This window comes from Ochlerotatus camptorhynchus, unplaced genomic scaffold (genome assembly GCF_037179485.1).
Source record: "Ochlerotatus camptorhynchus isolate MF236.1 unplaced genomic scaffold, CSIRO-AGI_Acam_v1.1 ptg000277l, whole genome shotgun sequence".
Lineage (NCBI taxonomy): Eukaryota > Metazoa > Arthropoda > Insecta > Diptera > Culicidae > Ochlerotatus > Ochlerotatus camptorhynchus.
In genome coordinates, this window is record NW_027040766.1 from 1595452 (window position 1) to 1713692 (window position 118241).

The 118241-nt window shown below is 40.3% G+C and overlaps 2 protein-coding genes across 13 annotated transcripts; both read right to left on the minus strand.

Annotated features, from left to right (window-relative positions):
- Positions 1 to 44870: 44870 nt before the first annotated feature.
- Task6 (TWIK-related acid-sensitive K[+] channel 6) lies at positions 44871 to 46960 on the minus strand. Of its 3 annotated transcripts, none has more exons than XM_065228008.1 (5): positions 46583 to 46960; positions 46317 to 46462; positions 45867 to 46149; positions 45430 to 45808; positions 44871 to 45366 (listed from the first exon to the last, which is right to left on the minus strand). In XM_065228008.1, exons 2-5 carry the CDS (start codon positions 46441 to 46443, stop codon positions 45034 to 45036), a joined length of 1122 nt encoding a protein of 373 aa, XP_065084080.1. In that variant the 5' UTR covers positions 46444 to 46462; positions 46583 to 46960; the 3' UTR covers positions 44871 to 45033. The 3 variants fall into 3 exon arrangements, with proteins under 3 accessions (XP_065084080.1, XP_065084079.1, XP_065084081.1); XM_065228007.1 differs by having other exon boundaries at positions 46317 to 46514; XM_065228009.1 differs by lacking the exon at positions 46583 to 46960 and having other exon boundaries at positions 46219 to 46440.
- A 7690-nt stretch (positions 46961 to 54650) lies between these two features.
- On the minus strand, positions 54651 to 111568 carry LOC135706312 (1-acylglycerol-3-phosphate O-acyltransferase Pnpla3-like). Of its 10 annotated transcripts, none has more exons than XM_065227915.1 (10): positions 100234 to 100625; positions 99483 to 100052; positions 65248 to 65480; positions 57418 to 58067; positions 56929 to 57180; positions 56475 to 56580; positions 56052 to 56405; positions 55741 to 55923; positions 55041 to 55172; positions 54852 to 54976 (listed from the first exon to the last, which is right to left on the minus strand). In XM_065227915.1, exons 2-10 carry the CDS (start codon positions 99652 to 99654, stop codon positions 54938 to 54940), a joined length of 2121 nt encoding a protein of 706 aa, XP_065083987.1. In that variant the 5' UTR covers positions 99655 to 100052; positions 100234 to 100625; the 3' UTR covers positions 54852 to 54937. The 10 variants fall into 10 exon arrangements, 9 of the variants coding, with proteins under 9 accessions (XP_065083986.1, XP_065083984.1, XP_065083985.1 ...); XR_010518163.1 differs by having other exon boundaries at positions 54857 to 54976; positions 55803 to 55923; positions 100234 to 100624; XM_065227914.1 differs by lacking the exons at positions 55041 to 55172; positions 100234 to 100625 and adding an exon at positions 111175 to 111568 and having other exon boundaries at positions 54651 to 54976; positions 55803 to 55923.
- Between the last annotated feature and the right edge of the window lie 6673 nt (positions 111569 to 118241).

Below are 118241 nucleotides of genomic sequence, written 5' to 3' on the forward strand. Positions count from 1 at the left end.
CCAAAAAGAATACCAAGAAAATTAAATTTTAAGTGAAATTCCAAAGGGATTTTGAGGAAAATTTCAAGGGAGTACCGATAATTTCTAGCTCATTCCGGGAATAATTTCTGGCTAATACTGAGGAAATTCTTCTGAAACTCTTAGGGGATTTTAGTTCCAAGGTGTTGTGAGTAAAAGTCAAGAAGTTCTAAAAATAATTTCAGATTGAGAAGTATTTCAAAAGAGCTCATAGAGTTCTAAAAATTTCGAAAAGAACCTCAAGGAATTCTGATGATGGACTTTTTCACAACTGTACAAAGTTTAAAGACCCTAATTGAAAAGTGGGTTTGCCATTGAACCTTGGTCTATTGTTGTCTTACTAAGAATTCGTTTAAGAATCTTCTCACAGCTGTTTCTGTGAGTTGCAATAAGTTCAGGATTGTCCTTTATATCATCTATAAAACATGTTGAATGTTCGCACAAGTCGTCATTCCGTTAACAATCCTGTACTCGCTTGTCAAAATAGTTGTGTGCGCTTTTGTTCCAATCGTTACATATTTTTTAAACCTTTTTACCGGCCCGAAAATAAAAATTTAGTTCCGGCACGTTTTTATTTTTCTAAAAATATTGGGAAAAATATCAAAAATCCAAGAAAATCAGTTTTTTCCTAAGATTCTTAACAAAAATTACATGTAATCATATTTTTTCTATATAATCATAAAAAAAATTGGACTCTCAGCAAAACCGAAAAGTCGATGTTTTGTGTTTTTTGAGTCCAACTTTATGCCATAATGACTTATAAAAAATGTTTTTTCACGTGAATTTTCTTTGGAAAATTAGAAAAAATGTGATTTTGTTAGATTTTTGATACCTTTCCTCAATATTTTTAGGAAAATTAAAACGTTATTATTTTTTTCGGAGCGGTGAACTTCCCCTTAATGATCCTATTAACTTTGGCATTTGGGTCAAATTTTGAAAAAATAGAATTACAATTTTTGCTGAAAATGACCAAGTTTAACAGACTCACAACGGTAATAGTTAAGTGTAACTACAACAGCATATAATACCCCGTACAGGCTATGGTTTATATCATGTAATATAGACTGTCTTGCAATGAGCACTCACATATAGGATTTCCAGTGAAAACTAGAAGTATGAGTGCTCATTGCAACGTTTCATCGATATTGTGCGCATACTTTGCAAAGGTGGCCGACCACTTCGTGAACATTCTGGGAAAGTGTGCCTCCCAGTTGGTGGCTAACTACGATCCTGTGCTGGAAAACACTTGGCAGAAGGTGCCAAAAATTGCCAGTACACAAGTAACCGTATTCAAAATGACATGATTACCCAAGTAACCACCAAGCCCGCTAACTACCCGATAATCGCCCTTTTTGCGATATAAGGTAAATATAGGGTTTCCGAACTTTATATCAATCGTATAGCAGCCTTATATAGCAAAAAGGACGATTAACGGGCTTGTTGGTTACTTGGGTGCGTTGCAGACTTCATCAGTGCCAAGTACTCAACACCACTGATTAAGATTGGATTGATCAAGAGCAATATACTGTTTGTTCACTGCTATGCTGTTTGGACCTTGTACTTGTCGACGCAGTGTGCATGCGAAAGGAGAATTCGATTCTTATTGGTCATTCATGTCGGTTTGTCGGTGCTATCACCCCATCTGACGCAACTTCAGCTCCCAGACAACCAGAAGTCGTATAACAATGTACAGACAGTATCGTAAATTGCTACAGTTTAAGTCAAAATCGCATATAAGAATGGCATATCTAGCATTATGTTTAAGTTAAATCGTATAGAATGCAAATTTCCGACCTATATGCGATGACTCATTTTTCCGTCGTACTGTATCACAAATTAAATCGGATTACATCGTAAGACTTCAGTTGTCCCACAGCTGTCTACAGCAGCAGTCGAATTTTTATTTCGGTGTGAACCACGCGATAGCCTGTTTTTGAGACTCGCTATTATATAGTTGCTCTTTGTTCGTTGCTATCAGTTTCTGCCTTTTGTTGCTACGGTGCAAGATGTGTGAAGTAAAAAACACCATCAAGTTTAGCTTCAGCCATTATGATGCTAAACCAAACATCGGAGAGATTGTAAATTTCGCCAAAGCACTCGACGCGGATCCGGCTGAAATGGAATCTGTTTATCGCATTGGTGAGGAAAGGGGAGTCTTCATAAAGTTCAAATCAGAGGAAGCGATGCTCCATGCTCTGACATACAATTCGGAGGATTTAATCTTCCATTATGCGAATGGAACGACGGCAAAGGTACGCATGTCGCATGCTGGTGAATTTATCCAGTATGTGCGTGTGTATGACTTGCCACCAGAGGTACCCGACAACGAGCTGGATAAAGTGCTGGGGAAATATGGAAAAATTAAACGCATCATCCGGGAGAAATTTCCATCTGATCTGTGCTTTGAGGTTTGTACAGGGATACGCGGTATATATATGGATGTGAAGAAGGAAATCCCCACGTCATTGTATTTCTTCAACCGCAAAGGAAATATATTTTATGATGGCAACAAAGATAAATGTTTTCTGTGCAAGGCGGACGGACACCGGAAGCTTTCCTGTCCCAAGCGGAAGGCTCGGAAGGAACCGGAGAAGCAACTAAAGGAAAAAGGAAAGCAAAGTGAAAGAAAACAAAACAGCAGCAGTACGTATGCTGGTGTAGTGGTGGAAGGTGCGTCGTTTGTCATTAGCGACCAGGAAACGGACACGGGGTTGGAGATGTTGAATGAAGATAACGAAATGGACGAGACGACCCTGACGACCGACGAGAGCATGCAACGGGAAATGATGTTCAGATGCAGCAGCAGCGATCACGTTTCGGGTTCAACGAAAATGAGGAACAAATTCGGGAAAGAAAGAAGTTGCGTGCACGGGAGAAGATCGCTTTGTCGCCGCTTCGATCGCCACCCAGGAAAATCCTTTAATAATATGCATTTGTATATCTTTTGTTTGTATTTTGAGTACCAAAATTGGTATTCCATGTTACTCGGCTCCGCTAAGTTATTCTTTTAACATTTGAGCCTGCCAAATAAACAAAACCAAATTAAAAAAAAAATACATCGTAAGACTTTTCAAAATGAATTTGTTATTACAGATTAATTCGTATATGATGTTAAATCAACTCGTTTAAAATTAAATTAAAATAGTGCACTTATATGGCCTCCACTTTTGTTCGTACAAGCCATTTATTTGCATTCTATACAAATTGTTTGTTTGTATATATGTTTGTATATCACGAAAACAACTTTTAATATACGTGCATTCTGGTTGTTTGGGATGAACCCAACAGCAACAACATTGCAGCAAATGTATCATTTCGGTTATTATTGCAACCATTTGACGAACCGATCATCATCAACATCTTCGATGGGATTAAATTGCCAATTCCATTGGCTGTCTGAAAGCAGTTTGCATTGCAGAAGATGAACCACCACCGGAGCAAAAAATTAATAAAATTAGCTAAATTGAACAGTAGGGAAACTGTGGTCGATGGACAGCACCATCCACCACGCACTCCCCATCTCCATATTAAATGCACCATAGAAAAAAATTGCCCCTCCTTAACAAGATTCCTGTGCACGCTAGTGTTCTTTATATGCATTTTGATTAATATCCGAAGTCCCTACTTTTCAACATATTCGTCACAAAAGATACTGTCCTGTGAGGGGTGAGTTATTTTGTGTGTAGAATGTGTAAAAAGAAGGGCCTTCGGATGTTAATCTAAATCTAAATGCATATATCGAGGTACCAGTGGTGGTCGATGTGGGCTCATCCGTCAACCGATTCCAAGCTTGCCGACGCAACTACCATCGCGTCAGCTGGGTTCAGTTCCAACACTGTGTCGACTCCACTGTCGACTAAGGTGTCCTTCCGGAGACACCCGAAGACGTTGATCGGTATCTGCATTCCATCGAGGAGGCGATATCCCGGGCCAGGAAACAACACGTGCCAGTATCCAGACAGGTGAGCAATACTCTGAACCTTGACAGATCTACTATCTGACCTTATAAGACTCCGTAACATCATCCTAAGGCAATACCAACGCTCTGGTCTGCGTGTCCTTAAGACCCACTGTAATCGCCTAACAAAATCCATCCAAGCCAGGATGGTGGACCTCAGAAATCAGGACTTTACTAACAGAATCCGCTCTCTCCCAGATTGTGCAAAGCCCTTTTGGAAACTAACCAAAATTCTTAAAAATAAGCCACGACCCATTCCACCACTGACCCCACTGGATAGTGCCGGCGACCCAGTGGTTCACTTATAACTCCTGAAGAGAAGGCTGCCGCGATAGGTCAACACTTCGTCAGCTCTCATAATCTCGGACAAATCATCGTCAGCCCTCACGAAGCTGAGGTTGCTGAAAACGCAAACAACCTTCATCAGATTCCCAATTTTTTTCCGAGGAATCCGAGTTTACGGCTGACATACTGTTGGCCTATATCAAATCATCTAAAAACATGAAGGTCCCCGGTTTCGACAGCATCCTCAATCTGGAACTCAAACACTTGAGTTCCAGATTCGACTACCATCTGGTACTGATTTTTAATTTGTGCCACCGACTTGGCTACTTCCCCTCGTGCTGGAAGTCAGCTAAAGTCACACCCATCCGGAAACCTGGGAAGGATCCGTCCTCTCCTTCAAGTTATCGACCAATCAGCCTTCTCTCAGGGTTATCAAAACTGTTTGAAAGAGCAGTCTACCACCGGCTCCTAACATCTGTCGAAGAAAAAAAAAATGTTATTCGAGGAACAATTTGGTTATCGGAAAGCTTGTTCGACCGTCCACCAGCTAACTCGAGTAACAAACATTCTCAGACGAAACAAGTCTGTTTCGAAAACATCTGCCATGGCGTTGTTGGACGTTGAAAAAGCGTTCGACAATGTCTGTAATGATGGCTTGGTGTTCAAATTGCAGCACTACGGTCTTCCAATCTTCCTAGTGAAGATAATTAACAATTATCTATCGAACAGGACGTTCCAAGTCTCTCTGAATGACATCACATCGGTGCTGGGGTTCCATTCTATTCAACCTGTTCACCTCCGATATGCCGGCTCTCCCTGATGGTAGATCGTTGTCTCTGTTCGCAGATGACACATCCATCGTCTACAAGGGTAGGGTCATCGGAGCTCTGACTGCCAATCTTCAGAGAGGCCTGTCTGAATATTTCAACAGCTGGAAGATCCGTATCAACGCGGAAAAGACTCAGGTCATCATCTTTCAACACTCTAAATCTCCCAGACTAGTTCCGTCGGTGAATAATAAGATCTGCCTGAACGGCACAGTGGTCGAATGGTCGAAAGAGGTAATCTACCTCGGCTTAACACTAGACAACAAGCTGTTTTTCAGGGAGCACGTTGACAAAACCAAAACCAAGTGCAACATCTTGATAAGATCACTGTATCCACTCATCAACAGGAGGTCTACTCTATCCCTGAAAAATAAACTTGCTTTCTACAAACAAATCACCCTTCCCGTAATAGAATACGGGATGCCAATCTGGGAGAGTTGCGCCAAATTCCATCACGTTAAACTCCAAAGGACTAGAAATTCTGAGATCCACCTCCTGAATTCAGACATTAGAAGAACGGAGAATATGCATCCTGGAAAGGTTCAGAGACACCTGTCTAAGATCAAATCATCAGATCATAGATTAGTAGAAAAACGTCCATAAATCTTAATCGGAGAAAATTTAAGCATTTTGCTGAGAAATTTTAAATAAGAAAACTAGAGCAAAACAACTGTTTTTTAAAGACACTGTAACATGGGATAAAAAAAAATCTCCTAAATCCTCGTCATAAAAATTCCAGAATAGACAAAAGAATCGTCACTGAAAATGTCAAGTCATTCGGTAACATGGTTAAATAGTTACAGCAGTTTATGTTCTGGCATTAATTTCATGTCCACCCTTTATTTGGTACAGTTTTCATTCACAGACTTCTGATACTTTAGGACATCTGTGATTCCTATTTCCAAGCACTTCTTTGCTGCGCTACTATTCAATCACATTCTGTTAATTTTGCCCTTAAATGTTAACTGCTATCTAGTATTTCTTTGATCCGATATGGGAACCAATCTCCTAGAACCTCAATCTTATCATCACCTCATCTCAAGAACAGCCGACGACGCATCCAAGTTCTCGCTTTATTATTCATAACACAACTAGATTGCATCTTTCCTTTTTTTTATCTTTTCACAAGCCGCACAGGTCGCAACTCCGTTATCTGAACCGCAGCACCGCGAAGCAATTTTCGCATGTTTCCCCTATTCTCTGGGTGCTAAAATCTTTCCCCCTTCGAGACGTACCATTTTTCGTCCTTTAAGACACACGGAAAAACAACTCGATTATGCAGATGAGTTTGTAATGTACATATTTAAACGAAATAACACCATCACGCCATCCGAGGAGCATTCCTTTCGTTTGCATCCCCGGTATCTTTACGATAAATTTTTATTAAGTCCTCGCCGTCTCATATCACGAGATCATGTGGATGTGTGTATGCGGTTGTAATAACAGTATTCCGCCGCGGTGGGTGAGCACGAAATCTTCATCTGACGGCTGCTGCTGATGCAGATAATAGACAATTTTCGGTGGCGGAAACGCGGAACAGTTTGCATAATTTTATCGGCTTGCGTGCCTTCCCTTTGTAGGAAGAGTGAAAAGTCCTTTCATAGTCGGATTATAGAATCCGGCTGAAACTTTTCCTGAAAATTTTTTGCTAATAAATATTCAGCAAACCTTTCATAAATTTACAATTTCCCATTGAAGTCAAATTGAGTGAAAATGAGACCCAAAAAGGTCCTGAAGTAATGTGACCACGTTGTCCACTTTTCTCTTCAGGAGGGAACCAACTCATCACTCACTTGTTGCCCAGGGAGCGTGAATGAAAAGCGGCCATATACATCCGTAGTGTGCAGAACCGGTCAGCACTTTTACATTACCCATGCATCATGGTCTAATGCTATGTGGAGGGAGCATAACTTTGCGAGTTATTTCACCGTTACATTTAACGTCCGGTTGCCATTTGTCGAAAGGTAATCTCCTGAATCAGTAGTAAAAGGATGCCCGGTGCCCGAAATTAATGGCATTCCGTTCCTTTCGGATTGGGACCTTGTATGGTGTGTGGGTGGCATTTGGCAGTTTATACATATTTATGATAGGCGAAAACGGATCCAAACCTGGATTTTGGTGCCAGTCAAAGGTGATAATATTTTTGCTGATCTCTCAAACTGCTGGACCAGAAACGATGCTGGTGCTGATGGATGGTTTTCAGTTTGCTAAGCTAAAAAAATATATGAACAAAATGGGGTTTTACAAAGTTGTCGAAGCATGATGGAACGGTCACTAATGGAAGTAGAGGAAAATATGGACATAAATTACACAGGTTAATTATCTTCTTCTGTCCCAGAATGATTGTGGATTATATGCAATATATGGCACTGTGGTACAAACGATCATTTCCATCATACATGTGATAATCCTGTTTACTACCAAAAACATGCAAAATCGTTCTAACGGCTTACAAAAGCCGTCGTAACATAAAAGTAACATCAAGTTTTAAAAGGAACGATACACATCATAGAAGTAAGCTAAATTCCAAGATCAAGTGGTTCAATAGGAAAGTCTACAGAGCTTCCAAGGAAAGTCTTGAGGATTGACGCAAGTGTAGAGAAAATTCAAGACAAGTCAAAAAAACTTATACGAATGGGCCCGAATAAGTTGACTGCTTGTCTGAATTGATTGTGGGTCAAGACTAGGGATACAGAAGGCAGGTAGTTGAAAATATCTCAGTCATACAAAATTATGATCTTGATATCAAAAACTGATATGCATTAGCACAATATAAGGGGTAAATTTGTTCCTGCAATATCGTTTCAATAACAAACTAAGCAATTACGGTATCAGATCAATAACAAAGTACTAAAGTTAGGTATTTGTTTGATATGCAAATATCAGGATTTGTTTTTAAAGTGGTATTCGGCATTTTATTTTTTTACTATTATTTCTTGATAGTGTATCTCTTATGATATGCCCTCCCCTTGGCTAGTGTTTGAACCTTGTTGCTGGTGGGCTAGCTTAATGTCATGCTTTATACTGCCGTTATACGCATAAGAGTCTCACGGTGCATAAGGATTGCATATAACATGGGACAGTTATGCGTATAACGGCAGTATAGTGGAGTGGAGGGCCAGCGTTGCTGGCTCATGCCACGATAGAATGGCGCCAGGCGGGTCCCTCTCAGACTACTGCTTTCGATGCAGTCAAGGACACTATTGAGAAGTGCACGGTAGCCCTTGGATATTTCTACGAAACCGATAAAACCATTATCTATACAGACGCCGATCGCATTAGGTGCGGTCCTGGTACAGGTAATCCTTGATATTTAGAAGGAGATGTCGATTTTTTTTTTCTAATTTTTAACTAGTGTTGTGTAATTTAGGTCGATCGTTTACGCGAAGATTCGAAGAGGGTACTCACAAGAGCCGATGGATGGGCATTACGACTCAGCCCTTATAGTTACGTGGTCGAGTGGTCCAGTCAAGTCAACCAGTTTCGAACACACAAAGGCGGTTTTAGAGGAGGTGTTCGACAGAGAGGGATTCCCACAAACTATAAAGAGCGATAATGGACTGCCTTTAAACGGCAGCATTTCTCTGTTTGATCGTCAAGCAGTTCAGTTCGGTGTTAGCTCGCGCTCTCGAGTTGTTTGAAAAGTTTATTGCGATAGTGTTCGCGCTCTCTCTTTCGCGGTTTGTCGTGCGTGTGTGTGTGCCCCGTAATGGGGAAGCATCGGTCACGAAGCCCGGCGAAGGTCCAGAACCCCGGTGAAGGAAGCTCCGGTGTGCCTACCTCGAACAGGTGTGCTGTTCTCCCCATGGATGGGAATATCCAGCCAGCTGTGTTGGAAAAACACAGTAAGAAGAGGAAGAAGAATCGAGGCCAGTCCGATGTCACTGCGAAGAACAACAGCGATGTTGGAGATTTCGGTGACGCTGCCGAAACCGTGAATACTGCCGAAATGAGCACGGCAAAAGTGAAGCTACCTCCATTGGTAGTGAAAAATGCCCATCTTAATGTGCTCATTGCGGATCTAGCGACGCTGGGCGTTAAAGCCGAATACAAGTTGGGCAGAGTCGGCACTAAAGTGGTGCTCCGTACCAAAACGGAGTTTGACGTGGTCGTCGCCCACCTGAGGACTTCCAAGGTGGAATTCTTTACCCACAACATTCCCGGTGAGAAGCCGTTCAAGGTCGTCATCAGGGGCCTACCAAACTTCGACCCGAAGTTTAACGAATCAGAAATCAGGGACCGGTACAAGCTGGCCCCAAGTGCCGTGTATCGAATGACAAGAAGAGACGAGAATGTGAAGGCGTATCCGCATAGCCTTTTCCTGGTACACTTCCAGAAAGGAACGGTGACGCTCAACGCACTGAAAGCCATCCGGTCCATCAATTCCATCATCGTTCGCTGGGAGCCATACCGTGGCGGCCATCGCGATGTGACTCAGTGTCAGCGGTGTCTGAACTTCGGACACGGTACCCGCAACTGCAACATTAAGCCACGCTGCGGAAATTGCGCTCAAGACCATGCCACCTCCGAATGTGCTGCGGATGAAGCTGTGGCGTCCAAATGCGCCAACTGTGGTGGTGCTCACCAAGGATCCAATAAGCAGTGCCCTAAAAGCGAGGATTTCAAGCGCATCCGAAATCAAGCGTCCACCAACAATCAACCAGCACGAAGGAAGGATAAGGCCCCGGCTTTCAGGACGTAGGACTTTCCGCCTCTTCATGGACAAGCAAATCCCAGGGTGCGATCCGCGCCCCCTCAAGAAACGTCTAGATCTTCTGCTGGACAAAGCTCTCCATCCCCCCCTGGATTCTGGAGGCAACCAACAGCTCAAACAAACAATTCCGATCTGTTCTCAGCAGACGAACTGATGGAGATTTTTATCAACATGACCGGTGCTCTACGTAAGTGCCGCAATAAGCCCGACCAAATCCAAGTGCTCGGTAAGTTCATCATCCAATATGGTGGCTAAACCGCTAACCATAGCTTCCTGGAACGCTTGCTCTGTAAGAGCTAAACAGATTGAGCTTGCCGACTTCCTCCGTAAGCATAGCATCGACGTGGTTCTTCTAACCGAGACCCACCTAAAGTCCGGTGACAGCTTCTGGTTGCCTGACCACAACATTATCCGGCTTGATCGCACCAGCTCCAGGGGGGGGGGGGGGGTGTAGCGGTCATCGTCAGAAAGGGAATCAAGTTTTGCACTCTGCCCCACATCCGCACTTCTATCATCGAGGCCATTAGTGTGGAGGTGGAATCACCAACTGGAAACGTCCGGTTCATCGCTGTTTACTGCCCACGTCAGTGTACCACAAGCAACGGCCTAGGCATCCAATTCAAGAACGACCTGACCGCCATCACTCGTACTAGCTCCCGATTCATCGTTGGGGGCGACCTGAACGCCTGCCATGAAGCTTGGCGGAACTACCAGCGGAACCGGAACGGATGTCTATTGTTCGACCACGCACAACATGGACTGTACACTGTGCAATTTCCGGACGAACCAACTTTCATCTCTCCGACGGGAAATCCCTCCACCCTGGACTTCTTCCTGTCAAACATCGTTCTATCCAAGCCGGAGGCGCACAACGATCTCAGCTCCGACCACCAACCGGTGGTGACTGAAGTCGGTGTCAACGTGGTTCCTGCTAGAAGCTACCTGCGTAAAGACTACCATCATGTCAACTAGGTGCAGTACGGACGGTGGACAGCAACATCGATGAAAATCCACTGCTCGACACCATAGATGACATCGACCGGGCGCTTCAAAGACTCCAACAGGCCATATCCGAGGCTGACGAGACATGCGTTCGACAAGTTCCTGTGAGGGGTAAGTTTGTTGCTATTGATTCCCACACCCAATTATTGATTCGATTGAGAAATGTGCGTAGACGCCAGTTTCAGAGGACTGGAGACCTGGGCAAAAAACGTGAAATGGCCGATCTGAACAGGCAGATTGCTTCCAGAATGGACTCACTCCGAAATGAAAGTTTCGGGCGTGTTGTCCAGAATCTGGACGACCGCTCCAGACCATTCTGGAAGGTAGCCAAAGTCCTGAAAACTCATCCCAAACCCGTTCCACCTCTCAGAGTCGAAAATGATGACGATCGGCTTTTAATCACCCCACAGGATAAAGCAAATGCGATCGGCAAGCATGTCGCTTCATCGCATTTGCTTGACTCGAATATCCAAAGTCCGCTCGAAGATCAGGTTGCGCAATGCGTTCAAAACCTAGATGCCTCCCCTTGTGTCGTGCCTCCGGCGGATATGATTACAGTACAACAGATTTGCTCAGCGCTGAAATGCACCAAGAACATGAAGGCTTCCGGGTTTGACGGTATATTCAACTTGATCTTGAAGAGACTCAGCATGAAAGTGCAGTCTCTTCTAACCGCTATCTTCAACAGATGTTTGGAACTGCACTACTTTCCAAGCATCTGGAAAGTAGCAAAAATCATACCAATCCGCAAACCCGGTAAGGATCCAACATTGTCTTCAAGCTACAGACCAATCAGCCTCCTTTCAGCGCTGAGCAAATTGTTCGAGAAACTCATTCTCAATCGTTTGCTCAAGTTTGTCGAGGAAAATAACATTCTCCTTCCGGAACAGTTTGGATTCAGAAAGGGGCACTCCACCAATCATCAGCTAGTACGGGTGATGAATAACATCCGAAGTAACAAAGCTGTATCCAAGTCCACAGCCATGGCCTTGTTAGACGTTGAAAAGGCGTTTGACAATGTTTGGCATGACGGACTTGTGTACAGGCTTTCTAACTTCAACTTCCTGGTTAAAATCACCCGTAACTACCTTCAGCAAAGATCGTTTAAGGTATCGTTGAATGGTTGTCTTTCAGACACGTTTTCCATCCCAGCAGGAGTCCCGCAAGGCAGTTTGCTGGGCCCCTTGCTTTACAGCATTTATACTTCCGACATTCCTCCCCTCGGTGACGGTTGCGTGTTCTTCCTGTTCGCAGATGATACCGCAATAGCCGTCAAAGGAAGGATGCCTCGCGAAATAACGAACAAACTTCAACGATGCCTTAACGCCTTTGCTGATTATGCCACCACGTGGAAAATTAAAATCAATCCCTCCAAAACACAAGCGATCATGTTCCTACATCGGCAATCGCCCAAACTGAAACCGGCTCCATCTTGTACTGTAATCATGGATGGCACAAGGGTTGAGTGGTCCGCCGAAGTAACCTATCCCGGGATGTTGATCGATGAAAAGCTCCTCTTCCGTTTGCATGTAGAGAAAACTGTAGTCAAGTGTTCTACCTTGGTTAGGTGTCTGTATCCGCTGATTTGCCGCAGATCCCGCCTCTCAAGGGTGAACAAACTGGCCGTCTACAAACAAATCATAGCACCTGCGATCCTCTACGCAGCTCCGGTGTGGGAATCATGTGCAAAGACTCACAGGAACAAAATTCAGGTCGCTCAGAATAGAGTGCTGAGGATGGTTCTTGATCGTCCATTCGACACTAGAATAACAAATTTACATGAAGAGGCAGGCATTGCCAAAATAGATTCCAAAATTAACGAAATTAAGACTAAATTTGCACAAAAATGTAATTTATCAGAACATGCTTTGATAAGCAACTTGTATATAGTAGGTTAGGTGTACATAGTAGTTGTAGGTTAGTTGTAGTTGTAAATGGTAGTTATAAGAAGTTTCCTTTTTCAAATTAAAACAAACCAATCCCACCAAGGTGGTCATTCTCTAAAACAGGCCTGATAGGACTGTAATTAATAATAATTGAAATATCAAAAGAACTAAAGTTGAAAAGACGCATCTGTGTCACTTGATAAGTAATACATGTAAACCACACAATACAAGAAATAAAGATCATTTAAAGTAAAAAAAAAAAAAAGTAAAAAAAAAGCCTTTTAACGGAGAGGAATATAGATCATACTGCTCAAAGCGTGGCATAGTGAACACATTTTCTACATCGATGTTTTCGCAGCAGAACGGTTTAGATTAAATCTACATGTAAATTGTAAACTAGTACGGCAGCCGCCACGAATTCTGGAAACAACTATAATGAAGAGTTACAGGCAGCAGTGAGGGCTCATAATGCGACAGCACACTCTGTAACCAAGGTACCACCAGAAGAGGTAATGTTGAGGATAAAAATTAAAAGGGGTCTTCCACTCCTACACCGAGCCAAAGCCCAGCATGACGAAAATTTGCTAAACGAGCGAGATCGTGAGGCTAAACTTCAAGAATCTCAAGAGGACAACCGACGTTCCGCTAGGGAATGTCGGGTCTAACCCGGCGACATGGTAGTCATTGAACGCCGGGTGATTCGAGGTTCGGCCTAAAACGATACACGGTGCTTGAGGAGAGTAACGGTAGCTTGTTGCTAGTGGACGAAAAAGGAGCTACGCTGAAACGTCATGTAACGCAGGCAAAGAAGGTGTACAAGTGGGCAGAGAATCGGAAGAGGTCATCTGACGAAAATGTCGGTGATTGCCACGAGGGCGCTTTAAGAACAAGTGAGCGACCTAGAAGAGACAAGAAGACTCCATCATACCATGGAGATTTTGTACATGTCGTAGATCAAAACGTCGCTCTGTTTTGATTCTTCAATGATACTTATAATAAATCAGATAAATCCCATTAAAAGATATAATTTATTCTGTTTTCACTAGATCTGTATGTAATGTGTCCCCTAGGTGTAAGTGCGTATTTCATTGGATGGTGGACAGAAGACTCCTACTTAGTGGATGTCCGACGACTCAAAATAAAACTCTCCGTTTCTGCTCTTCATTTATATTTACTAACTTTATTTTCTTCTGATAAGAGGAAAGATGTGAGGTATAGATGGCACTGCGATGAGCATGATGAACATCGCTTGTTGAGCAGAAAAACGAACCACTTTTGATTCACCGATTTGTTTGAATTTGAACTTCCCCTTCTGTTCTGTGAGCTAAGTCTTGTCACAGTAGACGGGAGGTCTACAGCCTGTGACAATGAAATAGGGAAATGATGACTTCCATGTAAGTCATCGTCAACCCGCCAGATAAACTGGCTGGCGACATCCCAAGATGCTGTGGCCAGATCAATCACGGACTCGACCCCAGTGATAGGATCGAACCGAGTCGGTCTGCCATCGTTCAGCACTGAACAACCCAACGTGTCCAGCCAATCAAGGTGATTTTGGCATACCTGAAGTAAATTTTCATCTTCAGAGCATGTATACCGGCATGTTATATTGAATGAAATGACTGAGTTAGACAGAACAAGAGCTGATGCTTGCACTTTGTCAAACAAAATATTTACTGAAAGAAACGTTGAATGAGCGATTGGCTCCTTCGAACTTTTCAAGTCACCAGGTAGGGGTGGAATTTTGCCTGTACTGCTACAGAAGGGAAAAGCGGTTTTGCAGCAAACCTTACAAGCTCACTCATCAGTGTAAGAGCAACCAAAGGATGCCCGACAGGAGGCGTGTTATCACCTCTATTGTGGTCTTTAATGGTTGATGATCTTCCCTAAAATTTAATAGCCAAAGGCTTTGCAGATGGTATAGTTATAATAGTACGTGGCAAATATTATTGTATTATCGCTAACAGAATGAAAATTGTCTAAAGTTTTATCTCATCGTGGTGTGATGGGGAAGGATTGAACATAAATTCTTCTAAAACTAGTATTGTGCCATTTATGCGAAGGCTTTTTTTTTTCATTAGACAACATAGGATTGAAAGGCACACTTTTAAAACTTTCTGATGATGTCAAATATCTTGGAGTAATCTTTGATAGTAAACACAATTGGAACATGCATCTAGAGCAGACAATAAACGAAGCTACTCTATGGATATGCAAAAGAACATTCGGTAAACAGGGGGCACTGAAACCGATAATGATCCATTGGATTTACTCGGCAATTGTGAAACCCAGGATTACTAATGGTGCATTGGTCTGGTGCAGTGTTGTTACCGCGATAAATTATCGTCGATAATCGTCATCGTCGATGGCGATAACGTCTGGTATCGTTAACGCCGATGACGATAACGTCTTCAAACGTATAATAAGTACTATACGTTATCGATTCGATAATGTCTTATGGTATAAATTTAGGATAGTAATAAATGTCAACATGTGGTAAGGGAAATGGCTCTAATGCTGGCATATGGATCTAAGGTTGGGCGCATCGCTAATGAAAATGTATGCTACTACTGAATTTATGAATGGGCCCAAATTAGGAACATCTAGGCCGAAATTAGAGCCGTTTCCCCTATCTCAAAATTTTGGCAAGCTATAAGGTAACTTTCTTCGACAAAGTTGTTCTGGACATCAAGGTCAATAGGATGGGCAGTTAGATCAGAATGTATTCACTTCGTAGCGCTAGTGTACACGAAGTAACATCTCGAGATATTGGCCAGTTTGAAAGTAGCTTTTAAAAGTAACTGAAAGTTGTTCAGGAAAGCAAGGCCAACATGATGGGGCTAGTTTGATCGGAAGTTTTTCAATTATTAGCCTTTTATTTTTTTACACGTTACAATTATAATACACATTGTTTGAGTTCCTGTTTATTAATATATCATTAAAACGATGCAGGAGCAGTGATGCTAAATATCATGACACTCACGTGACACTCGTTTAACCATCAACCGACTATCGCTGACAGATCGTTTTGTCACGCAGTGAGAGGTAGAGCCATGGTAAACCACAATCACCAGTAATGGTCGCTGCTCACAAGCAAAATGTTACATTCGCTGCTGATGGCGAAAAGCACAACGAAAACAGTGAAGACTTCTGCAGTACGATCATGAGAAAAAGCGAATCGACAGAATAAAATGAAAACAATGCCTACGCATTCCAAAGTAGTCTCGGCAGGCACGACTGTGTGAGTTACAAACAAAGCAGGCAACATTAAACGGAAGCTGTTGGGCTCACTCACCAACACACTCACATAAGCAAGCAAAGCAGCAACTGCTTCAAAACGAGCATAGATGAGTGTCGTGATTGTCGGGAATGACCAGATCGGTGATGGATCACAACCGAAGACGACATTCACCATTTGCTTTTTACTTCTTTCGTCAACTTGATGGATGGTTATGGAGAGAGTTTCGACGAGCACATTATAGGAATATACAAAGCGTTACTACCATCAGCTGTTTGACGATTGTGAGTGTGATAGGAGTGAATATTTTGACAGAAACGATGAAACAGCTGATTTTGATGGCTTATATGCCTTCGTGAGCCTGTTATCAAAGAAGAAAAAAATAATAAAAGGATTTTCAGAGTTGGTTGGAAATGCTAACATGAAGCTTTAGTGTGATGATTTATTAGCTAGAGAATGATCTTTAGAAGAGGGTAGGTGGATAGTTCCGTTAGAGTACGGCAGTATGAAAATTGAATAGAAGTTGAAAATGAGCGAAGGGCCATTAAAGCGACAGTTTTTCAAGATAGACGCACATTTTTGCCTAGCCCGTACGATGTACGCGGGGACTTGAAGTATGTCTCCAAGTCCACAGGCAAAAATGTGCGTCCCTCTTGTTGCTCATAAACTGACTGCGGCTGTGGAATAGTTCTAGCGACGTTTTCATCACTACCTAAAGCCCCACGTTGTGAGAGCATTTCCAGTCGATGGTGTGTTATAATGCAGTTCTTCTTTTACCCAACTATTGTGTTGCTCCTCTCGTCATGACCAACGTGATCATCTCAGAGAGAAAGCAGTAGGGTGGTTGTTGCGTGCTGTACCATCATCAGCATTGTTGACGGCTACTCCCGCCTTGAGTTGTTACATTCAAAGTGTTTTTTATGTTACTTCATACGCGAAGTTAACGATTTTCAGAGTTGGTTGGAAATGCTAACATGAAGCTTTAGTGTGATGATTTATTAGCTAGAGAATGATCTTTAGAAGAGGGTAGGTGGATAGTTCCGTTAGAGTACGGCAGTATGAAAATTGAATAGAAGTTGAAAATGAGCGAAGGGCCATTAAAGCGACAGTTTTTCAAGATAGACGCACATTTTTGCCTAGCCCGTACGAGCAACAAGAGGGACGCACATTTTTGCCTGTGGACTTGGAGACATACTTCAAGTCCCCGCGTACATCGTACGGGCTAGGCAAAAATGTGCGTCTATCTTGAAAAACTGTCGCTTTAATGGCCCTTCGCTCATTTTCAACTTCTATTCAATTTTCATACTGCCGTACTCTAACGGAACTATCCACCTACCCTCTTCTAAAGATCATTCTCTAGCTAATAAATCATCACACTAAAGCTTCATGTTAGCATTTCCAACCAACTCTGAAAATCGTTAACTTCGCGTATGAAGTAACATAAAAAACACTTTGAAAATAAAAGGATACTAAAATAACACAATATTTAGAAGCGTACAAATTAACCGAATCCTTATTTGCCGTTAGCAGTGATTGCTGCTCCAATCTGGCATCGGAAAGCTGGGAACCGACAAGTAAAAAGAGGCGCTCAACGCTGGCACTAGCAGGGATAGCAGTATTGTACCGCATGAATAGCTCTTTCAATCTGTGGAATGGCATTGGGTTAAGGTTACCGTAGCACTCCTCAACGGTAAGTACGAAAGTACATGCCAAGTAACGGTTCAGCTATTCTTGACATGTTTCCTTGTGAGTTGCTTGCAGTTTGGGTTGACTAACACCGAAAAACGCCGCTTCCTTGTTAAGTTCTGAATTGTCATCGACGTTTGAATCGTCCTCTTCAGCATCGACTTCACGACCGTCAGCTTAAGTTATTCTTAGGACGAGTACTCGATAAATATCATCTCTGTTCATGTTCTTGAATTCATCCCATTCAAACATGAATGCCGGTATCAATGTAGCGGCAACAATCAGTTCTTTATCGGTCATCATAGTTCCGAATCGTTGGCACTCGTGGAGAATAGAAGAACTATGAAAGTGATGATGGTTTCAAAATTTTCCACGGGAAGGTATACGAGTGCAATCTTAAAATGCTTTTATTTTGCAAATGGAGCATTTTATTTAAATCTGGTTGCCGAAATCTGGTAGAAAAGCTGAAATCTATGTACACCGTGTAAAATTTTGAAACCATCATTACTTTCATAGTTCTTCTACACGAGTGCCAACTTTGATTTGCCAATAAACTTCTCTCGTTGTAGAATATCTTATGTGTACGCAATTGCTTGCATCACCAACACATATTCACACTTCTAACGGCAACAATTTTGGCAACCCTGTGCGTTCTAAAGTGGCGTTTAACTTTTCTGAAACACGATCAATGACGTTGCAAATCTGGAATGATTTGAAGTTCAATAATGAGGAATCAAACAAAGACTAGTAATTTACCTGGGCAATGGCATCATATTCTGAATTCCAGCGTGTTTTTCCTGGTACTATCAGACATACTCCTAAGCACTCTTTATTACATCGGCAACTACCACGTCTTCAATTTTTTCTGTACAGTTTCATTCATGTCCTTCAAATCAGCAACCTTCTCAAATACTGGATTAACGTCAGTCAGAAGTTCAAAATGTGGCACGCACATCGTTAGTGGGCTGGAAGGGGTTCAGCAAACGCACCTTCATCGAGCAGAGTTTTTACATCAAGTACGGTTTTAGAACATTCAACATCTTCGTCATTATCATCATCATCATCATCAACACCAAAATCTAAAATTATCGGTAAAGTTTAGTCTTCTATGTTGCTTATGGCCATATGTTCACCTGACATTTTACTGTTCACTGAATACAGAAAAAAAAAACTCTCGTAGTAGAATTCGATCAACCGCTTATTACACCGTCAGTAGGAGCATTGACGTTCTCGCCCACTATGTCTTATCAAACGTTATCGACTCGATAACATACTGTATTTAATTATCGTCATCGCTGATCACGTTAACGTTTGCGGACGTTACCGTCATCATCGTTAACTATAACAAACGTTATCGTCGACGGTGATGACGATAATTTATCGATTAACAACCCTGGCTGGTGGCCAAAAACAAAAGAGAGTGTTGCTCATAGAACGCTAGAAAAACTCCAACGGTTAGCAACTCTCTCAATAACAGATGCAATGAGAAGTACGCCATCGAAGGCATTGGATGCTTTGCTTTATATGCTACCATTGCATCAATTCAATAAGGATAACAAGGTCAGTGAAGCTCTTTGAAGAAGCCTTTAGAGGACATCTTAGGATTCTAAAAACTGTTAGTATCAACTCTCTAGTAAGGAATAACGAAGACTGGATGAAGAGAAGGTACAATTTCAATCCACTTTTTTGAGTATTTGACCCTGGACGTAATTCATGGCAATTTGGTGGTCCGGTTCTTCGTCCAGGATCGATTGTTTTTTATACAGATTGTTTCAATTGGATTGAATAATTCAGTGGGAGCAGGAGTAACTGGCCCATGGATAGACATAGCACATGGATAGACATGGCCAACTGTTTTCCAAGCTGAAATCCAAGCAGTTTTAGAGTGTTCTATTATATGTTTGCGCGGAAACTTTAAGAGAGTTCGAATAGGGGAATTTACGTATTCTCGGCAACCTAAGCAGCGACCTTCTTTCTATAGCCTTTTTCTCTAAGGAACGCACACATATGCAGTATTGGTTTGTTTACAATCTTTTGCTGCCAGCTGCTCTAACAGTTTCAGTCGAAATAATTGTCAAAAACTGTTTTGCAACGCTTTTACAAAGCTCCAATCTTCTCTAGTGAGAGCGAGTATTGTCGGCAACCGTTCCATTTGAACTGCATGTAAATCTGCTGTTCTATTATCGGCAACTCAAAATCAGCTACAATTGGTAGTGCGTGTGTTGCATTTCAAGAAAACCTTGCTAGATTGCTTTTTTCAGTGGTAAAAATATAGTCAAATTGAAGCTGAAAGCATAAACAATCGTTTGCATACATTCAGCGAAGTGTTTTCGTAAGAAAATCAAGTGCAAATAGTGTTTCAATTTGGGTTGCCGAAAATAGTCTGTCATGCCGAAGCCGTCATTTCCCCTATATGCATCATGTCCGACAGTCAAGCTGTTTGAATACTTTGCCGAATCCGTCGGCGGATACTTTCCAATGAAGAGGCGGTGGAGAAAATCTTCTAGCTGACTGTGGAAGACCGATTCAAGTGAAATCAAACTGTGGTTTGTTCGGATGGCACAAAGAAATGTTCTTCGTTGGATAGCTTGTAGGGAACTGATGGTTTTAATTCTCGTTCGTTTTTATGTCTGTTAGGTACATTGTACGGTTTGTATATATGTGTGTGTGTGTTTTACATTTCAGTGTTAGCTGTCAACCCAATAAGTGAATTCAAAGTAGCTTGTATCCAAGGTAAGTATAATTTAACAAACATTGTTTTAAGTTTCGTTTAAATTGACATGTATTCCAGGTAAGTGTATCAGGTAAGTATTTCCGTGAAGTAAAGATCCGCAACATCACGGCCCCCGTTGAAGCGCAGCATTCAACCGACCAAAGATGAGGTAGGTATATTGGTCAGTTGAGGTAAACCGTTCGACTTCGCTGTTGTACCTTCTGAGTTGTCAATCGGTAGCAGGCAGAGCTCAGTTGTTGCACGACGACGAATTCCGGCTTGCGTGCGTACGTCCACGACTCGTACGATGTCATCCTTGTTCGGATACACGGAAACAATGCGTCCGAGAGGCCATTGCCTGGGCGGAGCATTGTCAGTCTTCACCAAAACCATTGCACCGACTCTGAAGTCAGTAGGAACCTTCCTCCACTTTGCTGGACGCTGATGCAGCAGGCCGATGTATTCCTTAGACCAGCGTTTCCACAGTTCATTCATGGCTCGCTGTGTCATCTGGAAATGTGATAGGCGATTAATGGGAATGCTTGAATAGTCTGGCTCGGGAAGCCAGAAGGTTGGTTCGCCCAGAAGAAAGTGTGCAGGAGTGAGCACGGAGAGGTCTTCTGGATGATTGGAGAGCGGAGTTAAAGGTCGGGAATTCATGATTCCTTCCGCTTGAGCGATTGCCGTGCGAAGATCGTCAAAATGGTAGGGTGATGAGCCAATTATCCTGACGAGATGGTGCTTAAAGCTCTTCACCGCGGCTTCCCACAGGCCACCGCAATGTGGTGCTCTTGGAGGAATAAACTGGAAATCGATTCCTCTTTCCAGGCACTCGGTAGCCCATTCATTTGACTTCAGCTGCTGGATGAGTTGCTGGCGCATCTCCTTTATTTCGCGAAACGCGCCGATGAACGAGGTGCTGTTGTCGCAGTGTATAACGCGAACGCGACCGACACGACTTACGAAGCGCCTCAACGAGTTGACGCACGCAGCAGCTGGCATCCCGGCGACGATGTCCAGCATAACGGCTTTGACGGCGAAGCACACGTACACTGCAACCCAGACTTTTACCGAAGCGCCCCTTCCCGCGAGTTGACGAACGAGAAACGGCCCACAGTAATCTAATCCCGTGTGTTCAAAGACCTTTGCTGGTGTGATACGCTCAACCGGCAACGGTGCCATGTACTGGTTACTTGGTGTTGGACGGCAGCGGAAACATGTCAAGCAACGATGGACTGTCCTTCGAGCGAGGTCCCTACCACGTACAGGCCAAAAACGCTGCTTCATCGTCGCGTGCAGTTGAGTAGGTCCGGCATGAAGAGTTTGATGGTGAATTGATTTGGCAATCAGTTGACTTAAATGATGGCCAGCCGGCAGAACCATTGGAAAACGACTGTCATACGATCCTGGCAGCTTAGCGAGTCGACCGTTCAGACGCAACAGCCCCACAGAGTCAAGTATTAGATCAAGATTCTTAATTGGTGACTTGAACTGAGCATCCTTCAGCACGCTGTGTCCTCGTGGTTTAGCTTCCAGGTACTGTATTTCGGATTGGAAGGCTGTTCGCTGAGAAAGACGAACAAGGGATTTCAGCGCATCGTCATATTCCGTTACAGTCAGTCTGCCTTCCCTTCTCAATGATTTCGATGATCTGCAGTTTGTTGCGAATCTTCGGCAGTATGCAGTTGCCTTGAGGAGGGGAGAGAGTTCCGAGTAAGATCGGATCAGCGAATCATCTGGAGCGAGAGCATGAAGTGCTACTGTTGCCTTTCGTTCCATCGCTTGGTGCGAAACCATCGACGGAGATAAAGTAACGATCTGTGCTGGCCAATCTTCCTGTGCGAGGGACAAGTAATGAGGCCCATGCCACCAGAGCTGGTCATGTCGAAGATGGCGGGTCTCCGCTCCTCTCGAAATGCGGTCTGCGGGATTATCCGTGGTAGGGACGTGTCGCCACTGACAACCGTGAGTGAGCCGTTGAATTTCTGCAATCCGGTTTGACACGAACACCTTCCACGTTGTAGGAGGAGAGGTGATCCAATGAAGAACGATAGATGAGTCAGTCCAGAATGTTGGGCTTCCGGAGAATTTGGTCGAATGGAGTACAGTGTCTGCTAGTTGGCTTCCCAAGACAGCAGCGCAGAGCTCCAAACGAGGGATGGTGAGGCCACCAGCTGGAGCTACACGAGATTTTGCTACAAGTAGGTTGCTGGTTTTGACGGTTCCTACGCCTGTTGACACTGCGTATATACAACATCCATATCCCTTTTCAGAAGCGTCCGTGAAGCAGTGAAGTTCATAGCTAGTTGATGTGAAACTGAGAACCCATCTAGGTACTCGGAAGCTTCGTATCTCTTCAATCGATGCTCGGAAGGATAGCCACCATGCTTGTAACCTTTCTGGAAGTTGATCGTCCCAATCCAGGTTTTCGTGCCACAGCTGTTGGACAAACATCTTGGCACAGGCCACGATTGGCCCGACGAGACCCAATGGGTCGAAGAGCTGCGAAACCTCCGAAAGTGCCATCCGCTTGGTCACCCTGTCCAAAGCTGGCAGATTTGGAACTTTGAATCCAAATTGATCCTCCGACGGAAACCACAAAAGTCCAAGAGTTTTGATTGTGGCTGAACTATCAAGCTCCAATTCCGTAGTTGTCTCCTTGTGAGCTTCAGGGACATGTTCTAGAATTGCTGGATGATTTGCACTCCATTTGCGAAGCGGAAAACCGCCTCTGTTTAGCAGACCGGTGAGTTGTTGATTTACTTCTACAAGTTCTTCAATAGTATCAGCTCCGGTGAGTACATCATCCACATAAAAATCCTTCTTTACTACGGGAGCTGCCAGAGGGAACATTTCACCATCGTCATCCGCTAGTTGATTGAGCGCTCTTGTTGCCAAATATGGAGCACAGGATGTACCATATGTAACCGTGTTCAGCTGGTAAGTTTTCAATGGTTCTGATTCGTTTTTACGCCATACGACCTCCAAGAGTGACCGGTCGAGAGGGTGCGTAAGTACCTGTCGGTACATTTTTTCTACGTCTGCCTTCATGACGTATCGATGCAAGCGGAAGTTCAGCAAGGTAGCTTGCAGTGGGGGTTGAACTGTTGGTCCACAAAGAAGTAGATCGTTGAGAGAAATGCTGTTGCTGCTCTTTGCTGAACCGTCGAATACAACTCTGATTTTAGTAGTGGATGAATCAGGACGATGCACTGCATGATGAGGTAGAAAAAACTGGGGCAACGCGACGCGAGTCTTCACCTCCTCCATGTGGCCAAGTTCATTATATTCTTCCATAAACTGCACGTAGCTAGACCGAAGAGCCTCGTTGGTCCGGAAGCGTTTTTCCACTGTTGTGAATCGTCGAGCGGCCATTGACCATGTCTCTCCGATAAGAGGTAACATCTCTTGGCGTATTGGTAGACGGACCACATACCGTCCGTCAGTGTTGCGGGTGTGAGTTCTGGCAAAGTGATCCTCACATTGTTGTTCTTCGGCCGTAAATGTCTTGCCGTGGTCGAAGTTTTCGACTTCCCAGAATTTCTTCACTTGAGCGTCCAAGCTGTCAAAAGTTGAATGCAGGCATGCGAGTGGAGCTGGTGCGCTGGTGGGTACCTTCCCAGCGATGATATAACCCAGACTGGTCTTCTGCAGGACCGGAAGGCTATCGCTGATGGAAATTCGCTCAGCTTGCAGCAGGATAGAGAACAGTTCGGCACCAATGATGAGGTCAATGCCATGGCTCACGTTGAACTGAGGATCCGCCAACGGTAGATGCTTCGGGATCTTCCAGGTACTAATATCTATCGTCCTTGTTGGTAGACCTACGGTCAGCTTGGGAAGTACCAAGCACTCCAGGCTATGATCGTGTGATCCAAAACGAGAGGAGAATTGCACTGTCACTGTATAGCGGACGTTAACTAGGGCTTGTCCGATGCCACTCACTGGCAAGTTCACCTTTCTGCGACATAACGCAAGGCGTTGGCATAGAGATTCGGACACAAAACTTGACTGTGACCCACTGTCCAAGAGAGCACGAGCGAGCTGGTATTGTCCACGACTGTCCCGAATCTTGACGAGTACGGTAAACAATATCACAGTTGAATCACTATCAACAGTCGATGCGGTTATTGGATAGGCATTGGAGGGAGGTGAGACTGTACCGGATGATGCGAGAAAGGGCGCAGAAACCGGCGGCGGCGACAACGTAACCGAACGGTTGCCCGAAGTGACTGCGGTGTCACATAATAGCGACGCGATAGGAGAATGCGACAGATGTTGAGTGTTGACAGATTGAAATCTCTGCTGGACCATTTGTGTGTTGGAAGGTTGGGTGTGTGGTGGAGCTTCCGTTGCGATCAACGTAGAAGTGGGTGGTAGATGGAGTAACGTATGATGCTTCTTCTGGCAGTATTTGCAGGATCCGGCGCTACAATTTTTGGCCAGATGCGATGACTTCAAGCAATTGATGCAGAGATTGCTCCGTTTGACAATATCGAAGCGTTGCTGAGGTGTCTGGGCCCGGAATGACTCACACTGAAACAGAAAGTGAGACTGTTTGCAAATGGCACACTTCCAAGTTTGCTCAGATGCTGAGTGATTTGTCACCAAGCGAGGCTTGTGAGGCTTGGCCTCGACTAGAGAAATAGCATTTTGGGAGAGCTTGAGCGATTGCAGCGTACGAGAATGCTCGTGAGCAAACTGCAGCAAATCTTCGTATGAAGGGCGTTTGGTTTTGTCCCGCTGATTTTCCCACAATTTTTGTTTGTCGGTGTCCATTCGGCTAAATAGAAGCTCCACCAACACAGAGTCCCAATGTTGAGCCTTCGTCTCCAACGAATCCAAAATTTGGACGTGCTTTTCGAATTCATCGGCTAGATCCGACAAATCGAATGCTGATTCCTCCTTCAGGGGTGCGATGGGGAACAAGGCGGAAATATGTTGTTTAATCAGCAGATTTTTGTCCTCATAACGCTCACAAATCATCTTCCAAGCAATAACATAGCTGGTTGCCGCAATTGGGAGTGAACAAATGATACGGGCAGCATCCCCCTTCAAAGTAGCGCGAAGGTAATGTAATTTTTGAATGTTTGAGAGCGAAGCGTTTTCATGAATCATTGCTCGAAAAAGATCATGAAAACCAGCCCAATGTTCTGGATTCCCATCAAAATCAGGCAGTCTCAACTCCGGGAGACGCAAACCAGCTGAAACTGTAGCGGCTGCTTCAAGTACGGGAGCAGGTAGAGAAGCTGGTGGAGGAGTGGCTCGCTTTGACGACAACGAACCTTTCAAACGAAAATACATTGTTTGAAACTCTGCACGACTGTCAGAGAAAACCGGATCACCGAGGCGATGGGAATCGAGTTCTGTCTCCACATTTTCAAGCTCCTCCATTAGCTTGTCCAGCCGTTCGATACGGAAGGGAATTTCGACAGCCTTTGCCTCATCGTAATGTTCATCAAATTCGTGGATTAAGTTGAGTGATCCCACGATATATGCACGCTTGGCATGCAACTGCTTCAGTAGCTTAGCTTTTTTATTCCGAGTGGTGGTAGCCATTTTGCTCGACTCCAAAAGAAAAAGATAAACGTGCACCCACCTGCTCACAGCGTACTTGTCCCTGCTGTGTCCGTTTCAATTACCAATGCAGCCTTCTGCTTCCTGGCGACCGCAGAAAAGTGTCAGACTTCTCCGGCGACGATGGCGAATATCCTCTGGAACGACTACGTGCGGAACAGCAGCAGTAGCAGTGAAATCCAGATGCCGCGTGTTCTGCTTTACCGGTAATGGTAATGGCGGATGCACTATTCTTCACAGTTCTTCACAATGGCGACTCGTCGAAGTTTACGCGAATTAGATTTTCCGGCACTAATTTGATCGCGACGGAAAAATGTTCACTACTTGATGGATGGTTGTTCACTGTTTCGTCACTCGTAACAAAATGGAGTTTTTTCACACTTGCTGCTCGGAACGGATTTAGCCACCTTGGAGGAAAACAAAAGCTAACGGTCTATGGAAATGCACACGCGGTTAATCCGATAACGCAAAATCAAAATTTACGCGGACTATAGGTAGAATTCATCAGGCAGTTTTTCCGATCGCGGTGAAAAAATGTTCCCCCGTCTTCCCCTACTTGGCGGTAATTCTTGTCGTTAAGCGTCACTCGCGGCGAGAGCAGTTTTTACACTTGCTGCTCTGAATTGTCTGAACGAGTAGTCACCGCGGGGGACGAACAAAGGGCCTTTTTCGAACACACGTGGTTCCACTTGAGAAGCGAAAATTCTGGGGCAATTCACTTTCCGGGTCACGTCCCGGGTTTCGGCACCAAAAATGTTTGAATACTTTGCCGAATCCGTCGGCGGATACTTTCCAATGAAGAGGCGGTGGAGAAAATCTTCTAGCTGACTGTGGAAGACCGATTCAAGTGAAATCAAACTGTGGTTTGTTCGGATGGCACAAAGAAATGTTCTTCGTTGGATAGCTTGTAGGGAACTGATGGTTTTAATTCTCGTTCGTTTTTATGTCTGTTAGGTACATTGTACGGTTTGTATATATGTGTGTGTGTGTTTTACATTTCAGTGTTAGCTGTCAACCCAATAAGTGAATTCAAAGTAGCTTGTATCCAAGGTAAGTATAATTTAACAAACATTGTTTTAAGTTTCGTTTAAATTGACATGTATTCCAGGTAAGTGTATCAGGTAAGTATTTCCGTGAAGTAAAGATCCGCAACACAAGCTGTCTTGTCAAATTGTCTTGTCATAATCAATCGTTTATTGGGTTCCTGGTCATTGCGGGATTGACGGAAATGAAAGAGCTGATGCACTAGCAAAACTCGGATCATCTCATAAGTTCATAGGGCCAGAGCCTTTTTATGGCTTATCGGCTGCATCTCTTAGAATGGAGCTAAAACCATGAGAATCTTCAAAACTGGAGGAAAGCTAGAAGAACACTTCCATTACTAGGCAGTCGAAGCGATTCATTAATCCAAACATTTCTGTGACCCACAAAATCCTGGAACGTTCTAAGAAAGATCTTAGATCTATATACAGGTCATTGCCCGAGCCGTTATCACTTGAAGCTGATTAGGTCATCAGCGAATGAAAGCTTAAACGAGGAAAGCAGCAGATACAGGTCATTTATAAAAAATGTTGAATATTAATGGTCCCAGAACGCTTCCTTGGGGTACACCAGACGTGATTTTTAAAGTGCGGGATCGAGTCGAGTTGACCGCAACATATGCAGTACGATCGCACAAGTACGAATATATCCACTCTGTAATCCAATCTGGAAGACCTATGTGCTTCAGTTTTTCCACGGCTAGAATGTGCGGTACAGTGTCGAAGGCTTTCGCAAAGTCAACATACACCGCGTCAAGTTGCCGCCACTCTTCTACTTCGCGGGACAGTGCGGTGACGTAACACATGAGGTTCGTTTTTGTATAAAGATGCTTCATAAAGCCATGCTGACCATCAAAGATGATGGGAGACGCTACGTTGTAGAGAACGTTGTGCACCAGTCTTTCAAACACTTTGCTGAGACAGCAAAGTATAGATACGCCGCGATAATTTGTCACCTGATTACAGTTGCCAGATTTGTGAATAGGAACGATGCAAGCAGCTTTCCAAGCTGTCGGAAAGGTTCTTTCGTGAGTTGATCGGTTGAATAAGCGAGCAATTGGGTTCGCTAGTTCTCTTGAACAGTTTTTCAGCAACAGGGATGGTATTCCGTCCGTCCCAGGTCCTTTTTTGATGTCAACCTCATCGATGACTTCTACTACTTCATTTGCGGAAAACTGAATAACGGGCAGGTTGATGTTGTGCGAAGGAACGTGAGCAAAACAATCGCGCCTTGGTACAGGTGACACTTTACTAAAAACGCTCTCGAAGAACATGGCGAAAAGGTTTGCAGCATCCACATTTGAATTTGCCTGGGCATCATTGAAGGTAACGTTGCATGGGATGCGAGAAGATGCTTGCCGCTTTTTCACGAAATCCCAGAAGCACGATGGGTTTTGTTTTACACTGTCCTGGATCATGACTAAGTAGTTATCGTACGTGGATAACAGAATTGTTTTGTACTGCAGCTCTACTTCGCGAAGGTAATTACGGTCGCTCTTAGACTTCGAAAGGAAGAAACGGTGACGTGCTTTCCTTAGGATGTTACGAAGATGCCGTAGTTCGGAGGTCCACAATGGCTTGCTGAAAACTGAATTGAACGATCGTGTTTTCCGAGGAACATAGTCGTTAAGCTCTGCATAAAGCTTGTCATAGAATGCTGATAATGTTCTATCCAATGGACCGGTTAGCGGTAAGGAATCCCAGTCAATGGCGGCTAGAGCCGTTTTCAACTGGCCAAAATCACACGAGCGGAAACCGTAGTAAAGATTATCGTCAAATTAGATGCCTTATTTGACCCAAAGGCACGCTTAAAGGCCGAAAATCGCGTCTACAAAAACAAAAGAGTTGACTATACTGTTAATACAAGTTATTTGGTTTAACCTAACCTACAAACTGAACCATTCGACCGACACCTTAAGATTTTAGTCTAGTCTAGTCTAGTCTAGTCTACACATACACAGCCAGTACTTGAAAGAATCCTGGAAAATGATACATCTATCATTTTTCTTGTCATTATTAATGCCTGCTGCACATCAAGGATGTGAAACAAACAATAAAGCGGCCAGGCCTACTGTGTAGCGTTTCGACCGACACCTTAAGATTTTGGGAATCAAAACTATTTTAAGATCCATGTTTTGTGATTTTTTTTGGGAGATTCATGGACCCACAATGATTTTCTTTCATCACTAATTGACCCTTTAACTATGATGATGACTACGCATTTCTCAAACATATTACTGAGGTAAAATTTCAAAACAAGAATTCAAATCCCCATTTGCCTTCAAAGATGTCTTATCAAAACAAACAACCTTTAATTTATGAAGGGATTTTTGGGAAAATGGCAGTCAACATACTACTAAAAATATAGATAGATTCCACGTTACCAGCGTCTATGACAGATTCATCATTTCACCGTGAAAATGTTTTTTCGATCCCGCTTTTTGCATACTGTAGTCATTAATTTCCTCATAAGATTGCTCTCTAGAGATAGTCAAATAAATATTCATGATAATATTATCATTTTAATTATATTTCTTCTTGGCACCATTCTGCGGAGGCATAAATCACGCAAGAGCTCTTTCAGCACAGACTGCTGTGTGCCTTCTCCCACGGGCGATGATGCCGGCACATGGGAAGAAACGATACAAATTTTCCCAACACTTAATATAGAGCAAATATGTAAGATGTGAATTATTCGAAATCGCATTTCCAGCCCAGTAGGTGGGAAATGGCATTGGCACACTTTACCGGCTGGGTTGAACCTTTGCTTCCTACCAGTTTCCTCCAGCTCGCCTGTGCCAAAAATACATTGAATCTTCCCCGAGCGTAATTCAATTTCTAAATTTATGCTCACCCGGTAGACTCAGAAAATGCTTCCGGAAGCGATAATTCGTTTTCGCTAACCCGAGAATAAGTGAGAAATAGTGCCCCATAAATACTTCCTCGCACCATCACCATCATCATCATCATCTTCCAGCACTGCAAAGTGCAATGAGTAATGCGAATTTCACTCCCTCAACAACTCGGAAGCAAGGCAGCCTCTTCGAAATAACAAGAAGCAACCCCGAAAAATCTGCTTCAGATAGCTTTGGGAAAAACTGCCACCACCACCCCCACCACGTCGTCGTCGTCGTCATCGGTTGGTCGAAGGAAGAAATATTTGCATCCTAGGACGCCGCTTACGGTTGCTGCTGGCTCATTCTCGGTGCACCGAATCCCAGCCTCGATCGCTCCGCTCTATATAGTGGGCCACTCATCATCTTAACGAAACAGCCACTTCTCCTTTTCATATTTATGTATGCATATAAAAATATGCAAATTGGATACTTGTGAAAGATGGAAAAGTGAATTCCCGCTTCCTCCGCGGTGACCTTCCAGTTGCAGTTTTTTCCATAATTTGGAGGCGCCAGTTTTTCCACAGCGCTCAGTCTTGTTGCGTTTGTGCACCCTTCCTACTATCCCTAGGTACAACCGAAAACTTCTGCGGGAAGCATGCTGCAAACGCAAATATTGCACCCTCCCTCTCCCTATGGCACTGTGCAGCGCTGAAGGATAAGGCTAGCAAAAAAGAGTCCAACATCTGTAGGACTTGTATAGCGGGATGAAGGTGCTGTATGCTGCAAAACTTGTTCTCAGCACTCTCCGGCTTGCTCTCTTCTGTTGGTGGCGTTGTTAATGAATAAATAAGCATAATATTTCATCTTTCGAAAGCCGAGTTCTTGCGGGGGGGGGGGGGGGGTAGGGCTCACGGAAGGCTAAGGGCTAGGATTCAATGTAAGAAATGAGGCTAAGTGGAAACAGAGCCATAGTTGGAATTGTTGAAAGTTAATTTAGTTTCTCGAAATTAGCAACCCTAAGAGGATGTAAAGTTTTGAAATTAAAATTGCTGAGTACTTCTCTAGACATGCCTCTCCGTCAACGAAAACAAAATCGAGAAACAAGACTAAGCGATCGACCAGACGCGCATTTCTGTCATGATTTACAGTACGATGCCAAAGGTTCAACTGAAACGCAAATTTCAAACAATTGCAACCGGGAAACTTTTCCATTATTCTTCATCAACACAGATTCACAGCAGCACAATGGTCAGAGTTGATAAAGCGCAAAACCATCAGGGTTTCAACCTTGTGTCAACAAGTGGGACGTTGGAAGGCGTATATGCGTACACTTTCGACAGGCTTTCCCACGATGATGGGTGACATGCAGAATGAAAAAGTTCACTCGTACCCATCACTGTGTCCCTGTTTTATGCAAAATAAATTTACAATGATGTTTCAGAACTGTTTATGAAAGCGCACAAGCTCAAACGGCAGAGCTCGTCCTTTTCGGTGTATCTTTTATGTTTACGTCGTCAGACGGAGAGGTACGTACGCTGCTACATAGTCGTCCATCGTCATCGTCAGCTATTTTTCTTATATGCTACTAAGGTGACACTTTGTTTACCGAATGGCACATGCATGTCGACAAGAGCTGAGTGATGCAGTTTGAACGTTCGTACGTAGGTAGGTACGTCCTATCACATGTACGGAATGAAGAATTGTTTAAACTAGAAATGTCAGCGAGTTGGATAGCTGCCTTCAGCTGAAGAAATTTTTGTTATTGTCAAAGGTGTAGCGAGGTTTTTAAATAGGGGTGGGCTACATTTTTTTCAAACTGGCTTACAGTGTACTAAAACATAATCATCTGTTCGTATGAATCCTCTGATAATTCATATAGCAACATCGAAATAACCTTTGCGAATGATATCTGCAACCAGATAAGAAAGATGAAGATTCCTCTACTTTTTTAATACATGATTGAATGGCTATTCGTGGCTATTGATTATGAAAATGAGTGATAGAATAAATAATCGAATTTAAATGATATCTGTAGGTCTTTCTTCTCCTATGTTGGCGACATAATACCTCTGCGAACATTACTTTGATCTATTGTGGTGTATCCTCTTTGTATATATGCCATAACCTAGTGGTAAGGACTATTATTTGAGTAACTACCACTACTGTTGCAAGCAATTGTTCCAACCAGGTAATGCATTCCTAATGAAATTTATTACCTGATTGGGATCAGCAGCCCAGATTTCCCAAAGTCTGGTCAGATCCTTATCAAGATATCTGCATCGTTTATGAAATAGTGCAACACAGTCACACAGCAAATGTTCAGAGTTTAAGTTACGAAAGCGACATTTATCTTCATGAAGTTTACCAATGATTTTCATGTGATATTAACAAGGACAGTGTCCTGTTTTCAATTCAGTGTATGTACTCAAAACTTTTTTAGAAAGGTTAAGTAATTTTTGTGTGTGGCATTATAAAACGTTTAGATTGCCACGAATTTAAAAAATAAGTTAAAATAAGTCCAAAAAATGGTTTCATGGAAGACCCTATTTATGCCAAATGATCAGCTTTAACGTTTTCTTCGATTTCACAATGACCAGGAACCCAACAAAGGTTAATCATATTTCGACAAGACAGTTGCTGTAATAGTTGAGTACATTCCCACACAAGTTTTGACGCATAAGTTTTTGATTTCGAAGCATTCAACGCTGCCTGACTTTCTGAACAAATGCATATATTTGCATTTTCATAGCTCCTTTTTATGCAAATCACTGCACATTCAAAGATGGCATATATTTCAGCTTGAAATACTGTCGGTTAGTTAATCCAATGGCCGATAATACCAGTACCCACCATATTATCTTGTTTCGAACCACCTGTATAAAAATATAATGAACCAGGACAAATACTCAGTCTTCCTGCATCACAATCCATCTAATCTAATCTAATCTAATCTAATCTAATCTAATCTAATCTAATCTAATCTAATCTAATCTAATCTAATCTAATCTAATCTAATCTAATCTAATCTAATCTAATCTAATCTAATCTAATCTAATCTAATCTAATCTAATCTAATCTAATCTAATCTAATCTAATCTAATCTAATCTAATCTAATCTAATCTAATCTAATCTAATCTAATCTAATCTAATCTAATCTAATCTAATCTAATCTAATCTAATCTAATCTAATCTAACACCAACACAGCCAGTTCTTGAAAGCATCCTGCAAAATGATATATATACCTACATCATTTTTCTTGTCTATTTGATATATGTTTCACATCGATGATGCGTCACACATATGAAAAAGGCCAGCCTTACTGTGCAGCATTTAAGGGGCAAGATGATTCAGAAAACATCGGGCCAGTTTAAATCGAAGATTTAAACACGATGCTTCAGAATCCAATAAATGGATGAAACGTGGACATCTCGTACCGTACGTTCCGATTTTGGTAATTATATGATTGGTTGGTCGTTGGAAGCATCAAAGCTAGAAAGGTTAAGTGATGTTCCATATTCTTCTAACGGTTGGGCATGAGCACTAACTCTTGTCCTAGCCTGTTATTACTAATGGCTATAGCGCCATTACTCGCTTTCTGAAAAGAGAATAGGGAAAGGAAAAAGAGATGGACAAAGGGAAAAGGATTATGTGAAATCTGTGAACATAAACAATATTTTTGATTTGAAATATACAATATTGAAATGCAGAACGGCATGCAACGGTGGTCAATACCCGAATCTTGTCACTATTATCAAGTCATAAAAAGTAATAAGGACTTAAATGAAATCCTTTGATTACTGGAAAATCCTGATGCTAGGGACTAGCAATCAACCTCAATGTGTAAAATCTGGTGATCTCAAACTAAGCAATGCCAGCGCTGGCCGCGCCCTAACGCAGGTCAAGAAAAGAATGGGTAGGAATGTGTTGACGTGAAACTTGCTTTGATGGAAGCCAAGCAATCCTCTGCACTTCCACGAGGAATCACTGGGATGTTGGGTAAAAGGGTTGGGTTTGCAGTAGGGTTCGTTTTGGTAAACGATACCCGATCAGAAGGGCATAACAAAATTATAACACAATTATATCGATGATTGATATTTATATCAACGTGTGTTATATTTTGATACATTAGTGAAAAGTGCTTTGTGCGAAGTTTCTCATCATATCAGAATTATAACAAAATCAGTTATAATTACTATCAATACATAAAATATGTTTATGATTCCAAAATATAAGTTTATTCACTATTTTCTGTTTCTAAGTGACGATCATAAGAGGCATCTGTGTACAAATAGTAAGAAATGATAAGATTTTCGAATGATTGTCGAAGATTATTTAAATCATAAACGGCTTATATCGCGAATTTCTTCAGTAATTACCGGTGTCTCGTATTCAGCTATCTCTTTGGAGTATTTCAAAAAACATTTTCTGAACTGCTGCTCTATGGGGAAAGTAACAACAAAGTCCGTTTTAATTGATCCACAGTTTTCCACCGGGCATAGAGGTTCAGGTTGTGGAGCAGCTTTATATCATAAAATAAAATAGGTTGTTAGTATGCTGCCATTATTGAAAAAGAAGACGACATACCCTTAATGACAATTCACACAAAAATAAACCCTTTCGGAGCTGGGAAAACATTAGTAAAAGTGGTAAAGCTTTCGGGAAAAGTTTTGCCTATCTTGAAAACATTCAACATTTTCATAAAGTCTTCCAAACCTCCTTAGATAAGCTTGTGCCTTATGTAAACATTCAGTGTCATAAACATTATGTCTTTGACACGAATGTTGTCATAAAATTTTGCCGATTGATTGTAACTCGAAGGCTCCTGGAAAAATATAGGATGTTCTCAGTCTTGTCTACCTTGAATGAATAAGATAATAAATACCGATCCGGAAGATCGTTCATCGTATCCTTCAAAAATTCTGCTTGTATAAAATCTTCCGATTTTTCTGATTCGTCATCGGAAAACTCTACCGACCGCGATCCGAAATAGATTGGCTTCCTACTGCTTCTGAACAAGATGATTAATGAAATTCCATCACCATAGGAATCTCATGGTTTGATGGAAGATCCTCTAACAATCCATGTCGAAGACCACGAACGACGACAACCAATCATCGGACTCAACTGCCACATAACACAATTAAACGCATTCCACTTGATCCGGAAAATGTGAAATATGTGCTAGGTAACCTTCATTTTTTATTAATTCATTCAGAATTACTAAAACAACCAATGTTTCTCTCAGATCGGTTGTTGTAACTCCACATTTATCGGGGAGACAAACCAGCTGCTGCAAAATCTTTGGCTGATGAAACACCACACATAATGAAGCAAATTCTGGCATATTATGGAAAAAGAAGCCAGGAAAATGACTCTTAAATAATTAAAATTACCTACAGTTGATAAATTCTAATTGATTAATTGACTTAGATTCAAAAAATTTAAAAATAAATGGCATTACCATTGCCAGAAATATGGCAAATTTTATATCTAATTTATAACAACAACTGTTATATATGCATATTTTTCAATGCGATAGATTATATCTAATTTTGTAATAATTTTGATACCACTAGACGAAGTTTTGTTGTGATTTTTGTTATTTTAACAACTAACCCACCAATGTTTATAACACGTTCTGTTACATTTTTTTGGTAAATAAATAACTCCAGTTGTTATAATTTTGCTATGCCTTTCTGATCGGGTAAGCTGAAGTTAAATATAAATAGATAAATAAAGATAAAAAAGAACGATCTCACCGAGTGACCAAGCGAATCTGTATCAAGCTGCCAAACAATGTTCCAGCGCAGTAGTCCAAATCGTTTGCTTGATGAGGATCAACATGCGATCTGGCTGTCTGGTAAAACTTGAATGAAATGTCTTGAATCGAGTTCTCTCTTGATAGGTTCATCGCTCCAATTTGCTCCTCAGTGTGATCAAGACATCGTGAGTCAAATGGAGTATTTACTTTGTTTTGTAAACTGCTTAAGCAGTGAATAGCAGCGACGTAGCTCTAATATTTCTTTGAGAATGTTGCAGGATGGCTGCTATATAGGCTCCCTTCACACTTTCTCCTCTATCCAACGTTGACCGATCGTCCAACACTCCTCCCCACCAACACAAAAAACTTCATTTCCTCATCCAAACAAGCAACAAACGAAAATATTTTATTGTCCGATAAGTCCATTCCGGATTCACTATCATTAATGCCTTGTATATCAAATAATCACACTCGCGGAAAAACAGAAAAAAAAATCGTGACGGCTCTTAAAAAGCCAACCGACCTCAGCAGGGTCTACTCCGAATCAGTCTTCCTGTATCACAATCAACGCGATTTACATCAGGAACCTTGAAATTACGGTTGAAATAATTTCGCTTTAGCATACAATCTTCGTCCATAATGGACTTATATGAAACTCTTTTAGAATGCTCAAATGTCCAATAAGATCTCCATCGAATAACTTCACGGACCGTTTGATCCTCAGAGCACTTATTTATTCACATGTTATGTGTTAAAATAAATTTATTAAATTGAAGTTTTACAATCGTTGCTGTTAGCTGATAGAATCAATGAAAAAAATGGATTCGACATCAACAGATAGCAGATATGGCTTATCAATCATGTCCAGCTCTAATAATGGTTTAACAGATGAGAATTAACAGTTCCAAATCCGAGGATATGTAGATTATATTTTCAACATGTTTACTATGTACGGCAAAGTTACATAATTCTGCGCAGCACCTAATTCCGTGCAATTCAATAAAATTTGGCAGTATTTTACACATTGTAGTTTCATTTTTATACCTGTGATCTTGACTTTTTTTTTGATTTTGATAAGTTCTTTAGTGGGAATGACACTGATGAAGACTGCACATTGTAGTCGAAATACGTATCTGTCATGGATACCAAAATTTATTAAGAAGAATTAAATGGAAGATAACCTTTTTTGCTATTTCATTTAGTATTTTACAGTTTTATCTAAATTTATATTGTAACCATGCACAAGTAGTTAATACCTTATCCATCATGTTCAATTCAATTCAAATTATATACAATTTCCAATTATTTTAGAAATTTTCAAAACAGCCCGGAATTAGGCCTGCGCAGAATTATGGCCGTTTACGGCAGAATAAACACGTTCGGAAACTACAAGACGCGACTCTCCAGATGCCACAAGCTCGGTAACAAGTACAATGCGAATGGTGTGGAAAACCTTCACAACTTCTTGTTCAGATTCGATAGTCCTAAGAGTTTTAAGTTAGTGTTTCATGGTCAAATCATAACGGTCGAAAGGTACCTAATCTTATAACGCAACGATCAATAAAACCAAACGAACAACGAGGGAAAGGGTTCCATGATTGTCAATCTGACTTCTTCCTGTAACATGTCGAACGGATCATGCTAAATGCGCATCAAAGTGTGACATATAGTATTTAATAGTACAGGTATAATGCGAAAATCACGCAATTAGTTTCTAAATTGAAGAAATAATCAGCCGCTGCTTTTTTCCACCGTTTACGATTCTTCGCCACTTTAATATATAGGTGAATCATTTTTGCGATGATCTTCCCGCATAAACAATAACCATAAGATGCGCCTAACCGCCAATTCGGGATATCATCCCAATTTTATGTGGTATGGTCACACCATCTAAGATATCGTCAGTATATGGTACACGTTTATTAGGGTTCTCTTATTCGAAGACCATATTTTGATGCCTACAAAACACTACTAGGTTCGTCAAACGGATGAAGCCACTATGGTCAATGTCCGTTGATGCTGCAACGATCGTGGAAAGCGTCACAGGCGTTGGCAAACTGTTTTTAGAAACGCTGGGTGGCCGAGTACCTGCCAACAATCACGTGTCGTACGAAGTGGTTCTACCCGGTGAGGCCGATTGCGGTTAGAGAGGTTGTCGTCGTGGCCGATCCCAGCTTGCCGAAGAACTGCTGGCCCAAGGGCCAGGTGGTTTCAGTTAAGACATCATCAGATGGACAGGTACGATCAGCGGTTGTCCAGACCACTGCTAGACTGCACGAGAGGCCTACGACCAAGTTAGCAGTGTTGGAGGTAAGTGCAAATGATAGTGAACCGGATCAGGGTCCAACTACTAGGCCCTTACGTGATCATTAGGAATAGTATCAGAATTGTTTTCATATCATAATTAAGTTTGTAGTAGGGTTAATTGCCTTTGAACTCTCCTTCCGAATTCCTTTAGAATACTGCCTGAAAATCCTTTAGAGTTGCTTCGGTATTCTCTGGACTGCTGCTCATGATCAAAGAAAATTCTCTTCTGAACTAATTAGAGATTCACCCATAGTTTTCCCTAAATACAGTTCTCCTGAAATGCTTCTCAAAATTATCTGCAAATGTATTTTCAATTTTTTTCGGGATTGTCCTCTGCATCCCTTTAGAATTATCCATAGAGACTCTCTAGTGGAAAAAGAGCATTGTAGAAGACTAGAGTTCACCCCAAAACTCAATTCATTCGAAATTCTCAATTTTTCTTCAAAAGTTAAGTGTTCAGTGTTTAAATCCATAAGTTTAATTTTAGTCCAAGAGTCATGTTTTTTTTCTTTCTTTTTGTTATCTGACCACAAACGCTTGGTTGCTGGGTTCATTATCAAAGAGCTTTAGGGATGGTGTGGCTGGCAGCAAGGCAAGCGAACGTTCAATGAAAATTTGCTCTTAAACAACAATAATTTATGGTGGTTCTGAAAAGGGTAGGGTCATAGAGGTAACTCTAAGACCAGAAAGTCCCGAAGAAACGTGCTCAACTTTTTGGTTCAGCTCTGGTACTCTCTTCGGTCCCAAGCTAATCGATGCACCCCTCGAAACATAGGAAAATCCATGAACCCCTCATTCTATCTGTCAAACGAATCAAGTCATAGCGAATCAAAACAAACATAGTGTAGTACTAGAATTTCGACTAGAATGGAATTCGTTAATCGATTTGCTTGGGACCAATAGGCTAGTCTAATAGTGCCAATTAGCCAATTTAAAATCGATAGTTTCCACCGGTTGGTAGGGTGTTCAACACGGATGAGGCTGGCGAGCTGAATGAAGAGCAACTGAACTCGATCAGTAGCGCTGCGGCTTCTTCCTCCTTTTTCGGTTGGACATTCAGGTGGGCTGCAGCTCGCTGCTTGCGGGCAGCCTTTTGTTGGGTACTGGAGAACAATGTTCAACGCCACGCGCAATGCTACTGCTGCTGCTGATGACGGCCGACCGGACACCACCACACACGATGACTGAATAAGCACCTTTCGGCGAGACCGGATGGAATTCGATTTTGAAAACTGTGTTAGGTAAAGCGCTTTTTGTAGACAATCGGTGATAATGTTGATCACCATTGAAACAGTTTGACATTTGTGTAATTTTCAATAGTGACCTATTTAAAAATAATAAAATTTTCATTTTATAAGATTTGTAGGAAAATTTCCAATCGATTAGATTGGAACATTTTTTTAACTGCACTCTCAATATGTTGCCGAAAGACTTAATTTGATAAATTTTTGAATCTATCTTCTAAGAATTGTATGAAACTTTGCGTAATTGCTTTCTATGGGCAATGATTCTCATTTTTGCTAAAATTCAATAATTTTAGATTTTGTAAAATGTTCAAAATGGCCTCCTTGAAATTATTCAAAAATTTGTAACACGGAACGGCATTTCTGATTGAATGGAGGTCTGTGAAAAACTTGTAGAGGAAAATTATGTCTTTATGAAAAAAATAAACAACTTTTTTTTTCAGAGTTGGTTGGAAATGCTATCTAACATGAAGCTTTAGTGTGATAATTTATTAGCTAGAGAATGCTCTTGGAAGAGGTTAGGTAGATAGTTCCGTTAGAGTACGGCAGTATGAAAATTGAATAGAAGTTGAAAATGAGTGAAGGGCCATTAATGCGACTGTACAAAGTCAAACACACACCTTTTGCCTAACCCGTACGATGTACACGGAGATTTGAAGGATGTCTTCAAATCTACAGACAATTTTTTAATGTATTCTGAGTTAAGATTTTAAAAATCATATAAAAATTGAAACATATTGCCAAAAATATTTAATTAACAAGATATCCCACTAATCAATTCCTCGAACAAGGCTATGGATACAACACCCTTATGTGATCGCAGTGCCATCTGGTGAGTGCACATTGAAACTGTTTGGAGTCTCCTGCTAACTTCACCACCAGGGCTCAATAAATGACAGGTGTCAGTATGACATATGCCAGCGCGGACGTTGATGATCAGCCGAGGGAAGAGGATGATCGATGTCATCATCATTATATTGCTATAGCAAGATTCTCACTTCGTTATAATTGCATCAATTTTCAATCATTACCACGTTATACGCATCAGAAACGCTTGAGAAAACAATCAAATCTAAGCTCACATCATGATGGGCTTGTTTCTGCTTTCGAGTGAACGAGTTTCCAATATCACCACCGGTATCAGTAAGATGCAAATGCAGATACTTCCCTTCGAAAAAGTAATCGAGATTTTATGATTTATGAAGCTGTTGCTCAACATAATCTTTATAAACATAGAAGTATACATGGGAAAACACAACGTATCGAAATCATTTCTAAACAAACGTAATAAAATATGTTGTCTTCCTTGACCAACGCTGCATGCATTCAAAAATTACGTTGGAATATTGATTACTTTTCTATTTTATAACGAAGGTATTTTTCAATGACTGAAAGCAAACTGAAGCCGAAGCTGAGTGATGACGATGAGTGATGACACCGCTCCGTGTTTTGATTTGCGCTGTACCCTCCTCCGCTAAGTGGTGTGGGTTCGTACATATATGATGGTGTGCGTGTTTTCTTCCAACGCTGCAGTTCAACGTTGTATCGTCACAAACCTATTGGCACTGTTATCTGTCTTTATAAATTCCAAAGAGTGAAGGGGGTCTGATATTGCCCAACTGTCGGAATTTTAAAAATTTTTCGTTCAAATATCAAGTTTATGGAAATTGCAAACTGCAAGGTGTTCCTCTACGAAGAACTTTTAAAATGCTTCGTTAAGCACAGTAAGACAACCTCTATCATACATACTTAGAAAAATTGATGTAAATGTAGGTGCTCTGAGACTGACGCGCGTCAATTTTGACATAAAATGAAATCATAATAGACGTGACATTCAGTATATTTACGTGTCTTCCTTTATGTCAAAGATGGATTCCGTCACGTGTAAGATTAGGTATTTCTAAGTGTGTAGAAAAAAAAGGGAATCACTTTGATATTCCCTTCAAATGTACCCCATTTTTTTAAAAGATATTCTTTGAAAGAGTAAACTCATGGAATTCATTTTGCAAATATGTTTGTATTCTTATTAATTCTCACACAAAATCAATCAAGTTTGCCTTCATAGATTTGAGTTCTGTAATCTCTCTCTTGGTAAACTCTACAGAATTATCTTGGAACACTCTTTAGAAACTCTCTTGAAATTCACTTCAGAACTGCGTTTTAGGTTTGCTCTGCCTATCTGAACTTTTCTCAGAGTCTTCCAAAACATGCCCGTAAAATTCTCTTCAATTTATGCTACGTATTTTTCCCAATTTTTTTTTTAATTTTTCTTCAGAACCCCCTTGGACATGATGTCCGAAATATCTTAGAACCGTATTAGGGTAAACGCTCCTATAGTTGCGGTACGTTAGAAGCGTTAGGTTCCTATAGTTGTGTATGGAGTCTCCATACACAACTATAGGAACCTAACGCTTCTAACGTACCGCAACTATAGGAGCGTTTACCCTAACAATATTTTATTTATTTTTTTCAAAATACTGCTTTAAATCTCCGCAGAATATTCTAGGAATGCTATCAGAGATGTTCCTAAATTTCTAATCCTTTAAAAAAATTAAATGTTATTGGTTTCTCCTTGAATCATTTTCAGTTTTTTAATCATCTTCAACATTCTGTTCCCTTGGAATTCTTCTCGGGATTCCTTTCAAAATCGACTCAGAATTTCTTTGAAGCAGTATTCTTAGATTTTTCCTTCGATGTGATTTTATTTAACAACCGCATTATTTTCAGCTGCTTATGGTGGTAGTAGTAGATAGGATATAAGGGGCTTGATGGCCAAATGTTGACTGTTTTTGCTTTCTCAGCAAAAGTGGTGGTGGTATAATAATTATATTTTTTAAATCGTAGAAAATCGTTCGTGGTGGAGGAAAAAATGCCAAAGGATTGTTGTTGATTAAAGACTAGACTCGAAAAAATGCAACAGACAAAAATGATCACCGAAATTTCTTTTTTTTTGGGTATTTTTGAAACTCTCAGGGAACAAATAAACACATATCTAGATAGAGCTAGAATCAGAGCCTAACAGCTTTTGTAAACAATGACTTCTCTTGATGATTTCTAGAAATTTAAGGCTCGCCCACGCAAACCAACATCCTCATCGGGTAGGGAAAGACTTCCCCTATCCGATGGTTAGTCTTCGTGGACGTGCCTTGAATTACTAGAAATCATCGATAGAAGTCATTGTTTACAAAAGCTGTTACGCCCTAATTCCTGCTCTATCTAGATATTAGCTATGTTTTTGCAAAATTTGTTTATTCAACCTCCTCTCCTAGGCAAAATGCCCGCACCTTGGACTTAAGGCTACCCATCAAATCCTGTGCAAAGCATGCGCCATCTTTCTTACACGCTTTCATCCACTCTTTCTTCAAATCCATGACGTTTTTGAAGACCTTCCCTGTTTTCCGGAGCTTGCCCTTCATAATCGCCCAGAATTTTTCTATTGGGCGAAATTCTGGCGAGTTTGGTGGACTTGCCTCCTTCGGCATAAAAAAACATCGTTGGCTTCGTACCACTCCATCACCGGTTTCACGTAATGGCACGATGCCAGATATGGCCAAAACAGAGTGTCACCTTCATAAGACCGGAGAAAGGACAGCAAGCGCATCTGGAGGCATTCTTCTTTATATATCTGGCCGTTGATGGTGCGGGTGTTATGTACGGCTTACTGAATTTGCCGGCACCCACTGATCGCCTGCCATCTAAGTACTTCTTGGCGACCTTCTTCCTCCAGAACTTCTCCGGAATATCCAGGCAGGACTTGCCGACGAAAAACTCCAGGCCGGAGATCTGCTTGGCGTCCGCTTTAATGTACGTATTGTCGTCCATTACAATGCTCTTCGGCTGCACGAACCACTCACGGTACAGCGTCCTGGCGCGAGATTTGGCCACCGTATTCTGTTTATCGGTTCGGTTAGGCGCTTTCCTTACCTTGAAGACATGAAATCTGAGCCGTTTCATTGTCTGCTGGACGAACTAGACGGAAGAATTGACCTTCTTGGCCACGTCCCGAATCGAAAGGTTCGGATTGCGCTTGAAGTAATCCTTCACATTCCTTCCGTTCACGGGGTCGGTCGTATTCGCTTTTCTTCTGCTGCCAGCTCGCCGCTGGGTCGTCTGGGTTTCCTTGAACTATTTTACCATACGGGACACAGTCGAATTGTTGATTCCAAACTGTTTTTTAGAACGAAATCGCGTAAAGAAAATGACGTTATTTACAAAATCATCGTAAAAAACTGAACAGTTAGCATGCAAATTGTGTTTGTAATTCTAAGCCCTGATCAAGCGGCGCCAGTGGTGTAGTCGTAAGCGTGATTGCCTCTCACCCCAGCAGGCCTGGGTTCAATCCCAGTCGGCACCGCCGGGATGTTCTGAGGCATAACATCTCTGATCACGCCTTCCTTCGGATGGGAAGTAAAGCCGTTGGTCCCCGGTTCATGAGTTGATGGGTCGATAGGTAGGGTCCAGGTGCTGCCTCCCTGGCGTCGGTAGCATTGGTGCTCAGCACGGAAAACAAGATCGACGGAAAACAAATCAAGGAAAAAAAAACCCTGATGGCACAGGGCCAAAACCAACGACAGAACTTCACAGTGGTAGATTTTCCTGGTTCACAATATGGACAGGATGTCATTAACGCGTAGACATCATGTCATACCGTAAATAACAATTTGGGTTTTATGAGGGTTCTGTAGACCATGACTTAGACTTGATTAGACAGATTATCGAAATTAAACGACACTTTCAAAAACCAGAAGTCACCATCTAGGATTCCAAAATGATAAAATATAATAATAGATTTCCGACCTCTACACATCGTCCCCATTACGAAAATACCTATATTATAAGGTATTTAATACTTTTTCACAAACCGTAAGTCGCCATCGTGAATCTAAAATGGTGTCCTCAAACAACACTTAGAAATTGTTGACTAATTAACCGCGATATTTCTTGAATCGTCGTAAAAATAACCGTGTAAAAAAGACTTGAGTGTATAATGAGTGCCTCTTAAGAAATAACGTTAGGGAAACTTATCAAAAAAAATGTCAACTATACCTGAAATAAAAGCCAATTCCGTCAGTTGTAAATAATGGCTTTAGTGTGGTTAGAATAAGAAATTCATGATACATGTTTACGCCTCGTATATTTTAATGAACAACAATAATGAAGGAGCAAAATTTGCATTCGAAAAATTCCCAATCATCATTTGGGACGATATTCTTTCATTTCGTACGAGACAGGCAAATTTTGGAAAGTTTAGCGTGTCCAAAATAAATTCGTCCAAGTGCAATCTTTTTTATCGTTCATTCACGCCCAGAATCGAAGGCAACATGTCAAGAAAATTTCGCCATCTACTGCTCAATGGTTGAAGCTTCGATCAAATGTTATAGCACATACAAACAGATGTGTCTCTTTAAATAAATTTACTTTAAAAATATCGTCACAGAACTCACTAACGACATCCCGCGAGCTAGTCGCGGAAAAAATCTTGTTTGCAAAGCTTCAAACAATGTCACAAACAAGTTCGATAGGATGTATAGAAACGTCAAAGTGGTCCGGGAGATTCACGAAACTAATAATATTTAAATTGAAGGTTAAATGCGTGTTCGACGATTCAGGATGAACTGCCACGTCCGTTTGTCTGTGGTTGGTATGGAGATGATACCAATCCGCATGTCACTCAGCACAATAAATGTGTTCTGTTCCATCTTTAGCTCTGATATGAAGACCGACATTTCGGAAAATTCATCAATTCACCCGGTTCGATTTGTTCCTTTCTTGTATTTTCAACCAATTGCTCCCGATCCACTAATTCTAAAATTCGACAATTGTATTCTCTTTAAAAATTTAGACCCCAAAAATTACATAACTTACATTAGTTTAACCTACATACTCTCGAATGGCATGTCGCTTGTTCCCCGCTCCGTCGATCGATCGAGCAGCACCCTTAAACGGACGCTCTTCCGCGGCTGGGCTGAAAGTCGTAGCGCAACGGCCGTATCAACCCGCCTTCGTCGTCCGTTTCGAGCTCGAACACGTTGTAGCGCAACGTACCGGGGGATCGCAGCTCGGCCATCTCACAATCCACCAATGGATAGCGGTAGCTGGCGTCCATGATGTACCCGATGCTCGTATCCGGCAGGTCGAACTTGCGCGGACAGGTGCCACAATTGGCGCGACTTGGACCGGACACGGATATCCGCTCGTAGCACTTGCGATCCGTATCGCTCGAGTTGCCCGTTATGACGTCCCCGTCCAGTTTGACCGCTATTTGCAGGGCCTGTAGTAGAGATGATAATGTTAGAGAGCGTTTCTTAAGATCCGTAATTACGTTGGCATATACCTGAATGGCCTGTGCCTCATCCCGTTTCTCATCCTCGGTATTCATAGTTACGAATCGAAGCACCAGGAGATTCAACGAGGCAGCGACCACTGCTAGGCCAAACAGAATAAAGATCAAGGCAAATGCAACGTACTCCGGTTTCTGGTTTAGAGCGTTATCCTTCTGCAAGGCTACCATATCCCCGAAGCCGATAGTCGTAAGCGTGATGAAGCAATAGTACACCGAATCGAAGTAGGACCAGTTTTCGAACTTACTGAACGCCGCTGCTCCTCCGGCTATCGTTAGCGAGCTTAGAGTGGTGACCACCAGTATCAGATCGACTTCCGAAGCGATCGCTTTCTTGCAGTTGAACGAGGTCTTCACCGCATGGACGATTACACTGGGAATCGTGAAGGTTACTTTCATGGCTTTAGGAAGGGTTAAAATCCTTCACTTACCTACTCAACCGATTGACCCGTTCTCCGATGCTCTGGAACATGACGAGCCCTAGAGGGATCCCAATCGCGGCGTAGCACATAGTGAAGATCTTTCCACTGACTGTCGATGGAGTCGAATGGCCGTAGCCAATCGTGGTCAGTACCGTAGTGGCATAGTAGAAAGCGCCGGAAAACTTCCACTGTTGACCCGCTTTGTGCGGTTCCGATTTCATGATGACCGTTTCGATCACCTTGAAATCCTCCGCCGAAATGTTGTATCGAGATATGAGTACACTCTCGATCGCTGCAATTCACGTAAAAGTTAGAGCATTCTGTTGCGTCCCCCATCCTAGGGAAACATCAACACACTTACATGCAAGTAGAAAATAGACGAAACTAAAACGTAAAAACTCAGGAATTATCATGCAATAAATGATAGAAATCTATCATTTGGCTCATAACAAATGTTACCACAAAGCGCCTTCCATCGTTTCTTCTCCGTTTCCGACTCCAGAGCATCGAACACGGCAGCCCCAATTAGCAAGTAGGTGAAGGTGCATACAATCAGTGAAATGGTCCGGACATTTTGCTTCTTCATTGCTTTCGCTAGCTAGGTACTAGTTAATGAAAACAAAATCTTAATCTCAGATCAGTAAGATGAAAGGGGACCTAAAATGGGTTGCATTTTGGTTTGCAGATCAATCAAAGGTTGTCCCAAATTACAATCGAATGCTTACGTGAGTGCAGGTAGACAGGATGGCAGGCAGACAGGCAGACGATGCTATTCCCCTAACGATAAGATAGTGGTGGCAGGTAGTCGCGGCAAGCGAAAGCAAATTCCTTGCATTCAATATCCTTGGCCGTGTCGGAGAGCACCGTTTCGTTTTAGCTCAGCATTGTGGCAGATTGCTAAAACAGCAGAAAACCGGATTTGGCACCACCAGGGGGACACAAATTTGGCACACACACACGCACGGGGAAGACGCGAGCCACCACAGCAGAGGTCGGATTGTGAGTGTCTCTTTGAGGGTAAAAATTCCTATGATGCAGATAATTTATCGATCGATTTTCTGCTACCCACTTGACAGCAAGGACCTCTCTCGGGATGGGAATGTCAGTGCGGTTTGACGTTTGGTCCTGCTGTCTTCCTCCTGTTTGGGAGTTTGGGGTGTCAGAAAGGATAGCGATTTTGAGCGGGAGTTTATTATGTGAGTAAGCGCATGCGCTAGATGGAGCATGTGCCCGGTGTGACACAACATCATATGGAAGCAAATGGGGAGAGTTACGTTTGTTGGAGATCTTTTTTATTGCTTGTATAAACAATAGCAACAAACTGTTCGGTAAAGTCTTTCAAAAGTAAGAGTTTGGTAGTTTTTTATCACCTAGCTTAACTTTGACGAAGACCAAACGTCTCCATTGTGTGCATCGAATTTCAGCCTCACTATGGAAACGCAAGTCAATTTAAACCTGAATTACTCTAGCATAGCATAGCATAACATTTGTGTTGGTAGGAAATGTTATATATTTTGGAACCGCTATTCAGCATGTCAATCTATCCAGCAGGTATACTTTCAAGGTTTTTTTACGTACCGCACAAATTCCTTGCTTTAGGATGTCCTGCTGCATAGATGATGGGTGATTTTTTCGAATATCTTCATAAATCCTTCTAAAATCTTCAACAGTGTAGTAAACCAATAGCGTACCTTCCGAATATGAGGTTTATTTTTAACGTCAAGGTACGTTACGTTTACCATACTTACTTATATAAAAGTATTTGGAATACATTATATATGAAATCTGACCTCGGATATCAATACCTTGGAAAATTAAAGCCTAATTTAACCTTGAAACATATTACTTACGTGTATTCTACGCTACTTTATAACAAAAAACGTGTTTTAAAACGTGTTCGAAACAAACGAACAAACAAGTAGGGGAAATGTATGTAATGTCGGCCTAAGTGTCCCTAATTTGGGCCCATACATAAATTCAGCAATCGACTAAATTTTCAATAGCAACCAAAAATATCCATTAGTACCGTCCTAATGACGCGTTCATCTAGATAAAATTGATCAATAGCAGATTTTTAGTCATGGGCCCAGAGTTAGATCCATAGGCCAACATTAGTGCCATTTACCCTATATTGGATACCTACTTCCAGCTAAGCATTCAATTTACCCCTGAATGTAGACAACCAGGAAACATGGAAAAAGTCATCTTTACGCATATAGAATTAATCTGAATTAATTGAATTTGTATGATTATTTTAGAAAATACCTAGAAACTTGAAAATTTCATTACCTATATAATCTACGAAAAACATTATTCTAATTGTCAGTGACGAATTGTCAGTGACAATGATGTCATTAACAAACATGTGCTGATTTTTTATTAGCTCAATTTTGTAACGAAATTAAATTACTTGAGCAAAACAATTACATGGAGCCGTTAAAGTGAACAAGCATCTACGTCCTGAACTGCTTGGATAACTAATGTGACACAGAATGCATGAAATTACACTTTTTGCTACCAGGTGAATCTTTGTAATTGACAGAAAAATCAATGAGATTTGGACAAAGGTTTTTTGAGGACTTATCAGTGACTAAGTGAAACATTTTTTTGACAATGGCAAATCTCAGCACTGATCAGAACAAATCTAGGCCTACTTTGATCAAAATTACACAAATCATCCTCTCGCTTGTGTTCGCTCTCCCTCTCTTTTGGGGAGTTTTTGTTTGCATCTTTCATATTCCAGCCGGCACTCACTCGAGGTGAAGGCTGCCTAAACTCACAGGACAGTATTATAAAACCTCAAGAGGAGTTTCATCAAGCCTGGTTCTCGGAGCATCCCTGAAGCTCTCAATTCTATTGAAGATCTCGGTTCTGCTCTGAAATAAATGGAATTATCGTAAACACCTTTAAATTTTGCTGACATTTTCTGGACTTCTGTGAAGATTCTGAAATATTTCTGAAGTTTGCATAAATTCTCTGAAGGTCTCTGTACTTCCCTGAAATTACCGGAAAATTTTAAGAGTTCTCGATTTTTTAAAACTAACACTTCTAGATCTTTAAACTGCTCCAAAAGTCTGGACTAGAGCATCGGGAAATGCCTTTATGACCTCTGAAATTCCCCAATAATCTCTAGATCTAGCTTTTCTTAGAGGATCTTAGAACTTCTTAAAAGTTTCCAGAATTTTCCTCCAGTTCTCTATATTTCTGAAGTTCTCTGAAATTCTAGGATCTTCTTAAAAATTTCTGCAGTTCTTCAGCAGTTCATAATAGAACCACTTTGAGATTCTTGAAGCTTCCAGTAAGTTCCCAGAGCTTGTAAAGGGAATACGAAGCTTCAAGGCGATGAATATTTTGAGACCTTAGAAATTCTAACCTTCAACATTTAATGGATTTGATTATAAGGCTGTTTCTTTAAAACTAATTGTCGTGTCTTAAAACCGTTTGCATCAATTTCCTTTGTTGTTTTTTTTTACCAAAAAAGCATATTTTTAACGCATTTAAAAAAACTTTCTTATTGTAAACCTGGAACTTATTCGTTAATGTTCTGAAAAAAAGCAATGAAAGTCAGGGATTTTTTATTTAGCCAAATGAGTAGAGAAACACGATCAAACGTCAAAAAGGTATAAAGAGGCAAAAAATCTTCGAATTGTTCATCTTGATCAATCTTGAAGTAAATTCATGCTAAAAAAAAGTTGAAAATTGTGACCTAAATTCCATTAGGAGAACTGGGTGTAATTCGCGCCAGTAAGTTAATTTGACCATCAACCTTTTCGCAAGTAAATTTAAAGCAACAACTTATACAAAAATTTACACCATTTCCGCTTAAATATTCATTGTGTAATATTATTGAAAATTGATCATTCGCCATCTATCGCTCAAAGGCAAAAGCTTCGAACTGTAGTATCTACAATTGTCGAGTTAATTTTAACTCGTGATTAAAAGCAAGTGGGACGACTCTATCTACAAAGCAGGAAAAATCGTGTTGTGCTGTGGTTAGCTGCGAGCACGCTGGTTAGATAGAAAGAAGATTGATGGCGATTCTGAAGATTTCCTGCAAAAAAATGATATGTGATGCAAGCAGATGCTAAAAATGCAAGAAGATTTTTCGAAGATTGATTCGCTAGTGTGAGATTTATTGAGCATCTAGAATTGAGATTTAGATGTGTCGCCCCCCCCCCCCTCGTTTAAAAGTGACATTTCGAAAGTTATTTTCCTTGTTCTAAAATCCCTGTAATCCAAATAATGTAATAATCCAACTAATGTAAACAGTTTTCAGTAGATGACTTTTAATAGAATCAGCTGCTGAAAACATACCATAGTGTATCTCAAAATTGGCAAATCAAAGTTGGCACTCGTGGAGAATAGAAGAACTATGAGAGTGATGATGGTTTCAAAATTTTACACGGTGAGGTATAAGAGTATCGTGTTTATATCCCATGTCACGACGTGGAAATCGATGGAGTGGTCACCGAGTCGAGTATGACCAGCGACGACTTCCTGAAGAGGGGGGTTGGTGTCTTCAAGAACCCCACCCTTCCTGAAGTAAAAATTCTCGACTGCATTCAAATGCAGTCAGCGTCCCTGGATGGGACGAAAAAAACCTACTTGCTATCAGACTCGTTTCGGGTGACCTTCTCCGGATCGGCACTGCCAGATTACGTCAGGATTGGAAGGGTTCGACTTCCTGTGCGGTTGTTCGTACCGAGGGTGATGAACTGCACAAAGTGCAAACAATTAGGCCACACCGCTGCCTTCTGCGGCAACAAGCCACGCTGCGATCTGTGCGACGAGAAGCATGCGGAGGGTGCTTGTAGTACTCCTCCCAAATGTGTGTATTGTTTGGCATCTCCGCATCCTTTCGTAGATTGCCCTAAGTACAAGCAACAGGGGGAAAACTTAAACGGTCCCTGAAGGCACGCTCTCAGCGTTCCTTTGCAGAGATCTTGAAGGCTTTTAATCCTCTTCCCAGAATCACTCCGGAAAAAAACGACAATAACCCTTTCAACCTTCTCCCAGTTGATGAGGATGACACTGATGCCGGGGGCAATGAGGGAAGTCATTTTGTTTTCCAAGGTCCTTCTAGAAAGCGAGCCAGGAATGGTTTGCAGAAAACTAAAAACACCACTAGTACTGACTCCCAAGCCCCCTTGGATAAATCAAGAGGCCGTGGAAATGTCCCGAAACCCGTTCCACCGGGTTTCAAGCCTGTCGATTACGACAAAGTATTTCCGCAGCTTCCGGGAATATCTAAAACCCCAGATATCCCAGTTTCACTGCCAGAACAGCGTAACGCCATGTTCACGTTTTCTGGAATAGTGGACAGCATTCTCGATTTGCTTAACATCTCTGACCCTCTAAGGAACATCATTGCTATGATGCTTCCAATCGTGAAACCTTTTCTGAAGCAACTAGCTTCCAAGTGGCCTCTCCTTGCTTCGATCTTATCCTTCGATGGATAATTTTCCAAAAAACGATACGGTATCTCTCCTGCAATGGAATTGTAGAAGCATTTTTCCGAAGCTAGACGTGTTCAAATTCTTGCTAAGCAACCTGAATTGTGATGCTTTTGCTCTCTGCGGAACATGGCTTTCTCCAGACATCGATCTTTTTCTTCACAGCTTTAACATTGTCCGTCTCGATCGTGTAGACTCCTATGGGGGTGTGCTCTTGGGGACCGACAAACGTCACTCTTTTTACAGAATTGTCCTTCCTGCAATGTCGGGTGTTGAAATTGTCGCATGCCAGGTGAATATTCGAGGTAAAAGCCTCAGTATTGCCTCGCTATACATCCCTCCGAGAACGGCTGTTTCTCATCGAGCTTTATCGGACATCTGCTCAGTGTTACCTGAGCCGTGTTTGATCGTAGGGGATTTTAATTCCCACGGTACAGGCTTTCGGACAAACTCCATACCAGTGGGCTTTCACCAATTATCAATAATTTCTTGTGCAATTTATTGTCCGAGAAACAAATGAGCTTCTCTCATGGCAACTCGGCAATTTCACGAATTAGCTACATGGGCCTCCCTCAGGGCTCATGTCTGAGTCCCCTTCTGTACAACTTCTATGTTAAAGACATTGACGATTGTCTTGCCGAAAATTGCACGCTAAGGCAGCTTGCAGATGCCGGCGTGATCTCCGTTGTTGGGCCAAAAGCACCGAACCTGCAAGGACCATTGCAAGATACCTTGGACAATTTGTCTACATGGGCAATGAATCTGGGTATCGCATTCTCTCCGGAGAAAACTGAGATGGTTGTTTTTTGTAGGAAGCTTTATCCAGCACAGTTGCAGCTTCAACTTATGGGTAAAACAATCACTCACAGCATGTCTTTCAAGTATTTAGGTGTCTGGTTCGATTCCAAATGCACTTGGGATAAACACGTTGCGTATCTGAGTCAGAGGTGCCAACAAAGAATCAATTTTCTTCGTTGTATTACCGGCACTTCGTGGGGAGCCCATCCGGAAGATCTGATAAGACTTTACAAAACCACCATTCTATCGGTGTTGGAGTATGGTAGCTTTTGCTTCCAATCGGCGGCGAACACCCACATCTTGAAGCTGCAACGGATTCAATACCGTTGTATACGAATCGCACTACGTTGTATGCATTCGACGCATACAATGAGTCTGGAAGTACTTGCGGGCGTACTTCCCTTACCAGATCGGTTCGCGGAATTGTCGTTTCGGTTCCTTATCCGCTGTGAAGTCATGAACCCGTTGGTGATCGAGAATTTTGAGAAGCTGCTTGAACGAAATCCGCAAACACGATTCATGAGCTTGTACTACGAGTACATGACTCTGGAAATTAGCCCCTCCCCGTTCAATACCAATGAAGTATACCACGATTTCAGTTGTTATTCCGTAAGATTCGATTTTTCAATGAGGGAGGAAATTCAAGGAATACCAGAGCCCCATCGCCTCCTGATTGTACCATCCATCTTCGCGAACAAATACCGCCACGTCAATGCCGAGAAGAGATTTTTCACTGATGGGTCCACAATAAATACGTCCACTGGTTTTGGTGTATACAATGATCTCCATAGTGCCTCATATCAGCTTAAAAAACCATGTTCGGTATACGTTGCAGAACAAGCAGCTATATTGTATGCGTTAGAGCAGATCTCCTCACGTCCCCCTGATCACTATTTCATTTTTTCGGATAGTCTAAGTTCTCTGAAGGCTATGCGTTCTATAAGGCCGATGAAGCACTCGACGTATTTCCTGAACGAAATAAGATCGTCACTGAGTGCTTTATCAAACAGCTCACATATCATCACCTTAGTATGGGTCCCTTCTCAGTGCTCTATCCCGGGCAATGAGAAAGCAGACTCGCTGGCTAAGGTGGGCGCTATTGAAGGCGACATTTACGAGCGACAAATCGCCTACAATGAATTTTTCACAATTGCTCGTCAGCAAGTCCTCATCAACTGGCAACAAAAGTGGAATGATGGTGAACTGGGAAGATGGTTACATTCGATCCTCCCACAGGTGTCGATCAACCCTGGTTCAAGGGATTGGACGTGGATCGCGATTTTATCCGGGTAATGTCCAGGCTCATGTCCAATCACTACTCGTTAAACGCACATCTCTACCGCATAGGGCTTGTAGATAGCAGTTTGTGTGCCTGTGGAAACGGCTATCACGACATTGAGCATGTTGTCTGGTCCTGGCTCTGCCAATAAAGTGCAAAACTATTATATAATACCGAATAATCAATAAATATGTGTTCACAGTTACGCTCAATTTTGCGATACACTGAACAATAACAGCAAAAATACATCAATTCTTGCATAGTTCCAATCTTCTTGATGTGTAGATTTCGGATACCTGTTGTTGTGGGAATCTGAAGAGCAGCCTCTTTGTTTTTCAATTCTTATTTATTCATCAACTCAAAAATGCTAATTTCATCTTAAAATATTAATATATAATATAAATAAAGGTTTCTCGTATGGTTCCTTTGCATTTTGCATAAATAAAAATTAAAAATTGGATCAACAATGCAATCTTTTCTCATTCGATTCTTCTAAAAAAAAATATAAAATACGATACAAAGTTTCCAATGCTTAAAAAAAACTCTCAATTCATGAAAGCTCAATAAGAACAACTACTACGCACTAGTTTCATGTTGCATCTTTCCATAATGCTAAATGAATCAGGCTACTAATTTTCTTTGCTATTTTACGCTCTAAGGTACAATGGTTTCGTTTGATTAGGGTTTTCTAGCTAGTATATGTTTTCTGCTTATTTCTATCGTTTATTTACGATTGGGGCTTGCCTTGGCTTGGGGTACCGATTGCACAGCCATTATTGAAACGGTCTCATTTCGAATTCAACACAAGCTCTGAAAGCGTTCGCACTTTTGAACATCACATTTTATTTCAAGTTTTAAAAACAAGCGAGTAAATACGGTTTAATTAGTTAATCTAGGATGAAACTGATGAATATAATCACTTGTTCCGTGAATGGTAAAACCGATGTCTAATTGGTCCTGATCGTTGCGCTTCTTTCCGAACAGTTCAGCTCTCATATAGGTTCCTGCCTATTAATCCTACTGGTACCGAGTCATTTGGATATTCGCAAGCATACCGTTAAAATAAGAACACAATTCGATGTCATTTGTTGTCACAGTTTCTGAAGACAAACGACCCAACTAAAAACACACAAAACCACACGCACATACATACATTCTAAGCAAAGATTCATGCACATTGCATCACTTTCAGGTTCCTTGTAATGGTAACTCTATGGTTCTATTGTAATGGTAATATCATCATGGTGTATGTATTCGTGACAGAGGTCGCAGACCCGTTCACATTTCGAAGATCGAGTAGGATGAGGCCGATGGTGGCTTGCTGAGCAGCAGAGTGGCGGCTTCGGAGAGTAAAGCCTGCTGCTGGTCGGCCTCCGGTTGAAGGTACAGCGTGTCATCACTGGGCAGCTCTTCAATTTGGAGCTGCTGCCACTGCTGGATCGCCACCGGATCGGTGGAATGGTTCGGATGGCCGTAGTGGTGCCGATAGTGGTGGGTATGGGGTAGCTGGTTCGGGTACAGGCATGGTTCGATCAACTCATCGAGATCCATTAGACTGTCTCGATCGTACGAATCGGTGTAGAGGAAATCTGCAAATGGGAAAAACGGGAAGTTGTAGCTTTCGGGGTCACTTTCCGGGTGCTGGGAAGGTACATAAACACATGCAACTGTTCGACACACAAGACTGGCGGTTAGTAGCTGTTGTTGACTGAAGTTGTGGTGGCTGGAGCTCGATTGGTTCGTTACCGGCTCACAGACTCCGTGCCGTTGATTGTGGTTTACAATCTGCAAAAATAAGCACCATGAAGGTCGATTCAACGGAAGACATGCTGGCATTTACACACTAGCGCTACCTTTTCCGGCATCAATCTAGCCTTTAGGCTACTTCTATGGGAGCGAACGGACCCTTTGAATTACATCGCATCAATTAGAGAAATGATTGACAAACTACAGATCTTGGCAACAAGATCATAAAAGCAAACTGAGGCCTAATTTAGGAACAGGCTTTGATTAAAAGTTATTGGAAGTGTGCTAATACACCGAAGGCTGATTCTTCGAATGATCAATCCGTGCCTTTCTACCACTTACAAGCGAATGCATTGTAAATATCATATTCATTGTCAGTCAATGAATCAAACCACCATCAAAGAGTCAGACTACAGGTTATTGGTACACCAAAGAAAATCGCTACCATGCAAGATTAATGGTACGGAATGCACTTAACTAAAGCCTGATATACAAGGTATGCTATATGAAATGGACTTATTTAACCCAACAACCCTTATCCGAAAACAAAAGCACTACTAACTACCGAACAATCAATGGAATGAACTTGATGAAAATGGAAACGTACACACTGGCTCATCGTCGAGGACCAACAATGCGTTTTGGATGATTCTTCTGGCAGCGCCGTACCTGGCTGTGTCGTTTCCCAATCGTTATCGAACTCCAGCTGCTGGTTCACCTCCCGCTCCTGCTCCGTCTGAATGGCCGGGTTGGCATCGTCCGTCATGTCAAAGATCTCCGTTACTTTCACCTGCGATGAGTTCGTATTAGAAACACAAGTGAATTTCCCCTCCATGGATCCCCATGCTGCCCGTTCGCAAAGATAGTCGCCCAATGGCCGACGGCCTAGCTTAGGGAGCGCTACTCAGCAATACTCACCTTATTGTTGGCGTCCAGGTAGTAATAGGCATACATGGCATCGTGATGAGAGGTTGCCTGCAAGATGTGGTCGAATGTGTCATAATCCGGATGAACATCCTCTTCACCTTCCCGTTCAGCTGCCTCCCGACCTTGTTGATGTTCGTGGTTGTAATGCTGGTCAGGTGTGTCACCGGTTGCGGAACCCACAGTCCCCGGCAAGGCAACTAATTCGTTCCCATTGTCAACTCGCACATCTACCAGTGATCCCATTGAGGCACGGTGGCTCAGCCGCTTCGTACGTGTGCCCACCAGTTTGCCCCCGCTACCCGTGTACTCTGTGTAGGCCATTTGGCACTCCAAACTGCCTGCCATCTGTATCGAAGGAAGTTGCCAAATTTGCAATAAGCTAACAAGTAAGGATAGCATTGTTTCATAGAGTACCTGCTGCTCCCGGCGGATTCGCTGGAGAATCAAGTTTAGGGTTTTGAGGGCGAATTTACTCACGGACCACAGCTGACTGCCGATCGTGGGGGTTGCTACCAGGAGTCTGAAACGAAATGATGGATCGAAGGTTAGATGTGCAGCAATCGACACTCAGACGCTATAGAGATGGGAAATTTTTCGAGTGATGCCATATTTACAAGGATTTGTCCGAAAGTTTCATCATGACCACTTATAATATTGGGAACCATGGGATATTATTACTAAACCTATTAAATCAAGTTTCAAATGTAACCAACACCGTTAGAGCAAACCACCCTCCACCGAATAAAGACGACTAGTTGAAGGAAACACCTCACACAGGAACGGCACGCACAGAGACTTCATAGTGCTAAACCACACAGGTCAACGCACGGACTGAAGCGAAACCACACAAACAAACTTAAAGCCTTACCGTTTCAGCCGTGTCTCGAGTGCTTGAAGCATCGGATCCATGTTCGGCTGCGGAACCGGAACCGTGCGGATATTAACAGGACCCCTTGCTACCAGTGCCAATGCTCGCTGCTGCCGTGCCAGACATTGACGACAGCGGGGATTTACCGGACCAACTACACTACCACCATCCAAACTGCCAGTCGAGGGGCAGACTATGTTACCTAGAACCTTGTACCGGAACTGGCGCCGTTCGACGCGTTCGTCGATGGCGCTGCGCATAGGGTTGGTATGGTTAGTATACGGGAAAGCAACTAATCTGGTTTATTTACAGACAGACGGACATCAACACAATTTCATCAATGGGACAATTCAACGACTCTACAAGCTGGCAACACTGATTTTTTTATTTGAAGAATTGGTAAGGCCGAAATCATGTATATATATTTTTTTCTGAGACCAAAGACACGTGACGATTATGTACAAACAGAAACGATTGAACGGTACTCACTTGGTTAAGGTGGCAACCATGATGTCCGCTGGCAATGTGGCCGGAAGTGACAATGCCTTGAGCAATCTCGCTCCCCGGTGTCGGAATACCCAATTCATCAGTCCTTTGTTCGCCTCCTCGATGTAGGTCTGGAACACGGTCAACACCGTATCGGGCATGCTTCCGTCCAGGGCGTTCTGTCGGTGTTCGTTGCAGTCCTTGCATTCACTGCACTCGGGATCGTACTCCTCCAGCAGCTGATCCTCCAGCTGCTTCGGTTGGTCCGCCAGCGAGAAGGTCGACTGCACCGAGAGGCATCGGGTGCAGCTGATCAGATTGTTGCGATGGAGAAAGTTCAACGCGTCGTCAAAGCCTTGCTGGCAGAACGAGGACAGAATTTCCGGCCGCGGTGGGAACAGGATCCGTCCGAAGCGGTTCATGTTCTGCTTGGACAGTTCAATACTGGTGTTGGCCCAGTTGACGTGAAACATCTGGGAGCTGTTGTCCCGGGGGCAGATGTCCGATTCGCCGCAGAACGGGCTCACGGTGACGGTGTTTTCGTCCAGGGTCGGTAGGTTGTCCGAGAAGGCACCGTCCATGTAGCGTACCCCGTGGAAGCGAGGCGGCAGGAGACCGGAAAATACCGGGATGAAGCACGCGCAGAGCAGGGCCTGTGTGGGGGAAGAATAGGGCGTTAGATGTAGTGGTACCCGAGATGAATCGCGACATGGTTTGGAAATCAACCTAACAATCTAGTACGCTGTTGAAGGTGAGTTATTATTAACTTAACTTAAGTGTAATCTGTAACGATTTCAGACACAAGCAAGTCATGTAAGTCCATCGAGAGGATTGAATGTAAAATTGTTGCCGCGAGGACATCTGTTAGTTTGTGCAGTAGAAAGACTATCAGTGCATGAAATCTGATTTCTGTGCCAGGAACGATGAGGCAGTCACTCAAAGGTGACTTTTTAGAGACTGACTTGAAAATAGTGACCTAGCCACTAAAAAGTGACCTGCTACCAGCACTGCTCAATACAGCTATCATTTTAAGCTTTGATGGCCCCCATCCTAATTTGTCATCCCTGGACAGCTGTACGAGATTAAGCCAAAGCCGAAGTAGAGCAAGTGCAGTAGGAGAATAGGTCGCACGAGTTACCCATACAAAAATCCCTTATATAATTCCCAGTTCATCACAAGCGGTTGACGTTTTTCAATGCTTTGGAGTGTTGAATGTACCATTACTGGGCTGGAAGCGATCACTGCAAACAAAAATAGTGATTTTAGTGACCATAGGGAAGAAATAAGTGACTAAATAGTGACTTATATTTGTAAAAATAGTGACTAACAAGTGACCTTGAATTGAATTAAAAGTAATTTTTAATGAAAATTCTTAGGAATTTGTGTGAAGCACAACTCCTGTAAACTTCAAAGGAAAATTCCAAGCATATTCTGAGGATAATTTCAAAAAGTTTGTGAGAGAAAAACAAATACGGAGCATAAGTCCTTGGATTTTTTTCGACATGCTAAAAAGAGGATTACAACTAAATCTGAGAATAACTCCAGGACATCTTCCAAGGAATTCAGAAAATAAATTCAGAAGAGTTTGCTAAACAAATCATGAGAAGAAATCTAAGAAATTTGTGAGGAGAATTTCAAGGGAAGAAGTGAGATTCAGAAGGAAATCTGAAATGAATTCAATGAATATTCTGATAATCTTTCCAAAAGCTGTCTTATTATGGAGAATTTCAAGGTAATTCTGAGGAAAAATAACATTAAATTGAATTCGGAGGATAGTTTCATCTAAATTTCCATTGAATATGGAATGGGCTATTCTGAGGTGAACGTCCCAAATTTTTCCTGAAGTTAATGAAACTACCTTGAAGTTCTCACAATACTACTCATCAAATTCTTAAGCTTTCCTGATCTTAGGACTTTAGGAGTTTCCATAATTTTTCGCTGAAGTTTTCCAAACTTCTTTAAACTTTATGTAACTTCTCTAATGTTAACGGAACTGCTCTGAGGTTCTCTGTTCTTTTCTGAAATTCTCAAAACTGCTCTAACATTTTTTTGCAGTTTTCATGAAGCTTGTTGTACTGCGCTGGATTTAATTGAACCGTCCTTAAAATGTTTAAGCTTCAGTGAACTTCTGAACTTATGCGAAAACCTCAATGAACTTTTTAACGTCTCTGAAGTTATCTGAAAATCTGGAAACTGCTCTAAATTTCCCACTAATTTTCAGAAACTAATGGAACTGACCTCCCCCTGAAATTGCTCAAATTTTCGGAGCTTACTAAACTGAAGTTCGTGGATCTCCCCTTAAGCTCCATAGATTTCAATGAAGTTCTAGAAATGTTTCTGAAGACCACTGTCCTTCTGTGAAGTTTTCGAAGTTTTTTCTAAATTTCTGGAACTTTTGTGCTCCCGCAATTTTCATGGAATTCGAACGATTAGAAACTTCCATTAAATTATCAACACTAATTTAAAACTTCTTCAGTAGTCTAGACTTTCCTGGTGGTGTTATTAAAACTACCTAAACGATTATTGAATTTCTTTAAAGTTCTCTAGATAGCCCTGAATTGATCAGTATATTTTAAGAACCCGCAACTTTACTGAAATTAATAGATTTGCCTTGAAGTTTCGACTATTTTCCTTAAGTATTCTAACCATTACAGACGCTCACTTAATTTTCCTGAACTTATCTACGCTTACCTGAAGTTCTATATTTTTTTTTAAGAATCCGGAAAATTTTCTGATTTATATATTTCTTGAATGAATTCTTAGAATACCCCATAATTCAACGGAATTCGTTGTAAGTCGCTGCAAATTTGCTTAAGTTAATGGAACTTGCTTAAGTTAATGGAACGGAAGCTATCTGATCGTCCTCGAAGTACTCGGAACTTCGTTGAATATCATGAAACTATCTAAATTATAAGTTCTCTGGAATTTCTTGAAGATATTTATCGCTGCTTGCTAAAAGTTCTCGTATATTTTTAATGAATGGAACTTCGTTGATATTTTCCAATCAACTTAGCTAAATTTTCGCATTTTTTAAAGTTCTTGAACATCATGAGTTCTTCATGATATAACATTCTTAAAATACTCTCACGGTTTCTGGCTGTTCATATAATTTATATCACGTTCCAGAAATTCTATCGGAGCTTTGCTCAAGTTTCCGGAACTTCTTTAAGGTGTCTACAATTTCCTTGAATTTATTTGAACTGCCCTTTGATTCTCTGATCAGTCTTAATGTTCAAGAAGCTTCCCTAAAGCTATTGAAGATAAATTTCCCTGAAATTCTTTGGACTTTTGTGAAGTTCCTGAAATATTTCTGAAGTTTTCATAAATTATTTGATGGTCACTCACTGTACTTTCCTGAAAATCTCGGAACATCTTAAGGGTTCTCATTTTTTCTAAATTTACGATTATAGATATTTAAATTGCTCCAAAAAGTCTGAACTAAAGTCATGGGAACTGCTCTTACAGGGTGTCTACTCAATCCAAGGAATCAAATTCCCTGAGTTTTCCAGGTTTTTCCAGGTCGGATGAAAAAAATTCCAGGTGCATACAAATTATACACATTATTATTTTATAGAACCCCCTAGTTTGCTGGTGTTCACACTGCACATGTCGAAAGAACTGTCAATTTAGATTTCAAAACAAAACTGTATCAGGAGTCAAAAGTAAATACTTCCATCATGAATTATCGGAAAATTACTCTAGTTTCGGCAGACGTATTTGCTTTTATTATTTTAAATAAAATGAGAAAGAGAAGGTGAACTTTGTGGAGTAGGAAATGGTTGCTCAGGAGGAACACCGGCAGGGATTTGGCTCATCTTGTCCATCAAGAGCTGCGATATGAAGATGAAAATGGATTTCAAAACTTCGCCAGGATGTCGATACCAACTTTAGACAAGCTAGTGGGAAAAGTTCTCACTAGATATACATGATTCCTTGAGTTCTGAAAATTTCTGTTAACAACTCAATTCTGCAAGGTCTTCAAACCTTCTGACGTCCCTGAAGTTTTGTTTCTGTTCTCCGGTAAAATTTCTTTAAAAATCAACAATCTTTCCTGACAATCTGCAAATGTCTCGGTAGTTCGACAGATTTCTTTGAAGTTCTGTGTGTTCTTCAGAAGTTCAGAAAATTTTCCTAAAAACCTACAAAGTTCCTGAATCCCTGAAGATTTAAGATCCTTGAAGATGTTCACAACATTTCTAATAATCTACAAACTTCTCGAAAGTTCTGTAATTTTCTCTGCAGATTTTCATGATTCAATGAATATCTGCAAATATATCTGAACATCTATACAATTTTCTAAAGAATTAAAAGATTATCTAGAAATTTTTGAACTTTCCGGAAGTTTTAGGAAGTATTCTGAAGTTTTTCTAATTTTTCTGAAGCTGTGCAAATATCTCTAAAGATAAGCGAACTTACCTGAAGTTCTGTGAATGTCTTTCAAAATCCAAGAACCGCAGTAAAATTCTGAAAATTTATTTAAACATCTGCTAATTTTTGAGTAGATTTACGACCTACCCTCTGAACTTTTCTAAAGTTCCTAAAATTTATTTCAAATTCTGTAAAGTTTTCTGAAGTACTGTATTTCTGCTCTAAAGATCTACGAACTGCCCTGAAGTTCAATAAATTTCACAGTAGATCTCCGAACTTTTCTAAAGTTATTTAAATCTTTGTGGATTCTTGATCTAAAGATCGGCGAACTCTTCCGAAGATCTGCGAGTTTTGCTGAAGTTTTCCATTTTTTTTCTAAAAACATACGAATTTTCTGAAGTTCTGCAGACTTCTGTTAAGGTCTACGGACTTCTCTGAAGTTCTTTAGATTTATCTATTTCTGACTTCCATGGAGTTCTGCAAAATATTGTACTTTTGTACTTCGCTGCTATTTGTTTTTTGAATTGAGGTGCTTTTCTGACATTTAACGAATTTTTCTGAAGATCTCACATTTGTGTGGAACTGTGAAACTTTCCGTCAAATTCCTGCAAATATCTTTAAAGTTCTGTAAAGTTGCCTTAAGCTCCGTAGCTCTATTCCCAAGATCTACAAAAAAAACTTGAGGCTCCATAAATTTCTCAGTAGATCTGCAAACTTCTCTGATGTTTTGTAAATTCCTCTAGGGTTACCCTGAAGATTTGAAAATTTCCCTGAAGATTACCTAAAGTTGTCAAAATTTATCAGAAAATATTTGAGCTTCCTTGAAGTTTTAAATGTCTCTCTCAAGATCTACAAATTTTCCTGAAATCGTGTAAATATTTATTTTTTTTAATCCCTGAAGTTCTGCAATTTTTACTGAAGATCCATTACATTTCTGAGATTCTTGTGATTTTTTCAGAAGTCCTGTGATTTTTTTCAAAGTGCTGTAGCTTTGTTCTGAAGATCTACGAACTTTTGTGATGTTGAATAATGTTTCGAGGATCTCCAAACTTCTGTGAAATACTTTATATTTCACTGTAGATTCTTGGACTTGTCTGAAGTTATGCGAATTTCCCTGAAGATTTTCTTATAGTTTTACAAAGTGATTTGAAATTATTTTTGCTTGCTTGAAGTTTTGAAAATTTCTTTGTACATTTATCTGAAGATCTACGACCTCTCATGTGATTTTGTTTTTATGGATTTCTGTTAATAACTTTTAAGTTGTTTGTAGTTCTGTTCTCAAGATCTACGAACTACCCTGAAGCTCAACAAATTTCTCAGTAGATCTCCGACCCTCTCTGAAGCTCAAAAAAAAAATTCTATGTTGGGTCTGGCATGCTTATTCTTATACAATACATGCTTCGTATGCTTCCTTTTGACGGTTGCCAGTCTCTCTTTTTCGGCTGTTTCCTTTTTACGACGATTTTGATCCTCCACATACAAATCAGCGAAGAGCGAGCGCGACAAGACTCTCTGAATGAACTTGTCTCGTTCGCACACGTTGTCTTAGCTGTCAGATGCTTGTCAAGTTCAGTGTCCTTAAGAAACGTTTCAAGAAACTGAACGAAAAACTTCTTTTGAATTACGAATGAAGTGATAATTGGAAAATTCCCTGAGTGGAACCAAAATTCCCTGAATATTCCAGGTTTTTCCAGAAAAAAAATAAAATTCCCTGTAATTTCCCGGTTTTCCAGGTTTTTCCAGGTAGTAGACACCCTGTCTTAAGTTCTGAAATTCTCCAAAGGTCTCTAGATCTAGCTTTTCTGAGGTGCTTAGAACTTCTTAAAAATTTGCACAATACATCTCAAGTTTTCTATAATTTTTAAGGTTCGCTTAAAACCTGTGATGTGCTCTGAAGTTCTAGGAACTTCATAAAAGTTCCTGATAATTTCCGGATCTTAAAAGAACCGATTTGAGGATCTTAAAGCTTCCAGTAAGTTCCCCATATGTTCAGTGTGTTAACTTCCCTTATGTTCCCGCAGTTTGTTTATGGAAATCAGCATTTCCTTTCATTCCTCAGAACATCTTCTAAGTTTCTACTATTGCTGTGAAGTTAATGGGACTGCAATGAAGATCTCTAATTTTTCATAAAGTTAATTACGAACTTGAAATAAATCATTTAATGTTTTCCTTAATTCACGAAATTTTATTTAGCAAAATGAGTAGACATTTAGTAGATATAGTAAAACGTAGATATACACCCCTATTCTGTATTTCGTTTCGAACGAAATTCTCATACAAAAAAATATTTTTTTGTATGAGAATTTCGTTCGAAACGAAATACAGAATAGGGGCGATAGTAAAACGGTTGTTGAATTTAAGTTGACCTCTGAAAAACAATAATATTATCCTTCCCATTTTATTAAGTAGGGGAATTTACGTATTCTCGGCAACCTAAGCAGCGACCTTCTTTCTATAGCCTTTTTCTCTATGGAACGCACACAGTATTGGTTTGTTTACAATCTTTTGCTGCCAGCTGCTCTAACAATTTCAGTCGAAAGAATTGTCAAAACCTGTTTTGAAACGCTTTTACAAAGCTCCAATCTTCTCTAGTGAGAGCGAGTATTGTCGGCAACCAGTTTTTCTTCGGCAACCGTTCCATTTGAACTTTCAAGAAAACCCTGCAAGATTGCTTTTTCTCAGTGGTAAAAATATAGTCAAATTGAAGCTGAAAGTATAAAGAATCGTTTGCATGCATTCAGCGAAGTGTTTTCGTAAGAAAATCCAGTGAAAGTAGTGTTTCAATTTGGGTTGCCGAAAATAGTCTGTCATGTCGAAGCCGTCATTTCCCCTACTAGTCGAATACTCATTAATGAGTAAACTCGGTTTTACTCATTTCATGAGTTAAGACACTTTTCTTCGAAATGGGTTAAATTTTACTCGTTAATGGGTGCTTTGTAGTTAGCGTGCTAAACAATAACAAATTCACGGCGAATGAGAACGACCCAAATTTGAGTTTAGTTCACTCATAATCGCCAAAAGTGCAGGAACTCAGCGATGAGTAAAATTTGTCTCATGTTTTTCCAGGATTTTCCAGGGAAAAATTCCCGAATCTGAGAAAAGTAAAGATTGGATTCACTCAGTCTATTGGTACTACTCTGAGACTGAATAAAATTTTCGTCAATTTCCTCATTTTCCGGCAGATTTTTTAGGTTTTCCACAGGAAACCATGAGACAAATTTACTCATCGCTGAGTTCCTGCACTTTTGGCGATTATGAGTGAACTAAACTCAAATTTGGGTCATTCTCATTCGCCGTGAAAATGAATTCAAACGTTCTCCACAATTGTACCGCTGCTGAATGCACGTACCGCTGCTGCAACACCCCAGCAGTACTAGATTATCCGATTTCCAATCCCCACTACAGACCATCTGAAATGCGCAAAGAGGGCTGTTCAAAAATCGTAATCCTAGATCGGGTACATACCTGCAGCAAGTCCTCCCGGCTGTTGAACTGCGAAACGATGACATTCTTGCCGTCATAGACCCGGGTAAGCGAGATGTGCAGCTTGCCGTTGACGCGTTCGTGTGCATCCGCCGGCAAGAACTTCTGCAAACCTTCCAGCAGGCACGTCTGGATGTTGAACCGCGGGCTGAACGGACCCAGCGAATGGCTGCGGGCTTCGTTGACCACCCGAAAGAAGTCCGAGGTCATTTCACCTGTGAATTAGGAATAGGGAGAATGTTGTTTCAAAATGCCATGCCACGAATCAGATGATGTAACGCATAAGTGAAAGGCTTTGAGCCGACAGTAATCTATGGCAACCTCTCAAAGTAAGCGGTAGGGCCTATGACGTCACGGACACACCTTTCTCGGAGCAAACGAGCCTCCAACAAACCTTTGCGAAGGGAGAAGGTGGTCTTGACGGAAGCTGCTGCTAGCATAAATGCAGTGATTTCACAACATCGTACGATGTCCGATTTTGTTTGTATTCGTGTAGTGCGTACGCATCTACGCACATGGAAGCATTTTTTTTCATATGTCGAGTAGCATAAATGTGTTGATGTGTATGCTGAAATTTTCGGTGGACATATGCAACGGTTGCGGTGAGGGCAACGGCGGCTTCAGTGACATACAAAGGGCTTACTGGTGTGGCTAAGAACACGAAGAAGAAGTTGATCAAGTCGCACAAAAGTCGTTGAAAGTTTCTAGAAAAATAAAGGCCACAATCTATCTACGCACCAATCAGTTTTGGAGGCGCGTCATAACGTTCGGCACCATTCGGCTCAAATAGCCGAGCTCTGATAGCTGATGCCTCTCTACGCATTTATTGAAATGCGTTTGTCGAAAATGTTGCCTTGATCCGTCGTCGTCGTCGTCGTCGTCGTTAGACGATGTGTTTTTGTACCTCCACCCATTTAGAGAGCGACACGATCTCCAATGCGTAGAATATTTCTGAATAGGCTAGATAAAAACATTTGGACGGGGGCACGTTTCGAGGTCAACGAGAATTTCAAATTACTGTCTGTATACACACAATTGATTGGTAGTGGCGAGCCCTTTCTGCGTCGAGGAATGTTGTTTGTTTGTCGCTGCTGGTGGTAATCCTGCACAGTTGATGATGAGACTCGAGACCATCATTGTCGTTGATTTGTGAAATTCGACATGTGCCGGAAGTCGAGTCGGTACCCATTTTGCGTTATCTCGTCAAAGCGATGTCGCTCGCCGGGATAGGAACTGAGGTATGCCGACAGGAATTTCCTGTTCTATGGATTGAACGTTCATTCTAAAGAGGATTTTGTAGCAGAAATTCCAAGCCACTCAAGCCCGTTTCCAGAACCTATCGACAATCCCGGTTGTTTACCTCCCCCTGACGAATCGACCGCACATCAAGCAAAAAGCTGTTTACTTCCCCAATCGTCGAACGAAATGCTACTACGCCACTTGTTAATGATCTTGGAAATGTTGTTGTTTACATTTTCGCGCGTTGTTGCGATTGCATTTTTCGCGTTGTTTGCATCCTCACCCACCATACAAAACAATGTGGATTTTGACCTTGCTTGTATTCGCGCAAGGTTGGGCTCTCTTATCTTTCCCCGTGTGATGGTCGTTCGTACATAAACTACATTCCATCGGGCCATTACTGCGGTGGATGGTGGCGCGATATGGGAGCTTTAAATACAAGTCCACTACAAGCTTTTACTACGACTGGCACGTGATTTTGCGGTACGTTCGCGAATCCTCCTGATTGTATAGGTAGGCATATTTGCTACAACAAGTCGTGCAGTACAGATAAACTTTCATTTTTACCTTGTGCTTCCACCGTTAGTCGGCCCGGCAGTCAGGCCTGCAGAGCCTACAAGCAATTTAAATTTTGCTTGGCTACCTCAAAAGTGTCTGGTCGCTAGGTCGAAAATGGTTTCGATCAAGGGCGACGATGAATGTCGGGGGGAAGAGCAACTCTTCAAGAGGCAGCCAGCAACAACAAGCAGGTTGCATTATGCATTATGCAAGCGAAATCACGGCGCAGGCAGTCGGCTAGCAGGAGAGTCGTCGTCATTTGAAACGCTTTAATTTCCTCGACGTCCAGGTACCATGTCGGACCGTTAATGACCGTTCTGGCTTGTGGTAATTTTAATTGTGTTGACATGACAAGAACGATTCGGTGTGTATGGCGAAAATGTAGGGCAGACGAGATTTGTACGAAAAATGGAAATGAAGGACTAACAATAGCGGACAGGTGTTGCTGTTTGTGCGAGTTGAGGTTTAGTCGGTGCTATAGCCGTGGGTAAATTTGTAGAATTTGATGTGGAAATGTTGAAAACCCAATTCTTATCTGGTGGCAAATGCGTTTTGATGCTTTTTTCACAAGGACGAACATAATTTTTTTAATGCAAAATATGTAAAATTGTTAAAACCACTAGAGATGAGAATCCGTTCAGGAACGGTTCTAAAGAACTAGTTCATTTGGAACAAATAAAGCAAAAGGAATAAACGGGTCTGAATAACAAGAATCACATATAAGTATAGAAGAACTAGTGCGGTGAAGAACAGTTCCTATAGAAAGTGAACTAGCAAGAAAGCCGGGCATGAAATAAAGTCGAAAGTGATAAGTAACAAGTATTCCACAATTGATTCTTATCATTATCGGTGCAATCTATACAAGTAAAGTTGAGGGAGCGGAGCCTCCCTTTGCTCGGCCGGTAAAGGCGGAGCTATAAAACAAGACCACGCTGGAGGTGGCTGGCTTCGATTCCCGGTCCGGTTTAGGAATTTTTCGGTTTGAAACATTTCTCGACTTCCAATGTACTCGACAGTAATACTAATGCAAAAAAGGTTCCGGTTTAGGAGGGTCTCAATTAACAACTGTGGAAGTGCGTCTAGAACACTAAGTAGAGGGCCGGCGTAAAGTCCCAGGAGACACGTAATCAGAGGCGTCTTGTGACTAAAAGTTCTACCTGTTCGACAACTTCAGGGTTGCTACATGATTTTCTTAATTTGATCCGCGAAATCCGCGACTTCAAATACTAATGTTCTTTGAAGCACTTCCACATTTCAATTGAGTGCTTTCTCTGCCTGTACCATTAGACTGATGCAAAATTTGACATTTTCGCTCCATAGTGTTCAAACAGTTTCAAATCGGGTCCTGATTAGCCTCCGAAAGTTTAAAATCATTTGATTAGAAACTGACTTGGCACAAACCATTTGAAGTTTATATGGAAATTACTATGGGAAAACCAAACTTGTTGCTCATTGTCATCTAACATTTTTCCATATTGCAATGTTAAAATGTTCTATAACTATTCTTATGGGGAATTTTAATACATCAGTGACTTCAATAATTAATAACTTTTGTTCCTTACATTTAATCGAAAACTGGTCTTCAACAAAGTTGTGCTGTGAAAATTTTCAACAAGCTCAGCTATCATTTTCTAAAGTAGAGTGAACTGGTGAATTTGTTAACTGCAGAAGGAGCTTGTGTTTTGCGTAGGACTAGGAATTTGAGCGGGGTTCTCTCTGTTTATACTCTTAAGTATGACACTTTTGGCATAGATGGCCCACAGCGACTCGCGAAGAGCTACTGATTCCGATCAATAGCGTTGCGGCTTCTTCCTCCTTCTATGGATGCTCATGTTGGCTGCAACTTTCGTTGTGTACTGGAGAACAATGTTCAACGCCACGCGCTGAAAGCACTGCTGCCTTGATAGCTAGCGGGGAGCCTTTCGTTGTGTACTTGCGAACACCACCACTCACCACGTGGTGAGACCTGATGGAATTCAACGCTTCTCGCAGGCAATCGGTGATCATTTTAAATATCATAGCAACATTCGTGCAATTTTCAAAAGTGACATTTTGAAAAAAAAAAAAATATGAATCATGAGGTTCAACAAATGCCTACAAATATTTCCAATCGATTGGTGATAAAATTATTTAAATTGGTCCAGGGGCAACTGAGTTATTAACGTTCAAAATCTTTCAAAATTATGTTACATGTTCAACTTTCGGTTTTCACAAAGTCTATCCCCATGTAGAAATCACAGACGTAGTCCTACGTTAAAAAAAACCAACAAATTACAATGTATTATCTCCAGTAATGTTGTTGGTAGTAAAAATTCTGAGTAATCAGTGAACATAATAACACCCTCAAATCAAGCACCCTGCAAATAATCAAGAAATTATCAGAGTTTCATAGGTCACACTTGTCTCGTCGGACTAGGAAACTTCATGATATTTTTTTTATTTCTAATATGAACATAACACTTTTCGATGTCAAATCATAACCGAATCGTATATGTGTGACTTTGTGGAGCATGCACGACTTGTTACCATATATACCGGAATTTCTAGGTTCTCCAAATCTTCCAGGACATCAGTTGATTTGTTCTACTAGATCAACCAAGACTGCGGCAATACCTGTAGTATCGAAATATGTCCAAACAGATTCATAGTGACTATATGGATCATGCTCGATCTATTTCCGAGTATTCCAGATGTTCTAGGTTCTCCAAATCGTCCTGGAGTTCAAATAATTTGATCCACTACATCAACCGAGACTGGGACAATGTCTGTAGTATCGAAATACTTCCAGACAGATTCACAGCGACTATCTGGATCATGTATAACCTATTGCTATGTATACTAGATGTTCTAGGTTCTCCAAATTGTCATAGATATCAGTTGATTTATTCTACTAGAATCTATGTGGATCATGCACGAACTATTTCCCAGTATACTAGATGCTTTAGGTTCTCCAAATCGTCCTGGAGTTCAGATGATGTATTCTACTAGATTAACCATGACTGGGATAATGTCTGTAGTATCGAAATATGTCCAAACAAGTGATGGCATAATCATTAGCAAATTGATATTCCTCCGCTCTCATACGCTTTCAATATAACGCATGATATTGTAGCAAAATATCATGCTTGAAATTGATTTTACAAGCTTCTTTGATATTGCAAGACTATTTAGAACGTGTAAAGTTGAAGCTGAGGGTTAAATCGACGCAAAAATGATTCCGTTACACCTCGTCTTCTTAGAAAGAGAAGGTATTTTAATAATGCTATCTCTTTTATCTTTTCACCGATGGCAGACACGAAGCGACTGCTACCAGCCGTTAGGGAAGTTTCGGTTGCCTTCGGGTATTGATCAAAAATCAAAGAAATCAATCTCACCACATTTTGGTGAGATTTGTAGCTGGTGAGTTTTGTTAGGTTGATGTTCCAAGCTGCGATATAACAGCTTGGAATATCAACCGCAGTTGTTTGCTTGTTGATTTTTGTTAACGAAAATCAAGCGTGATCTTGGCTATTTCTCGATAAGTTTTTCAAAGGGACGTATCAGCTTTTGTAAACAATGCATTTGATCGTCGATTTGGCGTAACTGGTAGCTCGCACACGCATGCTAACACTACCATCAGATAGAGGAAATTTTCCCTTTGAAAAAGTAATCGAGATTTGATGAGATTTGATTTTTTTATATTTCCCCTACACTGGTAGTTCCTATTCAAAAAGTTGCTGGAACGATTATAGCCGAAGAGTTGCGTCCCATTAACATGTGGCACTCATTAGAGAAAATTTTAGAACTTGTTGTTAAAGACCAGCTGTTGTAGTAATTGCACAGTATTAGCATAGAGGTAACTCTAAGACCAGAAGGTCCCGAAGAAACGTGCTCAACTTTTTGGTTCAGCTCTGCTACGCTCTTCGGTCCCAAGCTAATCGGTGCACCCCTCGAAACATGGGGAAATCCACGAACCTCTCATTTTGTCTGTCAAACTTTCATAGCGAATCAAAACAAACATAGTGTAGTACTAGAATTTCGATTAGAATTGGGTACGTTAATCGTTTGCTTGGGACCAACAGGCTAGTCAAGTAGTGAGCCAATTTTAAATCGTTAGTTTCCAACCGGTGGTGTTAAATAGTTTGTTTATACCAGAACAATCGGAATATCGGGAAGGTCATTTTTGTGGAACTACGTTGAATTTGGTATTAGCGAAGTGAAAAGATAACTTGGAGCGTAAAGATACGATTCTTGCTGTTTTTTGGATCCAAAACGCGCTTTTGAAACAATTTCTAGGCCCTTATTGTTACGATCAATCAATCGCTTTGGAATTACGAGTCCTGTATATAAATGGTTTGCAACCTATTTGTCTGACAGAACGCAATAGAATGTTAATGTTATGTGGAATAACCTTGGAGTGCCCCAGGGAAGTGTATTAGGGCCCCTTTTATTTATTATGTATATTAATAACATGCGACGTGTTTTACGATTTTGCGACATTAATCTTTTTGCAGATTATACTGTGTTATTCATTTCAGCTAAGGATTTAGATTGTGCGAAGAAAATTCAATCCTGAATTCGGAGGATAGTTATGACAAAATGTTGAGGAAAACTTCTTATGAATTCTGAGGAGTATTCCAAGGATACTCCGGTGATAATTTTAAGAAAATTTAAAAGAGATTTCCAAAGAAAAAATGAGGAGGCGGATGGGAATTCTGAGCAGAAATAAAAAGAAATACCTATGGTAATTCCATGGGAATTTCAGGAGAATACTAAGTGCATGCTGAGGAGAACTTCAAGTGACATTTTAAGGAGTATTTTTCAGGGAATTTCTAGAATTATTAATCATATGATGAGCATTGCAGAATGAATTCATAGAGTGCTCTGCAGAAGATTTTCAAGCGTATTATGAAGGAAATTATAAAAGAATTAAATTTTTCCACAATTGGACACAGAAAAAGGTCAAGATGCAAGGTTTGTGAAAAAAATGGAGATCCTGAGTCTTAAAAATATTCCGGCCATGGAGGGGAACATTAAGGAGAAGATTAGCTTGAAACTTTCAAGTTCCAAAACTAGCAACATATTTGAAACGCCAAACTTTCAAATTTAAGGTTGCCAACTTGAAGTTAATCAATTAGCTTAATTCTTCTATTTCTGGGATTTTGGAGCTTTGAAACGGTTCTAAATTTTATGGTTACCAATGAATTCCGATTAAAATGTTAGCGATTTTTTCTCAATATTTGATCGCAATTTTGGATTTTTTTTTTCGGTCGTGTGATATGCATTAAAATTAAGCATATTACCAAAAGTTGAATAACTAGGTTAAATGGGTCATTACTAAGACAGCAGCATTTTTCCTGGGTCTAATTCAGACCCGTGTTCGAATTCTTCAAAATTTGTCTATATTTTAACTTCCCTGAAAATTCATCGTAAATTTTTACAGGATTGTAATAGCATATTCTCAAACGTTTCCTTTTGAGTCATTTCCCAGCGTTCATTTCAGAATTCTTTTAAAATAGGATTAAGATTCTCTCTGAGAGTTCATAAAAAAAAAATATGAAAATTTAGACATTCTCTGCAGATCCATCCAAAAAACCATAAAATTCATCCTTAGATTTTCATCGAATTTTTAAGCTTCTTCTAGGAATTCGCTGAAGATTCCTGTTATAATTCTATTCAAAATACGTTGTAATTCTCTTTCCAATTCCCAAACAATTCACTTCAGAATTGTCTTCAAATTTTGTACAGAATTATCTTGGTCTATTCCCCTAAATTCTTCTACAATTTTGCCTTGAAGTTTCCTTAAAATTCTCTAGAAATTCGTTTCGTGATGCTTTTGGAATGATCCTCGAAATTATCTTTGGAATTTTACGCTCAAAATTCGATTTACTTGGTATTTTCACGGGTCCTGGAATCCTCTTCGCAATTGATTTAGAATTGAATTGAACTCACACATGTGACATGGAGTTGAAGTCTGAAATCATTACAAGTTCTTTCCAAAAACTCCCTTTGATTTTCTCTAAAAAAAAACTTCGGAAAGCATTGATGTTATACACTCTAAAATCTTCTCAACATCCATTGAAAAAAAAAATCTAGTCTTGTCCAAGAATCTTGAGAATTTTTAAACGTCGAAAAAAAAACGATTTTTAAATGGGGGTTATTGCGAGAGTCGAAGTGACTTCGCCACTAGTGCAGTGAGAAAAGTCACGTCATGGTAAGTAACGTGACTCTCTGTGCAAATCAAATGGAGAGTCACGGATAATTTCAGATAATATTGATGGATAAGAAGTACATAATTCATGTTGACGGAAAGATTTGCCTTGGTTCCATTGTTCTGAAATTCCAAGTTCTCAACGTCAGTTAAGGTAACTTTAACATAAAATTATGTTAACTGTCATAATACCAAACATGCTAAACGCGTGTCGAAATTGTGACACAGCCCGCCTGTCTGGGTGTCGTGAAGCGAGCTTGATCGTAGCATCACCACGAATTTTGTAAATTTCAATTAAAATATTGCAATACTGCAATACTGCATTTCCAGATTTCAATTCCAATATAAAGTTTAAAGTGTAAGCAGCTTAATGATTTTGTATTGGTAATCATACTGTATGTAGCTAGTAGTAATGGAAAACTGGATAAAACTGGATGACTTCTCAAAAAACTGAGAGATTTCAAACTTTAACTGTTTGCCTGGATGCGTAAAAAATGGAAGAATATATTTTAAACTGGAATGTTGGCATCACTGCTCTGTACATCGTAATACACGGTTAAAAGAAAACCGTGATAATTTTTCCTCAAAATTATCATAAACAAGCCGCAAATTCCGCAATTTCGCGACACCATTTAATGCTTCCACGATTGTTACGACTGACAGTTCAAATCCGCGAAAATATCCAAATCCGCGTCTGTTGTAACAACCCTGCCAATATAAAAGTTTAAAGTGTAAACATCTGAATCATACTGTACTGGCAATCATACTTCAAAACATGTTGCATCTAATAATGTAAAACTGGATGAATTCTAAAATAATTATAAGATTTCAAACTTTAACTGTTTGTGGACTGGAGCGTCCAAAAAAACTGCAAGAATCCTGTTTAAACTGAGTTGTTGGCATCAAAACCGGGCATCACTGCTCTCAGGGTGCCCATTCTTATCCAATTTATCAATTCCCGGTGTTTTCCCGGTGTTTTCCCGGTTTTGAAAAACAACCCAATCAAATGTTGTCACACCCCCGTAACGTGGGTAGATCACCTTTTCGTGGTACGTTACGGGATGTAAGATCTACCACCGATTCCTAGTCCTGACTACTTCAAACTAAGGGGACAGGATTTTTCAGTAATCCAAGGAACACATCTTAGTCCTTGTTACTTTTTATGCCTTGTTGATAGTGACAAGACTCGGCTTTGTCTACCGAGGATGATCTTGAAACAAGGAAAAAATGAGTTAGTTGTCTTCATCTATGTGATTCCTAATCTTCTATTCGTTGTTCCCTAGTTTGAAGTGGTTAAGACTAGGGTTCTGATGCATGGTCATTATCGGTGTCATACCTTAATTTTGTTGCTAAGGAATCCAATTTTGACTGACAAAGGGGCGCGCCTTTGGAGGGTGTTCCAACCAGGGCTCTACATTTTCGAAGCTCTAAAATGAACTCGTGTTTTTTTCTCTCATACATACGTGTTCGACGCTTCATTTCTATAACGCATAGCTAGACTATCAGCAAGAAATGATAGTGAAAAAGAAGCACGCTTAGAAGGAATCGCTGACTGTGGAACTTCTCGTCGTTGCTTTGCTCATCGCTTTCAATGTAACTAACGTCGATTTTCTAGTTAAACGAACCTCATTATGGCTTTCAATCCCCTTTCACGAACACTCTATCACCGATCTTTCAAATTGTTTAAAATGCGTTATGTCCCGTTTTTGATCATTTTTTTTAGATAAATATATGGATGGAAGATAAATTAAAAATATTACGTGTAATCTTCACGTGTTTTCACGTGAGAAATGATTTAAATCTGTTATTTCATTTTCCGTCATATACGTCATGAAACCTCTGTTGATGTGTTTTATGAAAGAGAAAACTATCAATGTCGAGCGCTATTTCGCTCATCCATTTCACCGAAGCTTGAAAGGAAGACCAATGGAGCGACGGGAGAAAGAGAGACAAGCGATTGAACATTTGTTTGTGCACGCCGACTGAGGTTCTAGAATGCTGCGAAGCTGTTCGACTTTAACAGAAAAAGAAGCCAGCAGTCTCTTCGTCGCATCGATTTGGTCGATTGAAGCTGATATTGTGACGCCCTGGTTTCAACACTCCGAAGGGTATAAATAGCGGGACCTTTCAATTAGAGTCGGATCCTTGCGATAAATGCAAGAGTGGCAACTGTAAAAAATCGAATACTTCATCATTTCTCAATAGTGATGGAGTAATACGACATGCACTAAATTAAGGACACGGGATATACTACAATAGATCAATTTACTGGTCACAGTAGTGTTAGGTCCCGAACAGAAAAAAAAAATTTGTCACAAAAAGTTCACGAATGAAAGTACTGTTTACATGGTTTACTGTTTCATGGTATTTGTGATGTGCGTTTTGTGCATACTGGATTAAACCTTTTGAAATTACAACTTTTTCGACTCCTCCTTGATTCAGAATGGCATCATAAACAATTGGTTGCGCAACCAAACTTTTCTCAATTCGGTTTGCCACCAAACAGTCTTTGTTTACGGAAAAACCACGTTCCAAAGCAGCCTTTCCGTGCGACAAAATTATAGTGTCTTGAACAAATGTCAAAAGATTCGGAGAGTGATTTCCAGATTTCCAGAATGCATCCAGTCTTTGCTCTTCCCTGCTATATGCAGTGAACGCCGATTTTGTGTATGGTACGGTTAGTAGAATGTGATATTCGATCATAATTTTATCGGCCAATGTTCCAGACAAGTGATCTCTTTCCACTAGATGGTCCAAAACAAAATACAGCCTTTTTCTAGCTGTTTCCGGTGATTCCGCGATTATTTCAGGACTCAAACATGAAATATACCATGTTAGCGGATATGTTAAAGCAGATTTGTCAAAGATTTTCTGCAGAAATGCAACGTAAAATGCCTTGCAATCATTTCTAAAGACCAAAAGCTGCGAGTCTTTGACACCAGTAACAACAACCTTCAATGCTGCCTTAGCTGCGAATCCAATATCCACGCGACTTGAAGGAAGTAGATTATTGTCGTTGAGTTCAATTAATGAAAAGAATTTCTTGTTTTCATTCAAACATTCTGGTTTAATCACTTTTTCCATGATAGGTTTTTATGTGCTCAAAAGATCACCAAACAAAAATGAAGCCATTCGAGCGTCGGTTTGAAACTCTTATAGAAATGGCTCGACATAACCAGCCATGGACATGAAAAAGGATAATTTAGCTTCCAACAATCGATCGCCAAGACCCTCAGCAAGCGTAGCAAACATTTTGGAATTAGAGAGGCTTACAAAACTTCGCTTGAAATCAAAATTCGATTCTTTGATTTTCTTGTCACGGTGTTTTTTTACGGCTTCAACGAAAATCCTTAAATATGGCAGCATCTTAGACGCTCTTTCGGCCACCCGATAATACAGCTATAATAACCTTCTTTGCAAACCTATTTCGACCAAAACTTGCGAGGAACAATGAATAAAATAATTTCAAATTTTAATAATTTGAATCACTGCTTGCTCGGACAATACCGCACTTTTCGAGTGAATATGGTTCGAACCTCGGTACGAACAATGGAGTACGCTTCAGTTTTCTTCGATTGAAATAGCATTCATCTTTGTTTCTCTGCTGCACAAGATAGCAGATCTGTGTGTGAATGAAAGTGAAACAGCAAATGTGCCAAACTGAACATTGCAGTAGGTCCTAAGTAACGTTGAGAGATACTCTTCGTCGACTTTCCGACTCGTATCCCCACGGCCATGTAATGACATTCCATGATATTTTCAGCACACACATCGATAAAAGAAGCTTTTATCTACCATCTAATATGACAAACACAACAAGAAACGGCTGTGCTCAAGTTATTAACGAAAGAGAAAATCGACGAAGAAAATCGATCAATGTTACTTAGGACTTAATGCAATGTTCAGCTTGCTGTGTGTGATGTGTCAAATGACGTGAAAAGGTAGAGATTTAAGGTGTCTTCAGATCTGAGCGTGTATTAGCGGAGCGGAGCAAATTTTCCGTTGGAATGAGAGAGACAACTATTACTTCTCTCCCTCTCGTACCTCCGCATAATCTTGCCCCACGCGTGAAATATCACTCAGGACGGAATTCACCTTTATGCTTTTTGACGTTAGTTCTCGATGAACATTTCAAATGGTCCTATCTGCTTTGATCGATTCTCTTCATCGACTTTCTCTTTTCATAACCCCTGCTATGCAAACAGATTTCACGCTAATTCTACCACATAGTTTGATGAAAGAGGTTCTTATCTAGCGTCCAAAACGTCAAATACAACATGGAAACGTTTTGCAGCTGAGTTATTGACGAAAGAGAATGTCGATGAAGAGAATCGATCAATGCAGATAGAACCTTTTGAAATGTTTATCTAGAGTTCGCCTTCCTCTATCTAGCTCCCGGGGATGGCTGGATTCTTTGCTTTTTTTCACTAATCTGTTTTCGTCTTGCTCACACGATTGCTGAATTTATGTAAAGGCCCAGATTAGGGCATTTAGGCCTACATTATATCCAGTTCCCCTACATAAAACACGATGAATAGAAAATCTTGATAATTATTCCTAAAAATTATCATAAACAATAAATTTTGAAATTTTTGTAATAGCACATCAGTCACTTTGCGATTTTCGCGACACCATTTGATGTTTCCGCGATTTCACGACCGAAAGTTCAAATCCAATTATTTTATGTTCACTAGCAAAGAAGTGGATTCGAAGTGATTTTCTTGGTGTTTTATTTTGTTCACCAAGAGGTTTGACCAGCAGTTTATATTAATTTTGTGTATTCGATTACGTGAAATTGTGGAATATGACGTAGAACACAAGTAAGTAAATGCAGAGAAGGTGTTTTACCCAGAAAATTAACGATGTAAAATCATGAAATACTTGCTTTAAATTTTCGGATGTTTTATGTGTGAATGTGTATACTAATAATGATGATGATTAAACAATATTTAAAATAGAAGAAGATTGCAAATTGAGTGACGGTGTCTTGAACCTTAAGAGGCAAGCTCTATGACCAGGAAATTTGAAATATATTCAACCGAATCTCGCACCTTTACTAATTAACCGATCGGAAGATTCCATCGGAAGATTCCATCGGAAGATTCCATCGGAAGATTCCATGCCAAAAAAAACCATAAATGGAACAGAACAAGAAAGATTACAAGAGCAAGCATACAGGGTATTACAGGGTGATTCAGAATAACTGTCACCAATTTCACAAATATGCAATTCTCAATGGTTAAATGGGTGTACGTTAAAGTATTTCTGTTTTAAAGTATGTAAAAATATCAGCTTGTATTGATAGAAGGATTTGAAATTTCATTCGTTTGCGATTTCAAGCAGCCATGGACGTGAAAATGCAGCATGTCCTAAATCTGTATAAAATCATGTGTTTTCTTTTAGAAACTGAAATGTCTTCAAAAGAATGAAACATTTATTTTCACATCATTATAGAGGTACACAGGAACCATGCTTGAAAAATCCGTTCAATATCAAAGGTTAGACGGATCGCTAGGACTGAAAAAAATGCTGGAACTAAAGGGCTCGTGCCAGCTGTTGGTAATTAAGATAAAGGGAGCGAGATTTGAACTAAGGTATGCTAAGTTGAAGGTTATGTATGTAGTATAGCTGGAATATACTGATATCAAAAATTCATGCAATCGTTCAATCGTTATGTCCATGTTTAAAAGTGACAGTTATTCCGAATCACCTTGTACAACCGATTAGGAAAATTTACAATCTACAAAACAAACTTTCGATAAATTTCATTCATCTAATCACCTTTTTGGCATAGGTCAGTTAATTTGCAAACAGTAATCAATATAATAGCAATAATTCCCCCCACGCGCCCATCTGGCAAGAGATTTACGATCCATTATCTTGATCACTTTTGCAAATGGGATTTTTTTCCCGATAACATTGTTTTAGGTAGACTACCAAGACGTCTAAGCTCAAATCTCCAAGATACCGTCTACCGGACCAGCCCATTCTCCGTTTCCGTCATACCTCACACTCTAGATGCGCATTTTGAAACGCACTGATAATGCCCGATAATGAACCTCAAACGGATACGAAGGCCACGTTCACAGGAATTTGTGCGCATTTTTTTTTATTCACCGTCGAGTGAGTGACGCAATTACGTACCCCAGCAGCGGTGCCAGCTGTCTTATCATCACTCGAACAACCACCAACGGAGGCTGATTAGAAAAAGAAAGCGAAAAAAAAACTCAAATCGCAGTTTTGGCCAATTTAGCAAGTCGCCACCCCGGGAATCGTACGATCATCAGTGAGTAAACTGTTTCTCGTAGTAGTGACCTCTCAATTGAACAAATCATACTCGAGGGAAGAGTGCTACCAGAGCCGATAGAACAAACTCAGCTAAACTTTTTTGCGCAACTGGTTTTCTAATCAGGAGTGATTTCATTCAAGAAGAAGAAAGGCCCTAGTGGGAACGAATAGCGATAACCTTTTCCGAGACCCCCGAGACGCTCGCATCGCGGTGCAAAACATTCGAATGGTAGATCCAAGTCAGGCGATCGCGTGTCGTCTGTGTGTAGGTATTTGTTTATTTTTTTTTTGTTTTGTTCAAGAGCAGCTCCGCACCGAAGTGGGAAAAGAAAAGGGTTCGTCCTTATCGTTGCCGTGGTGATTAAACTAGCCGCGAATGGCTGCGCTCCGATACGGTTGAACTATAAATAGGCACATACTGGAAATGAGCCACCCTTACTGCACAAGGGGACGCGCATCGATTGTAAACAAGTTGGTTTTCACAACGAAAAAAATAGTTCCATTACGTCAAACCTTTGGGCTACATCGATCACCGTCGCAAAGTGGGTTGTTCCAGTAATCTCGCGACCAACATCGACAAACAACATTAGAGAGATTATTTTACACCGCTCGTTGTTGGAACAAGTCGACGTGTGACCGCCTTTTCAATAACAAGAGAACCATTCGCTCAACTTCAGACGACACTACAGTGTTCTACTCTTTTAGCACGTCCCAAATAACACTCGCTGGTCTTCTGTTTTGTCTAAATTGTAAAGTGGGGGGAAAAAAAGTTTTAATGGTTCATTAGCGTAGATTAAGTCACTTGCGTCAGAGCGGCGACCTTAAGGCGAGGGTCAAGTACGCTGGATGCTTTCCTTCTCGCTTTTTGCCGATTTTCCATTATGTATATAGCAGTTTGCAAATCGTGCGATTATTACCTACAATCGACTCCACTCGAAAAAGCCTCACGCCATCGATAATGTGTGCAGCTAGCAGATTGCGTCTCTTCCCGAGCAAAGCTGAAGATCAAATTGAAATCAAAATTTGCTGTTATGATGTAACTTATTTTGAATACTCCAGTTGATCTCATTTTGGTTGACTTAACGGTTAACACAGCAAAAATTAGAGCAAAATTTTACACTGTTGAAGCAAACGGAAAACTAATCCTGCTTTCAATGAAATCAATTTGATTACTGATTTTGCATTCATAATGTTTAACTGAATACGGGCCTGGAGTAAATGGTTAGCATTCATGTTTCTCAAGCTGAAAGACTTGGGCTCCAATCTCACCCCGGGCAAGTTACGAATGACCTAAAATGTGGTAAACAAATCAAATAAACAATAATCATTAGTTCAACGGCAGATGAATTACGATTAAATTTTAAACAAGACGTAAACAGCAGAACTTCAAGTTAAGTTGCTTTCATTTAAAAAGTCTTGACTGCATAATGAAAGCACAATATGATATCAGACTTATGTCGCAACATTTGAAATCAAAATGAGTTTTCATTATGAAAGGAACTGCACACTTTAATATAGATTTACTTTCATTTTGTTAACCGACTTTGCTCGGGTTGATGGTCACGTGTTTTTAAAACAACCGACGGTGCACACAGCAGCAAACTGCAGCGAGTCATCGGCTCTTCCTGATTCAATCAAGTTCACTTATGGCAACGTGCGCATTTGAGTTAACTTCAGATTACAAAAGGGTTTCATCGCTACTATCACAAGGTCGTCCACCTCGATGTGTTTATCACACCCAACATGATACAGGTGTGGAAAGCAGCATTTTCGAAACCAAAATCAAACCTCCCACCCGGTGCTACAGAGAGTTGGGCTGTTTGTGATTGGGCGGTTTGGAGACCACACATCGCTGACGTCGTCGGTCAGGCCATATGTTTACTCCGCGTGGATTGGTAGTGTGACATGTATGATACTGTTGAGAAGCGCACGTGCGTGCGTCGTAGAGTTTGTTATTTTCCGTTCGTGGTGCGGTGGAAGGTAGGTGATTGTGTAACATCTGTTTCTTGCATCTTGTTGAATAAGGTCTCAGCGGGTTGAAGGTTTGAAAAGAAGTTGACAGTTTGGGGGCTCGGTTGGATTGTGGGCATGGAAAAACCTGCAAGTTTGCATCGTCAGTGGAGAGAATCAATCGACCGAAATCCGCCGCATATGGAACATGTTTAGGGGAAACAGCCCTATTGTTGCGGTACGTTAGCAGCGTTAGAAGCCTATTGTTGTGTATGGAGGTCTCCATTAGAGTGATGCAAAATTTGAAATTTACGCTCCACAATACTTAAACGATTCCAAATCGGATCCTGATTCACCTCTCAAAATTTGAACCCATTTGGTGAGAAACTGAGATGGCACAAACCATTTGAAGTTTGTATGGGAATTACTATGGTAAAACCAAGATTTTTGTTGATGTCTATCTAATAATTCACCATATCGGTCTGCTTCGAAAGCAAACAACCATACTTGTAGGAAATTTTTCCAGCTACAACTTTGCTCAAGACCACTTTTTGATTAAATGCAAGGATCGAAAGTTATCAATGGTTCAAAATCATGGCTACTATGTCACACTGCAAAATACAGTGTTGCCTACAGAGCAGCTGCTTGATCATGTCATAAGTTTACCTATCTCTTAAATAATTAATAACTTTTTCCTGTCTCGTTTTACATAGAAACGATCTTCGGAAAAGTTGTAGCTGAAAAAAATTTCTATAAGAATGGCTATCGAACTGTTTTGCAGCTTAATATGGAAAAAGACTAGAAGGCAATGAACAAAAAGTTGAGATTTTTCATAGTAATTTACATGTAAACTTCAAATAGCTTGTGCGAAGTCTGTTCCTAACCAAATGGGTTGTAACTTTGGGAGGCTAATCATGACCCGATTTAAAACCATTTAAGCACTGTGGAGCGAAAAAGTCAAACGCTGCTAACGTACCGCAACAATAGGGCTGTTTCCCCTACCTAGTATGTATCTCACTTTCCGATAGGTGCTTTAATAGTTTAATATTTCAATGATATTCCATTATGGCGTGAAGGCAAGCTACTTTATATACAATACAGTATTAAGATGTAACTTTAGAACCCTCTGCGCCCTACTGCTCCTTCGATTTGTATTAACACTACGAATACGATGCCTCCGAAAAACGTGTAACGGCAAGTTTGCAATAGCATAACTCAGCCATTTCTTGATGAATTTCAAAAATTGTGGTACTTCTAGAACTCCTAGGGTCTGTAGATTATTTAAATAATCTATTAAAGATTTTTTAAATAATATATTAATAATAGGGTCGTCTACTTTATTGAACAGCGAAAAGAGTCGTTGCACATTTTGTAAAAGAGTGTTTATGGGTTTTGCAAGTGGCCTAAGATCCAGAACTTAGATTAATGGGCACAAATGTTCATAATTATTCAGAAAACAGTCATAGTTCCTATATATGGACGGTCCTCCGGAAGATTCAGACCATCCGTAAAATTCGTCAATCCACGAAACTGATCCTAGAGCTGCGGTTTTTTTTTTTTTTTTCGAAAACATTAGGAACTGTGATATAAGAAAGAATTTGGGGTCGTAACATAAACATGAACCTGGATGACCATTGGACCGTCCTCCAGAAAATCCAAAACATTCGTAAAAGTGGTCAACTCATGAAACTGATCCTAAAGATCCGCGTTTTTTTTTTGAAAACTCGTGGAACTGTGATATAGACACTAAGATTTTGTTTTCGTTTTCGGTAAATTTTACCGAAATCAGAACAGCTGAACGTTCGGTAAAACTTTGACCTTGATTTTAAAGGCTAATGAATTTGAAAATAATTTCAAAACATGTTTAACCTTGTTTAAATTATTAAATCTTGTCATTTTAGTGGATATTTAGTTTCAAAGTAGTTGAAAATTTGTTGAATTGAATTGCATAAATTTTACCGAACAGTTCAGTTGTTCAGATTTCGGTAAAAATTACCGAAGTCGGCGATAATTTTTAAGTGTGATAAGAAAAAATTGTGGGTCGTGACATAAAAATGGACCCGGATGGCCATGGGATCTTCCTACAAAAGATCCGGAACATCCGTAAAAGTGATTCATCCATGAAACTGATTCTAGAGCTTCGCGGTTTTTTCGGAAACACTAGTAACTGTGATATAAGAAATTATTTAGGGTCGTGAAGCGTTCACCGGAAGATCCGAAAGATTTTTAAAAGTGGTTCATCCATGAAACAGATCCTAGAGCTCCGCGGTTTTTTCAAAAACATTAGAAACTGTGATATAAGAAAGAATTTGGGATCATGACATAAACCTGGACCTGCATGGCCATAAGACCATCCTCCGGAAGATCCGAAACATCCATAAAAGTGGTCCATGCATGAAACTGATCGTAGAGCTACGCAGTTTTTCCGAAAGCACGTGGAACTGTAATATAAGAAAGAATTTGAGGTCGTGACATAAACATGGACCTGGATGGCTATGGAACCGTCCTTTGGAAGATTCGGAGCATCGATAAAATTGGTTCATCCATAAACCTGATTCTAGAGCTCAGCAGTTTTTTTTTTATCTCTTGGAACTGTGACATAAGAAAAAAATTAGGTCGTGACGTAAACATGAACCTGAATGGGCATGAGACCGTCCCTTGGAAGATCTGGAACATCCTTAAAAATGGTAAATCCATGAAACTGATCCTAGATCTCCGCAGTTTATTTCAAAAAAAATTAGGAACTATGTTATAAGAATGACATAAACATTAACCTGGATGACCATTGGACCGTCAGTCGGAAAATCCGGAACATCCGTGAAAGTGTTTCATACATGAAACTGTGAAAAACCCTGATTTTTTTTCGAAAACTTCACAGTTCGAAGTGTTTTCGAGAAAACCGCGAAGTTCTAGAATCAGTATCATCGATGCACCACTTTTACAAACCTTCCGGAAGACGGTTTCATAGTCATTCGGGTCCATGTTTATGTTACGAGCCGAAATTATTTCTTATATCACAGTTCCATGTGTTTTCCAAAAAAAACTGTTGAACTCATGGACCAGTTTTATGGATTGACCAATTTTAAGAATGTTCCAGATCTTCCAGAGGACGATCCCATGGCCTTCTAGGTACATGTTTATGTCATAGCCCCTAATTAATTTATATATGACAGTTCCAAGTGTTTTCGAAAAAAAAACCGTGTAGGTCTAGGATCAGTTTCATAGATTGAACACTTTTACGGATGTTCCGAATCTTTTGAGGACCGTTCCGTTATTTCCAGGTTCCATATATAGGAACCATAACTGTATTCTGGCTAATTATGAACATTTTTGATAATTAATCTAACATATTGGTTCTTAAGCAACTTGCAAAACCCATATACACATCTTTAAAAAACGTGTAACGACTCTTTTCTAGAGGGTACGAACATTGTTGAAATTCATCCAGAAATGGCTAAGTTAGGTCATTGCACACTTGCTATAAACGTTTTTCGGAGGCTTCGTAGTCGGCGTAAAGTATTTTACCCACCGTATTCGGAGTGTTAAAGTCCTCATCGACTGTGCCAAAATTGAACGAATTTGGTTGCGATTTGCATTTGTGGGAGAGCTTCAAAACTTGGATAGGAAAATCTAAGGCAAACTGATGGAAACTAAAGGTTGAACACGAAAACATCCGGACACATTAAAAACGCTGCCATTAGGCCGTTCGCAATGCCGAGATTCAAAATTGTTTCAAACTACTCGATAGTTGAAAAGTTGAAACTGCAACACGATCAGCGCAACGCACAGTTTTAAAAAGTGTTTTGTGTTCATCCCTACAAATGTGTACGTGTGCCAATTTTGTTTGCTTCGGTGATTTACGAATGGATGAATGGAGAAGGTGATTCTGATTCAAGAATGTTTCCTGGAACAAGATGATTACAACAACGTAATCCAGTGTTAGGTAACAAGTTCGAACCATGCAGGGTGGTCACTGAGCTGGACACATGTCTTGAAAAAAATATCCAGAGATGTGTTTGGAAACCAATGAACACCTGAAGGCCTTTGCAATAATTTCTGAGACACCTGAATCATGAGCGAATTTTTGAGAGAGGATATTTCATTGGTTGGACGGACAGTTGATGATCTTCAGAATAATACTTGATCATTCTGAAGTATTGAAAAATATCCTGGTAAGATTTTGAAGATTTGTGAGCATCTGAAGGTTTTTGCAATAATTTCTGAGACACCTAGAGAATCTCTGATATTTGATCATCCTGAAGTATTGAGAAAATATTCTGAGAAGTTTTTGAAGACCTATGAGCATCCGAAGGCCTTTGAAATAATTTCTGAGACACCTGATAACACGAGCGAATCTTTGAGAGACGTTATTTGAATGTTGGACAGTTAAAAATCTTCAGAATAATAGTTGATCATTCAAAAGTATTGAAAAAATGTCCAAAGAATTTTTCGGAGTGCTGATCTAATCAGATCTGATCACCTGAAGGTCTTTGGCAGAGTTGCGACCTATCACAATCACGATCGCCAAACGGCTGATGGTAGTAACGCTTTGTACATCCTTATCAATGTGCTCGTCGAAGCTCACTCCATGACCATCCATCAAGTTGACGAAAGATGTAAAAAGCAACTGGTGAATGTCGTCTTCTTTTGTGATCCATCACCGATCTGGTCATTCCCGACAATCACGACACTCATCTGTGTTCGTTTTGAAGCAGCTGTTCTTTGCTTGCTTATTTGACTGTGTTGGTGAGTGAGCCCAACAGCTTCCGTTTCATGTTGCCTGCTTTGTTTGTAACTCACACAGTCGCGCCTGCCAAGACGAACTTGGAATGCGTAAGCATTGTTTTCATTTTCTTCTGTCGTTTCGCTTTTTCTCATGATCGTACTGCAGAAGTCTTCACTGTTTTCGTTGTGCTTTTCATCATCAGCAGCGAGTGTAACGTTTTGCTGGTGAGCAGCGACCATTACTGGTGATTGTTGTTTGCCATGGCTCTAACTCTCACTGCGTGACAAAACGATCTGCCAGCGATAGTCGGTTGATGCGAAGACGAGTGTCACGTGAGTGTCATGATATTTTGTGTCACTGGTCTTTGGTATAATTTCTGAGTCACGTGATATCATTAGTGAATATCTGAGAGACGCAATTTGAATTGCTGGATACCTTCAGAATAGGACCCTTTTAACCTGACGGCATGAAAAAATATCATGAGGATTTAATGAAGATCTCTGATCACCCGATGGCTTTTGGAGTAATTTCTGAGCAACCTGGTATCATAAGAAAATATCTGACACACGCGATTTGAATTATTGGACTGTAGAAGATCTTCATAATAATTGATGAACCAGAAGTATTGTAAAAAAATATCCAGAGAAGTTTTTTTGATCTCTAATCACCTGAAGATCTTTGGAAAAATTAGGAGTAATCTAGTTTCTTAAGAGATGTCTATAATGTAAAGCGACTCCGAACAATAACAGATTTCGTTTCGTCACCTCGTTTTTTCCTGGCCGTCGGCCGTCAGATTAGAAGCTCCACAAATACAACCAAAGAAATTTGAAACAATGTTCCATTCGTATTTCAAATCCGATCGTGCGTTTCTGTTCTAGTTTCAAATTGAAACAGTCTATATAGGTAAGATACAACAGCGAACGGTCTTAAGGATTTTTTAGCCTATTTTTTTTTTAATTTCACTGCATTAAACTACACCGTTCGAAAAATTCATGTAAATTTCTGCGAGATATAGCGCACATAAAATTAGCGCTAGATTTAGCATAAATTTACGGGATATTTCGTGTAAATTTAAGCGCAATATTGCATAAATTATCAATATTGTATGTAAGCTTGTAAACAATTTTGTTGTTTATGCCATGTATATCTCAATTTAGGAGATTTTACGCGATAGTTAAAATTCAGATTTTTCTGTGTAGAGAGGGTCTAGTATAAGAGAGGAGCGGATTCAAAACAAAACGGCCTTGGCAACCTATGCCTGGGTGGTTTCTAGCAACACTGCCAATGCAATCAAGATAGGCGCTGCTCGATTTGCTCTGGCTTGGACAGTTCGTTTGGCTCAAAACCATCCAGTCCGCTCCTCTCTTATACTAGACCCTCTCTACATCAAACTGAGAGTGTTTAGAATCACAGTATGCATTGGTTGTCACGATAGGTTCATTTGTTTACATCATGACTTCACCGGAGCAAGCACGTCGCGATTTTATCATGCACGCTCGAAATTCGATCAAATTCCTGGGCAGAAATTGTATACTTCGGTGGACCAGAAGAATATAAAATCAAAAAGAAATCGAAATTCCCAAAAAAAAAGTTCCTTGTCTGGCAAGCAATCTACAGTTGTGGGCTGAAAAACGAAACTTTCGTTACTTTTGCGACCACGAACCAGCAAGTTTACCATGTGGAGTGTTTACCGGAAGATACTACTGCCTTTTCAGGAGCAGCATGAGGTGGATTGCCTATTCTGGCCGGACTTGGCAAGCTGCCACTACTTAAATTCCTCCAAACAGTGGCACAGCGAAAATGGCGTCACCGTGGTTCCCAAGGAGATGAATCCGGCCAATACTCCGGAACTAAGGCCAATTGAGGAGTACTGGTCAATTGTGAAGCACATACTGAAGAAAAAGGGTGGAACTGCAATTGACCGCAAGGATTTCAAGCGGGAATGGAAAAAATCGAGCTATCGCCTATGTTAAGAAGGAAGACCGAAACAATGGTCTTACAATGAGAAAAATCAGGAAGATCCTAGACATGAAATTTGTTTTTCAAGATTTTAGGATCTCAAGAATTCCTATTTGCATATCCTGGAACTTCGAAAAAATAAGATCTCTGATTTGGAGAAATTTTTAAGATTCTCAACAAATCCAAACATTTCAAAATTCAGTCACTTGAAACATCATCCCGATTTTGAACTATGACAAAATTAAAAAAAAATGGACCCAGAAAATTTCCAAAATACCATAATTTAAATAATAGGTAAACAAAATATTTTTGAGGACTTGATCAAATGTTAGAATATTTTCCGGTTTTTCCCGGTTGTTCTTAATTCACGGTTAATTTCAGCTTTTCCCGGCTTCCCGGTTCTGTGACAATGTGCTCAATATGACTTAATCAATCAAAGAAAATTCTGTTGATAGCTCCTTGGAAATATTCCAAGAGAATCTAATTCTAACGAAAGCGAAAAAAAATCTTTACTGGATTTCAAGCTAGCTTGAAGATAGCTTCAAAGGAATTCCTAGGAGACTTCCTTAGAATTTTGAGGGGTTTACAAGGAATTACTTGATTTGTTTTCCGTCGATCTTGTTTTGCGTACTGAGTACCAATGCTATCGACGCCAGGGAGGCAGCTTCCACACCTGTGGACCCTACCTACTATGTATCGACCCATTAACTACACCACCGGCGCCGCTTCAAGGAATTTCCGAAAGGAATGGAAAGAGAATACACACTTAGAAAAAATCATGTAAATTTAGGTGCTCTGAGACTGACATATACGAGCGTCAATTTTGACAGAAAATTGAGGCATAACATACTTTTCGTCGAGTAACGATATTGCCAGTCTCGGCGCACTTAATTTTACATGACATGTTTGTTTACGTCTCAACCCGTATGTCAAAGATAAATTCCGTCACGTGTAAAATTAGTTATTCCCAAGTGTGTAGTTATGTAATTCAAAGGGAAGTTTAAACATATTTCCAAAGAATTCTGAGTACCATTCCAGGAATGTTCCAATAGATTTCTAAGGAGAGTTTCAAAAGAATTCCGAAGAAAATTCAAAGGAAATTTCAAGAGATTATCTCAAGGGTATTTAAAGAAGAATTTCTAAAAAAAACTCTGAAAACAGTGCCATGGAATTATGTTGCAACAGGTAATTTAAGGTGGATTCCAATAGCAAAGGAATCCTAAAGATAATTGCTAGATAATTCTGATAAGAATTTCAAGAAAATTCTGAGGTAAATTTTAAGGGAATTCTGAGAAGAAATTTTCTAGAGTGTGTAAAGTAAAAAGCTTTCAAGGTTCCAACAATTACAAAGTTATTCAACCTGCGGACATTGGACAATGAAAAACTTTTGAGATAACGAAGCTAACATAAATCAAGTGCCTGAGGCTTGGGATGACTCTCCCTGGAATTATTTAGAAAAAAAATCAAGTTTTGGACTTGACAAATTAATGCAAATGTTGCTAATTTGTTTAGATCTCAGATTTAATTTGTGGTATTTCTTACTAAGAGAAAGTTAAGTATTGTGAGTTTGGAAAAATTCACACTTAGAAATAACTATTTTTACACGTGACGGAATCCATCTATGACATAAAAGATGAGACGTAAACAAACATGTCACGTAATATTAAGTGTTCCGAGACTGAAAAGTTCGTTGCTCGACAAAAAGTACGTTTGATTGAGCTATATTTCGCGTCTGTTATGACTTAAATTTATGTCAAAATTGACGCTCGTATATGTCACTCTCAGAGCACCTAAATTTACATATTTTTTTTCAAGTGTCTATGCCAGATATCGGACTTAGAATTTGTATTAAAAGAATTCGCATAAATCATAAAGCAAACCAACTTATTTTACACATACCTCAAATCCCCTCATTCATCAATGTATGAGTTAGGTAAAGGAGGGCGCGTTTGATTAGTATGGTTGCATTAATGGCCCTTCACTCGATTTCAACTTCTGCCGTACTCTAGCGGAACTTTCTCTAGCTAATAAATTATCGCACTAAAGCTCCATGTTGATATAAGGGGCTGTTCATTAACTACGTAAACAGTTTTGAACAATACATCCTCATACATTGTATGAGCTATGTAAAGAAGTGTGCGTTTGGCTAGTACCGTCGCAATAATGGCACTTCGCTCATTTTCAACTTCAATTTTCATACTACCGTACTCTAACGGCCCTCTTCTAAAGATCATTCTCTAGCTAATAAATTATCACACTACAGCTTCATGTTAGATAGCCTATCCAACCATCGTAAACTTCACGTATGAAGTAACATAAAAACACTGTGAATATAAGATATATTGTTGAGGATTACATGACAAATAATTTCAATAATTTGAGGCCAGTTATTCACATTCTTGATCTTAGCTAAATTTCTGACTTCAAATATGGTGTTTTTTAAGGAGCTCAGATTAAAACAAACATGACTTTTGAACTTGGGCAATATTTTAAGATGAGAGAATGCCAAATAAGTTTTGAGGAGAATTGTTGAGGAATTATAGGGATGATTATTAAGAAATTCTGGGGAGACTTTCAACGAAATTTGAGTATAAATTTCAGGTAACTTTGAGAAATATAGGTAGAAGAAGGTAGATCTGAAGAGACTATTATGGGGAATATGAGTAGTATTTAAGTATTATGGGGATTATGAGTAGTATTTAGTAGTAACTCAAAAGCAAATAGAAAAGAATTCAAGAGAACCTTCCAAAGAAATTTGGAAGGAGATTTAAGGTGCATAAACCATGAGGCAAACTTAATGATGATATGTCTACTATCCTGAAACCAGTGTTGGAAAAATATCAAATGCCCAAGATCACGCTTGATTTTCGTAGACAAAAATCAACAAGCAACCAACTGATATCGATATTTTGGCTCGGAATATCAAGCTAACAAAACTCACCACACACTTATCCAGTCAGTAATTTTTACCGAGTTTTTGAATTGCGGAACTGTTCGGTAAAATTTAAAAAATCTGCGAAAAATTCAAAATTGAGAAAATGTGTTACGAAAATTTACAGACTTACTTCTTTTAACTCCGTTTAACGATGAAAAATAAAATTTGTCGATTTCATCGAACCTTTACAAATAACGGTCATTTGAATTTTAACCGAGTTTTTCAGTATTTGTGAAAATTGTGAAGATCGTAGAGTTCTCTGCATCTCTCTAAAGTAAATTTTGGACTAACATTTCTTCCCCATCCCCACCAGTTGCAAGGACGTAGCCAGGATAAATCTGAACTGTCGGAAGAAGACACATCCTTTATTAGGTAGTGATTAATCCCAAATCACTTGCTTGCAGTAATGGATAAAGGTGAGCCTTCTTGTTAACATCAGTTTAGAACTCGTACAACCTACGATTGTGTGCAATTTGAATTATGCTATGCTATGCTTTGCTATTTCAAAAACCCAGTGAACAAATACTGAATCCTGTAAAAAATCTAAGTGTGCAGCTGCAAATCTCAACAAACTGTGCTGATATTTAGTTTTATGGTTTTTTGATTTACACCCGAACGCAACCGAAACTTCCATAACGGGTGGCAGCAGTCACTTCGTGTCTGCCATCGGTGAAGAGTAAAAAGAGATAGCAAACTATACTTTCTCTTTCTAAGAAAACGATGTGCAATTATTTTTCTGTCGAGCCAACTCTCAGCTTGATTTTTGCACTTTGTGAATAGTTTCGCAATATCAAGGGGCTTGTTAAAATCAATATCAAGCAGTGGTGTCGCGTCCACATGTGCAACCTGTGCACGACACAGGTGTAAATAATTTCAAAAGTGCGTTTTGATTTTTTTATAGATTTTATGGTCACATTATAGCTGTACTTCTTTAAGCCAGACCACAAGTTACAATGAATACACTATTTTATAGTGTGGCTCAATTAAATCTTCGACCTTGATTTGCTTCAAAAAGGATTGAATTCTGTTTGAAATGTCTGCCTAATCCCTAATTTATTAATTTCTAAGCATGTCGATATCACCACCATGACAAAACTCGTTAAATAGTGCACCTAAAGGCGAACTTTTTTGGGTGGCGGGTGTTAAGTTTGTGATAGGTGTAAGCCAAGCAGACCTTCTATCACCTCTTGAAACATACCACAAATTGTCCACCATATATGGCGATTTGCACCACTAGTTGTAATTGAAACTTTCAGCAGTAACGCGTCAAACGAGAGCAAAACGGAAACAGCAGTCTGGTACGCTTTGGACGTTATCATATTTGCAGACCGGTTGGAATGTGTTTTTTTTTTTATAGAAGAACATTTGTGATGTTAGGTGCGTAAAGCGTGCATTTCTCGCTGTGCACTTGGATATCTGATTGCAGGCAAAGAAAGTAATGGAGAAAGAGAGCGCAAAAGCTCGCTCTAACTCTCTTGTCAGTTGTAAATCTCTCAATTACCGATGGTTGCGCCGGTGCGCCTGTCAAAACTTATGAACTTCCCCTGGTACATTCTGATAGTGTTGTTCTGATGAATAAAGAGTTAATTAATTCAGGTTTGCTACCCAGGGGACTTCATGAATTTTCTCTAGATTTTGACACTGTTTTGCATCAAAAAATATTTTCGGAAGTGTTTGACGGATATTCTTTATTACACTTCAGTCGAAAGAGTTAGCCTTGAGTTAAAATTTGAATTAGTTATGTTTTGCGATTCCTCCTACTTCGGTTAGCGTGAAAAGGGCCATACAAGTTTTGTTTGCACAAGATGATAGGCCTTTCAAATGTTACGTTAGGTAGTGATTAATACAGTAATTGAGAATATGTCCCTCGAGTTCATGGAGTATTGCAAAATAAAACAAAAACTAATACGTGGTGGTAAACTATAATGAACAAAGTTTGGTGCACAGGTAAACAAATGAGGCACGCGACGCCTATGATATCAAGCATGATGTTTTGTTCCAATATCACGCGTGATCAGGCATGGAAAATCATTTGCATTCTTTTCGTGCATTCATTAACATTCATTTGCCTCTAACTCTTTTCTTCAACAGCATTCCGCAAAATGATGTATAGAGCTTTTGTAGGTTTTGTTATTAGCAACAACTTTTTTTAACAAGTCAAATCTGTATCTCTTATGCATGATGGAGCAGAGCGAACAGAAGCCACTACTGTTTTTCAGTGAATGTATTTTACATTCGCTGAAAAACAGTAACAAGTTCTGCCTGTTGTAGTTCGTGATGCATAAGAGATACAGATTTGAGTTATGAGCAAAACTTGTAGCTAATAACAAAACCTACAAAAGCTTTATACATAATTTTGCGGAATGCTGTTGATGAAAAAAGAAAGAGGCAAATGAATGTAAATGAATGTATGAAATGAATGCAAATGATTTTCCATGACTACGCGTGATATTGAGAGTGTATGAGAGCGGAAAAATATCATTTGATTGATGATTTTGCCAAAACTGCCTGAAACTACACCTAACGATCACCTACGACTGAAAATCTCTTAAATATTGATCGATCGGTTGACACTCCGATGACAAATTGGCAATGTTTGAAAGATCATTCCTCAGCAATTTATCGATATATTTTAATTCTATTGGTACCAAATAAATCTTTAAAGTATGTAGTTTTCGAAATTCGTCAATAAATGGCTGCTCTATGAGTTTTCAAATATTGCAAGTTTGCCGTTACACATTTTACCAGAGGCATCGTGTTCGGAATGCTTATCAAAGAGGAATTCTGAAGAGGACTGCAACAAAATATGGATAATAATTCTAAGAAAATCTAATTCGTATTATAGCCAAAAAAAGAGTTGAAAAAGTTCTATTTGTAACTTTTGCAACTCTTTTTTTGGCTGTATTAAGATAATTTTTTTTAATCCAAATGAATTTGTGAGAATTTTGTATAAATATCAAAAAGATTTGGAGGATTGGGCAGGACATTTTGAACCTATTTCCTAAAAAAAACTCTGAGTAATGTTACAGGAGACGGTGAAGAAATTTCCAAGGGCATTCTAAAGAGAGTTTCAAGAGAATTCCATAAGATCCTCCTCAAGAGAATTTTGAGAAGCATTTCATAGAAATTCGGAGGAAAATTTCTATTCAATTCTGAGGTTAAATCCGAGAAAATTTTGGGATAACGCTTTTCTAAATTCTAAATGGCATTCCACGAGATTTCCAGGAACATTCTAAGTTAATTGAAAAGAATATAATGGAGAGAAATTAAAGCATTCAGACATGGAGAAATTTTCTATGGATTACCGGACAAAATCAAAAGATTATTGAGCGGAATCCTGAAAGTAAAAGTAATTTCGAAGACGTTTTGAAATGATCCTCAGAAAATCCTTGCGGAATCTGCAACCATATGAGAAAAGTTCCAAATATATAATGTTGTAAAATGTTAGATTCCAAACATAAATTTAAGATCCAGAATTAACAAAAAAAATCTAGATTCTGAGACTTCTGTTGAGCTCAAATTTTAAGATCCACGGTTTAAAAAAAAGATCCTGGTCTTAGAAAACTTTTCAAGATTATGGGGCTGGATTCAGAATTCTAAGAGAAATATTCGAGACAGTTCCAATAAAATTCCCGGTTATTTCCCGGTCAATTCTCGGTTCTCCCAATTTTCTCGGTTCAGGTCTCCTTGCATTTACTTTAGATAGCAAAGGGTTGCGATCTGTCATACAAGCTTGAACCACCCTAACGCCCACGTTTCCAATAACAATTTCCAGGCAAAAGTCAAGTGACCAGTACGTACTAAATAAGATTGCAATCAAATGAGCTTTAGGATGATGATCAGGAACTGATTTGAAATCAGTTCCATTATACTACCGCATGACCTCATTATAACCCACACAAAAAACCTCCCTCCAGCGTCTTTCTTTGTCTCCAACAACGCGAGCTTCAGTATTCCCGAAACCAGTTTATTGCCAGATCAAACTGACGCAGAAATTGACACCCATCAGTGATGACTTCCCACAAACAAAACAAACACCTCAATCTCAAGTCAAACAGCATCTCTCCAGTTCAGGCCCTTCCATTCATTCAACCGCGCCCTGCTGATCACCTCATTCATGATTCATGAACAGGGCAAACTTGGCTGCATCACCTTAAAACATAGATCAGCTCACGTCCGGCCGAGGTGAGAGGCCGAGAAATGTAAATCTGATCGGAGAGCTATCACAGTCCAAACATCTGCGCCTCTTCCGTTCTTGCGTCGGTACCTCGAAAACAAGCACGTGTTCCGGACACTCGGTGTCCCTGCAGTCACGGTGTCACCACGGTGCCGAACGTGGAAACCCTCCAAGTGCCTTTGTTTTTCCGTTTTGCCTTCATCCCCTCCAATTTAGTCAGTCGTCAAACAAGCTGAGGTTCTGTTGGGTGTTGTGGTCATCCACCCTCGTGGATCAACACACTTGGTACGTTGTATCGCTGCGCCGCAGCACTGACGAAGATGACGAACCGAAAGGATTGATAACGAAGGTCAACAATGCCCTACAAATTGCGTGTTTTGCGGTTGTTTGTCATGTTCCAAACAGGGAGAAACTGGGAAGTTGGACCCGAACCGAACAGCTGTCCCAAGGTGTGCTCCCTTTCTTAGTGATTATTATCGATCGCTGCGGTACTTTGTCATTGGCCTTGTTCCGGACGTAAGCCGCTTCAGTTAACGACGGGAAAAAGGGGGAGAGAATCGATGCAAGATTTGTAAGAACCTGACACGAGGGCGCTCGTGTAAGCACTCAATTCCACAATCTCCAAGAGTCGGAGGAAAAGTAAATCCACACACTAAACTCGGATGAAGTCATCGTCGGGAGGGTTCAAAGTTCGGTTCTTCAATCAGAAATGTTCATTGTGCATTCGAAACAAACAAAAAACGGACTGTCTGGAAGTGTACAGCGCTGATTGGGAGAGGTGATTCAATCAATTTGCTTGGCGGTTTTGGACTTTGAACCGCTTGATTCCCACTGCTCGTGAGCTAGGCTGACGCTGTTAATCCCTCAGGTGCTGCCGTGTATGCGATTAATTAGTGCGACCTGCTGTCGGCTGATAAAGGCGTCTTCGAGTGTGTTGGGCGTCAGTTGAAATTTAATTTAATCGAAGCTTTGTATGCTTGTGAAATCGGGCTTAAAATATGTAATGAAGAAATTGGCGTGACATGTGATTGATGGAAATCATACAAAACACCAACAACAACAAATACAAAGAATCATAAGCTCTGAGACTGGATTGTATCAGTTGTTGATGTAATCAATCCTATGACGTATAGTACTGACCAAATCATCTACCACCTTGTGATTTCCACAAACGATGATAAGGGTGACGACAAAATATCTGCGAAAAAAGTGAGCTGATAAGATAATTCGCCCAACTCAGAACAATGGAAATTTTTTGAAAAGGCATCCTAAAAATTAAAAATAGCAAGACACGTGAATCACTTGATAGTGCACTATGTGAGCATAACCTTCGGTGAATTTCCACTTAAGACAAAAAAATTACCACGCAGTATGAACGCAAAACAACTGCAATGACGATAGTTTAGTGAACTTCTCGGGCATTTTTCTTGATATTGATTTAAAATACAGTAGAAGTAACTTATTTCCTCAATTAACTCCATTTCCTCTCATTGACATGTAAATTTCTTCAACCTTAGTAGTTATTTTTCTGACTGTTTCTGGACTTTCTATTGGGGATATTTCTGCAAATGAAACACTTGTCTTTAATCCTCTGTTATAACATATATTCCCAGTGCATACTTTAATGCCCATCCCATCTCCGTTGAACATTTGTTATGGATAACACGTTAAACCAAACGATTTATCGCAGTGGGATATCTCCGGTGGGAAATCGTTCACAAGCATGTATTGCACATCCCAGCCCAAGTAACATTGTAAGTTTTATTGAGGTTTTAAAGCACCCTACAAGTCTAAATCATGGTCTACAGTACCCTAATAAAACCCAAATTGTTACTTGGGAGGTAACCAATAAGCCCGCTAATTTGGATTGATTTTGTTATATACAGCTAACATACGACTAATACAGGGCTTTGGCGCATTATTAGTCAGATTGTTACTAAGCAGACTTGTTGGGTTACTATGGATTGCCACCTCACTTTTTTTTTCCATCAGCATAATCGAAAATTTGATATTCAGAGTTGTGCTTTCACAAAATTATAAAGTTTGGATCATGTTCAATATTTAATCATAATTTGCTACTTCAAGCAATCAAAAATCCATCCATCCAAGCAGGATCATAATTCAAAATGTTCATTGGATAGCTTAACGTAGGAATTTATCCGCCTCTTAAACACATAATAAAGAATTAGAACTACAAGTATTCAGAAATATATCTCTTAGCTTTTTGCCATTCTTGGATTTACACAAAGACGCTCCAACCCATTTTCAGAGGTTTAATTTTTGTTGGACCGAACTAAACATAGCACCACCCAGTTTTATAGGTTCAAGCAAAATGATGCGCAACCAAATGGTGCTCGATTATGAAGACTTTATTATGGTTATGGTTTGGAGAGAACGTTTATTTCATTGAAACAGTGATCAAATTATCACTTTTAATTTGAACATTTTTCAACGATTTTTTTTTTTAGAGAATTGGAAAAGCATTTATTGTAGCAAACTGTGAGAGTTATTTCCTATCGATTGGTGTATTTGGATTTTAATTTAATCTATAAATGACAAAGCTAATAAGCGTTCAAAACCTTACACCTTTTCGTGACGGTCGCAACTTTAGATTTTCGATTTACCCCCAGTACCTTCCCGTAAGACGTAGTCTACTTCAAAAAACAACTCCGAAAGATCAGTGTTGGGAAACTATAAAAAAAAATCAAATCTAACCAATGTCTAAGATCACGCTTGATTTTTGTCGACAAATTAACGGCGGATGATATTACAAGCTGTGATATCGTAGAGCTACGAATATCAAGCTAGCATAACTCACCAGCTTTAATCCTAACCAAACCGTGGTGAGTTTGAGTTGCATGATTTTTGCTACACATCCGAACGCGACCCGAAACTACCGTCACTGCTGCAGTAGTTTCGTGTCTGCCATCGGTGAAGAGTAAAGAGAGATAGCAAACTATACTTTTTCTTTTTAGGCAAACCATGAGCAATGGAATCATTTTTGTGTCGAGTCAACTCTTAGCTTGATATTTACATGTTGTGAATAGTTTCGCAATATCAAAGGAGCTTGTAAAATCAATGTCAATGTCAATGTGGAATTGACCGTGAGTAATCGGTTCAATTCCTTTTTATTATAATTAAAGACATTAATTATGTATAACGCAAATGATAACTTGGCTCTGTAAAGTGTATGCGATTGAGCCTGTACAAATAAATTAATACAAAAAAATAAGTCATATTTCCTCATATTCGTACATTTCTTTTACTCAATCTTTGAGTAACTGTGGTTTTAGCAAATGACATGGAAGTCAAATAAATTTTGTTATTAAATCCAGGGTCCTGCGAATAAATTTCCATAATTAGAGACATATAAACAACTATGGATGATCCAAAGAATACCCCACAAATATGCCAAGAAACGCAATCAGATGGTATTTAAGCTATTTATTTAAAAAATTACAAAGGTATTAATGGCAGTAACTTCAAATGGTTCGCGGACAGTTAGTTTTTTAGCAAATTTTGGGAGACCGATTTTTAACGATTCAAGCCCTGGGGAGCAAAAATATATAATTTTGCATCAGCCTAATGGGCATTATCTAAAGTAAAGTCAGCTAATTCAAATCATAATGCTGCAATTGTTGTTTCCCGCATGTAGCAAGCGTATTCTCAATAAAATAATATACCGCAATTTGGCACAACAATTCCAAGCTGATACCGCCAGCGGATCGACTTTTCGACTTTGGAAACAAACTTGTTCAAAGATTGCTGAAAAATTGAGAGCAGCGAGAAAATCGAAACAAGGGTCATCGCGCTCGGCCCATAACGATCCAACACCAAAACAGACAACGACTTTACGCATAATTAGTATGCTCACGTGTCGTTCAACGATGGCGGTACGAATCCGTCCCAAGGTTATCGCCATCGTAATTAGCTCTGTGAGGCAAGAATGCGAACTTTTACGATTTGGTGCTAGAAATTTCCACAAAAAAACAGACTGAGAATGGAAAAGGGTGGATCATGACAGACCATTCGAGCAGGTATCGACGTGTTCTTTCATGAATTACCTTCCATCATAGGTAGGCTAGCTCGATGTGCTGAAAACTGCTCACGCACACGAACAAACGTAGCCGACCTTGCACTTTTTTTTTCAAAATAGTATGCATTTCGGAACGGTCTAGTAGTAACAGGTACTTACCTAACGGCATATCGCACAGCAGACAGCATGCGGCCAGCGATCCCGCCGAGGCTCCACTGATCCGATGTAGCAACAGATGGGGGGCATACTTTTTGAAACAGACAGCAACACCAACGTGATAGATTCCCAGAAAACCGCATCCAGCAAACGACAGATTCATCTTCATAGCCATTAAAACAGTAAACAGAAGAAAAGTCGTTCGGTCTTTGTCTCACTAATTAAAGGCAGGAATTCGATAGGCTTTTTTTTTCGTAAAATTAAAACCTCCCAAAGATTCTTCCGGCGGTGCGTTTGTGTTTAAAACTTTCCGTCAGTTTTGTTTTATCAGTTTAAAAGTAACCAAACGTTCGATCACTCACACTTTACTGTTTCTTCGAAGGTTTAGCTTATTCACTAAAAAAAATTCGGTTTTTATGCACAATCACACTCTGACCGTTTGTACTGTTTTGTATCTTCTTTCGTTGCACTACTGGTTCACTTCTCTTCGTTTGAAATAGGTCCGTTTTTTCCTCTCTTTCGAATTATACACAGTCAATGGTTTCCCAGAGGTATCCAGCTTACATGGTTCTCCTGTGGAAGAAGAGAAAAGACGAAAGATGCTATTAGAGGCCTACTTTGTTGAACTCTAATTAGGTTTTATAATTATACATTTTTTATGGCGCAGAGAAAGATACTGAAATGGGAGGTAAACATTTCCAAGGGCTATTCCAAAAATACGTACACTACCAAAAGGATGCATTCACAAACGAACCTTTTGAATCCAAAGCCTTCTAAGCAGTCGTGCTTTCGAAAGTGAACGTTCTTGGTCGCTTCGATCGCAGTTCACAACCAGAAACTCAATTAGCACGATTAGCACAATCGAATTGTTTGTTCCTTATGCACTGAACCAAAACTGCTCCAGCTTTTCCCCAGATGTTTACACAAAAGCTGGAACAAAGAGGCTCTCGATCTCGCAGCACTCCAGTAATCGAATCTCAAATCTCACAAACAATGTCGTTCCTTCCAGTTCCTCCAACTAGACTCACTGCGTGCTGTATGGTGAGGCAAAAAAATCAAAACACAAATTCGATTTATAAAAAAAAAACACCAAGTGTCGGAAAGAAAGTGCAAACGCCTGACCAGCTGGAACTGAACTAAAAGCTACCGCTATCTAGGTACTGTCGTTTTATACTTGCCCTGTGTCGCGGGGCCGCATTCGACGATGATGACTATGTGTGCGCGCGGTTATTGTGAAGTGATATGAGACGGACGGATCGTGCCTTTGAATGTGAGCGGTATGACTACGACCACAACGACGATTAGACATCGCGCGTATCACATTGCCTCGCCACAACCGCGCCGTCAGTTCTCGGTCGAGATGTGCGGTCATTTATTGAAGTTATTGTTATTGTTGCTGTTGACATCTACCCACTTGCACACTAACATCATTGAAAGGACTTAAACATTGATGAATTGCGAGTAGAGCGAATTCTAATTGCCAGCTTTTGCACACAGCAGAAAATGGTCGAAATATTTACTAATAGAAACCTAATCTACTCAAGTCGAAACTCGTGCCAAGCTGCTTATTTTCGTGTTCAATTTCACCGTCATGCCTTATCGTTGAATAATGCTATCACAGCTTCGTTGATGGTACGAGATTGCGTAGCACTTTTTGGAACAAAGGATTTGATTACCTTCTTTTGATAAGCCATCAGACGATACGGTGTGTGCGAAGAACCCTAAACTTCATCCACTTTCTAATGATGCTTTTGGATCAATGTAGCATCACATAATTGAAAACATCTTTGAGTCGTCGAGGTGCATTTTTTAAAATTATAATGGAAAATGTGGAGTACTTTGAACTCGGCTTCTCAATATGAAATAGTAGTACTAACTCACTAACTTGCTTTTAGTATAAAGAAGTTATTTTTTTTAATGAACCGTTTCCTAAGAGTAACTAATTATGTTTAATCAAAGTTACATCCCATCGGTAGGTAAATTCCTCTTTTAAAATGAGATCAATTATCCTTAATCAACATCATGCCATCGCTCCAAATCGCCATATTTTCACTTGAATTTCATCAAATTGCTATCCATGCAGTCAGTTTCACAACAAAACGAAAATCATTTCGTAACATTTACTGGAACTATCTACACAAATTAGTGCCGAGAAAATTCTAGAACACTAGACGGAGAAATCCTTCCAGAACGAGCGCCAACAGTGTTCACCGTTTTACCACTTCCGTTTTCGTTCGCTAGCCTTTGCTTTCAGCTTAATAGATCAGTCCACAAAACTAAATTTCCACCTCAATCAATTCACCATCCACGAGCTTTGGCAATTTTCCGTGGGTTTGAATTGGCCCCCATTCGTTGCCAGCTCTTTTACTCTCATGGTGAACGAGGAATACCCAAAAGCTAGAGATAAACTGAGGTTAGCACTGATGTTTAACAGCAACAACAGCAATGACCATGATCAAGTTTTCTCGAACATTCCAGTTGCTTCACCATGAAGGGTAAAACGATCGGCTGCTGTTGGGACGGTTTGAATGCATAATAATTTTGACATGTTCCTTTTAGTTTATCGAAATAAACTATTGTACAGTTTATTATCTTACCAATATTGTTTACATTATCTATCACGACAGGGTAAATCAAACAGTGCACAAAACATTGGCAGCTTGTCTGTGGGTTTATTTTGGCTCCTATTCGTTGCTATCTCCTTTACTTCCATGGCGAAGGAGGAATAAAAGCAAGAGGCAAAGTGAGGATAGCACTGATCTAAAACAGCAACAACAACAACAATCATGATCAATTTTTCTCGAATATTCCAGTAGCTTCACCATGAAGGACGAAATGATCGGACGCGTTGGACCTGGTTTCAACTGAGTAATTTACAATCGTTATGACATGTAGCATTATTTGTCTAAATCTCGCGTAGAAAGCTATTGTTTTGTTTGGTATCTTAAGAATATTCGCGACTAGACGATTTCGCCATAAGTTAAAACAGTGCCTTCCTGTTTTTAAAAACGCATATTTTTGGTATCTTTCCTTGCTATACCGTATGCGTGATAATGTTTGCACCATTGAGCAATGTCAAAATTTAAAAAAAATCACAAAACTTTCTTTTTCGAGTTTTTTTTTATTTATTTAAAGGGAGGATGTTTCTCAGAGTTTTAAACTATGTTAATCATCGATCGATTTTCTACTTGCTGCAATTACGGCCTCCACACGCTTCCGGAATGCACGGCAGATTCTAATAATGTAGTCTGGACCCATTTCTCTCCAGGTACGGGTCAATGTTTATCTGAGGCTTGCTGTACTCGGGTGGCGTTTAGAACAGGCCTTGGCTTTCATGACGCGGTATATTGAGTAATCCAGCGGATTAAGATCGGGGCTGGATGGCGGCCACATATCCTTCGCCCAGAACGGAAGACTTACTTAAAATCCTGATGTAGACCTCCGTGTTGACCTTGTCACCTTCTGTAATGAACATCAGGTCCATTTTTTTGCAATCGGAAGCCACCAATCCATACTACATACTACATACTACATTGCTGGTTTATGCGATATTTCACTTTAATTTACATGAAATATCGTTTAAATTAACGTCAAATAATAACCTAGCGTTAATAACGTTTGCGCTAAATCTATCGCAAAAATTTACAAAAATTGTTCATACGGTGTAGCAGTGTTGCGCAAATATCAAAAAATCCAATCCAGGGTGTCGACTCAAAGGCGAAAATAAAATTCCCTGAATTTTCCTGACTTTCCAGTCGGTTTTCAGAAAAATTCCAGTCCACAAAACTTCGTTATTTAACCTAAGAAGCTACAACGTGATGTGCTTTATTATACCATAATGTAAATTAAAGTTAGTTTAAAATGAGCAGCAGGGTAAGCTTTCGAAAATATCAAGAATAGCATACTCATGGCACGTACAACAGAACTTGATACTAATACAATTTTTATAGACCATATTACCGACTACCTACGAAGGATGTGAATAGACCTAGGGCTATAAATACATATTATAATATAATAATGAATAGCTACTGCTCACAACTAGGCTCACTATTCATTACTAAGTAATAATAGGAATATTTAATCAATGTCACCAAGCTCTCAATTTGTGTTCATAATTTCACAGCCAAAACAAAATCAATCCGTAGACGATCCTTTCTCTTAACATATAAATTATTGTAAATTAACAGAGCAGTGATTATTCTTGCTTTGGCAACCGAACCTGAGGATGCACTGCTCATGCATTAGTCAGTTTCGTACTATCTGGAACTCCATATGACAACCGCAGACATGGCAAAATAATTTATGTTTAATTATCATTAACATTTTATTCTCTCAGTGAGTTCACGTTATGCCTCGTTCAGACTGGAGAGTCATAACATGTTATAACGGTTGTCAAATAATTGCAACACAGAAACCACCATCAAGGTAGCGCTATAACATGTTATAACTCTGTAGTCTGAACGTACTATTACAAAGAGAAATTATAAGTTGAATAGGGAAGAGCGCTACTTCGTCGTAATCGCCCATTTCCGTTCTATCGAGCAGAAATCATCAATAATGTCAATGATTTCACCACGCACAAAACGATAATACGTTTGTTCCGATCCGTTAGTTCATAAGCCACAACATGAAGCCTATTACAGCGAATTGTATGAATATGTACACTCATTGTTCTTAAAACAAAAGAAGCGGTCCTAGCGAATCCCATTTTTCTACGTTTATCAGTAGGACGAAGAAAATTTAATGGCGTTTCAATGCGTTAGGACGGAATTGAAACTCGTTGGACGAATTTAGCATCAAGAAGCAGTGTTAGATTTATAATAATATCTCAATATTGTTTGACTCTGTATCAAATCTAATGGCACGTATGGAAAGGTGAATAAATTCAAAAGTTATCTTTGATGAAAACCTTCCATGTTTTGTTCAAACCCTTTAAAAAAAGAGAGGTAAAGTGCGAGATGTGCTTAGTAGGACGGAAATTAGATCAAAAACCCTATGTGATTTATTTCGGATTAATTTTAAAAATGTTTATCAATTGAGCAGAATAATTTTCTCCTGCAAACTCTCGGCTTCTTTTTGAGCATCTTTAGCTCTCGGAATCGACAGCTTCTTTCATACGACGATCCTTGTATACATGGAAAGCGAATGCAATTTTTCGAACTCGCTGAATAATTTCATTCAAAATTTGTAAGTTTTCCAACCCGTCTGCATGAGTAACACCATCATAGATCTGACGTCGCGCTACGACTGAAACGTAATGTGGGCGGAAGCGGATTGGAAACGGCAAGTTTGACAATTGTCACAAATGACATCAAGATGCCTAACCGCACTCGATTTGATTCTAACTAGTTTTCAATTCGACAATTCTGAGTAAGCCTAGATCGGCCTTTTCCGCTACCACTGCTGTTCCGCTGTCATTGCGTTTGGGCCTTGACTCTTCCCTCATGTTTTCAAAAAGATATTCTGCATTTACCCAAAAACTCTCTCTGCATTGGCGTTGCCATGCAATAAGCAGCAAATTATTTTCACAACCAACAATAGTTCTGAATACGCCGACCAATAACCTGTGCCAAAAAACGTCCAGTCGTTCCTTTTTGCGATCATATTGATCAAATGTGCATTTACCTGTGCAATATTATTCAGATGGTCAATATTAATGAACCTTTCCATAATGCCTCTAACCATTTGAGACATCACGTTGCACAAAAAAGGCACCATAGGGTTGTCCGTCTGAAATTCGCATCGAAATGGCTCAACTTCGACAGCAACTGATTTGAAGAAAGCTAGCTTAATACCACGTTCAGACTACAGAGTTATAACATGTTATAACGGTTGTCAAATAATTGCAACACAGAAACCACCATCAAGATAGTGCTATAACATGTTATAAATCTGTAGTCTGAACGTACTATTAGCCATCAGCAGCGAGACATTCAAACAGTTTTTAACATCTTGGTAGGAAGCTGACGTTGGTTCGATTTTGTCTTTCTGGACGCCTTGAATAAATTTTCGTATTTGCGGAGTAATTTTGATTGCTCTCTGAACAGCAGCACTATTTTCCAACCATCAGTGACCGCAAAACTTTAGCAGTAATATGGTAGATCCAGAATACATCGTGATAAACGCTCGTCTTGCTGGTACATCTTTGAAGATATTGTTGATACCACGCAAATATTTGACAACATCCCAACTGATACTGCGAACACCATTCTTGAATGCATTATGCAAAATATACAGCCCACAGCTTCCCAAATCTATCAGCTTCTCGCCACCTTTTTGTACCTCTAGCTTCAATTCACATTGGGCCCATCCATGGACACTTCCAGCAACTTGTTCGAAAAGATACCGGCAAGGGCGTCCATAAACGCAGCGAGTAGATCTGATGCCCGGGATCTTCCCAAAAACTTTGACGTCATGCACTGATAAAATTTCAAAGATTATTTTATGTGTCCCACACATGATTTTTTGCAATGTGATCAACATAATTTTTTTCTCTGACCTACATTAAAATTCCCTGACATTCCCAGACTTTCCAGATCATAAATAGAATTCCCTGACATTCCCTGACTTTCCAGGTTTTTTTCAGGTAGTCGAGGCCCTGCAATCTCACCAATGCCAAATATCACGCTTGATTTTCGTAGACAAAAATCAACCAGCAAGCAACTGTGGATGATACTACAAGCCGTCATATCGTAGCTACGAACAGTGATGGAAAAAATCGCATCGCATAACGTTCAATTTCAAATCATTATCACAAACATGTTCTTGGAAATATTTCAATCTCAGTAACCATCTCTATGGAGAGTAACGCATTCCCGTGAATGAAGGAGAGAAAGCAAAGGAATGCGTTGGTTCATTCCTACAAAACATTCATCGTTCAGAACAGACAGAAAAACAGAAGAATAATGTACATATGTAATCGCCCTAATGTGGTGTTTACATCTGTCCTGGTTTGCTAACGCTAGTGTACTAGAACTGAACTAATGTGGTGTTTACATCTGTGCTGGTGTACTAGCCAACTAGCACAAACTTCATTTGCTCCTGAAAGCTTATGCTGGTAGACGCTGATGCCGTGTATACATTATGCTGGTCAGTTTTTTTGCACAGTGCTAGTACACTAGTGCTAGCAAATCCGCACAGTTATAAACACCATATAAAGAGCAGTCAGCATAATGTAAACAGAGCGTCAGCATCTACCAGCGTGAGCTTTCAGAAATAACAGAAATTCATGCTAGTTTCATGGTTGAGCTGGTGGAGCTAGTGAACCAGCGTGTATGTAAACACCCCATAAATGTGTTACATGATGAGTTTCAGACACAAACTGGTTTCTGACCTGAAGTAACCCGAAACATGTCCAGATGTGAACAATGTACACACTTAGATTTTTTTTGCCGAGATGGGCACCACGGCAAGTTTTTCACTAAGATCCATGAAAATAAAATGCTGTGCTGCTCGGTGGAGCCCATCTCAGCAAAAAAATCTAAGTGTGTAGATCTGAACTCTCAATAGGAGTATCAATGATCTTGCATGATAAATTGTAAATCAAATAACCATTTGGCCACTTCCCTGAGCGGATGATTCCACTCCGGTGGTACAAAAGAAGTCCAAGAACACTTGGCTTGAAGCCGATTTTTTATGTTAAGCTTCGTTTAAGCGTTTGTTTTTAACGTCCATGGTAACGTTGCGATAGGTGAACATTTCAGCGACATACATCTTAATATAAATTCTAGATGCTCAACGAATCTCACACTAGCGAATTAATCTTCGAACAATCTTCTTTGATTTCTCGCATCTACTTGCATCGCGCATCATCTTTTGGCAGGAAATCTTGAGAATCGTCATCAATCTTCTTTCTATCTACTCAGCGTGCGCGCAGCTAACCACAGCAAAACACAATTTTTCCTGCGTCGTAAATAGAGTCGCTATAGAGGGCTATGCTGTGGCTGTCACGTCCATTATATAACGCATATACCTCCCATTGATTTAGGTACTTTGCATTTCTGAATCCATTTTCTGGTTGGTTCACTCTAAATCTGGTGCAATGGGGCAAAGGGGTTATTAAGATAAATGAACTAGATTTGGAATTTCGATATTTAAATCCATGTTTCAATCGTTTCCAATGTGTTTTTAAGGCAATGAGTACTGAAGCAAAATAAATTGATACATTGCAAGCCACAGATTGACGACCATTTAGTGGCAGGCTATTTAAAATGCTCCCAATAGGGATGCAGGGTCATTTTACTCAGCGGAGCAATAAACGGCCTGTTCTACTACTGAAACTAGAGAGGAGAGATTCAAAACAAACTGCCTTGGCAACCTATGCCTAGATGATTTCTTGCAACACTACCAATGCAAATCAAGATAGGCGCTGCTCGATTGGCTCTGGCTTTGACAGTTCGTTTGGCTCAAAACCAGCCAGTCCGCTCCTCTATTATACCAGACCCTCTCTAACTGAAAATATCTTAAATAATCGACGAACGATTCAATGAACCCCTTTGAGTCCTTTCTGACACATCCACACTCAAATTGTTTTTGTCCACACAGCTCAACAACCATGCGGATTTCTCGAACATTTCATTATATCACAATGTTCCCAGTAACAAACTAGTTACTAGGCTTCACTAGATGTATGTAGGTAACGTTTCTCAAAATCCCCTCCTGATTGGTCTGTCTCAGCTTCAAAGACTCCGGATACCGATCTTGTTGATACCGCTGCCACCAACACATCTTTTATAGCTTTGGACTGACCTGATATTTTGTTATAGGTGTTGATCCCAACAAACGGTCACCGACAAACCGACATGCCACTGGACTATTTAGTTTGTCCGCAATTCAATTTGTCAAATGAGCGATTTGATCTGTCGAACGGGCGATCAGATCTGTCAAGCGAGGTAAGACGCAAACCAACACAATATAAATTTTACGTGTGTCCGTGTCCTTGCTCACGATATGACGCGATAGGATGAGTAGATGGCGGTAGTGTTTAACGTGTTTTAAATATCTTGGGCAAGAATTTGAATGCAGCTTCTATGAGGTCACGTTGGTTCGTCGGTGCTAATATTTAGGCCAGATTCATAAACATAAGTGAACGTTATCCTAGAAAGCAGTGTCAGATTAGACGTTTGCGCTCAGGTTCGGTTCATAGAGCACACCTTTCATCACCACTTTCGTTACATACTTGTTAACACCAACTATCAATCATTGCCAAGCAATGAGAGATTGGTTGTCATTGACAATAGTGATGGAAAAGTTCAATAAAACTCACTTTGATGAGCAAACGTCTGTTTTGGTGAACTTCGAACAAATTTCCCGAACTATTTCTACGGTGACAGATAACACTTAGGAGCCGTGAACCGTTCAACCCGAACAACGCGTAAGCTAAGTAACATTGAGCGATTCTCTTTCGGTAATAACTTGGCTGAAGTAATGAACTTGGGTTGTTAGCAGGATGCTTAAATAAAACAGCAAAAAAAGGTTATCTTCCATTCAATTCCACTTAATTAATGTTGGTATCCATGACAGATACGTATTTCGACTACAATGTACAGTCCTCATCAGTGACATTCCCACTAAAGGCTTATAAAAACCTTTCCCCTTTTTGTCCAGTTTTACCGGCGATAAAAATACTTTCTATTGTGACTTTATAATATTTAATTGATACCTTCCACTGAGCAATAGTTTATTGCTCCTCGGCAAGCAAATTTAGTGGCAATTATAAGCATTTTAATTGCAAGGTGCAATTTTTTTAGGTATTGTTTATATTTTTGGTATTATTTAACACGTTGATTACTGGATGGATTTTCTAACGCATTCTTATCGATTTAAACAGCAATTATCAGTTTAAAATCGTCAGTTATGGAAACGAAATATTAAAACGATGAAATGCTCTTAAAAGTTTAGAAAAATGCTCTTTTACTGCGTAGCTACACACTTAGAAAAAATCATATAAATTTAGGTGCTCTGAGAGTGACATATACGAGCGTCAATTTTGACATAAACTTGACTCATAACAGACGCGAAATATAGCTCAATCAAACGTACTTTTCGTTGAGCAATTCCGTCGCGTGTAAAATTAGTTATTTCTTAGTGTGTACTCAGATTTACTGGCCTGCCCGTGTTTTATTAATCAGAGGATCAGAGCGGCGGGCAATCGTCTAGGATGAGCTTCCAAAAGAAGCTTCTTTTATAATGTTCTACTGGAAGCCTCTTTTAGAATCTGCTTTAGAAGCTTATTCTAGACGGTTGCCCGTCGCTCCGATACTCTGACTAAAAAAACACACTGAACAGTAAATAAGAGCATTTAACAAGGCTTAAGGATAATTTTATCGTTTTAACATTACAAAAATCATTAAATCGTTCAAATATCCTTTTTTCGGATCATTTCCAGCAGCCATCGATTTCAAAGAATTTGACTACTTAATTTGCAGTTATGGATTTTGATCGACTTCAAACGCTTTTCGATCGAACATAACAAGTGGGATGGTTCTCGTGCAAAAGGTCTTATATTGAACGCTTTTGTTGGCAGACGCAAGAAAAAGCAGCTTTCCGTTCGGTTTGGAAAGTATTTTTCTGGAAACAAGTAAAACTACGTGAATCTAACCTTCATGACACTTTCAACAGTCCTGGACAAATCCAGATAGAGCTGGAATTAGGGCGTAACAGCTTGTGTAAACAATGACTTCTATCGAAGATTTCTAGGAACTCAAGGCACGCCCACGCAAACCAACATAACCGTCGGGTAGGGGAAGTCTTCTTCTACCCGATGGTGTTGTTGATTTGCATTGGCTAGCCGAAACTTTTTAGAAATCATCGAAAGAAGTCATTGTTTACAAAAGCTGTTACGCCCTAATTCCAGCTCTACCTAAAAATAATACCGTTCAACCTTTCCTTGCAATTCACACCGAAAGACGCTATCAAAACGCACGTCAGTTGCCACCAAAACCAGCCTCACATGGCTATTCGAGCCTTTTTCCACGGCGTCACCTGCCTCATTAGTTCAGTTACAACAGCGTCAAATATTGAAGCATTTAAATCTAAAAACTCGTACGAGCAGTGGATTGCATATGTAAACATTTCAGAGAGAAACATAGTTTACTTTCCACCAGAGCACCCCCCCAAACACGACCGCAGCAGCGGAGCGGAAGTGGTGTGGATGAAAAATAACATCTGCTGATTTTTGCCTCGCTGCGTCTGTATCAGAGTGGGTATCGAAATGATGATCGTTCACACCATCACCGTGAACCGTAGAAACATTGTTGTAGTAGTTGTTGTTGTTGTTGTTCTTGCTGGAACGGTGATGCAGTGTTGTCGAATGGGATTAGATGAAAATGCGAAGTGCGCATTAGTTACCTACCCTTAAATTAACTACGATTCAAGAGAAAGCGATGTGAATCTCGCACAGAAAAATGGCAAGAAATTCAACCCCAAAAAGGCTGGCAACCTTGCCAGCGGAAATGTTATTCTCGCAATCTATCCGCTCATACCACTCACGACACCACACACTCTGCGAACAAAACAATATTCTGTATTTGTAATAAAAACCGATTGTACACTAGCAGGCCACACACAGCCAAATCTATTGTTTTACCGTCTGGGCAGTCAGTACAACAGGGTTCCTTTGTTTCTTCACTGGCACACATGTTCTGCATTATGTGACAAAAAATTTGTTTATTACAACGCTAAAAGTACGTACCTATTCGCTCGGGAAACTGATATGTAGGTAGATTGGGCGGTGGCGGTCGCGAGAACGCCACAAAATTAGCAACTACGATCCAAAAAGCACCGAAAAATTCGTAACCGCACAAACTTGTTGACCTTCTTCCTTTGCCTATGTGTAAACAGATATAGCAATTCAACTTGTCACGCCAAAGGCGAAATAGAAAAATTCTGCGACCGTTCGAAAATTGCTAGCGGCGTTCTTATTTTCACTGTGCCAATTCCGGCGACTCGATTCTGCTATTCCCGGGGAAATAGGTTTCCGTTTAGAACTATTGTTGAAACACACACGCACACTGTAGTTGTCTACTTGAGGTACGCAACTTTTATGCTATTCACGGCGAAAGATTCTCAAAATAGCTTGCTACGAGAACAACGGTTCGAATGTAACTGACTCACGCGTGTAAACGATCGCCGATGGGAAGCGCGCTGGGAAAATGTATATTGTTGGGTACAATATTTGTTCCGGCGGTGGTGGTATGTGGGGTGGAATGTCCATGTGTGTGCACGTTACCCATACTGAGGAAGAAGGAGGTGGCGTGTTTTATGTTAACGTTGTATTTATGCTGTGCGAAATGTGGGAGAGGATTTGCAGCATATAACGTGAGCGAAGAGTGAGAGAGAGAGAGTTGTAGAAAATGCACAGCCGATTGAACCAACTCAAACTTGAGTTTCCTTTACAAAATCGCAAAATCGTAGGTGACTTACCAGTCTTTTAGTATTGTCCTGGGCTGCGTAAAAGTTTTATCGATTTTCTTCATATTCGAGCAAATTTTTCAGGAACATTTACTCAGTCTGAGTAGCTAACGTTTTTGATATATTGAATGAAAAACCACTCAATTTTGTGTGACCTCATCGGCCGTGATAACAGAAGGAAGTAGTAGAACCTCTGGTTGGTGTCTTTGGTGATGTAAGCGAATTAGATACAAATGCAGCGGTACATCATTTAATTAAAAAAAAACACACAAGATCTGTCGAAATTCAACAATGTGTGGATAAAAAGGAAAGCCGTTGGTCCCCGGTTCATGAGTTGATGGATCGATAGGTAAGGTCCAGGTGTCGGAGCTGCTTCCCTGGCGTGCGTCAGTAGCATTGGTGCTCAGAACGGAAAACAAGATCGACGGAAAACAAATCAAGGAAAAAAAAAGAATTCTTGGCAGCAGTAGAATACCACGGGCTTACCCATTGATGGTGATACAAACGAGCACAGCCCATGGAAAACCACTTGGCGGCATGAGGGAAAGAATCCTCCAGAAGCACCATCCCTCGGAAACTCTGGAGATACCAATCGCCAATCAGCATCCATTCTGGAAGCATAGATTTGGCTTCTAAGGTTGAACCGAGTTATCATCAAACTGCACGGCTGATGAGATCAACCAAAATTGAGTGATTTTTCACTCAAAATCGCAAAAACGTAGCTCACTCCTAGACTGAGTAAAATTTTCACAAAACACATAGGGTCCTTGGGAGCTCAATTTTGGCATGTGGATACATTGTGTTTCAGAGCAACTATTGGCCAAATTTGAGTGCTCTAGGACTTTGTTTACCCCCCTGACGATAATAGGTTAAGGTATTGCCGAAGGAAACTTTTCCCCTAACACAAATTTTCACTTCAAACCGGCCGTCGGGCTGAAGCGTTTTGGCTGAAACCTTTAACGGATTCAAACGTCTTATCAAGAATTTCTGAGAAAGGAAACTATTTTTTACTTACGACACCAAAACTGAACGTCTGTTCAAGGTTGTCTTGAAGGGTATGCACAGTGGTGAATCCCTGGATTAGATCAAAAATGAATTGACGAAATTACTTGGAATTGTGCCTGTCCAAGTATTCAAAATGAAAATGAAATCCCGTCCTGGCGATTCGCCAAACGGGATTTCTAATCATTTTTATTTAGTTCAGTTCAAGTCAAGCGAACTTCACAACCTTAAAGCCATGGAAATAGCTAGCCTTATGATCCATGTCCGAGTGAAGTGGGAACACTTTAGGAGGACTGGAGGAAGTTTCCAAAACTTCACCCCTTGCCGTAAGCGCCAGGAATGGAGTCTTAGAATGGTGAGGTCCAGGTGTGGGAGCTGCCAGGGAGGCAGCTCCCACACCTGGACCCTACCTATTGACCAATCAACTCATGAACCGGAAACGAACGGCTTTACTTCCCTTCCGGGGATCGCGTGATCAGAGATGTTATGCCTCAAAATATCCCGTTAAACCCAGGCCTGCTGGGGTGAGAGGTAATCACGCTTACCACTACACCACCGGCGCCGTTGCAGGAAAATTAAAAAAAAAAACATTATGAAAATTATAATTTTGTATATATTGGTACCCACGAACTATTTGTTAAATTTGTATAGGTACCTCACCAACTAGCTGCTGATAGCTTTCGTAGCTGCTCTATTTTCACTGCTTCTCTTCTAAAAACTAATTTAGATTTATTGCGTAAAAATGCACCATTTACCCATAATCTGGGTAGATTCTACTCATCGAGCGAATCCAGTTTACTCATTTTTGACTACTCCATTCAGCATGCAAAAATGAGTACGATCTACCCAGTCACTGAGGAGCCTCGAATTAGCATGCAGGCTCTTTCCGATGTATAATTTATTGGCGTTGACAGCACCGTCGAAAAATTGTCTCTTCTAGAAAAGATTGACAGTTTCTTATGGGTTTCTTATTTTTCGGTGGAGTGAAAGGATAGTACAAAGTCCACCATGTTTCACGCACAGTCTGATGTTTGCTTACGGATTTTACCATAGGAGTAAAGAGCTACAGAGTCGCCGTCAACGCCTATTTAATATAAAAGGTGTTCAATAAAAAATGAGAATGATTTCAGTGCCATCAGGGCTCTCGTGAGAGCATCGCGACTAAATTTCGTCGTACGGCTGACCAGGGCCCCTTCTCCAATATTCATTTACGTTTTTTTTAAAGAATAAACATTATATTTTTAATAAAGAATACTGACTTCGTTGAAAAAAAAAATTTACTAGCTATATGACTGCAAAAATTCTCATTTTTTATTGAACACCCGTTATCCACACGTCCAAGGAGAAAGTTCCAAATTTGAGTTTAGTTTACTCCTAAATCACATAAAGTGCACGAACTCAGCGAAAAGTAAATTTACCTCATGTTTTTCCAGGTTTCTCCAGGAAAAAAATCCCGAACATTAGAAAATTAAAGATTGGATTCACTCAGTCTATTGATACTACTCCTTAACGGGTAAACTAAACTCAAATTTGGGTTGTTCTGATTGGCCGTGTAGTGTCCTTACCTACATCATTTCGTATTTTTTTTTACTTCCTTGGTTTTGGTTTGCTGGTCATGATCCAGCAATCCGTTGTACTGACATTGAAAACTTAAATTTGGTGTGTAGTTGAAATTTGCATTTCAGAAACTAAATCCACCGTCAAACCAACATGAAACTTAAACTTAACTCTTGATCGAGAATCCATAACGGCCGATTCAAATGTGCAGCGATCCCATCTGTCGAAACCATAGAAATGTTTTATCTAGTTAAAAATAATTTGTCCGAAATAGATTAGACACGAACCAACTCATAAATTGTGTACGCGTGTTCGTGGCTAGGATAAATATTTTTCCGCGAGCACGGTGGCAAATGACAGTTTTGTGCTTTGATCAGAAATTTCTTTAGAATCCCTGCGATTCGGTCAAATACAACGCAGTAGGGCCATAGAGGTAACTCTAAGACCAGAAGGTCCCGAAGAAACGAGCTCAACTTTTTGGCTCAGCTCTGGTACTATCTTCGGTCCCAAGCTAATCGATTCACCCCTCGAAACATAGGAAAATCCAATAACCCCTCATTTTATCTGTCAAACTTTCATAGCAAATCAAAACAAACATAGTGTAGTACTGGAATTTATACTAGAAGGGGGTATGTTAGTCGATTTGCTTGGGACCAATAGGCTAGTCAAGTAGTGAGCCAATTTAAAATCGTTAGTTTCGTATTGATTGTTGGTAGGGCATCGTTGTGCCAATTTGGTCGTGGCACATTTCGAGTATGAGAGAGTAAATGCAGTTAGATCAAAAGTGCCTGAGAAAAATGCAAGTACTTTCGCAGATTACTCGAAGTTGCGAAAGTGAAGATATGATCACAGACAAGCAGACAAAACACTCTTAAAACGTTCATGAAAATCGTTTTTAACGGTCAATTTAAATGTTTCTTAGTTGGTAGTACTGCCACTTGTGGTGCACATAATCAATTCCCTTGCGTTTGACGTTTACACACTACAACCATAGAGGTAACTCTAAGACCACTGGGTCCCGAAGAAAATCATTATTATTTTTGGCTCACTCAGTACCAGAACAACGGTCCCAAGCAGTCCCAAGCAATTTCACTCACCCCTGCATGTTCTGCATGAATCCACACACCCCTGATGTTATCTGTCAAACTTTCATAGCGAATCAAAACAAAAATAGTGTAGTAATAGAATTTCAACTAGAATAGGGTACGTTAATCGTTTGCTTGGGACCAATAGGCTACTAAAGTGGTGAGCCAATTTAAAATCGTTAGTTTCGTATTGATTGTTGCTACAACCATCTGTTGAGTGTATTGCCCATCGTAGTGTATACGACAGATGGCGGTAGGGTTTACAATGATAAATGTTCAATGTATTGTGTCTGCTTGTCTGTGAAATAACATTGAGGAATATTACGCATCACTTTCAGAAATACTTCACTTCGCAACCGATGAACCATATGAGTACCCAAATAACCATTTAGACGCAATATAGCTTGTATATTCTTATTTTGCTTGAGTAACTGTTAGTTGGGGAATCTGATGAAACTGTCACTTTTTGAAACTGATCCCTTCCGTATTTCTTTCTTTCTTTATTTATTTCTTTCTTTCTTTATTTATTTCTTTCTTTACTTCATACTCCTTTCGCACATGGAGCGCTCGGTGGACCAGCGACTTTGAACGTGAGCCTCGTGCCAGATCACCATGGCAATTCAATAACATATGGTGGACATCAAACCGACCAAAAAAAGGCGGAATCATATTAGAACCAACCAACCAAGGACGATCTACGGAAGGAAATTGCCGGTGAAGCACGGAAAGAAATACGAAGCGTTAGAGAAAAAGTCCAAGGGATTTCAAAGGAAGCAATTAACGGCACCGGAAGAGCAGAATATGGTGAGAGCTGTCCAAATTTGTGTTTACATAGGAGAAAATTCGGTAAGATCCTTCCATAGCATTATTTTATGATTCTTCAATATTGTACAAATATTTACACATTACACACAACTACACATAGTAACTCGGAGCGTTTGGTACGGTATGTCCACGCATCCTTCCACCCCTGTAGATTCGAGAAATGTTCCCATTCATTTCCAAGAATCATCTTTGCGGCAAATACAACGCAGTAGGCCTGGCCGTATTGATGTTTATATCATATCTCAGATATACTGTAAACATCAATTAGACAAGAAAAATTATTAGACCTCACCTAATCATTTTCCAGGATACTTCCTCGTACTGGCTGCGTTTGTATTAGATTAGATTAGATTAGATCAGAAATTTCTTTATAATTTGTATGATCATTCATGTCGGTTTGTCGGTGCTAAATCTCCAAAATAGCTATTAACTTTCATAAATCCCAATACATTACTTCGAAGCGAAGCGATTTTATTGCAAACTGCGGTGGCATAGCTGTGTATAATGACAGGTTGAAACAACTCCCAACAACTTGCTATCTTCTTTTTCATTACAAGGGGGGGTCCCTGTAAACCACATATAGATGCACCATAGCTCACATGGTTTTGGAAAATAAGATACTTTTGGGCATACTGACAGCGGTAAAACTTACGGATGTACGATAGAACAAAACAGCTTACTCTTTCACACTTACATTGCAGTGCTGAATGCAAGAAAGAGTAGTCTGTTGCAGTCATTCTGACCCCTATAATCATCACATTGATGTAAGCTGCGAAGAAATTTGGTTCATTCAGACATTCTACCTATAGTCGCTATATTTAAAGACTGGCGGATAGAATTTTGCTCTATCAAAAAGCGGAACCAATTCCCTGCATCATCGGGTAGGGGAAACTTTCCCCAACATAAAGGTGGTTGAGGCGGCGAGCCTATATTGACGAGAAAACGGTTTCCGAAGTTTTGTTCGCAATAGCTGATGTGCTCTTTTCTGTTGTTGGTCGTGATTTGCTCGATTGGTTCCGCTATTTGACAGCTCAATTGGTTCCTGAGATTCTATCCGCCAGACTATGAATATAGCGTATATAGATCAGAAAAATGGTCGCAGTGATTAAAATACCCGACAAGGATAAAAAAATTAATATAGCGACTTTAATTCTACCTACTTCAAGTTGCCCGTGTTGGTGTTCATTCAGCCAAATTCCATCAAACAGAATTTGGTAGAAACAGGTCGTACTATTTAATGCGAGTAAGTTCTACTAAAGAGGCTGAATTTATAAAAAGACGACACGTCAAAATTGGATCAATCGATTATCTGTCAAATTCATAGGAAAAGCGAGGGGGGCGACACATCGAAATCTCAAGTCTAGATGCTCAACAAATCTCCCACTAGCGAATCAATCTTCGAAAAATCTTCTTTCATTTCTCGCATCTACTTGCATCGCGCATCATCTTTTTGCAGGAAATCTTCAGAATCGTCGTCAATCTTCTTTCTATCTACTCAGCGTGCACGCAGCTAGCCACAGCAAAACACAATCTTTCCTGCATCGTAGATAGAGTCGTCCCCCTCGAGGAAAAGTTATTCCAATCGAGCAGAAAACCTGTCAAATGTATAAGTTCTTACTATACTTTACTTATAAGTTCTACCAGTATAAAATCTGGGGTGGGGACATGCTGCCAAATCAGCCTACTGATCATTCTTATATGAAATTGATTCCAAACGTAAACAAACTATGTAAGTTTCTCATGGCTTGTTTACGTTTGGAATCAGTTTTACGAGGTAGGCGATTATTGTTCGTATTTGACAGCCACATCCCACCCCTGGTTGAAATCGATCGAAATGTTGACGAATAGTCACAAAGATTTCAGAGAAGATCAAGAAAAA

Excerpts from the sequence above, each read along its gene's own strand:
- LOC135706312 (XM_065227914.1), bottom strand. The coding sequence starts at position 99,654 with ATGGCTATGAAGATGAATCTGTCGTTTGCTGGATGCGGTTTTCTGGGA. Across the intron at positions 56,406-56,474 it reads GAATCCGCCGGGAGCAGCAG|ATGGCAGGCAGTTTGGAGTG; the intron begins GTACTCTATGAA and ends CCTTCGATACAG. Across the intron at positions 55,924-56,051 it reads ACCTGGACGCCAACAATAAG|GTGAAAGTAACGGAGATCTT; the intron begins GTGAGTATTGCT and ends AACTCATCGCAG.
- Task6 (XM_065228008.1), bottom strand. The coding sequence starts at position 46,443 with ATGAAGAAGCAAAATGTCCGGACCATTTCACTGATTGTATGCACCTTC. Across the intron at positions 45,809-45,866 it reads CGGGTCAATCGGTTGAGTAG|TGTAATCGTCCATGCGGTGA; the intron begins GTAAGTGAAGGA and ends CACGATTCCCAG. Across the intron at positions 45,367-45,429 it reads ATGAGGCACAGGCCATTCAG|GCCCTGCAAATAGCGGTCAA; the intron begins GTATATGCCAAC and ends TCTCTACTACAG.